Source organism: Tamandua tetradactyla, chromosome 6 (genome assembly GCF_023851605.1).
Source record: "Tamandua tetradactyla isolate mTamTet1 chromosome 6, mTamTet1.pri, whole genome shotgun sequence".
Classification (NCBI taxonomy): Eukaryota; Metazoa; Chordata; class Mammalia; order Pilosa; family Myrmecophagidae; genus Tamandua; species Tamandua tetradactyla.
Genome location: NC_135332.1, coordinates 94,097,169 through 94,241,347, shown reverse-complemented (window position 1 = coordinate 94,241,347; position 144,179 = coordinate 94,097,169). Strand labels below are relative to the sequence as shown.

General features: G+C 36.3%; 3 long non-coding RNA genes and 1 pseudogene across 4 annotated transcripts; 2 read left to right on the top strand and 2 right to left on the bottom strand.

The window, feature by feature from the left end:
* The first annotated feature begins 75,645 nt into the window (after positions 1-75,645).
* On the top strand, positions 75,646-96,130 carry LOC143686226 (uncharacterized). Of its 2 annotated transcripts, none has more exons than XR_013176976.1 (3): positions 75,646-75,966; positions 93,615-93,747; positions 95,899-96,130. It is a non-coding gene; the product is annotated as an uncharacterized LOC143686226 (long non-coding RNA). The 2 variants fall into 2 exon arrangements; XR_013176977.1 differs by lacking the exon at positions 95,899-96,130 and adding an exon at positions 94,751-94,819.
* Positions 87,393-122,583, bottom strand: LOC143686227 (uncharacterized). The gene is made up of 4 exons (XR_013176978.1): positions 122,481-122,583; positions 91,088-91,168; positions 87,746-87,775; positions 87,393-87,477 (listed from the first exon to the last, which is right to left on the bottom strand). It is a non-coding gene; the product is annotated as an uncharacterized LOC143686227 (long non-coding RNA).
* Positions 99,533-102,291, bottom strand: LOC143686225 (protein Smaug homolog 2 pseudogene; annotated as a pseudogene).
* On the top strand, positions 110,245-111,732 carry LOC143686224 (uncharacterized). The gene is made up of 3 exons (XR_013176974.1): positions 110,245-110,340; positions 110,851-110,953; positions 111,608-111,732. It is a non-coding gene; the product is annotated as an uncharacterized LOC143686224 (long non-coding RNA).
* Positions 122,584-144,179: the final 21,596 nt, after the last annotated feature.

Genomic DNA, 144,179 nt, shown 5'->3' with positions numbered 1-144,179 from the left:
TTCAACAACTTATATGGAGGTTTGACATGTTTGGTTATGTGCAGGTCTAAAAGTTACCTGCATTTTCCTGAACATCAATATATCTTGTCAGGATAGGTTGTTCTCTTTCCATCTTGTCCTAAATCTCACGTAAGAGGCAAGATAAGCTGTATATCTAGCCATATATGGGCCCAGACTCTGTGACTGACTCTCTTTGTCCTGAGCCCCATGACTCCAAATACTGTAAATCATTTTAAGGTCATTATGGAAACTCAGTCATTCTCTTACCATATTAGAGTCAAGAATTTAAGATTAAAACTTGCATTTTTACTTATTTAGTTCTATGACACAGATAGAAATGGCTAGCCTATACCACATTCCTCTATTACATATGATCATTTCAGTGATTTGTGGAAAGAGTTGCAGTCCAAACAAGCCTTCTCTTCAAATGATACTTCATTTGAAGTTTCCTTACTGGCATCCTGACCTTTTGAATGACCTTCTCATTTCATTCTCTCACTAGATTTCAATCACTTAGGCCCAACATAAAATATCAGTTTCTAATACCAGTTACTGTACTGATCAAGTGACTAGTTGTAGACTAAACATTTGTTATCTAACTAGGAAGGAATGTATTATGATATTAATAAATCAGAATGCTAGTCCCCATGTATATATCAAACATAAATAATATGATCAAGTTCATATTCATTTTTAACAGTTGAAGAGATTCTTGTAATCATAAATATATTTTACAGGTGGGCCACCGTGGTTCAGAGGCAGAGTTCTTGCCTGCCATGCCAGAGACCTGACTTTGATTCCAGCTGCATGCCCATGCAAAAAAAAAAAAAAGATAAAACAATATTTTATACATTTAAATGAATCAAGTTAGAGCTATTTAAGGAAATTTACATATTAGTGTCTTTATTAGAATGTGTCTTTGATTTGTGATAGGTAGAAACTTGTAGAATATTTGCTTTTCATTATATTTATGTTTTAAATATTTCTGCTAAGAATTTTTTACCACAAAATTATATACAGGAGTCTTTCCATTGGCAGTTAAGTGACTAGCATCCATTTCAGAAACTGAAACAAAGGATGCTTGTTGATAGCATGGATACCACACTGAAATTACTTTCGAACACCAGCTACAGCTAGCACACTTGAGCTTTTATTAATAACTTTTTTTATTGTATAGTATAACATATGCACAAAGCAAAGAAATAAAGGTGCAATGGTTTTGAAAGTACTCTTCAACAAGTAGTTACAGGAGAGATCCCAGAGTTTGTCATGGGCTACCAAATGATCCTCTCAGATTTTTCCTTCTAGCTGCTCCAGAATATATACAAAAAGTATATATACAAAAAATCTATATACATATATACAAAAAATCTATAAATTTCAAAGCACAGCACCATAATTAGTTGTAAAACATATTTCAGATTTGGACATGGGTTACAATTTCACAATTCTAAGTTTTTACTTCTAGCTGTTCTAAAATCCTGGAGACTAAAAGAGATATCAATTTAATGATTCAGCATTCATATACATTTATTAAATGCTATCTTCTCTGTATAACTCCATTATCACCTTTGATCTTTTAATTCCTCTCTTTAGGGGTGTTGGACTATGGCAATTTGAAATTTTTTTCATATTGAAAGGGTCTGTCACTGATGTGGGGTAGGGAGATGGAACTATCTGATGTTCTGGAGAGGCTGGGCTAGGTTTCAGGACTTATCTGGACCAGGTACACATCTGGAGATTAGGTTTCTAGAAAGTTAATCTAGTGCATCAAACCCTTGTGGAATCTTATATATTGTCCTAGGTGTTCTTTAGGATTGGCTGGAATGGCCCTGGTTGGGATTTGGCAGAATATGATCATAAAAGCGGAATAATACCATTTCTATCCTCTTGTGTCTGGCTAATTTCACTTAGCATTATGTCCTCAAGGCTCCTTCATCTTGTCATGTGATTCAGGATGTCATTTTGTCTTAACTGCTGCATAATATTCCATAGTGTGTGTGTGTGTGTGTGTGTGTGTGTGTGTGTGTGTGTATACACACTACATTTTGTTGATCCACTCTTCTGTTGATGGGCATTTGGTTTGTTTCCACCTTTTGGCAATTGCGAATAATGCTGTTATGAACATTGGTCTGCAAATGTCTGTTTGTGTTGTTGCTTTTGGCTCTTATGGGTATATAAAAAGTAATACTATTGCTGGGTCATAGGGCAACCCAATATTTAGTTTCCTAAGGAAACGCCAAACAGTCTTCCACAGTGGCTGCACCATTGTATTTCCTGCTGGCAGTGCATAAATGTCTTTGTCCTGCCTGATTGCTCTAGCTAGAACTTCTAGCACAGTGTTGCATAATAGTAGTGACAGTGGGCATACTTGTCTTGTTCCCAATCTTAGGCAGATAGCTTTCAGTCTCTCTCCATTGAGTACAATACTGGCTATCAGGTTTCATATATACCCTTTACCATATTGAGGTAGTTACCTTTGATTCCTATCCTATGGAGTGTTTTTATCAGAAAAGAATATTGAATTTTGTTGAATGCTTTTTCAGCATCAAGCGAGATGATCATGTGATTTTTCCTTTTCAATTTTTTAATGTGCTGTATTACATTAATTGATTTTCTTGTATTGAACTATCCTTGCATTCCTGGCACAATTTCCCCTTCGCTGTGGTGTATAATTCTTTTAATGTGTTGCTGGATTCAGTTTGTTAATATTTTATTGAGAATTTTTGCAACTATGTTCATTAGAGAGACTGACCTGCAGTTTTCCTTTCTTATAGCATCTTTACCCAGTTTTGGTATTTAAGCTGTATTAGCTTCATAAAATGAGTTAAATCGAATTCCTTTCCATCAACTTTTTGGAAAAATTTGAGCAGGATTCTTGTTAGCTCTCTTTAGAATGTTTGATGAAATTCCCCTGTGAAGCCATCTGGCCTTGGGCTTTTCTTTGTAGAAATTTTTTTTTTCATGGACAGGCACTGGGAATTGAACCTGGGTCTCTTGCACAATAGGCAAGAACTCTGCCACTGACCCACCATTGCCTGCCTATAGGAATATTTTTGATGACTGATTGAATCTCTTCACTTGTGATTGGTTTATTGAGATCTTCTATTTCTTCCTGAGTTAGTGTAGCTTGTTTGTGTGTCTCCAAGAATTTGTCCATTTCATCTATGTTGTTTAATTTGTTGGCATATAGTTTTTTATAGTATCCTCTTATGATTTCTTTTATTACTTCAGGTTCTGTGGTAACACACCCCTTCTCATTTCTAATTTTCTTTACTTGCGTCTTCTCTCTTTTTTTGTCAGTCTTGCTAGTGGCCCATTGATTTTATTGATTTTCTCTAAGAACCAACTTTTGGCTTTATTGATTCTTTCTATTGTTCTTTTGTTCTCCCTTTCATTTATCTCTTTAATCTTTGTTATTTATTTTCTTCTATTTGCTTTTAGGCTTTGTTTGCTGTTCTTTCTCAAGTTCCTCCAGGGGTGCTGTGAAGCCCTTGATTTTTCGTCATTTTTTTATATAGACATTTAAGGCAATAAATTTCCCTCTCAGGGCAGCCTTTGCCACAATCCATAAGTTCTGATAAGTTGTATTCTCATTTTCATTCATCTCCAGATAGCTACTGATTTCTCTAGCCATTTCTTTATTGACCCAGTGATTGTTTAAGAGTGTGTTATTGAATTTCCATATATTTGTGAATCTCTCATTCTTTGGTGGTTATTGAGATCCAGCTTCATCCCATTGTGATCAGAGAAACTGTTTTGAATAATTTCAATGTTTTAAAATTTATAAAGACCCATTTTGTGCTCCAGCATATGATCTATCCTGGAGAATGTTCTATGAACACTAGAAAAGAATGTATATCCTTATGCTTTGGGGTGCAATGACCTTTATATGTCTGTTAGATCTAACTCATTTATCAAGTTATTTAACTTCTCTATTTACTTTTTGATCTTCTTTCTGGTTGTTCTACCTGTACAGGAGTGTGGTGTATTGAAGTCTCCTACTATTATTGTTGAGACATATTGCTCCCTTCAATTTTGCCAGTGTCCTTCTCATGTACTTTGGAGCTCTTTGATTGGGAGCATAAATGTTTATGATTGTTAAATCTTCTTGGTGAATTGTCCCTTTCATTAGTATATAGTGTTCTTCTTTGTCTCTTATGATGGCTTTACATTTAAAGTCTATTTTGTCTGATATTAGTATAGCTACTTCTGCTTTCTTTTGGTTACAAGTTGGGTGGAAAACCTTTTTCCATCCTTTCACTTTCAATCTATTTGTACCCTTGTTTCTAATATGAGTCTCTTGTAAGCAGCATACAGCTGTATTATGATTCTTAAACCATTCTGCCAATCTGTATCTGAATTGGTAGGATTAGTCCATTAACATTCAAAGTTATTACTGAAAAGGTATTTCTTGAATCCACCATCTTATTTTTTTTTTAATTTTTTTAAATTTTTTTATTAATTAAAAAAATTAACTAACACAACAATAGAAATCAATCCATTCTACATATGCAATCAGTAATTCTTAATATCATCACATAGGTGTATGGTCATCATTTCTCAGTACATATGCATCGATTTAGAGAAAGAAATAGCACTACAACAGAAAAAGAAATAAAGTGATAACACAGAGAGAAAACACAAATAAAAATAAAAAGTACAAAAATATATAAGAGAAGAAAAAAAAACAAAACAAACAAAAAAAAAACTATAGATCAGATGCAGCTTCATTCAGCGTTCCAAGATAATTACATTACAATTAGGCAGTATTGTGCTGACCATTTTTTTTTTTTAGACATCATACCATTCTACATATGCAATCAGTAATTCTTAACATCATCACATAGGTGCATGATCATCGTTTCTTAGTACATTTGCATCGGTTTAGAAGAACTAGCAGTATAACAGAAAAAGATATAGAATGTTAATATAGAGAAAAAAAATTAAAGTAATAATAATAAGAACAAAACAAACAAAACAAAATAAAACAAAAACCTATAGCTCGGATGCAGCTTCGTTCAGTATTTTAACATGATTACTTTACAATTAGGTATTATTGTACTGTCCATTTTTGAGTTTTTGTATCTAGTCCTATTGCACCGTCTGTATTCCATCAGCTCCGATTACCCATTATCTTACCCTGTTTCTAACTCCTGCTGAACTCTGTTACCAATGACATATTCCAAGTTTATTCTCGAGTGTCGATTCACATCATTGGGACCATACAGTATTTGTCTTTTAGCTTTTGGCTAGACTCATTCAGCATAATGTTTTCTAGGTCCATCCATGTTATTACATGCTTCATAAGTTTATCCTGTCTTAACGCTGCATAATGTTCCATCGTATGTATATACCACAGTTTGTTTAGCCACTCGTCTGTTGATGGACATTTTGGCTGTTTCCATCTCTTTGCAATTGTAAATAACGCTGCTATAAACATTGGTGTGCAAATGTCCGTTTGAGTTTTTGCCCTTAATTCCTTTGAGTAGATTCCCAGCAATGGTATTGCTGGATCGTATGGCAATTCTATATTCAGCTTTTTGAGGAACCGCCAAACTGCTTTCCACAGTGGTTGCGCCATTTGACATTCCCACCAACAGTGGATAAGTGTGCCTCTTTCTCCGCATCCTCTCCAGCACTTGTCATTTTCTGTTTTGTTGATAATGGCCATTCTGGTGGGTGTGAGATGATATCTCATTGTGGTTTTGATTTGCATTTCTCTAATGGCCAGGGACATTGAGCATCTCTTCATGTGTCTTTTGGCCATTTGTATTTCCTCCTCTGAGAGGTGTCTATTCAAGTCTTTTTCCCATTTTGTAATTGGGTTGGCTATCTTTTTGTTGTTGAGTTGAACAATCTCATTATAAATTCTGGATACTAGACCTTTATCTGATATGTCGTTTCCAAATATTGTTTCCCATTGTGTAGGCTGTCTTTCTACTTTCTTGATGAAGTTCTTTGATGCACAAAAGTGTTTAATTTTGAGGAGTTCCCATTTATTTATTTCCTTCTTCAGTGCTCTTGCTTTAGGTGTAAGGTCCATAAAACCGCCTCCAATTGTAAGATTCATAAGATATCTCCCTACATTTTCCTCTAACTGTTCTATGGTCTTAGACCTAATGTTTAGATCTTTGATCCATTTTGAGTTAACTTTTGTATAGGGTGTGAGGTATGGGTCTTCTTTCATTCTTTTGCATATGGATATCCAGTTCTCTAGGTACCATTTATTGAAGAGACTGTTCTGTCCCAGGTGAGTTGGCTTGACTGCCTTATCAAAGATCAAATGACCATAGATGAGAGGGTCTATATCTGAGCACTCTATTCGATTCCATTGGTCGATATATCTATCTTTATGCCAATACCATGCTGTTTTGACCACTGTGACTTCATAATATGCCTTAAAGTCTGGCAGCGCAAGACCTCCAGCTTCGTTTTTTTTCCTCAAGATGTTTTTAGCAATTTGGGGCACCCTGCCCTTCCAGATAAATTTGCTTATTGGTTTTTCTATTTCTGAAAAATAAGTTGTTGGGATTTTGATTGGTATTGCATTGAATCTGTAAATCAATTTAGGTAGAATTGACATCTTAACTATATTTAGTCTTCCAATCCATGAACACGGTATGCCCTTCCATCTGTTTAGGTCTTCTGTGATTTCTTTTAGCAGTTTTTTGTAGTTTTCTTTGTATAGGTCTTTTGTCTCTTTAGTTAAATTTATTCCTAGGTATTTTATTCTTTTAGTTGCAATTGTAAATGGGATTCGTTTCTTGATTTCCCCCTCCGCTTGTTCATTGCTAGTGTATAGAAATGCTACAGATTTTTGAATGTTGATCTTGTAACCTGCTACTTTGCTGTACTCATTTATTAGCTCTAGTAGTTTTGTTGTGGATTTTTCCGGGTTTTCGACGTATAGTATCATATCGTCTGCAAACAGTGATAGTTTTACTTCTTCCTTTCCAATTTTGATGCCTTGTATTTCTTTTTCTTGTCTAATTGCTCTGGCTAGAACCTCCAACACAATGTTGAATAATAGTGGTGATAGTGGACATCCTTGTCTTGTTCCTGATCTTAGGGAGAACGTTTTCAATTTTTCCCCATTAAGGATGATATTAGCTGTGGGTTTTTCATATATTCCCTCTATCATTTTAAGGAAGTTCCCTTGTATTCCTATCCTTTGAAGTGTTTTCAACAGGAAAGGATGTTGAATCTTGTCGAATGCCTTCTCTGCATCAATTGAGATGATCATGTGATTTTTCTGCTTTGATTTGTTGATATGGTGTATTACATTAATTGATTTTCTTATGTTGAACCATCCTTGCATACCTGGGATGAATCCTACTTGGTCATGATGAATAATTCTTTTAATTTGTTGTTGGATACGATTTGCTAGAATTTTATTGAGGATTTTTGCATCAATATTCATTAGAGAGATCGGCCTGTAGTTTTCTTTTCTTGTAATATCTTTGCCTGGTTTTGGTATGAGGGTAATGTTGGCTTCATAGAATGAGTTAGGTAGTTTTCCCTCCACTTCGATTTTTTTGAAGAGTTTGAGGAGAGTTGGTACTAATTCTTTCTGGAATGTTTGATAGAATTCACATGTGAAGCCGTCTGGTCCTGGACTTTTCTTTTTAGGAAGCTTTTGAATGACTGCTTCGATTTCTTTACTTGTGATTGGTTTGTTGAGATCATCTATCTCTTCTTGAGTCAAAGTTGGTTGTTCATGTCTTTCCAGGAACCTGTCCATTTCCTCTAAATTGTTGTATTTATTAGCGTAAAGTTGTTCATAGTATCCTGTTATTACCTCCTTTATTTCTGTGAGGTCAGTAGTTATGTCTCCTCTTCCATTTCTGATCTTATTTATTTGCATCCTCTCTCTTCTTCTTTTTGTCAATCTTGCTAAGGACCCATCAATCTTATTGATTTTCTCATAGAACCAACTTCTGGCCTTATTGATTTTCTCTATTGTTTTCATGTTTTCAATTTCATTTATTTGTGCTCTAATCTTTGTTATTTCTTTCCTTTTGCTTGCTTTGGGGTTAGCTTGCTGTTCTTTCTCCAGTTCTTCCAAATGGATAGTTAATTCCTGAATTTTTGCCTTTTCTTCTTTTCTGATATAGGCATTTAGAGCAATAAATTTCCCTCTTAGCACTGCCTTTGCTGCGTCCCATAAGTTTTGATATGTTGTGTTTTCATTTTCATTCGCCTCGAGGTATTTGCTAATTTCTCTAGCAATTTCTTCTTTGACCCACTCGTTGTTTAGGAGTGTGTTGTTGAGCCTCCACATATTTGTGAATTTTCTGGCACTCTGCCTATTATTGATTTCCAACATCATTCCTTTATGGTCCGAGAAAGTGTTGTGTAAGATTTCAATCTTTTTAAATTTGTTAAGACTTGCTTTGTGACCCAGCATATGGTCTATTTTTGAGAATGATCCATGAGCACTTGAGAAAAAGGTGTATCCTGCTGTTGTGGGATGTAATGTCCTATAAATGTCTATTAAGTCTAGTTCATTTATAGTAATATTCAGATTCTCTATTTCTTTGTTGATCTTCTGTCTAGATGTTCTGTCCCTTGACGAGAGTGGTGAGTTGAAGTCTCCAACTATTATAGTATATGAGTCTATTTCCCTTTTCAGTGTTTGCAGTGTATTCCTCACGTATTTTGGGGCATTCTGGTTCGGTGCATAAATATTTATGATTGTTATGTCTTCTTGTTTAATTGTTCCTTTTATTAGTATATAGTGTCCTTATTTGTCTCTTTTAACTGTTTTACATTTGAAGTCTAATTTGTTGGATATTAGTATAGCCACTCCTGCTCTTTTCTGGTTGTTATTTGCATGAAATATCTTTTCCCAACCTTTCACTTTCAACCTATGTTTATCTTTGGGTCTAAGATGTGTTTCCTGTAGACAGCATATCGAAGGATCCTGTTTTTTAATCCATTCTGCCAATCTATGTCTTTTGATTGGGGAATTCAGTCCACTGACATTTAGTGTTATTACTGTTTGGATAATATTTTCCTCTAACATTTTGCCTTTTGTATTATATATATCATATCTGATTTTCCTTCTTTCTACACTCTTTTCCATATCTCTCTCTTCTGTCTTTTTGTATCTGACTCTAGTGCTCCCTTTAGTATTTCTTGCAGAGCTGGTCTCTTGGTCACAAATTCTCTCAGTGACTTTTTGTCTGAGAATGTTTTAATTTCTCCCTCATTTTTGAAGGATAATTTTGCTGGATATAAGAGTCTTGGTTGGCAGTTTTTCTCTTTTAGTATTTTAAATATATCATCCCACTGTCTTCTAGCTTCCATGGTTTCTGCTGAGAAATCTACACAAAGTCTTATTGGGTTTCCCTTGTATGTAATGGATTGTTTTTCTCTTGCTGCTTTCAAGATCTTCTCTTTCTCTTTGACCTCTGACATTCTAACTAGTAAGTGTCTTGGAGAACGCCTATTTGGGTCTAATCTCTTTGGGGTGCGCTGCACTTCTTGGATCTGTAATTTTAGGTCTTTCATAAGAGTTGGGAAATTTTCAGTGAAAATTTCTTCCATTAGTTTTTCTCCTCCTTTTCCCTTCTCTTCTCCTTCTGGGACACCCACAACACGTATATTTGTGCGGTTCATATTGTCCTTGAGTTCCCTGATACCCTGTTCAAATTTCTCCATTCTTTTCCCTATAGTTTTTGTTTCTTTTTGGAATTCAGATGTTCCATCCCCCAAATCACTAATTCTATCTTCTGTCTCTTTAAATCTATCATTGTAACTATCCATTATTTTTTCTATGTTTGCTACTTTATCCTTCACTTCTATAAGTTCTGCGATTTGTTTTTTCAGTTTTTCTATTTCTTCTTTATGTTCAGCCCATGTCCTCTTCATGTCCTCCCTCAATTTATCGATTTCATTTTTGAAGAGGTTTTCCATTTCTGTTCGTATATTCAGGATTAGTTGTCTCAGCTCTTGTGTCTCATTTGAGCTATTGGTTTGTTCCTTTGACTGGGCCATATTCTCAATCTTTTGAGCGTGGACAGTTATCTTCTGCTGCTGGCGTCTGGGCATTTATTCAGATTTCTCTGGGTGTTGGACCCAGCAAGGTTGTAAGATTTTTCTGTGAAATCTCTGGGATCTGTTTTTCTTATCTTGCCCAGTACGTGGCGCACGTTTGTCTCAAGTGTTTGGAATGGGTCTCCCCCAGTCACCGATCTCCGTGGCCTGGGGATTTCGGATCCAAATCTCTCCGTTGGTTCAGGGGCCGCGTGTGGTGGGGGCGTCAGCTGCCGCGGCTTGAGGGGACCCTGTGGCTGGTTGCGGGCCGCAGCGGGCCTGGGGGATTCCCCACCGGACCAGGAAGCCTCCCGTGGGTGGGGGGGGCTTCCGCGGCTTGAATAGCCCTCCTATCTGAGACTCGTATCCGCGGATTCGAAGCAGAGACTCGAAGCCGCCCGCAAAAGAGGGGTGCCACCTGCCTCGGCTTGGGAAACTTGCTTCTCCAATACTCTCAGCCGGCCCGGAAAGGGGGGAGGGAGTAGCTCGGACCACCGCAGCTGTCGCTGATCGGGAAATCGCACGCCGCTCGGGGGTCTCACTGCAGCCGAGTCTCGCAGTCAGTCTAGCCAGCCCAGACTTTGGATAGCCCTCTGATCCGGGACTCGTAGCCGCGGACTTAAAGCCGAGACTCGAAGCCGCCCGCAAAAGAAGGGCGCCGCCTGCCTCGGCTTGGGGAACTTACTTCTCTGATACTCTCAGCCGGCCCGGGAAGGAGGGAGGGATTAGCTCGGACCGCCGCAACTGCGGCCGCTCGGGGGTCTCGCCGCAGCCAAGTCTCGCAATCAGACTTGCCAGCCCAGACTTTGGATAGCCCTCTGATCCGAGACTTGTAGTCACGGACTCGAAGCCGAGACTCGCAGCCGCCCGCAAAAGTGTGGCACCGGCCGCCTTGGCTGGGAAGCTTGTCTCTCCGAGTCTCTCAGCCAGCCCGGGAAGGAGGGAGGGCTTAGCTCGGACCGCCGCAGCTGCGGCTGCTTGGGGGTCTCGCCGCAGCCAAGACTCGCAATCAGACTTGCCAGCCCAGACTTTGGATAGCCCTCTGATCCGAGACTTGTAGTCGCGGACTCGAAGCCGCCCGCAAAAGTGTGGCGCCGGCCGCCTTGACTGGGAAGCTTGTCTCTCCGAGTCTCTCAGCCAGCCCGGAAGGAGGGAGGGATTAGCTCGGACCGCCGCAGCTGCGGCCGCTCGGGGGTCTCGCCGCAGCCAAGTCTCGCAATCAGACTTGCCAGCCCAGACTTTGGATAGCCCTCTGATCCGAGACTTGTAGTCGCGGACTCAAAGCCGCCCGCAAAAGTGTGGCGCCGGCCGCCTTGGCTGGGAAGCTTGTCTCTCCGAGTCTCTCAGCCAGCCCCGGAAGGAGGGAGGGATTAGCTCGGACCGCCGCAGCTGCGGCTGCTCGGGAAATCGCCCACCGCTCGGGGATCTCACTCACCGCAGCCGAGTTTCGCAGTCAGACTAGCCAGTCCAGACTTGGTTACGCTGTGTGTCCATTCCCTGCTGTAGCCCCGGGAGCTGTTTTGTACTGTTTCTGTTCACCTATTAGTTGATTTGGAGTCGGAGGAACTAAGACGCATGTACCTTACTAAGACGCCATCTTGCCACCATCTTATTTTTTAAATTTTATTTCTAAGATCCATATATTCTTTTCCCTCTTTCTCTTTGTATCTTGAAATTACCCTTAGTGGTGCTCTTCAATTCTGAGCCCTTCTCCATACCTCTCTCTCCTGTCTTTTTATTTTTTTCAGCTGGCAGAACTCCTTTTAGTATTTCTGGTAGGGCTGGTCTCTTGTTGACTAATTCTTTCAGGACTTCTTTGTCTGTAAAAACTTTAATCTGTCCCTTAGTTTTGAAGGACAATTTGGCTGAGTACAGAATTCTTGGCTAAAAGTCATTCTCTTTCAGGATCTTTAATACATCATACCACTACCTTCTCACTTCCAGGGTGCTAGTTGAGTAGTATGAACTCAGTCTTATTTGGTTTAACTTGTATGCAGTAGTAGAATGTTTTTCTCTTGCTGCTTTCAAAATTTTCTGCTTCTCTTCAATATTTGACAGACTGATTAGTGTGTGTCTTGGGGAAGGCCTATTTGGATTTATTCTGTTTGAACTTCATTGGGCTTTTTTGACTTGTAAATTTATGTCCTTTATGAGGACTGTGGAGTTTCTCCCCATTATATCCACAACTGCTCTTCTAGCCCTTTACTCCTCTCTTCCCTTTCTGGGACACCAATGATTCTTGTATTTACATATTTTATTTTGTCTATCATCTCCCTGAAATCCAATTAAATTTTTCCATCTTTTTTGTTATTTGCTGTTTTGAATCTTCAAAGTCAGTTAGCATGTCCTCTATATCACTTAATCTTTCTTCTGTCTCTTCAAGAAGGTAGTGGTGTTGTATGCCTCTAGAATGTTTTTTATTTGATCAACACAGTCTTTAATCTCTGTGATATCCACTATTTTTCTATTTATTCTTTCAAATTCCTCTTCATGCTCTTCTATTGTCTTCTTGAACTCCTTTATGTAATTTGCTATCCCATTTATTTTATTAAGTAGAGTTGTATGAACATCTTTGATTAGCCAACATCTGTTCTCCTCTGGTGTTTTAATTTTGTCATTAGGCAGGGCTATGTCTGTCTGCATTGTGATATGCTTAGTGGTCTTTTGCTGTCTTTATGGCAAATAAATATCTTGATTGATTTACTTTGGGAGTTGATTTCATTCAGTGGCCTAAGTCCTTGTGTTTGCAGGATGGTTGTACAGCAGGGAGCAGGATGTGGGATAGATCTCTTAGTGTGTTGATTTGTTTCAGGGCAGATATAGGTGCAGGTTGGGGATGTTATGCTGATGCTTGTGAACAAGGAAGATGTAGCAGTGCAGGTGCACCTGTCTGGGAGGGGGCTTAACCCTGGTGTGCATTGGTGTATGGCACAGGGTCTTTTTGTGCATGTATAGAGCTGTGGCAGCAGGCCAGCATTATGTTTTCATGGATTGAGGGCAAATGTCACCTGCCTGCACAGGTCAGCACTTTCTCAGATCTGGGAAGTAAGACTGAGGGCTGTGCATATGTGCAGATCTAGGACTGCTCTTAAGTGTGGTTCCCAGAGCTGAATGATGTGATTAGGGGCCTGTGCACATGTGTGGGCCTAGGAGTGCTGTAAACTGATGCACAGAGCTGAAGGGGTGGGGGGGTAGGGTGAGGCTTTTCCACACTATGGGCAGGGGGCAGTGGTAGCCTGGGTATGAAGGTTAGTGCCCGTAGCCTTTATATACTGGCAACAGCCTGCAGGGAACAGGGAGGGAGAGATAGTGCTCAGGAGGAGCATAGGAAAGGTGGGTTTGGCTGCAGTTGGTGTGGGGGTGTGGACCAGGTACATGCACTGGGGGCTGGTGAGGTGGGGGAGCCTGGAGAATGGGGAATGGGAACAAATGACGGGATTTGGGTGCATGGGGTGTGGGGTGAGTTACTGGTCACAGGGATGCATTGGTGAGGGTAGCATGCTCAAGGAAAGTGGGCTGGCTTACTTCCTATTCCCTGTGCACTGTGCACTCCCATGGGCTGTGTGCCTCTGTGCCAAGCTCCAGCTTTCTGCCTCTCAGCTCCTTGGTGTGTTTGGAGGGAAAGGCAGTGGCAGTGGCCACTCTTCCCTCTCCTCACACAGACAATATGGCAGGGGCAGAGGAGGGGACACATGGCTCAGCTGCCAACAGTAGGGATCAGAGCGACCATACTTAAGCTTTTAAAGCTGAGTATTTATATCTCTTATTCCGTCTTGGTTGAAATAGCTGAAGCCAATGCTCTTTGACATTGTCAAACAAACCTGCCAACTTCCAACATTGGTAAGTTTTCATTTTATTCTATTTCCTACTAACTCAGTGATTATGCCTAGCATCAAATATCTTCTCAGTCTTTCTTTTTGACAGGGACAAAAAGGATCAGATAATCTCATGGACACATGGATACTACTAAAAAAGAAGGAGGGATATTTGTCGATGTTGGTAAGAGAGTATCTTTAGCTCTTCTCATATAAAAACACTAAAACTGCCAAGATGATTAAAGTTTAAATATGCCTTCTGTCCTGGTTTGAAGCTGTTGTGTACCTCAGAAAAGCCATGTTCTTTAATCCTCATTCACTATTGCTGAGTGGAATCTTTTTAATTATTTCCATGGAGATGTGACCCACAGAATTGTGGGTGGTAATTTTTGATTAGGTATTTTCCATGGAGATGTATCTCTCCCCATTCAAGGTAGGGTTCCTTACTAGAGTCCTTTAAGAAGGAACAATTTAAAGCTTCTGAGCCCACAGAGCCTATAGAAACTACACAACCAGATGCCTTTGAAGATGCAGAAGAAAAATGCCCCTGGGGAAGCCTTATGAAATGAGTAAAGAAAAGTTGCAGAGGTTATCATATGGTTTTCCAGCTGAGAAAGGTATCTAGAACCCCAAGACCCTGGCAGACACGAGCCACATACTTTCCCAGATGACAGAGTTGTTCACAATGGTATCAGCTTTTCTTGAGTGAAAGTAACCATTTGTTGGTACCTTAATTTGGACATTTTCTTGGCCTTAGGACTGGAAACATGCAACTTAATAAATTCAGTTTTTAGAAGCCATTGCATTTCTGGTGCATTGTATTCTGGCAGGCTTAGAAAACTAAAAAAGATTTTGGTACTGGAGAAGAGCAGTGCTGCTGTGGTTTATAAAACCAAACATGTTGTAACAGCTTTTTACATGAATAAGGGAAAAATTCTGGAAGAATTGTGATATACTTGGTTGAGAAGGCCTAGAACATTTTGAAGAGTTTGTTGAGAGAATTGTAGACTCTTAAAGATACCTCTGACAAGGCATTAGATAGAAATGGAGACTATGTCATTGCAAACTGGAAGGAAGATGACCCTTGTTTTAAAGTGTCAAAGACTCTGGCAGAATTGGCTACTGCTTTTGGATGGAAGGCAGATTTTAAAAGCCACAAGCTGAAATACTTGCCTGAAGAGATTTCCAAATTAAATGTGAAAAGTGTGGCCTGGTTTCTTCTTGCAGTTTATATTGAAATGTTACAGGAGAGAGACAAGCCGAGAACTGCACTCTTGGGTACAAAGAAGCCAGAAATTGAAGAAATTTTCCAGAATTGGAAAAATCTAGCACTCCAGAAAGGGGACCCCAGAGAATAGTGCCCCACAGGAGTATTTAACCAAACATGAACAAATCAGTCATTTCAAAAAAGCCAGGATTGGAAATGGAGTTATCTAGAAAAGATTTGTGGAAAGTCCTATTGTCAAATAGTATGATCCAAGTATACTGCATAGAAAACCAACAAAATTGTTGTGGGATATGTATAAACAGATTCACTGCCAGTGTGGATTAAGAGGGACAGAAAAGGGACAAATTGAAGATAAAAACACCTTCAAAGACAGAACCATGGAAGCTAGGGTCTGAAGCCAAGAAACCTTGGGCTGGGAGAATGGACCTACTCATGTATTTGTAAAGGGTGAGTTTTCCCCTAAGGCGGAGGATGGAAGTTTCAGTGATCCAGGTCTTGGAGGGGTGAAGCACATTCCTTGGGAACTGGAGAGAGTCTTACTGCCACCGCAGCATTCTGAGAGTGTTGACTGTGTGCCCCAGATATGGCAGAAGGCTTGGGTGTTGCCCCAGAGCTTGGAGAGGGTGGTGCTCTCCCCAGTGTCCTTCAAGGTGGCAATTATCACCACATATTTGGAGAGAGCTGGACCACTGAGTAGGCCCTTGGAAAAAGTAGGACTGCCACTTTCTAAAACCCCAAGGATAAATGACTCTCAGAATTTGAAATCTAATGGAATTTGCCCTGAAGATTTTCAGAACTGTTTAGGTTTAGTGACCCTTGTGTTCCTTCCAATTTCTCCTTATGGAAATGGGAATATGTCTCCTATAACTGTCTCTTGTTCTGAGTTTTACAGGTAACTTGTTCTGAGTTTTACAGGTCCAGAGAAAGAGAATAATTTTGTCTTATGGCAGACCATGCCTGTAGCTGACTTTGCTGAGATTTTGTACTGTTTCTGACTTTGTATTGTTGCTGAAATGGTTTAAGGTTTTCAGGTATTATCATGAAGTGAATGTATTTTGCATATGGAAAGGACATGTCTTTTGGGGGGTCCAGAGTGTCCAACGTGCCAGTTTGAAACTGTTGTGCACCCCAGAAAAGCCATGTTCTTTAATCCTCATTAAGTATTATGGGGTAAGCTCTTTTACTTTGTTTCCATGGAGATGTGACCCACCAAATTGGGGGAACCAACTTTTGGTAAGGTGTTTTCCATGGAGATGTGTCTCCACCCTCTCAAGGTGAGGTTGCTTACCATATAGTCCTTTAAGAGGGAACCACTTTGGAAAAAGCTTCAGTGCCAACAGAGCCCACACAGCCAGAAACCTTGATGCAGAAGGAGAACACGCCCAGGGAAGCCTTATGAAATGAGGACAGAAAGCTAGCAGCTGTCACCATGTGCCTTCACAGCTGAAAGAAGTATCCAGAAGCCAAAGGTCCCAGCACACACCAGCCACATGCCTTCACAGCTTAACAGAGGTGTTCTGGACAGTATTAACCTTTTTTGAGTGACAGTAACCTATTATTGGTGCCTAAATTTGGATATTTTCTAGCCTTAGTGTTGTAAACTTGCAGCTTAATAAATTATTTTTTGTCGCCATTACATTTCTGGCATATTACATTCCAGTAGCCTTAATAAACTAATACACCCTCTCTGTGGTAAGAGAATAATTAACTCAAAATGTTCTATATCGTTTTAAGGCTAAACTACTGTAAAGAGCAATAAATCATTCAAAATAATTTGAAAGAGAAAGATAAATGGGATAGACAAAGTTCTGGGTAGACAAACTACAAATTTCATCACTAAATAACACAGAAAGGTGTGAAATTTGATGTGTGAAACATATGGCCCTGTCAAAAAAGAAATGACAACACTCCTAGTGCTTCTAACCAAATAATTCAAGAAAAATTGATAAGTTGAACAGGTTGAAAAAATGCTGAACATTTGTACAAGCTCAAAATTTAGCTCTGGGTTGTCACCTAAAAAAGTTCAAATGTTAATGTTGATATGTAGAGTGATGCTTTATGTGAGGAGAAATACTTCAAGCTATGCTTTTTTGATAAAGTTTCTCAGAAACACAATGCAAAATAAAGAAAGATAACAATTTTTGGTTCATGGAAAACTAGAGTTGATCCAAGCCTGCTACAATTTGAGCCCATAATAAAAGTTCAACCATAGCAAATTGGGTCCTATGAATTCAAATTGAACAAATGAGACTTCACTGTGTTAGAATTAATTTTGTATAGGAAAGTTCTGAAATTTAAATCAATATAAGACTACCTTTAATTTTCATATACTATGGCAGCATATGTATAACCAATATAACTGCTACATTATCATGATTTTTAGTTACTAAAATTGTTCTCTTCCAGTTTTCAAGAAAATCTTGCTTTCCATTGTTCATAATAAAAAAATGCAAGAATAAAAAATGCATTCTATCTGAATATGTTTTAAGTATACTTAAAATAAGGAAATAATTTTACTGCTGGAAAATATAATTTATTTCTTGCACAATATGCTATAGAACTACCATCCAAAAGATAAGTGGCATAACTTAAAGGTGGGAACAAACATGTTATAAAATAGAAAACATAAATTAAACAATAATATCCTCAGTGTGAGCTCTATTCAACACATTAATTTTCCTTTTTTTTTTTTTTTTACATGGGCAGGCACTGGGAATCGAACCTGGCATAGCAGGCAAGCATTCTTGCCTGCTGAGCCACCGTGGCCTGCCCAATTTTCCCAATTTTAAACTGAATTCACTTTACACAAATTGAATAACTTTAAAATATACAACTAAGAAGTAGTTTTAGGCAAGAATTCAGCAAATGGTGCTGCAATAACTGGATGCTCACATGGAAAAAGAATGAAATGTGACCTCTGTGATACAGCATACAAAAAAAGGAAGGAGTTGTATAGTCACAATATTGTGCATCCACTACTACTATTTCATTTCAAAACATTTTCATTTCCCCAAAAGAAAAGCTTGCATCATTAAGTAGTCATTTTTCATTCTCTTCTTCCCCAAGCATTTTAAGTTTGGGTTCTTTCTTTTAGCATCATATTTTCAAGGTTCACCTTTACTGTAGCATGTATCAGTACCTCATTGTTATTTATGATTAAATAACATCCTATTACATGTATATATCCCAATCTGTACATCCATCATCCTTTGACTGGCATTTGGGTAGTCCCCAGTTTTTGGTTATTGGGAACAGTGCTGCTATAAGTACTTGTATACAAATGTCTGTTTGAGTATCTACCTTAAAATTTTTTTGGATACATAGTGAGAAGAAGAATTGTTGATTCATTTGGTAATTCTATGTTTAAGTTTTTGAGGAACAATCAAATTTTTTCCAGAGTGGCTGAGTGATTTTATATTCTAGTGAGCAATACATGGTGTCTCCAACCCTTTACCAGAATGTGTTATTTCATTTTATTATTATTACTGTCATAGCTATCCTATTGGCTGTAAAATTTTGTTTCATTGGGGTTTTGATGTACATTTCCCTAATGGCTAAATATATTGATCATCTTTGCATGTGCTTACTTGCTTTTTAATTCTAATTCACCCTTTTTCATTGGATTATTTGTTTTTTTGTTATTAGTTTATAATTGTTTTAATATAATCTGAATACTAGAACCTTATCAGCTATATAACTTGCAAACATATTCTCACATTTCATACTTTGTCTTTTCACTTTCTTGATAATATTATTTGTTGCAGATAAGTTTTTAAGTTTTTATCAAGTCAAACTTATCCATTTGTCTTGATAACAAATTTGTCATTGCCAAATCCAAGATCATTAAGAGTTTTCTTTGAGTTTTATAACTTTAACTCCTGCATTTAGAATGTTGATTCATTTTATTGTCAAAGCTTTGCATCTTTCACCATTGAGTGAAATTTTAGCTGCAGGTCTTTCATCATTTTATTGTGCTTTATCATTTTAAGTAGGTTGTATTCTAGTCTTAATTATCTAAGTATTTTTTTTCCATTTCTGTTCATCTCAAAGTATGATCTAATTCGATTTATTCTTTCTTCTGACAAATTAATGTTCACATTTTTCTGAATTTTTGAGTTTCCCTTCTGTTTTTGATTTCTAGCTCCATTCCATTGGGGTCTGAAAATATACTTTGTATGATTTCAGTATTTTCAAATTCATTGAGATTATTTTTTGGAATGATGTATGGTTTACTCTTGGGAACGATCCTTGTTCACTTGAGAAGAATGTGTATTATGCTATTTTTGACTAGCATATTCTATATTTAGTAGGTCTAGCCTCTGTCTTTTAACTGCTGTTTTAATGCATTCATATTTAAAGTAATATTTGAAAAGGTAAGATATACTGTCAGGTGTGAATGAGACAGGGGTCACATGCTCGCTGCAGAGATATAGCAAAGCTGACTCTCGGAATAGGCACCTGATGTCCTGAAAAGACTAAAGTGTGGCAAAGCTGCTTGAGTCTGGGGTGGAAGGAGGCCTTGGGAAACAGATAAATTTTGATTCATTCGGCCACAAGGAAGAAGATGGTTCAGCTCATGCTTCCTCCTTCCCCTCTCTTTAGTTACATTTTTGACTTTCTTTATCTCACAGCCCTATAAAATAAACAGTGCTGAACCTCTAGGGGTCTTTGAGTCTCCATCCAAGCTCAGAGTCCCATCTGGTCCCAGCTTTCACTGTATCTTTCTCTCCTGTGTTTCTTTCTCAATTCCCGTCACCTCCCTTCAATCCCGACACTGAGCCACGCTGGCCACAGCAATATATTTTTGACATTTTCTATTTGATCCTATGTGTGTTATATCTATTTTGTTCCTCAGTTTCTCCATAATGTCTTCTTTGTGTTGAATGATGGTTTCTAATGTATTTTTAAATTCCTTCCTCATTTCCATTTCTGTGTATCTTCAGTTACTTTATCATAGGGTACCCTTTGGATTGCAATGATTATCATAAATTTATAACAATCTAGTTAGAATTGATGTCATCTTAACTTCAATACCATGCAAAAAATCTGATCCCCTTATGTTGATATTGTGCCAAATTATATCTTTATTAAGTATGTGTCCATTGACAAAGACCTGCAATTATTGTTTGTCTTTTAAGATATATGGGAGCCAAAAATAGGAGTGACAAACTTTAAACAAAATATTGATTTTTTGTATTCACCTATAGAGCATGCTTTAGTTTTTCATATAGCTTCACTTTCTAGTGTCCTTTCATTTCAGCCTGAAGGACTCCCTTTAGCTTTTCTTGTAGAGCATGACTACTATTGATGGACTCCCTCAGCTTTTGTGTTTCTAAGAAAGTTTTAATATCTTTCAATTTTGAAAGTTAATTTTGCCTGATAAAGAATTAGTGGCTGATATTTGTTTGCTTTTCTTCTTTTCCTTTCAGTACTTTAAAAAATGTCATCTTATTCTCTTCTGGCCTTCATGCTTTTTATTAGAACTCAGCTATTAATCTAATTGAGGCTCCTTTTTATATAATAATTTAGTTTTCTCTTGCTGCTTTCAAGATCCTTTCTCTTTGGTTTCCAGCAGTTGGATTATCCTGCATGTTGGTGTGGATTTATTTCCTATTTTTAATATGAACTTCTTGGATATGTAGCTTTATGACTTTCTTTAAATTTGGTATTTTTTGGCCATTATTGTTTAGCCAATATCATATCTACCTTTCTCTTCTCTTCTTCTAAGACTCCCATAATACTTGTGTTGGTGTATCGTTACTCCAATAACATTTGTGTTGGTACACTGCAGTGAATTCTTCATTTCATCTATTTTACTTTTCACCTCCAGGATTTCTTTCTTCCTTTCTATTATTTCATTTTCTTTATTCATATTCTTTATTTGGTGAGACATCATTATCAATGGATTCTCTTAGTTCTTTTGTCTTTGGTTTCTTTGTCTCTGCTTCATTTCTCCTTGGTCAATTTGTGACTTGACTGAGAAATTATAAATGCTTGAAGACAAAAAAAAAAAAAAAGAAAGAAAGAAAGAAAAAGAAGAGAAATACCTCCTTTGGAGTTAGCACATTGGTTCTGAGTTGAGACAATCTTTTAATGCTTAGCCTGACTGCTTACAATTCTGCCTTAGTTTCTATCCCTCTCCCTACTTCCACTTTCATGAAGCCCAAAGATTAATCAGCAGTGCCAACCTAGGTCCTATCAGTTTTATTGAGCATACATCTGGCTCTGGGCATAACTGTTGCAGTCTTGGATTCCCTGGTAAATGCAATGGCTCTTCTAAGCCCTTATTCCCTCCTTTTCTTTCTGGACTTTTTAATTTTTCTCTTGTTCCATTCATCATCTCTTTACCTTATGTGGCTAATTGTATCATACTTATAAATGTTTTTGACAAATGCTGGCCCAAGAAGCTACTATAGCCCCAGAGTGGAGAACTATGTCAGCCACTCAGGGTACTCCTATACAGGTCAAAATGGACAGGCATAATCTTTTGAGAATAAGCTCCATGCTAACTCCTTGCATAGCAAGTTATACAAGGAGTATTGTCCATCAGTTCCATAGGGCTGCTATGGTCACTGAGTAAGCAACAATTCCACGACCAATTTTCTCACTGAAATCTATTAATCTCTTTTTTCATTAACCACTTGCTTATTTATCATATGTTAGTATCCAGAGTTCCAAAACAGTTGATTCTGTCAGTTTTTGCAAGATCATTGGTTGTTTCACTGTAGGAACTAATTCTTCATGCTGCCATTTTCTATGACATTGCTTTTCCACCTCTACCTATTTATTATGCAATGTATCTTGATCATAATCATATTACTAAAAAAAAATAATGATAATACTGATTCTATAGGGTTATAAGAACCCAATATAGTAATAAATTTGAAAACACTTTTCAATATTTAATCTCTGAGTAAATATATCTTCTCAGCATTAAATATCTACTTGCTTTCAGTGGATGGGAATAATTCATTCCTGTTATTCCTGGATCTTATTATTGAATTTTTAAGTTGTCAATATGAGACCCACATCTATCAATAATAAGCTACGTTGTTTAAATATTACATCTGAAGAATAAGGTATATTGTCACATATTGATTACCCTTTTTCATTGATGTGTTTAAATGTAGTCAACTCACAACAGAGCAATTATAATGCATATTAGTGAATTTTTCTTTGCTTAATGTTAACATATTCATGACCTAACATAGAGAAAATTCCTCATATTCATATCAATTTTATTTTCCTTGAAGAAATTAAAGTTAAATTTCAATTGTTTGGAAGAATGCCTGAAATATTTACTGAATCATGAAAAATAATTTTGAATCAGTTTTAAACATATACAAATTCAAGAAATGCTAAAGATTATGATTTTTCAAGTTATCTATTTCATCTCGCTTTAAAAAGCTTGCATCTTTTCTATTATTTAAGCTATCTTTAGAATTAGAAATACTAATCACTCTATCACCAAATACATTTGTCAACATTACCAAATTGCATTATATGTTAGTGCAGTGATGACATTTTTACCTGGAAAGATAAAAATTTTTGAAGCCAAGAATCCCTTTGTTAATTGGTAGCATAATGTCAGGATGTTTGGAAAAATTAAAAAAAAAATTGATCTGAATAAAATATTGGAGAATTTTAAAACTATAATAAACTAGTTAAACTTCATATATGCAAATGTTTTAAAATTAGAATGCATTAGGTTTGTTTAAGGGTAAAACAAACAAACCAAAAACTCCTGCATTGACCAAGGCCATACTTTATCACAAGTACTTCTTCTCATACCTATTCAAGTTTTTATCGTTAAGTACATTAATCAAAAGGAATTTTAAGTTGCTTGAGAATTCACTTTTATGAGAAATGGAAAATCCCCAGAACAACTTATATGTTCAATATAAAAACATTGTAATGCTCTTAAGAATTTATAGGCAAAAGCACGAAGAGATATGGTTTTTAAAAGAAAATTGCAAAGTTGCTTACCTTGAATTAATGGAAGAGTGAAAACTCATAAGAACACAAAATAAATCATACTAGGTTTCAAGAAAAGGAAGTGCTCTAAAGGAGTACTGGGTGTGATAACGTAAAAAACTAAGCCACTGGTCTTATTAGATGTGTAAAACTATTTTCCCAAGTCTCAGCCTGTTTTATTTATAGACTCATAATATAAGCAAAACATAAAAATATAAATTTTTTTAGTTATTTGCATCTATATCCCTGATCAAAGTGACACTCAAGTATTTTTAAGGATAATTTTAATGGGGTGTTGTACAGGAGTTCATGAAAAACTGCTTTAGCATTTCCCATTGATAATCTGCTGAAAACAGATATTCCCTACTGGATATCATGGTACTAGCCATCTCTACCTATTTGTGCCACTTTTTTCACTTCTACTCCTAAGGTACAGGAAACATAAAGAAAACTAAGTTTTAAGAGTTTAAAGGTTATCCAAAAACTTCCTTTTTTTATGCTGCATATTGACAGAGAGTCATTTTAGTCGTGCTTCCTGAATCTTAGTCCCTAGTTTTGTGTGTGTATACATTTATATATAAAGTTAGTTTTTCTATTTTTGTTTACAGTCCTTTCAATCAGACAGGATTGTGGAGCCCCCTCAATGGGAAATACATAAGATGATGGGCACCGTGTATACCCAAATCTTCTCTTACTTTCCTATGCTAGTGCTCTTTCATTGAGCCAAGCTTACTGCTCCTTATCCCTTCCTCCCTTTGGGTAAATTCTCTTCCAAGAGGCTTCTGGCTCTTTTGAAAATAGATTTAAAAGGAAAGCTTGACCAAGAAGCTTGCCAGACATATTTGAATCAAGCTGGGTTGCCTACTTCAAAAGCTTTGGCAAAAAAGTGCTTCAGTAAAATATCTGGATTTATATAATCTTATAAAAACATAAAAATTTTGCTTTAATCTTTCGGAAAGGAAATAGAACACTTTTCAAAAAATTCCCGTTTTCTTTATCAGCCAGATAATCACAGTGTCCAGTCAATCTGTGTGCTCTCCTGTCAAGTTTTCTAAATCAACTACAACATACATATTTGATGTCAGTGTCATTTTCAACCTGGTTTCCTATTGGTGCTTTATACTTTGTCAATCCTGTTATCACTTCTAGAGGCATTTTAAGGAAAGATCAAGAAAAAATTATAATTTTATAGAAAATAATCAAGCTTATTTGGTGTATTTAGACAAGAGTCACTTCACTTGTATTTTATGCATCTGAAGCAATATAATGTTCTTATGTCATGAAAATTAAAGACTAATAATATTAATCTTTTTTAACAAAGAATAATTCCTATGTCTGCTATTAGAGTCATGTTTATTTTACAGCTGTTTATTTGCTTTATTTGTTGTGATATACACAGTATGGTTTCTTCATTTTTTAAATTGTGTAAATGGTTCTAGAATCATTTGCTGCTAGCACTGGCTCCAGAACACAAAATCAGGCCTCTTGAGGTTTAACTAATCTTTTACCTTGGACCTCCAGTCAATTTTTCCTTGAATCTCCATTGCTAGTATAATTTGGTGCATGTTCTACTTATTCATAGGGCTAATGGGTATTGTTATATTTTCATGTACTGAACAGTTAGTCTCGTTTCAGTGGTTATGGATTTCCATTTGTGAGATAATCAAAATAATATCATTGCTTTCCACAAGCTCCAGTTGAATAATAGTTAAACACTGATGTATAGTCCTTTAATGAGGATGTTGTTTCAATATCTGATTTTTAAAATGTACACTTAATGACCATTTTTGGTATATATTCACTTATGATTTTAAAATGAAAACAAGGGTCCAAGAACATGTTGGCACTTTTATTGTTTTTATTTTCTAGAAAGTCTTAATTTTGTGAAATTAATTTTTAAAATGAGGAAGACCTTGAAGTTTGACAGAATTCCCTTATGGTACATGTGCTTTACCCTGCAATGAAGTCCCACATCTTCCATGCAGGTGAGAAAACAACAGAGTTAGAGGTAGTTATAAATCCCTACTAGCAGTCTAAGTATCTCAGGTTAACTGAATCAAACACAAGATAAGTAGGAGGTCTGAACCTCTGTTGATCACCTCACACACAAATGGACTCAGATTAACTCCCGCTAACTGAACCAGATGGATTCAATAGGGACATTAATTAGTGGTTATTCAGATTGACATTACATAAAGCTTTGAAGTCAATAGGAAGATGCTCTGAAACCCCTCATACTGCCTTATAATCATTTCACTACAATAATGTCTAGAACATAAATTATCTTTTGCAAGTTTTTTATTATAGCTGTAAGATAGCATGTTTATAGAGCACAGAAGAAAGATATGAAATAAATTCTCCCCAATACTTTGTAGACCTACAGGTCTTTGTAGTCCACATTTTCTTTGATGTTCCTTGACTTCTGAAGTTACGTACACAAAATCAATGTTTCATTATTTTCTGAAATGCTGAACAGAATTTTTGAATGATTAGGTAATTCAATGAGTATTTATAAATTGAGATTATTTAGTAAGCTAATTTATACTGATTTTTTTCATTTTTGTACTATCCAATAAAAGCTAAAATAGATCATACAGCAGCCCTAGATGCCCTAGTTTGCCAGGACTTCTATAACAAATACCTCAAAGTAATTGACTTGAACAACAGGAATTTATTGTCTCACAGTTTTGGAAGCTAGAAGACCAAAATCAAGGTACAGGGGATCATGTGTTTTCTTTACCACCCACAGTGTTCTGGTGGTGATTTGTAGGGATAGGTCAGTCTTTACCTTGATCACATGGTCATATGTCTCTTTGTGTCTCCTCCTCACTCTTTCTACTGTGTCAAAATTTCCTCTGCATCTAAGGACTCCAGTCATATTAGATTAAAGCCCACATTCATCCAATTTGGCTTCATCTTAATAACACCTTCAAAGGTAGGATTTACAAATGGGTCCACATCCAAAGGACCAGGGGTTTAGTACTTGAAAATGTCTTCATGGGGCACACAATTCAATTCATAACAAAAGACAGTAATCAAAATACTACTGATTAGTAGCCAGTTAAACCAGCCTGTTTTCATTTCCTAGGCTGCTGAAAGTAGATACAGTAAAATGTGCTGGCTTCTAACAATGGTAAATTATTAATTTCCAGCTTTAAGGCATTTAAAATGTCCAAATCAAGGCATCATCAAGACAAGCTTTCTCCCTGAAGACTGGCAGCTGGTGATCCCTGGTTCTTCTGCTACATGGCGAGGCATATCATGGCTTCTGCTGGTCTCTCCTTCTCTTTCAGGTTTCATTGCTTTGAGCTTCTTGTGTCCCTGGATCTCTCTCTCTTTCTTTCTCTGTATTCATTCTCTTTATAAAGAACTTCAGTAAGAGGATCAGAACCATCCAGAATGAGATGGATCACACCTTAACTGAAGTAACCTCATCAAAAGACCCTACTTACAATGGGTCCACACCCACAGGAATGGGTTAATTTTAAGAACAACTCTAAGAATATGTTTTTGGGGTGGCACGTACAATTCCAAGTCATACCACAACCCTTAGAAAACCATACTATTTTTAATGAGCTTTAAATTCCCCCACAGTATAAGAGGTCCAACCTCTTATGGGATATTTTGAAAAGAAGTAGTTGATTCTTGAGAATTAGTTATGTCTTAAAATTATGAATTATATCATACTTTCTCTCTTTTTCTATACAATAAGTGGAGAACAAATCACATCTAGTTTCTTCTCAGGTTCAAGTAAATAACAATAGTGTATTGACTCTTAATTGAGGAGAAAACAGGATTACCCAGTGGGTAGAATAAAACACTCGAGTAGAGAGTCAGAAAAGCACAGTTAATAAAGCATTGATGCATTTCTTTTAAACAGCATCTTTAGCCATAATGAGGAAAAGTGGTTTTTCTGAAATTTCATTTTTTTACACTTAATGTTTTACTTGGCTAAAGCTGTCAGAATGCAATATGCCAGAAATGGAACAGCTTATTATTATTATTATTATTATTATTATTATTATTATTATTATTATTATTATTTGCGTGGGCGGGCTCTGGGAATCAAACCCAGGTCTCTGGCCATGAAAATGTCCAAATTAAGGCACCATGAAGAAGTTAACTTCACTCAGGAAAGACTGATGCTGTCTGCAACATCTCTATCAGCTGGGAAGGTACGTGGCTGGTGTCTGCTGGAGTCTTTGGCTCCTGGACACTTCTGTTAGCTGGGAAGGCACATGGCACATCTACTAACCTTCTCTCCTCCTTTCATAAGGCTTGTCTGGGGGTGTTTTCCTCCTCTCTCTCCAAAGGTCTCTGACTATGTGGGAATTTTTTCCAAAATGTTTCCCTCTTTAAGGGCTCTAGTAAGTGACAGATCTTAAATGGGTGGGTCACATCTCCATGGAAACAATTTAGTCGAAAAGATCCCACTGAGCAATATTGAATCAGGATTAAAGAACATGGCTTTTCTGAACAGAACAGTTTCAAACAAGCATGCTTAAGTTATTATCATCATTTCTATCTAAAATTATATGTACTATCAACAAAAACCTTGTCAGCCTCTAAAGATCTTAATCAGTGTCTGCTAGAAAAACAGCTCTATGACCAGATGGCTGATTCTTTGTTGTAAGCCCTATGGCCTCCCCCTAAGAAGCTTGGACCTATCTCCAGGATTCTTGTTCCTCTTTTTGGTGGAAAGACCCTAGGGAGACCCCCATGCTTCTGTTCCCTGGTGTTCGTGCCCTCTATTGACTGAATCATGTTCCCCACAAAGGACATGTTCAACTCTTTATTTCTGTTCCTGTGGGTGTGAATCATTCATAAATAGTATGTTTGAATGATTTAAAATGGGTCCGGGTATTGGCTTTTTGTGAACAGGATCTTCAAAGATACTATTTAGGTGTGACAAACTGAATCATAGAAAGCCTTTGTCCATATGACTGCATGCCTGATAGATAGAGGAAATTCTGACATAGTCAGAGGCAAGAAACATGTAGAAGCCAGTGGGAGAGAAGGGAGGGAAAACTCATCAACTGCCAGAGGATCACCATCACAGGAGCACTACCAATTCTGGAAGAAAGCACAGCCTTGTTTAAATCTTTATTTTAGACTGCTAGCCTTAAAAACCATGCTACAATAAATGCATGCTTTTAAGCCAACCCATTGAATGGCATTTTCCACAACAGCCCTTGCAAATTAAGACAAGTTCTTTCCTCCTGAATATGGGGAGGATCTGTGATTTTTTTCTCTAGCTAATAACATATGGGGAAGGTGGGGGAATTTTGCAGATGTAAATAAGGTCACAAATCAGTTGATCCTAAATTAATTCAAAGGAAAACTATCCTGAGTAGGTGTGACTGAATCAAGTAAACACCCTTAAAAGAGTGGTTGGGTGGGTCTTCAGTGATGGTGGAGTAGGGAGCTCCAACACTCAGCCTTTCACCAGAACAACTATTAAACAAGCAGGAAGTGTCTTGACACAACTATTTCAAAACTCCAGAGGTCAGAAAAGCACTGCACAACATCCAGGGATGAGTAAGAGTAAGAGGCAGATAAGTTATAGTAAAGAATTTTAAATTGCTCTCTGCACAGCCTCTTCCAGTGCCTATATCCCATTCTCATGGCAGGCTGCTGTGGGGATCGGCCCCTGGCTAGCTACAGCTGACAGAAAAGGGCAAATAAACCCATTGCCCAAGAACAGTGATGGGTAGGGATGATCACAGATGATGGCTTTTGATTGGTGCATTTGGATTACTGGGTCCAGGCTCTGAGGGCAGCTATGCTTTCAACCTACCCTGGACAAAGGTGACAACAACTGTTGTTTCAATCCCATCTTGTAAAATAGTAGTGACAGCCATTGTCTCAAGAGTGGCAGTGGTGGATATTAAAATATGCAGGAGATCCTATGGGCTGTCATGGACAGTTGGCTGAAGGTCTGCATTTGCTGGGCAGGTCAGGAAAGCTCAGCTTTGGGGAGTCAGCAGAAATGGTTTTGGAGGCCTTCCTGATCCCCTCCCCTGGGAACTTTGGAGCTGGGCTGTGCCCCATTCGTGGATCTCTAGTCATGATTTTGGCTGGGAAAAACTGACTTGATAAGTCCTCTCTGAGGTGACCATCCTCCCAGAATTTGTCCCTTATGCAAAAGCAGCTAGAGGCAATGAAAGGAGTAAAAACACTATTATCGAGACAATCTGGGACAAAGGCTTGTCAGTGTTAAATACTCGGAAGAAGAAAGACTATCTCCAATGAATCAGAGGAGACAAGCAAACTCCTGTGAATAAGGAAACTCCAAAACAAATTAAAAGCAAAATATAGGCTGATACAGAGGCTCAGAAAGACAGGTAAAACCATGCATACTGCATTTGCCATGGGCAGTTTTTCTGAGAGGAGGGCTCGGTAAAATCTGCATTTCACCAGGTTGCTACAAAACCGAAATCAGAAATCCCAGGGAGCAAATCCCAGAGTTAACATTTTTAAATATTAAAATATACAGTTTGCCACAGAATAGTGCAAAACAAACAAAAGAAACAAGAAATGGCCTATCTTAAGGAAGAGGATGAAAATACAGAAAACACCAACAAAGAGGTGAAAATGTGGACATACTGAATAAAGCCTTTCAAAAGTGATCTTAAAAATGATCAAGAGTGGGTACAAGGGCAGTTCAGTGGTAGAATTCTCGCCTGCCATGTGGGAGACCTGGGTTTATTTCCTGGCCCATGCACTACCCACAAAACAAATGAACAAGCAAAACAAACAAGCAAGCAAACAAAGATTCAACAAATGGTGCTGCAATAATGGGATACTCACATGGAAAAATAATGACATGTGACCCTGCCAAACAACACACAAAATAAAGACATCAAGGATAAGTAATAAAATAAAGACATGCAAATAGTAATAATAACAATGATAATAATGTCAAGAAAATGGGGAAAATACCTCTACATAATCTATAGACAAGAGTTATAGTACTACTTTAATAACCTTTCATCAATTGTAATAAATGCAACTATTAAAAATAGTAAAATGACAAAAAAAGTATAATCAAGTGTAACGTATTTTCCACACCAATGCAACTGTTGGTGCTGGAGTGGTGCATGAGAATCCTGTATTTATGCATGATTTTTCTGTAAACCTATAACTTCTCTATAGAATGTTTTAAAATGATCAAGGAGATAAAGGAAAATACAGAGAATTAAAGGGAAACAATTAACAGGAAAACAATTAATGAGCAATATGAGAGTTGAAGTAAAGAGATGGAGATTTTAAGAAGAGATCAAATAGAACTACTGGAATTGAAGACCATGATAACTGAATTGAAAAATGTAAAGGAGGGTTTCAAGAGTAGATTGGAGCAGGAAGAAGAAATAATCAGTGAATTTGAAGACAAGACACTCAAAATGAGTCAAGCTGAGGATCAGGAAGCTAAAAGAACTATTAAAAGGAAAAATAGCATAAGACAGCTATGGGACACAATCAATCACACAAATAAATGAATTATTATAATCCCAGAAATAACAGAAAGAGAGAGAGTGGCAAAAGAAATAGTTAAATAAATAATGACAGAGAACTTCTCAAACATAGCAGAAAATGTGACTATGCACATCCAAAAAGCTCAGAGCACACCAAGCAGGATAAAAATGAAGAAAATATAACTGTAATTCACTGATTACATTGTCAGAGATTTAAGAGAGAGTGTTGAAATGTCACGAGAAAAGAGTGCGTTATGAAAGGGAGTCTCGATTAGATTAAGTGCCAGTTTCTCATCAGAAACCACGGAGGGAAGAAGGCAGTGGTTGAAATATTTAAACTGCTGAAGGAAAACAACTACCAGCCAAGAATACTATAGCCAAGAAGTCTATTGAAATTGAGGGGAAGATTAAGACATTTCCAGCTAAACAAAAGCTGAGGGAATTCATCACCATTAGATCAGACCTACAAGCGTACTAAAGAGAGTTCTTCAGATTGAAGGGAAAGGACGCACGATGGTGGTTCAGAGTAGCATGGATAAACGGAGACCGGTGGTAAAAATAACCATTCGGGTAGGTATAAATGCCAGTATTATTGCATTTTCCTGTTTGTTATATGACTACACTTCTCCCTACCTACAGGTGCTAAAATGAAAATGCAGAGAAAGTAATGATAAATCTAGGTTTTTGGGAAATGTACAAATATATAAATGATAACTAGTACCAAAAAACTGGTGTGGGGAAAGAAGGGTATAGGAAAAATATATGTGCGTGCTACTGAAGTTAAGTTGGCACAAAATCATATGTGATTGTTATGGATTAAGAATATAAAACTTTAATACCATGGTAATCACAAGAAAAATAGATGAAAAATATATTCAGATAGAAATGAGAAAGCATTCAATATGGTTCAACACAAGGAAAGCAAATTAATGTGATGTTGGGCTTTAATGGAAGTAAGGGAAAAAAGGCATAAAACTTACAAAGACTAGGGTGGGCCACAGTGGCTTATCAGGTGAGAGTGCTTGCCTGCCATGCCTGAGGACCTGGATTCGATTCCCGGTGTCTGCCCATGTAAAAAAAAAAAAAAAAAAAAACCTTACAAAGACTAAATTAAAAAAATGGCAGAAGGAAGTCCTATATTATCAGCAGTGCCTTTAAATGTAAATTTATTAAACTCTCCTGTCAAAATGCAGATGGGAAAATAGACAAAAATCATGAGCCAACTATATGCTGTCTGTAAGAGATTACCTTAAATTCAAAGATACAAGAAGATTCAGGGTTAACTGATGGAAAAATTATACCAAGCAAGTTGTAACCAAAAGAGAGCTGGAGTGGCTATACTAAAGTCAGATAAAATAGACTTTGAATAAAAAAGAATTACAAGGAACAACAAAGGTCATAATATACTAATAAGGGGACAATTCAACAGGAAGAAGTAACAATTATATATATAATTATATATTATATCATATTATGTAATTTTTGTATATGTATATATATATGTATATATATATATATGTATATATATATATATATATGAACCTAACAGCAGAGCCACAAAATATATGAAGCAAATATTGACTGATTTAAAGTTAGAAATTGATGGTTCTACATTAATAGTAGGATACTTTAGCATACCACTTTCAATAAAGGATAGGCCATCTAGTCAAAATTAAGGAAGGAAGTATAATGCTGGAATGATACAGCAATATATATATCATACTTCATGCAATGAAAGTAACATGCACATTCTACTAGGGTGCACGTGGGTCATTCTCCAGGCTAAATCATATTATGGGTAAGAATGTGAGACTCAATAAATTGAAAAATATGGAAATCATAAAATGTATATTCTCAGACCACAATGGAATGAAGTTGAAAATTAGTGATGAAGGGAGAAATGGAAAATTAACAAATACGCAGAAGTTAAATCACATACTCTAAATAACCTGTGGGTTAAAGAGAAAATCAGAAGTGAGATTAGGAAATATCTTGAGGCAAATGAAAACAAATAAACAATATACAAAAACTTATGGGGTGGGGGTACAAAGGTTGTTCAGTGGTAGAGTTCTTGCCTGCCATGCAGGAGACCTAGGTTCAATTCCCAGCCCATGCACTTCCCTCAAACAAACAAGCAAGCAAGCAAGCAAACAAACAAAAAACCCAAACAAACAAAATTCAACAAATGGTGCTGCAATAATCACATGGCAAAATAATGAAATGTGGCCCTGAATATACAGCATACAAAATATAAACTTATGGGATGTTGCAAAGGCAGTGCTGAGAGGGAAATTTATAGCTCGAAGGGCTTACATTAAAATCTGAGACCTCACCTCAAAACTGAAAGAACTAATAAAAGCAGAGCAAAGGAAATCCAAACGAGCAGAAAGAAAAAATAACAAAGAGTATAGCTGAGATAAATGAAATAGAAAACAAAACAAAACAGTAGAGAGAGAATCAACAACATCAAAAATTGGTTCTTTGCAAAGATCAATCAAATTGACAAACCTTTTATCTAGACTGTGAAAGAATAAAAGAAACAGGATACAAATAATGAAAATCATAAATGAAAAGGGTCATATTACTATTGACCTTCCTTAAATAAAAAGGGACTATAAGGATATGATGAAAAACAGCATGCCAATAGCTTAGAAACCTAGATGAAATGGAGACATTCTTAAAAATATGCAATCTAATTATATTTACTCAAGAAGAAATGGAAGATCTCAACAAACTGATTACTTCTAAAGAAATCGAATCAGTAATAAAAGACACCCCAAAATAAAGAAAAGTCCAAGACCAGATGGCCTCACAGTTGAATTCTACAAATATTCTAAGAAGCCCACTTTAATTGTGCTCAAACTCTTCCAAAAAATGTGAAGAGGAGCTAATACTCCCTGATTCATTCTATGAGACCAAATCTCTCCATTACAAAATCCAGGTAAAGATATTACAAGAAAAGCAAATTGCAGACCAGTATCTTTTGTGAATGTAAATGTTGATATCCTCAACAAAATACTAGCAAACTGAATCCAACAGGATAACAATAGAATTATACAGTATGACCAAGTGAGATTTATCTCTTGTATGCAACGTTGGTTCAACATAAGAAAATGTATTAAGGTAATATATCACCATAACCAAATAAAGGAAAAGATATCTGATCAATTGATGCAAAAAAAGACAAAATACAACAACCTTTCTAGATAAAAATACTTAAAACACTAGGAATAGAAATAAACCTCCTCAATATGATAAAGGGCATATATGAAAAGCCCACAGCTAATAACCTATTTAATGGTGAAGGCATGAAAACTTTCCCTATAAGATCACGAACAAGACAAGGTTGTCCCCTCTTACTGCTGTTATTCAACATTGTTCTGGAAGTTCTTGAAAGAAAAATTAAGCAAGGAAAAGAATTAAAAAGCATCTAGATTGGCAAGTAAGAAGTAAAACTTTCTCTACTTACAGATGATAATATCCTATGCACAGAAAACCCTGAAAAATCCACCAAAAATCTCCTAGAGCTAATATACAAATTCAGCAAAATGACCAGGTATAAGTTCAATACCCCAACATCTGTAGTGTTTCTATATATAAGCAGTGAATAACTGGAAAAAAATCAAGAAAAAATCCATTTACAGCAATAAATATAAGAACCAAATACATAGGAATAAATCTAACAAAGGAGGTAAAACACTTGTACATAGAAAACTATAAAACATTGCTAAAGGAAATTAAATAAGGTCTAAACAAATGGAAGGATATTATGTTTTCATGGATGAAAAAACTAAATATCATTAAGATGCCAATTCTACCCAAAGTATTTTATAGATTTAATTCAACCCCAATCAAAACTTTAATAACCTTATTTGCAGAAATGGAAAATCCAAGGATGAAATGTATATGGAAGTGTAAGTGGCCCTAAATGCCATCATGAAAAAGAAGAATGAAGTTGGACAACTCACACTTCCCAATCTTAAAACTTAGGACAAAGACACGGTAATCAAAACAGCATGGTACCGGTACAAGGACAGACATCTAGACCAATAGAATAGAATTGAGATCTCAGAAATCAATGCTCACAACTGCTTTTGGCAAGGTGGCAAAGATCACTCAATTGAAAAAGGATAGTCTCTTCAACAAACGGTTCTCAGAAAACTTGATATCCGTTTGCAAAATAAAGAAGACGGACCCCTACATCATACCAGATACAACTCAAAATGGATCAAAGACCTTCATTGGAGAGGTAGAACTATCAACTCTTAGAAGAAAATCTAGGGTAACACCTTCAGGACTTGCGTTAGACAATTGTTTCTTAGATTTTACACCAAACAGAATTAACAGAAGAAAAAAAATAGACAAATTGGCTCTCAACAAAATTTAAAATTTTTGTTTCTCAAAGGATTTTATCCTGAAAGTAAAATGCAACCTACACAATGACATGAAAATATTTAGAAACCACATATCACATAAAGAATTAATATCCAGAATATATAAAGAAATCCTTCAGTTTATTGAAAGAGAGAGAAACAGCCCAACTAAAATATGGGCAAAAGACTTGAAATGACATCTCTCCAAAGAAGATATACAAATCGTCAGAGGCATATGAGAAGACGTTCAACATCATTAGCTGTCAGGGAAATTCAAATAAAAACCACAATGAGATACCATTTTATACCCATTATAAAGCTATCTATTACAAAAAGTAACAAGTGTTGAAGAGGATGTGGAGAATTAGGAACACTCATTCATTGCCTGTAGCAAAGCAAAATGGTGTAGACATTGTGGAAAAGTTTGGTATTTTCTCAGAAAGCTAAATAGACAACTACAATATGACATAGTAATCTCACTACTAGGTATATACTCTATATATAGTTCGCAGGGATGCAAATAAATATTTTCACACTGATGTTCATAGCAGTATTATTTACGATTGCCAAAAGATAGAAGCAGCTCAAGTGTCCAGCTGATGAACGGATAAAGAAAATGCCATATATGCATATAGTGAAATATTAGTCTGCTATAGAAAGGAATGAAGTCCTGTTTCATGTGACAACTTGGATGAACCTTGAAGACATCATGTTGAGCAAAATAAGCCAAACACAAAAGGAAAAATAATGTATGATCTCACTGATTTAAAATCATTAGAATAAGCAAACTCATAGAGTCAGAATCTTGAGTGTAGATTACCATGGGATGGGTAAGGGAAGGACATGGAAAGTTAAGGCTTAAAATGCACAGGGTTCTTATTTGGAATGATGAAAATGTTTTGTTAATGGATGGTGCTTATGGGAGCACACATTATGAATACAGTTGACAATGCTTGAAATATATATCTGAATATGATTTAAAGGGGAAATGTTACATTGTATATATGGTAAAAGGATAAAAATTTAAAAATATCCAAGGAACTACATCACATAAAAAATGAGTCATAATTCAATTTTGCCATGAATTTTAATCAATAGTATAATTATAAAAATGTGCTATCATCAATTGTAGCATGTGTTCCACACCACTTGCAGGCTGTTAGTGGTTGGGTGATGTGGTAGTTTGGAGCTGTTTTGTACCACAGAAAAGGCCATGTTCTTTTAATCCATTCTTGGAAGTACAAACCTATTATTGATGAGACCTTTTAATGAGATTGTTTCAACTGAGATGTAATATAACCAATTCAAGGTGGGTCTTAATCCTTTACTGGAGCCCCCTGTGAGAGGATAAAAAGCAGAAACAGAGACAGAAAGAGACATAGAGACAGAAAGACAGAGAGAGCTTAGAGAGAAATGCCCCAGAAGAAGTAAAAAGTAGCCAAAGAACCATTTCTATCAGAAGCCAGGAGAGAAGGACCAGCAGACATTAATCATGTGCTTTCCTATGTGACAGAGGAAACCAGATGCCAGCAGCCTAGAGAATGCATCTTCATACCATAACTTGTACACTTTCATGGTTTTAGAACTACGAATTTGTAAACTAATAAATCTCCATTGAAAAAACAAACCCATTTTTGTATATTGCATTCTGGTTGCATTAGCAAACTGAAACAGGTGTTGTATGGAAATCTTTCATTTTTTCCATGATTTTCCTGTAAACTCACAATGTCTGTAATAAAAAGAGTCCTGAGTTCTCTGGGGTGAAAGATTCCATGCTGGCATGTCGAAGTGATTAGGGATTTGGGGGAGTCCATATGGTAAGGTGTAGCAGGCAGATTTTAGAGATTCTGGGTAGCCTCTGAACTGGAGGGCAGCTTCCAACCAACAGCCAGAAAAATATGGGGAAATGAATCTTGCCTGGAGTCCAAATGAGCTTAGAAGCAGATTCTTCCCATTTCAAATCTCTAGATGAGAATATAACCCAGCTGGCACCTTGATTGTAGTTTCATGAAATTTTGATCAGAAGAACCAGCAAATGTCTCTGGAATGCTGACTAATGAAATTGTGGGAAAATAAATGTATGTGGTTTTAAGCTATAAACATTGCAGTAAATAATAATGCCAATATATTATTCCTTTGTTGCTGGCCCTAGAGACTATCTACTTTTCCTTTCCAGTTTAATTTGAATTTGGACTTATAGTTTCTTGTCTGATGTGAAAAAATTTGAAAAGTCATCTCTCTCATCCTCACAACAAAGACAAAACTTAAATTTAGCAAATTTTCTTATGTCCTTCACAAAATTAAGGTCAGAGGGTAAGGTTCCACCTGGAGAGTTGGAAAGACAGGTAAATGCAGAGAATCACAGCTCACTGGGAACTGAAGCTGCCACTAAGGACAGCAACTGTGAGGAATGATTAAATGGTAATTGACTATTCCTGAAGACTGAACTTAGGCAGCCCCTACATGATGGTAAGTTTTACTTCCAAGAGTCCTACTAGATTCTGAGGGTGAAGATAAAGGAAAATCTCCTCTTCAAGTAGGGGTAAGAGAAAGGTAACCATTTAAAAATATACCAAGAGCATTCTGTTATCCTTTAAAATACCCTGCCATCAGGAGAAAATATTTTACCAGAACATAATGGACTTGGTTTTTAATAAAAACCTAACTGATCTGGGGGAAGAGAGATAGATAACTAACTCTAGCCCCTATAGCCTTCCTGTCTCACCTAAGGGGAGACAAAAACAAAACAAAACAAAACTGAAATGCTTGTGAAGGTCACAGCCCAGTGCACCAGTTCACTAAAAGACTGAAATATAATCTTTGGTATAAAACACTTTCCTTCCCTAACATTACCCTCACATCAATAGGGTTCCTTTATAACAGGGGGTTACAGCTGGAAGAACTCCAAAACTCAAATTATGTTTAAGAAGGAGTCTCTAGGGAAATTGACAGACAAAAGGAGAGACAAAGCAAAGATGCTAGAGAAACTTTTGGCCTCTGACACCTACACCTACAACTCTCTAACTACTAGCCAGCTAGCCAAAACACTTGACACTAAAGATCCATTTACCTTGATTTTTTTTACCCAGGACATCATGTCTGTCTTTGAAGAAAAAAATATAAATGGAGTAAAAGCAAAGTACACAGTCTGAAGAGACAAGGTAAGCGTCAGAACTAGACTCATATATGGCAGAGATTTTTTAATTATATGGCTAATAATCTAACAATCATTTTATCTGGCTTACTTCAGTCAACATGAGATCTTCACGGCTCATCCACTTTCTTGTATTTTTTAGAATTTCATTCCTTTCAGGCTGAATAATATTTCATTATATACGTATACCACACTTTGTTTATCCATTCATCTGATAGACACTTTGACTGCTTCCATCTTTTGGCAATCATGTATAATGCCACTAAGAAGACAGTTGTGCAAATATCTGTTCAAGTCCATGCTTTCAGTTTTTTGGTGTAAATACTTAAAAGTGAAATTGCTGAGTCATAGGTAAATTCTAAACTTTATAAGAATTGCAAAACTGTTTTCTACAGCGTTGAACCATTCTATATGCCTCCTACCTCTTCTCCAACCCTTGTTCTTTCAAGTTTTTTTCCTAGTAGCCATTCCAATGGATGTGAAAAGATATTTCATTGTGGTCATTTTCTTAATGACTAATGATATTAAACATGTTTTCATATGCTTTTTCGCCACTTGAATATCTTTTGGGAAAATGCCTATTCAAGTTTTATGTCCTTTTTATAATTGGGTTGCTTTCCTTTTCTGTTGTTGAGTTGTAGAATTTCTTTATAAATTCGGGATATTAAACCCTTATTAAATATGTGCTTTCCAAATATTTTCTCCTATTCTCTTTACTTTCATGATAAGGCCTTTTGATGTACAGTTTTTTAATTTTGATGAAGTTTCATTTATGCGTTATTTTTATTCTGTTACTTCACACCTAACACGTGATCCAGAAGATGCTCCCCTATTTTTTCTTTAGGAATTTTATCACAAGATTCTTATATTTATGTTTTGGATCCATAAATTATTTTATGTATATGTTGTGAGATAAAGGTCACTCTTCATTCTTTTGCATATGTACATTCAGTTTTTCCAGCACTATTTGTTCAAGAGACTGTTCTTTCCAAATTGAATGGACTTGGCACCTTGGTCAAAAATAAATTGGCCATAGATACAAAGTTCTGTTTTAGAACTCTAATTATACTTCATTTGTCCATGTGTCTTGTGCCAGTACCATGCTGTTTGATTATTGTGACTCAGTAATAAGTTTTAAGATTGGAAAGTGTGAGTCCTCCAACTTTATTCTTCTTTTTCAGGATGGTTTTAGCTATTCCAGGCCTCTTATTCTTCCATATAAATTATGGTTGACTTCCCTGTTTCTGCAAATATTGCAAATATTTTCCGAATATTTCTGTAAATATTCTGAAAATATTACGTGATCTCACGTATATGGAATAATTAGTTTGAACAAATTCATAGAGTTAGAAGCTAGAATTCAGGTTACCAGGGGCTAGAATAGGAGTAGGCAATGGGGAGTTAATTCTTAATATGTGCAGAATTTTTATTTGGGGTAATGGAAACTGTGGGTAAAGGATGGTGGTGAGGATAGTACAACATTGCAAATACAAGTAGCACCACTGTATTATATATCTTTGTTTTAGTTTGCTAGCTGCCAGAATGCAATATACCAGAAATGGAATGGCTTTTTAAAAGGGGAATTTAATGAGTTGCTAGTCTACAGTTCTAAGGCCGAGAAAATGTCCCAATCAAAACAAGTCTATAGAAATGTCCAATTTAAGGCATCTGGGGAAAGATACCTTGGTTCAAGGAGGCCGATGATGCTCAGGGTTTCTCTCTCATCTGAAAAGGCACATGGTGAACACAATCACAGCTTTTCCCTCAGCTGGAAGGGCACATGGCAAACAAGGCATCATCAGCTACTTTCTCTCCTGGCTTCATTTTTCATGAAGCTCCCTGGGAGGCATTTTCCTTCTTCATCTCCAAAGGTCGCTGGCTCATGGACTCTCTGCTTCATGGTGCTGCAGCATTCTCTGCTATCTCTGAATCTCTCATTCTCCAAAATATTTCCTCTTTTATAGGACTCCAATAAACCAATCAAGACCCACCCAAATGGGTGGAGACATGTCATCCCTTAATTCACTTTAACAACCACTCTTGACTAAATCACATCATCCAGGGAGATGATCCGATCACACTTTCAAACATACAGTATTGAACAGAGACCATTCTACCCTTATGAAATGGGATTTTGACCAACACATGGCTTTTCTAGGGTGCATACTTCCTTTCAAACCAGTACAATCTTCAAGTGGTTAAATTTTAGGTTGCATATTTTTAACCAGCATATCTTTTTTTAAAAGAACAACCATTGGACTGTACAACACACTGAACCCTACCTAATGTAAACTATGGATTAAATTCAAAAGCACAATTATAATACTATTCTGTCATTAATTATAACAAAACTACCACCCTAATCCAAAATGTTCATAATGGGGGCATGTCTGTGAATTCTGCATTTTCTGCATTTTTTTTCTTTAAACGTGCAACCTGTCTTACAAAAATATGTAAGGAAATAATTATGATTACTATGCTAAAAGTAGACAACCTAGATTGATGATATAATCAAAGAGATGGAAAATGTTAGAAAGAATAAAATGGAAATGCTAGAAATTAAAAATGTAGTAGCAGAAATGAAGAGTGATTTTGACCACTAAAAAAAAAAAAATCAGTGAGCTTTAGAACACACAATAGAAACTTCCAAAACTGAAAAGCAATGAAACAGAAAGAATGAAAAAAATAGATAATGGCATCTAAGGACTGCACCAAAATTGGAAAAGTTGTCACATACACACAATACAGATCAGAAGGAGAAGAAAGAGAGAAAAGAACAGAAGAAATATTTGAACTAATAATGGCTGAAAAATTTTCATAGTTAATGGCAGACACCAAACCACTAATCTGGGGAGCTCAGAGTGCACCAAAAAGAATAAATACACAAAACTGTACACTTACATATATCACATTTTAACTCCAGAAATCAAAGACAAAGAAAACCTTGGTAGAAGCTAGCAGGTGGGCGGTGTGGCAATTCTTATGAAACAGGAAAAGAGATAGGAATTGCATTGCACTTCTCTTCAGAAACCACGCAAGCAAAAAAGAGAGTGGAGTAAATTGCTTAATGTGTTAAAAGAAATCAAAAAAGAAAAAGAAAAACACTAACCAAGAACTCTGTATCCAGCAAATTTCTCCTCCATAAGTGAAGGAGAAATAAAGACTTTCAAACAAAACTTGAGGGAATTTGTTGCTATTAAACCTGTCATGCTAGAAACATTAAAAGAAGTGCTTCAGAGAGAATGGAAAATGATACAGGTCAGAAACTCAGATCTATATAAAGAAAGTAAGACAGAGAAGAAATTAAAGAAGGTAAAATTTTATTTTTCTTATTCTTAACTGATCTAAATTCTAACAGTTTTTTCAAAATAATAACAGCAATGTGTTGGGTGATTTTGACTTATGGAAAAGTGAAATGCATGACAGAAATTTTATAAAGAGCATGAAAGAGCAATTGGGGGTATTCTGTTACATGTTAACTGAACTACCCATAAAGTGGTATTCTGCATTTTTAAAAACTTTTTTATTGTATAGTATAACATATATACAAAGCAAAGATTGAAAAAAAAACAATGGTTTTCAAAGCACTCTTCAACCAGTTAGATACAGGACAGATCCCAGAGTTTGTCATGGGGTGTACTGTATTTGAAAGCGGATTTAGATTAGTTGTAAATGTATGCTGCAGACTCTACAGCAATCACTAAACCATTTGTATTGGCCAAAAATATTTGCATTCCAGTATGTATGTCGTTTACTTCTAGCAATTTCTAAAGAAAAGAATCTTATATCTGTTGAACTACTCCAAATCTTCTTCTCTGTAAATATGCTTATTTTTAAATTTCATTATTTCCTCCATTTTGTCACCAACATGATAAAGAAAATCATCAGTCTCCCTTATTGCACTTGTTAAGTCCACCGGTGACCACTTTTATTTTGCTTAACGCAGCTCATAAATTGCATTTCCCTTAACTATGCATTAAGTTTCAATTTAGCTACAAAACAAAAACCCTGAACAGTATGCCACTTGCTTAATTCTTGAGGACAAAACCATTCATAGTTTGGTATTACACAAATTATAATGTTAGTAGGTTTTTCTTCCTCTTTTTTTTTTTTTCCAAAGTACGTCTATATTTGTAAGCATTTTTGATGAATACTGATTTTAGTTTTTATTTATTTATATATTTTGTTGCTTCTCAAGATAATTGAAGCCCGTTCTCCGAGTAGCCTTGAAATCATGCACACACAGGATGCATGAAGTCCTTAGAAGTTGTCACCATGAAACGGTGAGACAAAATGGATGAAAACATCCTCATCCTGGATCATCCCGGTAAGGGAGGACTGTTGTCAAGTAGTCTCAGAGCGGGAGTGAGAGAACCAGATTAACCCCGAAGCTCCTGCTTCCTCTACCACCACAGAAACTGACTAATTTCAGCTCCACTGAACTCCAGTCACCATCTGCTGGATCCAGTCCAATAATTATTTTTGTCCTTTTTTACTGAACCTATTTGCAAAACAAAATCATTTCATGCTGTCATGTTTCTGTTTGTCTCCTGATGTCAACTGGAATTTTGTCATTTATTGAAAATTTAAAAAAAGCCGTATGGTTTTTAGCATTAGAAAGTTCTATTTGTATTGATGTTCTCAATTTACTATAAATTACACATGGTATGTTGTTAGTCATGTCTCTAATTTTGCCATATAACTAAATCATCTCGTATAAGGAAATAAATGTCCAGGCTCATTTTCTTTGACAGAATATGTAATGCATAACAAGGCAGATTCTTTTGCCCAAGCTCTCCTATGATATAAAGTTATTCCTCTTTAACCTTATCAGATGAATATGAAATGTTTCTGGCTATTTCTTGTTTATGTGCAATAAATACTAGAAAGAAAAGAGGAAAACAGGAAATGAAAACGAATATATATTGAAGCAAAATACATGCCAGGTTTTTTTAGCAGTTATCACATCAAAATAAATAAAGTGGGTATAATTAATTCATTTTGAGCTTGGGGAACCTGACACTCAGATAAACAAAATAATAGCATTAAACAAATGTATATTGTGCACCTTCTAAATGTTGGAAGCTCTTGGAGGTTCTGAATATTTCAAAGTCATATGACATGACAAAAATTAGAAATTTAATTCTAAATCTATCTAATTCTAAAAATCACTGTCTTTTTCACTACCACAAGTCCATAAAGCAAAATCAAACTAAAACATGGTTTTGGTAGCAGGTGAGGCTAGTTTTTGTTGTCTGCTCTGTCATTTACAAAATGTAGAGCTATCTACATTTTTTCTCCCGTTGCCTGAAGTTGATGGCATTTTCCACTTACTGCACTGTTTGGGGGTTCGAGGGGACGTTGCTGGAATGCCTGGCCCATTTCTGGGCCCCCCGCATTATTATCCATGTTATTATCATTGCTGCCAGCTGAGGAGTCTAAACATGTTCACAATGCAGCTCTGCAAAATGCATCCCAACTTAATAAAATCTAAGTTACTAATAGTAAATGTGGTGATTAATATAATGCCCACTTTACTGCCTGGAGAAATTGTTCTATGTTCTTGACTTTCCCACGTACTTTCCTGTACAGTTGCCAGGCAGCATTCAACGTGCTATTGCCCGACTTAAATAACATTTGAACTTTCAGGGTGGGGGGGGGTCTCTACTTCTCCATTAGATATTTCTTCTACCAAGAAATTAATTCCCAAAGTTCCTTTGCAAAATTGATGAACGATGAACCGGAATGTAAGTTTGGGAGGTTTGTATAAGTAACCATCAGGATTTTTTCCAGGTTTTAAGATAAAGGTTATATGTTAGATTTACAGTTTATAAGGAAAAAGATACCCTCTGTTTTGTCCCATTAGTAAGTTCAGTTTCTGAGGTTTGATACTTTCCCCTACAAAGCACTTGAAGTCCCTCATGTTGTTGTTCAAAGGGAAAAAGCAATTGCCTTATAGAAAGCATGGTCCGGTCCTGATTTGGGGAAGTACTGAAGAGCAGGACAATATTTAGTTGGAAGAACAGCCTGCAGGGGTTATTATCCTGGCTGGCTACAAGTGGTATACATTCAGGATACATAAACATTTCCATAATGAGAAGCATTGAGAGGTTCTGGGCAGAGCCTCACCTTTTCTTTAAAGTCTGCTTTTTTTTCCCAAGATGAGATCAGCTAACTTTACTAAGACCATGCTCTTCATCTCAGAAGAAGCATACATCTCCAAGGTTCAAGTAATTGCTTGAGATTTCTGTTCTCATTTTAAACAAAATTTAAATCTAATTTTGTGCTTTTTTTCCCCTATACCTGGATCCCCCAAGGCATGTAAAGTCAGGTACTATAAAACCCAGATCTTCCCTGGGAGAGGACCAGTATTAGTCAGACTATAAATGTCCCCAGGGAAGTAATCTGACCTAAAGGTGAATCTGAATTTGTTCTTCTGCTTTAAATGTTTTAGGTGCCCCTCCCTGCCTACAGCGTGAGATCTAAGCTCCTAGGCAGGCCCCCCTACGCACCACCCCCCTTCCTTTCTCTGGCCACCACTAGTGCGGCACCAGTAGGGTAGACCTGCCCAAGTCTCTGAGTTTGGTTCTCACAATGTGCTGCCTTTTACTGTGACCACCTGCCCAGTAATGCTAAGGACGAATTGGAGGGTCCATCCCAGTGCCCTTTGGAAGTCTTTCCTGACTGCCCCAGGATGAAGTGTGTATCCCCGCTATTTGAGCCCCAGCTCTATTGCTTTGTGCTTTTCTCACCGACCCTGAGCCACGGAGCTGCAGTGACTCTACCCCTGTCGGTCTACCCCATAGGCATCTGTCCAGGCGTCAGGACCGCTTATGGCAAGGGAGAGAGGTGGTTCCTGTTTTTTAAACACATGAAAGGTGTTGGTCTGGATACTATGTTGACAACCCAGGGTTTCACAACAAATATGCTTCACAAATTTTAGTGATCTTCTCTTCTCTCTACTTGTCTTCTTTGAGGAAAGAATCTGGCAGCTTGCCCTATTTAGTTTGCACTTATCTCTGGTTTTTACCCATTGGTAAATACCAGCTATAGCTAAGAACTTTCTGCTCTTTCTCAAATGGCAACCCCAAACTAAGCCTTCTGATTTTTTTTTAACTTTCTGTTATTGTATAATATAACATATATACAAAGCAAAGAAAGAAAAATGCAATATTTTTCAAAGCACTCTTCAACTAGTAGTTACAGGACAGACCCCAGAGTTTGCCATGGGCTACCATACCATCTGTGTTAGTTAGATTCAGTTGTCAACTTGGCCAGGTGAGCATACCTAGTCTTGTTGCTACGGACATGAGCCAATCGTCCGTGAACCTCATCTGTTGCTAATTACATCTGCAGTCGGCTAGGAGGCGTGTCTGCTGCAATGAGTGACGTTTGACTTAATTGGCTGGTGCTCAAATGAGAGATTGCAACATAGCACAGCTAAGCAACTTGGCACTCCTCATCTCAGCACTTGCAGCTCAGCCCAGGCCTTTGGAGATGCGGAAAGAAGTTACCCTGGGGAAAGTTGTTGGAACCCAAGGGTCTGGAGAGAAGACCAGCAGAGACCATCCTGTGCCTTCCACGTAAGAAAGTACCTCAGTGGAAAGTTAGCTGCCTTTCCTCTGAAGAACCAACAAAATAAATCCCCTTTTATTAAAAGCCAATCCATCTCTGGTGTGTTGCATTCCGGTGGCTAGCAAACTAGAACACCATCCTCCTAGATTTCTCCTTCTAGCTGCTTCAGAAAATATAGGAGGCTAAAAGGAATAAATATTTTTTTTATCATCACAATCGACTTTTTTTTCTTTTTTGTGAAAAATAACATATATGCAAAAAAACGATAAATTTCAAAGCACAGCACAACAATAAGCTGTAGAACAGATTTCAGAGTTTGGTTTGGGCTGCAATTCCACAATTTTAGGTTTTTTTCTTCTAGTTGCTTTAAGAAACTGGAGATTAAAGAAACATCAATTTAATGATTCAGCAATCATATTCATTTGTTAAACCCTACCTTCTCTGTATAACTCCACCATCACCTTTTCTGTTTCTATCCCACTCTTTAGGAGTTATTTATAAGACTTCTGATTTTATTTTATTTCATCTTCATCATTTGTGGGCATGTGTGTGTGTTCTAGTATGTGCCTTCAAAAAAAAAATGTTGCATGGTATAAATTTAGTTATTAAAAGCTCATTTAAATTATTTTTTAAAGGAAAAGTTTGGCTAAAGAAAATCATCACTCTCTAAGGTCAATGATACATATTTTTAAATTTTAAATTTTAAATACATATTTTAAAAGTGTCCATTTCTCTTCATTAAGTTGGATAATCAAGAGTTTCATATTTCATATATCAACTAATAGGGCATTTCAGTGGAGGGTTACTAATTTACATTGAACTCTGATATTTTTGTGACTAATGATGCCATTTCCTTATGAGTTTCATTATAAAACCTTCCTTATACAAGTGAGACTGAACTGTCTTTTTCCAAAGAAATACCCCTATTAAACACATATGGACTATATTGTAGATATATTTATTGTCAATGCAGCCCCATTTTCAATAAAGTAATAAAAGTGTATCCATATTTTTAAACTATTCTTTAGAAAAAATGGTGTGAAAGCAATAGTAGAGAACATAAAACCTAAAATTCATATTTATACATCTTATTATCCTCTAATATAATTGAATGTGTTAATTTTGGAGAAAGAGGGGCACAGCATTCAAATGAGAGAAATTAATGTGCAATCAGTTAATATCTGCTTGGTGTAAAACTGTTGACCTGCCTCCCACAGTTCTTTAGGGAGGGGTCCATGGCATCAAATCCAAGGTCGACGCATGATGATATTTAATTTTTTATGTTAATAGTCTCACTGACTTTGCCCCACAAGGCAAATAAAAATCTATCAATCCCAATTTGCTTTCTCCTTTGTCTCTTTAATCATCAGTTATTATTAGTCATTTTTTAGTGATTATCATTTCTATCTCAAAATGCTTATGCAGAATTTGCATTTCTGTATTTTTCTGTTTCATAAGTAAGCATTGCATTGATTAGCAAAATATCTTCACAGTTTTTGGTTTCCTGTGGGTAAACAGCTTTTTGCGATTTGAATTCTTCTCATTCCAATTGGATTTATATTATATCCCAATTATATCCCAATCTGAATACACCTTAACCATCTGTTTTCAAAGATGTATGAGTGTGAAAGTTTGAATTGTTATGCATCTGAATAGTCCTCCCTCCATTAACATGTGTTTCAATGTTAATAAACATCATTCACATCATAACAATCTCAGCTATGTAATGTGCATGAAACTAATTAGCTTGCACAGCTTTGCCAGTGGTAGGAGCTCAGCATGAGCCATAGGAAAGCTACCTCCCTCCAAGGCTGGCCATGTTAATTATCATCGTTAAGGTCTTTGAAAATGATAAATGCAAGCACCAGATTCCATAAAAACTGTTAGCAATACATTTATTTCAACGATTCTCAAGTTTTGTTTTGCTTTTTTTTTTTTTTTTTTGCTTTTAATCTTTAAAATCTTTGACTATGTTTTCTGTAGCAGTCTTTGAAATATTTTGCTTTTCAAATTGCAGTAAGTATTGCATTAGGCTTCTCTAAGGAAACAGAACCAATGGAAGATATATGTAAATAATATAAGAAGATTTTATAAAGTTGTCTCACACAACTGTGGACATACACAAGTCCAAATTCTGTAGGGCAGGCCACAGGCTAGCAGCTCTGATGGTCTTAATAAAACCCAAAGGAGAGGCTGGCTGGCTGATGCAGAGAGAGATGAAAGTTCTCTATGGCTAAAGTAGAGATGAAAGTTCTCTTTTCTGACTGCTGAAATTGTCACCTCTCCCTTAAAAATCTTTGACTGACTGGATTATATCCAGTGTGTTGAGTTTAGCTGATTGAATTAGATCTGGCCGATTGGATTCTCTCATTGCTGAAGTTGAACTGAGATGTAATCAGCCATAGATGCAATCAACTGACTGATGATTAAAGTCCACTAAATATCTGCATAGTATGATTAGGCCAGTGCCTTTCTGACCAGGCAGCTGGGTACCATCACCTGGCTAAGTTGACACATGAATCTAATCATCACAAGTATTTATCTGTGACATTTTATTAAGGTTTACATTAGGCTTTGTGAAAAATTCCAAAAATTTGTAAGCCCATTATCATTGCTCATCAGAAAAGAGACACCAAAGTAAATCATTACCTTATGCAATGTTTAGAACTCTTGGAAACAGACATTTTCATGACAAGCTGACCAACTGTCCTTTTGCAGAATTTGTGCCTACAGTGCAAAAGCTAACAGAAGACAGAAAAAAGAGTCTCACCTGAAGCACAAATAGAAAGTTCCAGTACAGGCTGAGAAGTATGTGATCCCATCTTAGAACCTATCCAGAATGGTGTATATGCATGTGCAGACACACAGATTAGTAACAAAGTCAGTTAACAGAAATCTTGTAAAATTCTTATACCACTAAGAGTATATTCACAAGTGCCATTTTGAGAAATCCTGCTGAATATAAATGAAAAACAATTTAAAAGTCACGAAATTTAGGACCCTTACGTTTACTTTGTTTAATAGGTTTATATTAGAAAATGACTCTTTGCTGATTATTGCTGTGACAATGGCAAGCTTGGAAGATCTGATCAGGCCAGGCTCTGCCTTCCACCTGTTTGGCTGCTACATCTGCATCTTTCTATTGGAAATGTTAAACTTATTAAGCTTTGCTCATGTTCATTCAATTCTTTCCAAAGCCATTATGTCTAATGAAGGCAGATTCAATAAATGTTTTGCCTATAACTTTTCCTTTAACAGTTTACTTTGCCACTCTGCTTATCTTTATTATTTATTTGCTGTGAAAAATCATTTGTATGGATGAGTTGCACATATTAAGGATAACAGTACCAGGTTATATTTTGTTTCAGAAAGACAAATGCAGAGACATAGAGATGTTAATTCCTTTCCCCGCTCCACCCTGACCCCTGCCATGGGCAGGCACTGGAAATTGAACCCAGGTCCATGGCATGGCAGGCGAGAATTCTGCCACTGTCACCGTCACACTGCTCTAAGACACTGATTTTACATTTAGTTAAATTTGGTTAAATATTAGTTACCATCTCTGCTTTTGTCCAATCACTTGGATGAGCAAGAATATTACATAGTGTTTGTAGTATTAAAATAGTACATTTTTGCTAGGGTGATGAACAGAAGCATCCCATTATTTTGCCCTACCCCCACCCAGAGTTGCCAGATAAAATACAATTCAATCAAATGATATCTGAATTTCAGATAGAAAAAGAAAAAAAAAACAATTTTCTTGATCCAAGTGTACTCCAAATATTACATGGTATGCTTTCACTAAAAATGCATCATTTATCTTAAATTTATATTGAACTGGGTGTCTGGTATTTTTATTTGCTAAATCTAGCAATTTTACCCCTTCTTCCTCGAGAGGCCCAATGGGAAAGGATACCAGGCCATTTCATCTCCAGAATACCTTTATTCCCCCAGTAGTTGTGAGTATCGTGTCTGAAAGCGCTTAGCTGATTCCTTTCCAATGACATGCCCTCAGCTGAGTAGAGGCTTATTTCTCAAGGACTTGTCCCTACTGCAGAGCCAGCTGGTTTGCAATGACTGTCAATATAAAAATACATAGGCCTGGACTCCTTACCTTTATATGCATCTGAAAATCTGTCCCATCCTTAGAGCTCCCTGACAGCTCAGCGGAGGGCTTCCTTGCAATTGCAGTCTTAGTTCAACTTCTCTCTCTTCCCTATCCTGCTTCCTTCACTCCCTCAGAAATGTTGACCCCAGGTTTTCTACTGTAAACACATGTATGCAAAGCTCCATTTTAGAGTCTGCATTCTTGAGAACAATATTTATTTATTGGATTATCCAAAGGCAGATAATGCTGACTGGGACACAAGGAATAAAAAGGCCTCGAAAAATATCCAGGCTACAATGGAACCAGTCCTGTCACCTGGGCCAAATGACGCATCAACACATTGGTACAAAATGCTAATGTTCTAACCACTCCTTGTTGGGAAAAGACCATGGGGAGTTCAGAATAGAAAATCCCCAATATGAAAATTTTGATATGAACCCCTAGGATATGGCAGCAACTCCATACCATCTGCAGAACAGAACTGTGCATATAACAAAACGGGACAGTTTGGAGCATGCTTTGGACTTTGCAGATGTGTCTGACCATGGGAAATTGAATGACCTATGTCTAGAACTGCCTACTATGAGTTGGACTATATCAGAGCCATTGTGCAATAAGATCATTTGGGCCCCATGGCAACCCCTATAAAAATGGAAGAAGCATCTCATGGATCAGGAATGGACAGGGCCAGAGATCAAGTAAAATGCATTGGTATGAGTCCAAGACTCAGGAAAAGAACAAATGGAAGCATGAGGTCAGGGATATGGGAAAAGTATCAGCGAATTACCCAGAATGGCACTGATCTTGATGATATACATGCTCCCTATGGATATTCTGCAGAAGGCATCTACAGTAATCAGATGGAGAGGAATTCCTGCTTTTAGTCTGGGCATCTCTTCCTTACCTTTCCCCAGTCCTTTGGCAATGGATTTAAATACACATTAGTGCAGGCAGAGGTATAGCTCAAGCAACGGTTTGGCAATATAGACTTTTCATCACTAGAATACTCTTGCAAAGAGCCCAACTTTCTACCAGTAGAGACTGGAAGTATGAAAAGGTCTAAGAAAGGCTCTGTTATGGTACCACCTGGGATTTGGACATGGTATTTGGGACCCACTAGGAAAGATGTTGACGCAGGCTTCAATGTACAGTATGGTTCTTAGTGAGTGCTCATGGGATTGATACCCAGAAAAGCATAGTTGGATAGATAGAGATTGAAGCCTGATAGTCTCAGCAACCCCACAGGGTATTCTGGAACTGAAATGGCCTGGAATCCTTCTACATTGGGCCAGAATATCAGAGCTTTAATGTCAGTTTTGATCACTCATTGCATATGGGCTGCTGTGTAGGGAAAGGAGACGGCCATGGGTGAAACACTTCACAAAGAGAGGCAGACCCTGAAGGGGCTGACCAGTGACAACTGTCTGCTGATAATAACAATCTCACCACAGGGATAGCCAGTTTTCCTTGAAGGGGGATCATGGTAGCTCATTTCTTTGTCTAGCCAATCTACCCTTCAAGTTGGAATATGGACTATTGGGAATTGAGTCATGTCCTCCATAAAAAAAAAAACATGTTCTTCATCCACATTTTCCTGTGGATGTGAACACATTTGTAAATAGGACTGTTGAAGATGTTATTATTACTTAAGGTGTGAATAAGATTGTGGTAGTTAGATTCATTTGTCAACTTGACCAGGTGAAGGCACCTAGTTCTCTTGCTGTGGACATGAGCCAATGATATGTGAACCTCATTTGTTGCTAATTACATCTGCAGTTGGCTAGAAGGTGTGCCTGCTGCAATGAATGACATTTAACTTAATTGGCTGGTGCTTAAATGAGAGAGATCAATGTAGCACAGCCCAAGCAGATCAGCATACCTCATCTCAGCACTTGCAGCTTAGCCCAGGCCTTTGGAGATGCAGAAAGAAGTCACCCCGGGGAAAGTTGTTGGAGAGAAGTTGTTGGCCCGGAGAGAAGGCCAGCAGAGATTACCCTGAACCTTCCCACATAAGAATCAACCTCAGATGAAAGTTAGCTGCCTTTCCTCTGAAGAACTGACGAAATAAATCCCCTTTTATTTAAAGCCAATCCGTCTCTGGTGTGTTGCATTCTGGACGCTGGCAAACTAGAACAAAGATCTTCAAAGATCCTGTTTGTGAATAACATCTTTAATTCTGAGTAGGCTCCTCAAAGGTCCTATTCTAATGAGAACAAATTAAATCAGGTTGGGCCTCCACCTATATGACTGTAGTTCTTATAAACAAAAGAAATTCAGATGCTATCTGTTAGTAGAAGCTAGAAGTCAGCAAAAATTAGAGGCTCAGACATAAGAAGAAAGAGATAGCCATGTGATAGAGGGAGAAATGCAAGCCAAGAAACCCCAAGGATGATGGCAAGCCAGCACCAGAATGCTACAGACTCAATGAAAAAGCATAGCCTACAGGGACCTTGATTTTGGACTTCTAGTCTCCAAAACCAGGAGACAATAAGTTCCCATGTTTTATGCCAATATATTGTATGGAATTTGTCATAGCAGCCCTGACAAAATAAGGAACAACTGCATTTGCTATGGATACAGTTTTTGCTTTCAATGTTCAGCCATTATATAGGACTGCTCCCGACCCCACTCCCTGCCCCAGCTGGAATATGGTAGATCAGAAGCAGAGATGATGGAGGAGGGTTTAATACTAAGCACTTCACATTTCTTCTTTCAGTTACTAAAGAGGTTTCTTTTCCTTGTTGCAGCCTTGGATCTGATGGAGGTCCTTGCTCCCAAGAGAAATTTCTTCCACCCTGAAAAGCAGCCTGGACTTGGAAGCTGAGGCATATTATAAGCTATTTTGGGGACTCTAGGCCACAGAAATGGCAGGCAGAGAAAGGTGCCTCTATTCACTAAGATGATGAATCCCACCTGCCAAAAAATGAAATGAGGTGGCTGGAACACAATTGGGTTAAGAGGCTATGCCTGGATCCAGGTGTCCTGGGCATGCTATGGCACTCCCGTGTTCAAAGGAAATGCCCATACCTCAGTAGAAAGGGCTTAGGTCCTTCAGAATTAAATGTGTGCGTCACATCAGCTGGAGTGGAACCCACATAGTCAAAGTACTGACAGAGAGTAATGGGGAATGTAAAATAGATGATGGAGGGAAGAAGTTATGACTACAACACTTAGGCCTAGTAATTTATGGAGGCTGTAATTATTGCAGCTCTGAGTAATTTATCCAAATTGTTTCTAACCACACCCCCTTCAATACTCTAGCGCTGTACAAGTGGTGGTGTCTAACATCATAATGTAGGTTCCAAAAAGAAGGATAATGTCAGTTGTGTCCCACCATGATGAACATTGGCTAATGATATCTGGCTCCCTTATGTTGAGGATAAGATTCCCTTCATGTGAATGATGGCAAGGAAGAATTCTGAGTTTAGAAATGGGTAAGATGTGCTAGTTATTCTTCCCCAAAATATGTTCTCTCCCTTCTTCTTCCCTGCTGTATGGTCCCTGAGGCTCTGCCATCAACGCAGATCCTTTACCACCTTACTTCCTATTGGGTAAGTACCCAGATAATGGGAAGTACCCAGATATTATTGGGATGTGGTAGAAGAGAGAGGTCAGGTTTTTTCTTAGTGGTCCCTCCATATTGTGTTGTAAAACAGCTGCTTTCTTTGCATATCACAGCATCCATTGTTTTCCTCAAATCTGACCTTTCTTCATTAGTAGTCCCTTAAATACAGTCTTAACATTCAAACTATTTTGCTGGATTCTGTTTCCTATTGGCACTCCGAATGTTACAGGTTATTTGAATGAATAGTACTACTATAGTCTAATGATACATGTTACCTTTATATCAATTAATCTTCTTATGCCCAAGTGTCCGTTGGCCTCATTTAGGCTTGCTAACACTGATGGTGACTCTGAACAGAGTAATTACTATTTCTGCATTTACCTGCAGGTATTTCCATACAAGTTCATCAAAGCAAATCATGTGCTCCTGTTTAATTTGGTTTGGTTGACCATACAAGAATTCAACCAATAGTCAGCAAATGGAAACTCCCTCTTGAGGAGTCATTTTCAACTGAAGAGAAGCATTGGAAAGGTGGTCTCTTAATTGAATAGGAAGGGGAAGGAAAGGAAATCCAAACAGCTAATTATAATCATCTGCTCTTATGAATGGAAATGTTAAAGAGTTGGAGTTTTGCTCCCAGGACCATAAAGCCTGGCTACATACCTGGGTAAATTGCATTGTCCTGCCATTTGTGTACCTCAACTGACCTTAGGGCTCCTTCACCACCATCAATTTCTGATTAATAATTCAAGGGGAGGGACCTGGGTGGTGTTCAATGATTGAATTGATTTCCTTTCTTAACTTTCACCTCAGTTCAATTCTGAGCTTTTGGAACCACTGGTATTTAGTATTGATACTTTAAGTGCTTCAAGTCAGTACTGAGTACATACGTACCCTTAAAAATTCTTTCTCCAAATTAAAGTGGGCATTTTGACAGATACTAGGGATTTGGGAGGGGGGAACCAAATCACTGTGTGCTAACCAAGCTATACAAAGCATATGGGATTCAAAATCTCTCATGCCATCAATCATTTTTATGAAATGTATCAGCTGGATCCTCAGGCATCTAGCTACTTCTTGCAAAGTTATTATTTCTTTACTTGAGGTGACAGGAGATTGATCAAAGCATTTGTAGAAGTCTAAATAACATCACTAACATCAGTGAATCGCTCATGTTATTTTGAAACTGTCTAGAGCATTTTTTCAGAACTAATGTCTGTAAATCCAATTTTAAGAAATAACCCAAAGATTGATATTTTCAACCAATAGTTATATCATGTTAGTTACAGATTGTGGGCTAGAAGCTGATAACTCTAAAATAGTATAGTTTTTTCTTGTAAATCACTTTAATTATGTAATTATATATTAATATGTATTTCATATACATTTATGTCATAAGAAAAGCATTTGTTCTGTTACATTGGGACATCATTTAAAAAAATGTGCAACTATTTTTCCAGGACAAATATGTACCTGGGTGTCAAGCTCAAGTTTATGGGTATGAGGAGGTCTTGCTTTTGAATCTAAAGATTAGTCTTAAATTTTAAGACATGCTGAAACCTCCCAAAAGATTTTTACAGTGTTCCAAACCCCCTAGGGAATGACCTGGGTTCTAAGTCTCTAAAAGTTTTCCTTTGTAAGTTTAATTTTTCAGAAATTTATTGTTCCCATGTCAGATAAACCCTGTAAACCAGAGCTACCAATATCTCCAAAAACATCAACCAGTTTCATTTCTCCATCCCTTAAGGCCAACACCCTTTCCCAGCACACAGAAGTTAAAAAGGTGACTTCTCAGACATACCTGAACATTGAACAAAGATCAAATGATAAGGATGAACTGTAATTAAGCAATTAGGATTAAAAAATGACTGTGACTAATGACTCATCTATAGATATTTCTTTTTAGTGTCTAATGTTTTAGAATGTCCAGAAAGAAATACCTGAAGTTGTTGAATGATATCTGATAATGACTGCATAACTACATATATATATATATAAAGTCAGATGCCAAGTTTGTATGGATCTATTTCTGGATGTTTTGTTCTGTTTCATTGATCTATAGATCTGTCTCTGACAATACTACACTGTTTTAATTAATCTATCTCTACTGTAGGTCTTAAAATTGGATAGACTGCAACACTAGGGGTCAGTAAGAGGGATAGGTAAGGAATCTTCTTTTTTCTTTTTATTTCTTTTTCTGGAGCAATGCAAATGTTCTTAAAATGATCATGGTAATGATTAACAAATATATGATGATACTGTGAACCAATTGATTGTATACTTTGCATAAATTGTATGGTATACAATGATATCTCAAAAATCACATTTAAAAACATTTTGTACTTTCTAATATTCTAAGTTTAGATGTCTTTAATACACTGAAATAGCTATTCAAAAGGAGTTATTTAATAATTATTTTTTAATATTTTGTTACATATTTCTTTAGTATCTACTTTGTGTAAGGTATATATAAAGAAGATAATTTTCGAGCTCTTAATTAGAAACCAGGTCCAGCACAAAATATTGCATTTGAACATGAAAGTGACATTTCAATATATCCAGAATATATGTATTTGCTTTATAATCTGAATCTGTATTTTTTATATGCTTGCAATTCAAACCTGTTACTCACTTAGATTTTTTTCCCTTCCTATAAAACAAATACATGAAAAATATTAGATAGTATTTAACATGCTCCATGTTGCAGACACTGTGGATTATGGATAGTGTATATAAGTGATGTTGACAAATGATGTCAATAGCTATTTTTGCAAGTCTTTCATTCTGCCAGCAAATGGCATTTACACATGGGCTTAATTTAATTCCAATAACCCAAGTTCTGTAGTTGTCTTCTTTTTACGAATAAGGAAACTAAACCAAAGAGATAATGGATAATTTTTCCAAGGTCACAGAGCTTCTCACTGGTAATGTACAGATTTAAACCCATTCAACTGGACTTCAAAGCCAGTATGGCACAGAGAAACTTGGGGTTCCATCCACTTACCTTCCCTTGTGCACACCCAGCAGAGGCTGAAGACCTGGTTTGGCTGGGGATGGTGCTTTTGGGTAGGTCTACAATCTCGGAAAGGAAAGGAAAAATCAGAATTTGCAACTCAGAATCATCTCAAAGTGTGTGATGCTCATATATTAAATTACATCTGCAGCGTTCAGTTATCTAGCCCCAAATACTGTTTATCATCCCTTTACTGTTGGTTTGTTTGTAGTCCAAAAGAAGTAATGTTCTGCCTGACCCCCATCCCCCAAATCTGTATAACCTTCTTAAGAAAATAACATTCCTATCCCATGAGGGATTTTTCAGCAAACTTTAGGCATCTGTAAAAAAGTACATTTATTAATACTACTTTTATTACCAAAAATAAATTATTGTATTTATATTGAAGGATAGAAGGCTAGAATTTAAGATTTAAAACGTTGTTCCCTCCTACCTCTCTGAATTAATAGCATAATATCGCAGTCACTAAGTGGCTTGTAATCATTTGGTAATGAGTTGTAATCATAAGGAATTTCCCAAAGAAAAAGTTAAGTACTCATTAGAAAAAACTAATCACGATTAATTGCATTAATCATTTCAATTAAAAGGCAGAAAGTGCATTTTTATGTAAATCTGTGGGTTATTTTAGTTTTCATGTTAGTAAAGTCTCATTCTTTTTAAAAATAAGGAAGCAAATGAGCAAATGGGATCCAATTGGATGCTTACTGTGCTGATTCCTCTTTCTGCAGCTTTTGCTTAGTCTGCACACATATGTCAAAAAGCCCAGAAAACTGAATCAAGGTAAAATATTTTTCTGTGCCACACATGGATTTGCATAATGCATTTAAATCTTGTGTGATGGGTGGCAATCAAATATTCTCACCCCTGTATTATGCCACAGGCCTACTACCCTCATTATTGTCTGAATGCAGTGGGCTGAATAGTGTCACCTCCCCTGCTAAAAAGAAAGACAAAACCAGATATCCATGTCTGAGTCCTGGAACCAGTGAGTGCTATCTTATATGGCAAGAGAGAGTCTTTCGAGAGCTGATCAAGCTAAGACTTGATATGGGAAGACAATCCCACATCTGGGAGCCCTGAATGCAATCACAAAGGAGGCTTAAGAGAGAGATAAAGCAGACCACAAACACACAGACGAGGAGAAGTTCTTCATGAAGGCTGAGGCAGAGGCTGCAGTGATGTGGCCACAAGCCAAGGAAGCCCACGGCTGCCAGTAGATAGAAGAGACAAGAATGGATTCTCCACTAGAACATCCAGAGGGAGCATGGTCCTGCCGGCACTTGGATTTCAGCTCAGTGATTCTGATTTTGACGTCTGGTTGCCAGAAAGGAAAGGAAATACATTTTGTTATTTTCAGATTTATTTTCCATTTTTTTTCCAGACTTATTTTCCATTATTCCCTTTTCTTCATTATATGTCCCATTAAAACCAGGTAACAAATAGTGCAGGTGCTTTCCACCTGTATGTCTTAGCTTGTACTATTCCTGTGATGTGAACGTTCTTTTCTGTCTTTAGAAATTTAATTTCTGCCTCCAAGTTTTAAGCTTAACTCAACTTAAACAGCAATGTTGTTACCCCGTCCTTCAAGTAAGCAGCCTCTTAGTCTTGTCCATCTCAGTAAGTGGTAATTCTACTCTTCCAGCTTTATTTGTTCATCATGAGCCTGAGCCCACTGGAATGGAATCTACGAGATAGACTTCTGCTTGATTCACTAGTATCTGCATTAGATTTAAGAGATATCATAGGTGCTCAATAAACTTTGTTAAATACATGCCAAATTAAATTGACTTTCCATAAAGTTTTAACCTGGATTCCTAGTATGAAAAAAATCTTTTCCTACTTAGTTGTAGCTTGTCTTTTATCATGATTCTAAGTACAATATGCCTCATTCAGCAGATGGTTAAGGAACTCCGTTCTTGCCTGTAAATGTTTGAGAATGAGGAGCATGTTTTCTTTACCAACTGCAGTACCTTACCAAGAAGAGATGCTCAGCTACTGTAAGTGATTTTTTTTGAATCCTCAGGTGGATTCTCAAAGACCAAAAGGGAGGGTGGTCATTGATAGGTAAGCCATGACCCCTTGTCATATAAATTAAATTTGATTTGTTCTCTGGAGAGTCTAAGTGTGCTTTCATTTATTATTTCCAGTCAAGATATGATCCTTTAAGAGCAGAATCTTAGCTGTTAGAGGCTCATAATGATTTCTTCTCTCCATTCATATTTTATAGTGTCTAAAACAGTGGCTTAAGATTTCTGGAATTTTGTCTAAGCCTCCTGGTATACTCCTTGGCTCCATCTATTCTTGAGAGTGGACAAGGGTCTGGGTTAAATGGAGCAGACGTTCATTTCAGGGACTCTAATGTAAGCGATCCTTTTTTTTTTCCTGATTTGGCAGCTTTGTCTTAAAGAAATACCACAAAGTACTTTTGAAGGGCTGAGAATACAAACAACTCTTATTTTGATCTTTCATGCTTTCCTTTGGTAATTTTTTTTTAAACTCAGTAGTTTTTCAGTGGTAGATTGGTGGTAAAGGAAAAATAACAATGACTTAAATATAGTTAATTGACAAAGAGAAATAGATATTTAGGAACACATTGTTCTATCTCACACAGTAGCATGAATGCCTCAAAAATGGGAAATGCCAATATTTATTGTAAGGAAATTGTCAATAAACTTTGGTTTGATAAATAGAATGAGATACTTTGTAGCTATAAGTGGTCCTTTTAAAAATTATTGGAATTCGATTCCTGGAGCCTGCCCATGACAAAAAAAAATTGGGAAATTGACATTTTTGTGGTGCCAGTGGTGGCTACACAGGGAGTCTGGACTTACACTATGACTCAAGAGTAATAAAACACTCTTCCACCCTTCAACCTCTGTGGTGTCAGAGGAGGCTTAATAAAGAACATGGCTGTCGCCACTGTGGGATAGAAATAAGTCCACCTGCCCCTCTGTGTGGGGCAAGTGAAAGCCATATGAGAAACAGTCATGGGGCATAAGCAGAACAGGAAAAAAATAAATGGCAGATTTTAGCCTAATATGTCAATAATTGCATTAACGGTAAGTTATCAACGTACACCAATTGTGAGAGAGAGATTTTTAAGGTGTTATAAAAACCATTAGTCAATGCTATGCTGCATAGAAATTCACTGCAAATACAACAAAATACACAAATAGAAAGTAAAAGAATGAAAAAAAAAGATTAATCAAAGCAATACAAGAGGAATTGTATTAATACCAGATAAAGCAGCCTCTCTATGAACACCGGAGGCAGAAAGGAACATTATATGATGATAAAAATATCAATCCATCAATGAGACTTGGAAGTCCAAGACATGCATGTGCCAATAAGCAGAGTTGGAAAATATCTGAAACAAAAACTGATAGACCAGGAAAGAGGAATAGATAAATCCATAGTTATAGCAGAGGCTTCAGCACACTCTTCTCAATAACTGAAAGAACAATTAGATAGAAAATCAGCAAGGACCCAGAACAACTCAAAAACACCATCCACCTTGAGGATATAATCAACATTTGCAGAGCATTCCATTTAAGAAGAGCAGAATACAACTCTTTCAATGCGGCCATAGATTACAATATGCCGGCCCATAAAACCAATCTCAGCAAATTGAAAATAATTTAAATCATACAGAGTGTATTTTCTGATCACAACTAAATCAAGCTATAAATCAAGAACAGAAAAATAACAGGAACATATCCAAACACTTGGAAACTAAACAATAAACTTCTAGACAGCCCCATGAACCAAAGAAACATACCTATATGAGATAATGAATTGAAAGAGAATGAAGATACAACAAATCACAATTTGTGGGATATGAGTAAAGCAGAGCTATGAAAAAAATAGCCAAAAAGCTTAACTGAGAAAGAATAAAAAGCTTCAAACCAATAACCTAAGATCCCACTGGCATAAACCAGAAAAAGAAGCAGAAAATAAAACCAAAGCAAGCAAAAAGGAAAAAATAATAAAGAAAAGGGCAGAAATCAGTGAAACTAAAATCAGGGGAAAAGTAGAGGAAATCAAAAAAGCAAAAAAGATGATTCTTTGAAAATCAATAAAAATAACAAATCTCTAGCAAGACTGACACAGAAGAAAAAATAAAGATAACACAATCAACTATTATCAAGAAGAGAATACCATTACTGCAAAGAAGTATAATGTGGAATGCTACAAACAACTTTACATACACAAATTTGAAAATTTAGCTTAAGTGGTCCATTTCTTAGACAAACACAAAATATACCATTACTCTCAGAAAGAAAGTGGTAACCTGAATAATTTTATAACCATTAAGGAAATTGCATTTACAATTTAAAACTCCAAAAACTTCTTATGTGGTTTCACATAAGAACCCATTTAAAGACTAATTCACACAAATTCTACACAATTTCTTCCAGAAAATGGACTAAGAGGCTTTACTTCCTAAATAATTTACTGAACTATGACCCTGATATCAAAAGCATAGAAAAGTAGTATAAATAGAGAAAACTCCAAACCAATACCTCCTATGAAAACATATTAAAAAATTCTAAAATATTGTGACCAAATAGAATTCAGCAATATATAACAGGTAATATATTCCATGACCAAATGGGGTCTATTCCAGAGATAAAAGGATAGGGCAATATTTAGAATTCAAACAGCGCAATCTACTATGTTAATAGACTTAAGCAGAAAAGTTGTATGATAATATCAATTAACAAAGGAAAAATGTTTATGAAATCCACCACCTATTCCTGTCAAAATTCCTCAGAAAAATAGAAATTCAGGGGATTTTTTCAACTCAGTAAAGATCATCTACAAAACACCTACCGCTGACATTGTACCAAATTGTAAAAAACAACATGTTTTCCTTCTAAGACTGGGACTAGGGTAAGGATACCCATTCTCAGTACTCTGATTCAACACAGAGATGTTCTAGTCAGTGCACTATGGCGACGGAAGGAAGTAAAGGCATAAAGATCAGAAAGGAGGAAAATAAAACTTTTTTTGAAGACCATATGATTCATTACATAGAAAATCTCAAGTATCTTCCAAAACATCTCTGGGAACTAATATTCCAATTTAGGAAGGTTGCAACATATAAAGAAAACTTACAAAAATCAATAGTTTATTTTCTTAGATAAAAAAAAATTAACAACAAAAAATCAACAATCAATATTGTACTTCAATACAATAGCAATAGACCCATAAAATGTCATTTATAACTGCTCCTCCCAAAATGAAATACTTGTACACAACTTATATGCTGATAATTACAAAACACAGATGAAAGAAATCAAAGATCTAAATAAGTGGAGAACTCATGGCTTGGAACAGAATAAAGTAAAAATGTCAGTGTTGGCCAAAATAACATGCAGGTTTAAAAATTCCCATAAAAAATTAGAATGATTTTTCATAATATTTTTATTGCCAAATCTTCACAAACATACAGTATATACATAGTGTACAATCAATGGCCCACAATATCATCACATAGTTGTGTATTCATCACCATGATCATTTTAAGAACATTTATATCACTTCATAAAAAGTAATAAAAAGGAGAAAAAACTCATACATCCCATACCCTTTACCCCTGCCTCTCATTGACCACTAGCATTTCAACCTACCCAATTTGTTTTACCCCTTATTCCCCCTATTATTTATTGATTTTTATCCATATTTTTTACTCATCTGCCCATACCCTGGATAAAAGGAGCATCAGACACAAGGTTTTCACAATCACAGTCCAATTGTGCAATTGCATATCACTACACAGTCATCTTCAAGAATCAAAACTACAGGAACACAGCTGAAAGATTTCAGGTACTTCCCTCTAGCCACTTCAGTATACCTTAAACTGAAAAAAAGAATATCTATATAATACATAAGAGTAACTGCCAAGATAACCTCTCTGCTCTGTTTGAAATCTCTCAGCCACTGAAACTTTATTTTGTCTCATTTCTCTTTTCCCCCTTTTGGTCAAGAAAACTTTCTCAATACCATGATGCTGGGTTAAGCTCATCCTATGAGTTCTGTCCCACAATGGCAGGGAGATTTACACTCCTGGGAGCCATTGCACCACGGAGGAAGGAAGGCAGTGAGTTTAACTGCCGAGTTGGCTTAGAGAGAGAGGCCACATCTGAGCAAAAAAAGAGATTCTCTGGGGGTGACTCATAGGCATAATTATAAGTAGGCTTAGACTATCCTTTTCAGGAATAAATTTCATAGGGGCAAAACCCAAGCTTGAGGGGTCAATCTAATGATTTGTTTATCCCCACTGCTTGTGAGAATATCAGGACTTCTGCAAGTGGGAAAGTTAAAAATTTTGTCCTTTCTCCTCAGTTAGTTCTTCCAGGGGGCTTTGCAAATGCTTCTTTATTCACTGTCCAAATAACTCTTGGATTTATCAGGGCATCACATTACCCTGGAAAAACCCATAAGATTTCACTCCGTATTCAAGATTCCATGTACTTATGGTATTCAACTAAACTGACCATACAAGTTAAATTAGGTAATGTGCTACCCAAAATATAAAATTTGTACCAAATGAACATCTCTCCCTTTGGTCTCACACAGAAGTTGGAGTTTCAAAATATGGATGATATCCTTTGCCCTGTTTTATGATCTACTTTAGTCCTACCCAGGTCAACTTCATTCATATCTCTAGTATGCATTTCCTGTATGAGGTAGTGCTGACTGTCAGAGTTTTAGAGTGCTAACTCAGCAGTATTAGGTATCACATACATACCTGAAGCTTCTGGGAATGACCAGGTTATATACAAACAGCTCAGTACCTCAGAATTTAGGAATAACAGTTAGAACTCCTGAATATATGTGACTGCTGAAAGAGCTTACAATCAAGCACCCTTTATAATAGACCCCAACCTGATAACCCATACTCTCAACTTCAATTCACTATGTTTATATAATTATTCAGTATGAGTGAGGCATGATAATATTTGTCTTTTTGCTTCTGAAATTTCATTCAACATACAGTTCTTAAAGTTCATTCACATAGTTGCATGCCTCATAACTTCATTCCTTCTTGCACCACTCTTAATTGTATGTATACACTACACTTCCCCCTTCTCTTCCTCAGTGGTTTTACCCTTATGCTGCTTCCATCCATCATGAATAGTGAACACTGCCACCATAAACACCAGTGTGCAATGTCCATTTGTGTCCCCACACTCAGTTCCTCCAGGTATATACTGAGCAATGGGGTCACAGGATCATACGACAATCTGACCCGTAACGTCCAGTGGAACCACCACAATGCCCCCCAAGGGGCCTAAACATAATTAAAAATATTATAAGCAATATTATTGTTGAATTCATATGAAAAAGCAAGGAAACTACAAAAGCTAAAACTATTTTTTTAAAGAAGAAAAAAGTGGGAGGGATCAATCTCCAAATTCCAAGGTGTACTGTTTGGTTACAGGAATTAAGATTTCATGGTTTTGTAGGAGGGAAAGACAAATGGACTAATGGAACAGAATAGAGAACCCAAAAATAGATCCACACAAATAAGTCCAGCTAAACTTTGACAGAGGTGCAAATGCAGTTCAATGGAGAAAATACAAGCCCTTCAATAATTTGAACCAATTGGATATTCATAGACAAAAAAGTGAACCTCAAGCTATCTCTAACTTCTTATACAAAAACTAATTACAAATGGATGCTGGACTTAAATGTGAAATGTATGACTACAATGCCATTGGGGGAAAAAAGATCACAAGAGAAACCCTTGGAGTTTTAGAGTTAGGTAAAGAGTTCCTAGACTTGACACCCTGATTCACAATAGGATAATTTGAATTTGATGAATTGAATGCAATCAAAATTGTAATCTTTTGTTCTGCAAAAGGCACCATTGAGAGGATTAAAAGACAAGCTACGGGGAGGTGGGGCAAGATGGAGTACAGGGAAGTGTGGAATCTTGTTAGTCTTCTGGGGAAGCTGCAAACAGCCAGGAACTGACCAGAACAACTGTTTGTGAGACATCAATGATGGGACACATATCGGGCACGAGTCTGAAATGGTTGGAAGGACCAAGATCAGAGTGCAAAACTGGCAACTTTCCCTCCTGGCATGGCAGGCTGTTTGTGGAGCTACTCCTCATATGAAAAAGAAGCAGTCTCTACCAGGAACAGGAGAAGATAGCTCAACCAGACTTCAATTGTGGAATTAATTAACAACTTGGACTTTTGAATACAACCTCTAAGCATAGATAAACCCAGAGTAAGCATGAAAGGAACATGGAGGTTTCTTCTGGGCAGAGATTAAGCAGGGCTGATGAGAAAAAAAAAAAAAAACAGAGACGTTTTGGAGTTGGCTGAGCCCAGAATACTGGAAAAAGGCTATGACCCAAGAAAAGGGGCACATAGCTGGGTACCAACTCTGATTCTTGACTGGCAAATCTGGGAGGTTGGGGTATGTCTTTGAAAAGGATAATCCTCTCCATTTCTTCTTTTCTTTTTTTTACTTTTTAATACAAAGTTATAGGCATTTTCAAATTTCAGCAATGCTACAAGCAAGATCAGAATTAAGGTGTGTCTGAGAGACAAAACAACAAATCAGGTGAAAGAAACCATTCTCTAAAGGGTGTGTCTTACCCAAGAAAAGGGAGGACAGGGCCCAGGACAAATGGCACGTCTCAGTCATAGAATTCAATCCCTTCTACCTCAATCTCTGTCTCAACAGTGCTCCAGGCAGGTACACAGTCTGCTGAGAATTAAAGTCATTACACAACTTTACATCAATGATGACCAGTGGTTTGAGAGGCAACATCTGCTAAGGAGGATGGTAAAAGCACAGAATGAAGAGACTTCATAGGAAAGTCTGGCAGCCTGCTGGGTCTCATTTTCAGGGAACCCTGATACTGATTGCAAACACTTCCTGATTTCAGGGCCAGTTTTGTCTGGGAAAATCTGATTGGGTTTAATTCTATATAACATGGCAAAACCCAGAAAAACAGGAGCAGAAAAATTCTAATCGGTTAAATAAAACCTATGCTAGAGGTCTAGAATAAGTTAAAATGAATGTCAAAGAACAGATAGAAAACAAATCCAAGCAATATGAAAAATCTAGGCAAAAGAGAGAAATCAAACTCCAAAATAAACTAATCAAAGAAATCAGATGTTTAGATATCAGCAAAAAATGAGAAGTCATGCTAGGAAGAACAGAGATATAGCCCAGTCAAGAGGAAAAACTAATACTTCAAATTAGATACAGGAGTTGAAACAGCTAATTAAAGATGTTCAAACAAATCTTCTAAATCAAATCAATAATCAAATCAAAGAGGTGATGATAAACAAGGCAATAGAGATAAAGGGTATAAAGAAAACACTGTGTGACCATGCAGAAAAACTCTAAAGCTTGGACAAGTACATGGCAGAACTCATGGGAATGAAACATGCAATAGAAGAGATAAGAAACACAATGGAGACATACAACAGCAGATTTGAAAGGACAGAGAAAGGATTGGTGAACTAGAGGACATCTGAAATCCTATACAGAAAAAAACAGATAGGGCAAAGAATGGAAAAATATGAGCAGATTCTCAGGGAATGGAATGACAATATGAAGCACACAAACAAACACAGAGAGGGTTGTGAACAAGTGTTCTGCTCTACAAGAAATACTAAAGGGATAAAACAGGGACATAAGAAAAGACAACTAGGAGAGGGATGAAATGAAGATTAGCTGGAAGAGAAAAGGAGAAAAATAATAAGACAAAACTGTAGAAGGTAGTGCCTTTAGAGTAATGATATAAAGTATTAAGTGATTAAACTCCCTAATCAAAAGACATAGACTGGAAGAATGGACTAAAAAAAGCAGACCCATTTATATGCTGTCTACAGGAAACTCACTTTTAGAGCAATGGATAAAAATAGGTTGTAAGTGGAAAGTTGGAAAAAACATTTTATGCAAACAGCAATCAGAAAAGAGCATGGTTAGCTAAACCAATATCGACAAATTAGACTTCTAAAGTAAAATAATTAAAGGAGACAAATAAGGACACTATATGTTAATAAAAAGATAGTTCTTAAGAAGACATAGCAATCATAGATATTTATGTACCATGCTAGAGTGCCCCAAAATACACGAGGCAAACATTGACAGCACTGAAAGGGGAAGTAGACAAGCTACAATAATAGTTGAAGACTTCCACTTTCGTCCATAGATAGAATATCTAGAGAGTGGATCAATAAGGAAACAGACTTTGCATAGTATATAAATGAACTAGACATAACAGATATTTACAGAATGTTTACATCACACAACAGCAGAAAACATATTTTTCTCAAATGCTCATAGATCATTACCTAGGATAGACCACATGTTGGGTCACAAAACAAGTCTCAGTAATTTAAAAAATCAAAATTACTCAAAACACTTCCTCAGATCATAATGGAAACCAATAATAAGCAGAATGCTAGAAAGTTCACAGACATATGTAGGCTAAATAGCACACTCTTAAACAATGAGCGTGTCAAGAAACTACAAGAGAAATCAGTAAATATCTTGAGGCAAATGAGAACAGAACATATCAAAACCTATAAGATACAGCAAAGAGAGTGAACAGAGAAATATTTATTGCCCTAAATGCCTACATTAAAAAGGAAGAAGGAGCAAAAATCAAGAAATTGACTGCTCACCTGGAGTTAATAGAAAAAGAACAGCAAACCAACCCCAAAGCAAATAGAAGGAATCAAATAACAAAAATTAAAGCAGAAATAAATGAAACTGAGAACATGAAAAAAATAGAGTCCACAAAACCAGAAATTTTGCGAAAATCAATAAAATCAATGGATCCCCCCTCCCCCCAAAAAAGAGTGGTACAATTGTGGCCCAGTGGCAAGAATTCTCATCTACTGAATTGGAGACCTGGGTTTGATTCCTGAAGCTTGCTCATGCAAAAAAAGAAAAGAAAAAAAATCAATGGACCCTTAGCTAGGTTGACAACAAATGAAATCAAAGATCTAAACATTACAGCTAAGACTATACAACTTTTAGAAGAGAATGTAGGGAAATATCTTAATGATCTTATGAGACGAGATAATTTCCTAGACCTTACACCTAATCAGTGAGCAATGAAAGAAGTAAAAGATAAATAAAGTTTTCTCAAAAATGAATACTTTTGCACATCAAAGAACTTTGTTCAGGAAAGTGAAAAAGCAGAACATGCAAAGGGAGACAATATTTGGAAACCACTATCAGATAAGGTTTTGTATCCAGAATGTATAAAGAAATCTTAACACTCTACAACAAAAAGAAAATAGGCAAAAAACATGCACAGACACTTTTCTGAAGAGGAAACATAAATGGCTCGAAAACATATGAAAAGATAGGGAAATGCAATAAAAACTACAATGCGATATCTCACACCTACCACATTGGCCATTATAAAAACAAATAGAAGAGTGTAAGTGCTAGACATGATGTGGAGAAAGGCACACATTCACTGTTGGCGGGGTGTAGAATGGCACCACTGTGAAGACAGTCTGATGGTTCCTCAGGAAGTTAAGTGTAAAATTGCTTTATGTACCCTGATGTTTGCAGAGGTATTATTCACAATTGCCGAGAGAGGGAAACAGCCCAAATATTCATCAATGGACAAATGAATAAATAAACTTTGATATACATATATATATATGTGTGTGTGTGTGATGGGATAGTACACAGCTCCAAGATAGGATAAAGACACGAAGTATGTAATAAGGTGGATGAACATCGAGGACATCGTGTTGAACAAAATTAGCCAGAAACAAAAGGACAAATACTGTATTGTCTCACTAGCTTGAACTAACTATAATGACAATGCAATGAGAATTAACATTAAGAACAAAAGTTGTCAGGAGATAGAAAGAGGGTAGTGATTGGACATTTGAACCTGAGGCATACAGAGTGTTCAACAGGGTTGATTGTAAAGATCCTAACATGGATAGCACAATACTATCTGATGGTGGCACCACATTGTAAGTATAGTGAGTGATCCTGATCGTGAATATAGGTGAAAAAGGAAAACTAGGGGCATGTATGATACGAGAAGGAAAGATATAGGTTAAAAACTGGGACTATATAACTTAGCAAAATGTAGAGTGGATAATGATGGTGATTAAATATGCAAATACAGGAAAGTTTTTACATGAGGGAGAATAAATGAAAGTCACCATTGCAAAGTGTTGAAAATGGAATGTACTTGGAAGAAAGTACAATCAATGCAAATTAGGGTCTATCATTAACAGTGACATTGTAATATTCTTAATATTAATTGTAACAAAGGCAATATACTAAAGCTAAATGTCAATAGGAGTGAAATATAAAGAAAGGGATGAGATTCTTGTTATTTCTCCTTTATATTTTTTATTCTTTATTTCTTTTTTATTATTTTTAAATTTTAATTTTTTAATATTTTCCTCTTCTTTCTTTGTGGAAGTAATGGAAGCATGTTCATATAGATTGGGGTGGTGAATGCCTAACTATTTGTTGCACTAGAAACCATTGATTTTTCACTGTGGATGGATTATATGGTGTGTCAACAAAACACTTTTAAAGTAGAAAGATAAAAGTTCTGGAAAAGATGTGGAAAGAGAGCTATACCCATTCTTTTAAATTTTTTTTTACATGGGCAGGCTCCAGAAATCGAACCTTGGTCTTCCATGTGGCAGGTAAGAATTCTGCCACTGAGCCACCTATTCATTTTTAGTAGGGATAGGAATGGTACAGTCCCTCCGGAGGTCAGTGTGGTAACTCCCAGGAGGCTAAGTATAGGGTTGCTATATAATCCTGCAACCGCACTATCTGTATATACTTGGAAGAACTGGAAGCAGGGACATGCATGCATAGACATTTGCACTTTGGTGTTTATGGTGGCATTATTAGTGATTTGCAATGTGTGGAGGTGGTCTAAGGGTACATTGAATGATGAATGGAATAACGGTACTTAATGTATACATATTATGGAATATTGAATGGTTGCAGGAAAGAATAAAATTGCGACACATGCAACTAGGTGAATGGACCATGGGATGTTATGTTGAGTGAGGTAAGCCAGAAATAAAAGGACAAATATTGCAAGATCTCATTAATATAAATTAATTATATTGAGTAAATGCTGAGAATTGAATTCGATAGCATAAGTTATCTGGGGATAGAACATGGGCAGTGATTGGTAATTGACAAAGCATAAAGAATGTTCAGTAAGGCTTATTGTAAGGGTTTCTAGATTATAAGATCTTAGAGAACTCACATCTATTCCTGAATTTTAACTATTATTTCTAAATTCTAAGGTGCTGAGCTCTTTGTGTATAAACTGGTAGTTCCTGGGAACTTTAGTATCTGTGTGATACCTGATTTTCAGAGCTAGAGTTCTGCAGGTTTGAAAATCAACAATACCCCATACAGCAACTGTTAAAGAAGCTGAAAAGAGATCAGACTTGAATTAGAGATATGAATGAAATGGACTTGCTAAGACCAGAAGTAAATCAGAATATAGGGCAATGGATGACATTGACTGTAGCTTAAAACTTCAACTTCTGCATGAGAACAAATGAAGGGATATTTATTTGGTACAAAAATTATGTTTCCTGTAGCACACTACTTAATTTAACTTATATGGTCAGTTTATTTAAGCAACATAATTACATGGACCTAGAGTAAGGAATACAGGGTAATGGATGATATTGACTGTAGTGTAAAACTTCAACTTCTGTGCAAGAACAAATGAAGACAAGTTTATTTGGTGCCAGCAGTAAATTTTCTGTAGCACACTATCTAATTTAATCTGTATGGTGAAATTATTTAAGCAGTGTAATTACATGGAACCTAGAATAAAGAATAAGAATTTGTCATTATGTACAGATTAATTTAATATCATCACACATCCATAAGTACTTTGGGCAGAAAATAAAGTACTATTTGCCAAGGCCCCCTGAAGAGCTGGGGTAAAATGTGGAAATATTAAACTTCCTCACTTGGGAAACTCCAGATATTTGCATAAGCATTAGGGACTCCTAATAAATCAAGCCCTTGATCTTGGGGCCTTGTGCTGGTTTGAAAGAATGTATGTCCCCTAGAAAAGCCATGTTTTAATCCTAATCCCATTTTGTGAAGGCAGCCATTTCTTCTAATCCCTATTCAGTATTGTATATTTGAAGCCGTAATTAGATCATCTCCCTGGAGATGTGATTTGATCAAGAGTGGTTGTTAAAATGGATTAAGTGGAAGCATGTCTCCACCCATTTGGGTGAGTCTTGATTAGTTTACTGGAGTCCTATAAAAAAGGAAACATTTTGGAGAAAGTGAGAGATTCTGAGAGAGCAGAATGCCACAGCCACGAGAAGCAGAGTCCATCAGACAGCGACCTTTGGAGATGAAGACCTTTGGAGATGCCTCCTGGGGAGCTTCATGAAACAGAAAGCCAGGAGAGAAAGGTAGCAGATGACACTGTGTTCGCTATGTGCCCTTCCAGATGAGAGAGTAACCCTAACCATGTGCCGTCTCACTTGAGACAGAAACCCTGAATTTCATCGGCCTTCTTGAACCAAGGTATCTCTCCCTGGGTGCCTTAGAGTGGATATTTCTATAGACTTGTTTTAATTTAATTCTCAGCCTTAGAACTATAAACTAGCAACTTATGAAATCCCCCTTTTTAAATGCCATTCATTTCTGGTATATTGCATTGCAGCAGCTAGCAAACTAGAACAGACCTTGACCCAATAACCTTATTCCTGCAGAGGAAGATCTGAGCCTACTTATCATTATGCCTAAGTCTCCCCCAGAGAACCTCTTTTGTTGATTAGAAAGCTACAGAATGGAAAATATTTGCAAACTGCATATCTGACAGAAGTGACATCTCTCTCAATTGCTTCTTCAAATAAACTTACTAACCTCCCCCTACTTGGGACATGTGAGACATGCCTCCTGGGGATGAGCCTGGCCGTGACATTGTGTAATTAAGAAAGCCTTCTTAACCAAAAGGGGGAAAAGAAATAAAATAAAACAAAGCTTTGGTGGCTAAGAGTTTTCAGGTAGAGTCAAGTGGTCATTCTGGAGGTTTTCTTATGCATTATATAGATATTCCTTTTCAGTTTCTAGTGTTTTGGAATAATTAGAAGGAAATACCTGACACTGTTGAATCCAGTAGACTGGATTCTTGATGATGATTGTATAACGATATAACTTTTATTGTGTGATCATGTGATTGTGAAAACTGTAGGACGGATGTGCCCTTTATCCAGTGTGTGGGCAGGTGAATATTAAAATCAATCAACCAATCAATCAAGAAATAATGATGTGGGTGACTAGGAGTATGAGATGTTTTGGGTGCTCAATTTTATTTTTATTTTGTCTTATCTTATTTTATTGGAGTACTGAAAATGTTCTAAAATTGATAGTGGTGATGAATGCGTAACTACATGTTGAATCTGTGAAAAAAAAGACAAGCTGCAGAATGGGAAACAATATGTGCAAACTGCATATCGGACCGAAGACTACAATGTAGAATAAAAAGAATTCTCAAGACAACACTAAGAAGACAGTAATCCAATTAGAAAATGGACAAAAACATAGACATTTCACTAAAGAAGAAATATAGGTGTATAATCCTATGAAAATATATTTAACAGAATTGGCCATTAGAAATTATAAATTAAACTTATGGTCAGATACCACCATACAGCTATCATAATGGTTAAAAAACAAATTCAAAAAAATTGACAACACCAAATGCTGATGAAGATGCCAAGAAACTAGGTCACTCAGACATTGCCACTGAGAACGTAGAATAATATAGATATCCTGAAAAACAATTTTCAGTTTCTGAAAAAAAAATCATACAACTCCATATGACCCAGCAACTAATCATTTTGGTATTCACCCCAGAAAATGAAATTATGGTCTTGCAAAAACCTGAATACAAATGTTTGTAACTGATTTAGTTGCAATGCCAAGAAACTGGAAAGAACCCCACATGTCCTTTCATGGGTTAATGGTTAAGGAAACTCGTATATACATACCATTGAATACTACTCAGCAACAAAAATGAATGCGCCATTTGCTGCATATTACAACTTGAGTAGATCTCAAGGGAATTAAGGTGAACGAAACAAAGCTAATCCCCCAAAGTTACATATTATATTATTCTACTTATATAACATTCTTGAAATGGCAGAATTATAGACATGGGGAAGGAATAGATCAGTGGTGATAGGGTTAAAGCATTGGGAGTATGGTGGCAGGGGAGAGGTAGGCACGGTTATAAAAGGATAAAAGGAGAATATTTTGTGGATGTAATGTTCTATATCTTGTTTCTATCAGTGTCAATATCCTGGCTGCGATATTGTATTATAGTTTTGAAAGATGTTCCTATTCATAAAATATGCATGTAGGATATCTCTGTATTATTCCTTATTACTGTATGCTAATCTACAATTATTTCAAAATGAAAAGTTTAATTAAAAAATATTTGAGATCTGATATCAGTGAGCATATGTTTGAACCCTGGTAAATCTGGCAGGTGTGGGATAATAAGAACTTTATTTAGGTTCTTTGAGTACTGTATTTTCATATGTAAATACAAATGTGTTTACACATGTGTAAATTGAAGATGTTATAACATTCTTTGGAGGATTGCTGAAATGATGCATGACATTATTATCTTTGTAAAAATATATTTTAAAATTCATTAACATAAATTCTGAGTATATATATATTTGAAGTAGTTTCTTTAAGAAAATCCAACACTTTTTTCAGTATATAAATTATAAAAATATTTTAATATCCTTAACTATACAAGATATAATAATTTGTAATGAATTATTAACACTTAACAGCAAGAAATGATTTTGCAGAACTCCAGTATGGCTGGATAATTGTGCAGTATTCTAACAAGGCTGAATGAAGGCTCAAATTCTCCTCCTCCAACTTTGGCAGACTTGAGGTTCTAAAGGTTCTTCATATATTTGTAGTATATGGAGTTACAGTTTTAAATAAATATGAGGAATGCTATTTAAAATCAGTTAAGCCCATGTAAAATATTGGGTTGATGCAAGGGTATGATAATACATAATTTGAGCTTTTATATGGATTTCAAAAGTCACTTTGCATGGATTATCTCATTTAAACCTCAAAGTAACTGAATAAAATATTTGTTATCCACAAGTCCATTGTATAGATTTACAAAATCAACATAGAAAGGTTATATAAATTTTCCCAGTGACATACCAGTGAATGAGAAATTATGACTCAAATTGACAGTTTTAGACCTTAGTTTTCTGGATGTAGTTTCAAGGGCTAAAGCTATAAGATGATCTAATGACCTTTAAAGCCCTATTTCTTATTTCAGTAATTAAAATATCTGTATTAATTGAAAAGGGTCCCTCTTTGTTTTTGTTGGTTTACTCTGGCTAACGACATCTGTGCAGGGTGTTGAAAAAAGAACTGGCAATTCAACCTATTTGCATAGTTCTGTGAAACTTCTATGGCTACAGATGACAACATTCCTATACCTAAGGTAACTTATTGAAAGGCAGTGAAAGACACTAGAATTTTTATGTAGTTACAGAGCAGCAGAGAGGTCAGTGTGGGGCTTCAGCGTGTCCTCCTCTACGCTACCTGGAAAACTGTGACTCCACCTTCAAAACTCAACTCTGTTATCAGTACCAGCTTGGTGAAGTCTTCACTGACTTTGTCATGTTGAATGGACCACTTTCTATAGGAAGTCCCCTCTGTAATTCAATTCCCACTTCCATTAAACCAAGGTGGAAAAATTATGGGTTACCAGGGGCTCTTATTGAATATCTCATAGAGCTTTCATTTGTTTACGTCTCTCCCCATTCCTTGGAAGCATTGGGAAGCAGAAATAGCTAGTATCCTATTCACCTCTGTGCTTCCAATCCCAAGCACCCACTTCCAGATGCATAGTCATTTCTCTTTGAGTAGTTACCATTTTTAATTGAGACGTTAGTGTGTTTTAATATTTTAAACTTTTATGTTGTCTGATGAGTCATTTTTCTTTCAAATTTCTCATATTTTACTAGACACATAGTATTTAACTTTGGAAGGCTTATCTCATTATTCTCCTGTCCAGTTCATCTATATTCCAGACATCAGATCTAGCTCAGAACAGTCTTACACTATGTAATGAACTGATGAAGAACTGTTAATTTAAAAGTCATTACCAATTCATCTATTCAAAGAGAAGCATGATCTCCTGAAAAAGTCTGTTGGCAGACAGTTTTAACAAATGATTTGATGACCTCAAATCATTTTCCACAATGCAGGTACAATGTCATGGGTACTTGTGCACATCACCCAATCAACCTATTGTGGTGGTTTTGCTCTCTAGGAAATGTTATCACTATTGATTGGTCATCTTATCTCAGCAGGGAATTAGATCTCACTCAATTACATAATCTCTATGCACTAACAGTCACAATAAAGTAATTGCTGCGTATTGTCATTATTGTCCTCTAATTTTAAGGCAAAGCGATATCCCCAGGTGAATCGATGATAAATATTTCATACGTGAATAGGAAAATAAAGTAAGACATTTCAAGGACAATACTTAATTCATTAACAGTCAAGAATAAATGTTCATGACATTTCCTGACTTGTATTTGAGCATTCATCATTCATGAATTGTTAAACTTAAATTTAAAAAGACTGTTCCCAAAATAAGACAAATAGATATTTGACCTAACCAACCCCCTAACTTTAAAAAAGCAATTTAATACAATACAAAGAAGACAGTCTCATGATGAGACTGTGTCGTTGACTACTGAGAAAAATAATATAAATTATCATAAAGTATTTCACATATTCAATTGAAAATATAAAACCAGCTGACAGGTCTTCTACATGAAAAATCTTCATATTACAGAGTAAAGTTATATGATATTACTGATTAATACCTAGATCTTCTGATTAAATGAACTTAATAAACTTTCAAAGATCTAATGCAATAAGCAAATCAGTAATAGTATTTTATTAAAAGATACTTTTATTCCCATGGGCAGGCACCAGGAGTTGAACCTGGGTTTCCAGCTTGGCAGGCGAGAACTCTCCTGCTGAGCCACTGTGGCCTACACTAAAGGATGCATTTTGCCTTCAAAATAGGACTGGGTCCTCTGAACAAAATAGCTCACTGATTGATGGAAAAATCAGCTTAGAAAGGACTTATCTAAACATGCCCTTGCAAACATTTTAAAATAGGAAGTTAAAGAAAAAGTCTGTTGGTATCCAGGCAGCAGAAATAGGTCACAATGCAGAAAACAAATGGACATGAAATCTTTGGTACTATTAAATTCCAGACTATTGTGTGCTGTTTAGAGAGTGCTGAGTAAAAAGACACTTGCAATCAGCAGTTTCTGTTTAGTGACTAAAATCAACAGAAAAATATTCTTGGGAATGGAGGGCCTCAGAAACTAAATGAGGTCCTATATTGGAAGTATTTGAAAGGATACTCCTGATGGGCATATGATGAACCTGAATGAAGGCATTACGAATTTTGAGTGGCCTTGAAACTCTGGCAACATTCACAATGAAAGTGTTCATAGGCACTCAGCTCCTATGAAGGCTCCTGAGTGAGGAGTCCTTGCTCCTCCATCTCAAGATTTATCTTCAAGCCTCCACTGAGGTGAGTTCCCCTTGTAAACTCTGCAGTGTGGTCTCCCAGCTTACTTAGGGTAAACCCACTAACTACCCACAGAAGCTGGTTTCACCTCGGCATCTCTTTCCCACTGTCCTTATGACTAGGTAATCCATACATTTCTAAAGCAGTGCATTTCTGGAAATCTGTTTGACTCAGAATAGAGAAGAGAGTGTGGGTGAGGGAAACAACACAGGAAAAACCTACAGGTATTTTTTGCCACATTTAAAGCTTTACCACTTAATGAAGGAAGATTTTCTTCAAGTTCATGACAACAAGGGCTCTTCTTAAATAAAATGCAAACACACACATCCCTCATGTTTTGGTTTGCCAAAGCTGCCAGAATGCAATATACCAGGAATGGTTTGACTTTTATAAATGAGATTTATTAAGTTACAAGTTTACAGTCCTAAAGCCATAAAAATGGCCCAACTAAGATTTCCAGGGAAAGATCCTTGACTATGAAGAAAAGGTGATGGCATTCAGCATTTTTGTGTCACATGGAAAGGCACATGGCAACCTCTGCTGGTTTTCTCTCCTTGCTTCTGGTTTCAAACAGCTTACTCAGGGCGTTTTCTTTCTGCATCTCCAAACGTCTCTGTCTGTGTCGGCTCTGAGCTTTTCCCAAAATGACTGCCTCTTAATGGACACCGGTAAGCAGATTAAGACCCAACTTGAATGGGTGGGGTTACATCTCCTTGGAAACTACCTAATCAAAAGGTCCAACCCACAATTGGGTGGGTCACATTTCCATGGAAACAGTTTAATCAAAAAGATCCCACCCAAACACTATGCCTGCCTCCACTAGTTGGATTAGGATAAAGAACATGGTTTTTCTGTGGTGCATAACAGTTTCAAACTAGCATACCTCATAAGGACAAAATAGAATCTTCAATGAGTGTGTATCTAAACCCACAATTAAAGGCAAAAAAAAAAAAAACTTCACATTTTCCCAAAGGCAGAGTAATGTGCAAACATTTTCTGTGACAGCAACACCGGAAGCTTTATCCCGACCAAATCCTTAGATAGAAAGGTCTCTCCTATGAGTCTCCATGGATGGCACAGGAATATACCACCAACCTCCTTGGAATCATCCAAGAGTCATCTTTTATTTATTCCCTTACAGTTATGTATGCCAACAGAGACACAACACAAACTAAAGTGATCAGTGTTATGATAGAAGTGGAGATAATGGCAGGGTTTGGTAGAAATCACTTTCTACTGTAACAAAATGGCTGTCCTACCTTAATTATCAGTCTAAGTCCTGCTAAAACTTGAAAAGCCACCAGTTCTTTTATAACACCAGTTATTTGGCATTCCTACATCAGCAAAACTATAGGGACAGAAAACAGGGCACTGGCTACCAGGGGCAAATGGTAGGGAAGGGCTTAATGAGAAAGGGGTAGAGGGAAATTTACTGAGGTAATGAAAGTGTTCTCTATCTTGCGGTGGTGACTATTTAGGGTTATTAAAACTCACAGAACTATATGCTAAAATGAGTTAATTTTGCTGTGTATAAATTGTAACAATCAGGGCAGTGCAACAGTGGCTCAGTGGCAGAATTCTCGCCAAACATATTGGAGACCCGGGTTCCATTCCTGGAGCCTGTCACTCCCCCAAAAAACGAATTGGAATAATCAAAAATGAAAAAAAAAAAACTATGAAAAGATCAGCTATGGTAATGGTCACATAAAGAACTATATATATATATATATATATATATATAAAACAGCAACCTACAAGGAAATGTAAGGCGATAGTTATAAGTCTGTAATAAATTTCTGCATTGAAATTCCATAAGATAAACAGATTGTTAATGGATCACAGAATGTAAAAATAAATTATAGCTTATCATATATATATATAATTTATGCTTATATATAGTGATAAAAATGCTTCACATGAAACTTTTTCTGTACACTAAGAACATAAATAGAGCCCAAACCAACTCATATTCTGCATTTGCAAGATTTGATAATTGTGACCCCAGCAGATCATTTTTTAAACATCCTTTTAAAAATGAATTTCCATCCAATAGTAAGCATGTAACCATCAGTAATAGCTAATGCCCAAAGAGTGCATAGTAAGCATCAGCCATGTTCACGCAAATACACACACACACACAGGCTAACACACACATATATGCACTCATTTAATTCCCTCAATAACCCTATGAGTAGGAGGTAACACTATTTTTCTCCCATTTTTTCCATAAGAAAACTGAAGCATTGAAGAATAAAAACTGAGCCACAGAAGTTTAAAATCATGCAGCTATTAAGTTGTACAGCCATTAATCAAACCCTGGCAGCCCACATCCAAGATTATGTCTTTTAAGAGCAAATCTACACTGCCTCACATTGCCCACTCATCAATATTTGAATGATCAAATTTTCATCGTTACGTGGAGCTATTTATGGACTTTTTCCTGCTAACTTTGATTTATCTATTGTAAGGCTGCTATACAGTATATTTTAAAACCATTCTTTTATAATTTTTTTCATTTTATTTATTTAGAGGAACATTAGAATTATTGAGTTTCCCCTTCTTAAGGTTATGAATTATTGAACTCTGGCTTAAATATTTTTCTGACTATGAATGGATTAATTCAAAATATAAGCAATTTTGTGGTGAATTATTTTTTATTCGTAAGTCCTATTCAGAAACAAGTTATATGTCTCCATTTATCTACTGCTGGAGTATAGAAACATTATTGAAAATATTCAGTTTTTTACTATCCGCTTTAAATTATTGTTTCTTCATCCTAATGTTCAAAAACACATCTTTATTTGATATAATTTCATTAATGGGCCCCATTAGCCCTTTTTCAATGTTATCTCGTCTCTGTCAATTAAAAGGATCTATTTTGAAAAAATCATTTATCTGGAATAGGGATGAGTTATTGTTGTTGCTTTTAATCCCCCTTCTACTTTCATCTTCAAAATGGCCTGGGTATTTAGTAGACTCAGGACGTTGGGGTCAAGGACTGGCCCCTGCTGGTCCTTGGGATGGTCCCATGTGTTCCATGTCTGCAGTTCACCTCTCCACTCTGCCTGTTACTGCCTGGGGGTATCCCTGGATATCTGGGGCTCAGTCTGCAGAACCACGACTAGGGCTCTGCCCAAAGAGAGCAGTCAATTTTTCTTGGTGACCTGTTCTACAGTGTTTCATGAGCACTGTGGAGAACCTTGCATTTGGCTTAATTTCCATTGAGTTTGGGAGATCTTACCTCTAACCCTTGATTACAGGATTGATTTGTTCGCACTATGGTACCTTTTCCCCATCATGACCCTTAATCATTTTCTCGTATTCCCTTCTTGTGCAGGTGTATAATTGGGTTCTGCTGACCAAAATGTCTTAAAAGGTAAGCTGTCTTCAGGGTAGGAAATAGAGGAAATAGAGGTTGATAAGGCACACAGGAGCTCAAATTTTAAATAAGTAAGACAAAATAGAATGAATGATATTTGAGTATTTAAACAATTTACGTTACAACTGCAAAACAATGCAAAGTATAGTAGGAAAGTTTAATGATTAGAGGGCTTCAAAATATGAACAAAAATTTTTTTGGCAGTCTTGTTTTGCCAAGGGACATAAGTTGGAATAGTTTTAAAAACTAGAGACATTAAGTTGGTTAAGTACAAACTCATACTTACAGCCATTGGAATCGGAAAAGATCATCAAATAATTTTCTTTTCTTCTCATTTGTCCATTCCTTTTGTCGCTATGTAAAATTCAACTGGTCTCAGGTAAGTTTTATTTTTAACTCCAAAGAAAAAAATAAAATGAAAAAAGGGGAAATAAAACTGGAAAACCTAAACCCTGTGATTTAAAATACAAATAATCATTAAAATTGAAGAATATGTGTTTATATCTACTAACATCTATCTATCTATCTATCTATCTATCTATCTATCTATCTATCTATCTATCTATCTATCTATCTGTTTATCCACCTATTAATTTTTTGTCTTCTAGTTATATTGTAAATGTGTCCCCACATATCTTACCCTAATATTACAGCCAGCAACTTGGAGAACTTCATATCCTGGTGCTATTTCAGCAGTGAACAATTCCCTCCCTCTTAGGAATTAAATTTTATTGTTGAAAAATTGACAGAAAGCAAATAATATGCTATTGAGTAATTCTATATAGATGGAAGAAAAAAAATTCAGGGTGAGGGAACAGGGAATGAAATAAAGGGATGCAGAGTGCTCTTTGAGCTAAGTCTGCCCAGCAGGCATCTCCCAGTAGGGTGGCTGGGCAGGCATCTGCATGACTAGGTGGAGGCAGCTATGTGCAAATCAGGAGAATGCTCCTAGGGTTCAGTGACCTGATTGGCATGGGCCATTTGTTTCCCTACCTCTTTGCCTTTGATGGGTTCCACCTCCAGGCATGCAGTTAGTGCTCAGCACATATTAGTTACTACAGTGAGTCACTGGGCCCTCTCTCAAGTTCTTCCTTGTTTAGTGATGACTAATAATTGATGTCCATGTGATTTCTGCCTGTGCATCTACTGTGGATAGTCCACAGCTCTTGTGGGCAGAGACCAGCTCTTGGGTGGAGAGTGGCAGCTGCTCACTTCCCCATCCTCACTCTTAAAAATGGCTATGTTACCTGATCCAGCCCTGAAGTGGTGTTCATGGTAGTCTTCTGGAAAGCTCAGCATCTACACCTGCCCAGTCAATAGAAAGAATGGGATAGGAGAGGAGGGAGCCACTTTGGGCATCCTCATATCAGAACAGTTTCCCTGCTTCTGTGGCCATTGAAAGCAAGACTGGAAGGTGGGTAAAAGTCACATGAGGCAGACCTAAATTTCTGACCCCGGGTCTCTGAGTAGCCCTTAAGTTCTCTAACCTGAACTTCTTGTTATAAGGAAGAAATAGAGAAGTGTTGGCCTTCTTTCTTCAGTTATTCAGCCAAAAGCAATTAATATACCACATAACTGTGTTTGGAGAACTGCTCATATTCCATTCGTGTGATTTGTTGTTCATTTTCCCTATGTAATTTCAGCCTTTGCTAGAAGAGCTTATGGTTATTTATCTTAAAATTCTCTGACTATGTTAAGGGAATGAATCTACAAATTTTCCCTGTGGGGGATTTTTTCATCCTAATTCTTTCTGTCAAATCAAGTTTCTCTCCTATAAAACTTGTTTTAAAACATTAAACTTGCCTGCAGCGTAGACTGACTAATGTGCCCTGTGCTATCACCAAGTTCATTCACATATTCCCACAATACCTTCTTTGTAGCGCTTTCTTATGGATTTCAAAAATTCATCTCTTTTACTAAAGCTTGGGGTCATGCAAGTTTCCTCCTGACACAAAAGAGGAAGAAGAAGAAGATTATTCGGAGACAGAACATTTTTTTTCATTCATTCAACAAATATTGAATAAGGAATATACTGAACAAACCTAATATTTTCTGCTTTTAAGGGTCCACTTTTAAGCCCATTCTGAAAACCAGTCACCAAGGGACCCCCACATGGTGTAGTCTACAGAACAAGATTAGAGATGGGTAGAGGGTGGATCTGAGTGGAGTAAATGTGCAAACACCCCTATCATCTAAGGACTTTGGCTCAAGCTCAGTTTTGCTCTGGTCTTCTCTTAAATAACATTATGGGAAATTTAAATGTCCATTTTCATCTATGCAAATCACCTAGTTAACAGCCTAACATCATACATCCTTGCCTTCCTCATTTCAAAAGACATTCCCTTATTTTCTTCTTTTTTAATAACCACCACTTGTTTTTTCTTTCAATATTTGTTTTCTGTCTTTTTGCACTGATGGCAGTCTGTATAAGGACAGACATTTCTATTTATTTTGTTCACTGTTCTGCTGCCAGGGATTAAAGTGAGGAGAGCCTGTTCTCCATGGTCAGTAAGTATAATTGAAGAAAACACTTTATTGAGAATGAAATGCATAGAAAACGTTTATGTGGCATAGGAAGAAAGTAAATTTTTTGAATGCATGCTGAAGGAAGTAGTAAACATAAAATGTAACTCACTATGACTTACAAACATAATTGTGCAGAGACATGGGAAAGAAGCTGGTGTTTGAAAATAAATGTAGTAATAATACTAATCTGCCTTATTTTAGAAATTTTTTTCAAAGAAACAAGAAACCTGAGTACAATAGGGGAGACAAAGCATTTCAAATTTATTTTTAAGAAAAGAATTTTCCCCTCTGGAATGTTGTGGAAAAGGGGTATGTTCTAGTTTGCTAGCTGCCAGAATGCAACACAACAGAGATGGATTGGCTTTTAATAAAAGGGGATTTATTTTGTTGGTGCTTCAGAGGAAAGGCAGCTAACTTTCCACTGAGGTTCTTTCTTATGTGGAAGGCACAGGATGGTCTCTGCTGGTCTTCTTTCCAGGCCTCTGGGTTCCAACAACTTTCCCCAGGGTGACTTCTTTCTGTATCTCCAAAGGCCTGGGCTGAGCTGCAAGTGCTGAAATGAGGAATGCCGAGCTGCTTAGGCTGTGCTGCGTTGCGCTCTCTCATTTAAGCACCAGCCAATTAAGTCAAACGTCACTCATGGCAGCAGACACGCCTCTTAGCCGACTGCAGATGTAATTGGCAACAGAAGAGGTTCACATACCATTGGCTTTTGTCCGCAGCAACAAGATTGGGTATACTCACCTGGCCAAGCTGACAATTGAATCTAACTAACACAGGGTGAAACTAGAAGATATTAAGAGATTTGATGGCTGTTTCGGTAATTATTCTTAGAGTCCAGTCTGGTTGGAGAAAAAAATGATGTTAAAAAGGTACTAAAAAGTGTCAAGGTAGTGAAATAAAAATGTTGAGGAGTTCAGATTAGAGAACACACAAAAAATCACAACCAAATGCAATGACCCTGAATTAGTGTGGACTAGAAAAATACATTAGTGGAGCAAATGGCAAAATAAGAATAAATTCTATAGATTAGATAATAGAGATTTTTCAATATTAATTTCCTTATTTTGATTATAGTATTTTCACGGTTCTGTAAGTTGCTAACATTTTGGGAAATACAATAAAGTACCCACGGGAAATCTTAGTATTATTTTTGCAACAGTTTTATATCTGAAATGATTTCAAAATGAAAATTTTAAAAAAGAGAGAAATGGAGGGTCTCAGAGACTCATGGAAGACAAAAGGATTAAGGAATTGGTTGTTTGTAAGAGAGATTACAGCAAGTAAATTAAGAGTAAGTCAGTGACATTTCTAGTAATAAAAGAAGTTTTCATAAAAGGTATTTTAGTTCCCTTGGCTGCTTAAGCAATGGGAATATAATGTCTTATGGTTTTGAGGCTAAAATACAAGTCCAAACCAAAGCATCATCGAGGCAACATTTTCTACCTGAACACTGTGGTATACTGCAGCTGACTGCCAGCAAATGCTCATTAATTTTTGAAGACTTCTGGGAATTTTATATGAAAAATTGAAGAGGTTGCAGTTGCAGTTGATGTTCTCTTCCTTCCCAGTGGGTTTATCTTATGCTCTGGCAGTCTAACAGGGAGCAGAGAGAGGAGAGCCCCTCAAACCTCTTAGTGGCTGAATTGATTCATGTGTTGTTCATGGTCTTTGTCTGCTTCCATTCTCCTCCAGTTAACTCACTTCTAGGATGTAGCCCTCCAGGCAAAATTTGAAAAAAGCAAAACATAAAAAAAAAAAAAGAACCAAGGATCCTTCTTCTTTTTACATCCTGGATTCCTTTTACTTCCAGTACTATAATGCATTTCCAAACTTTACTCTGCCTTCCAGCTCCTTTCCCTTTCCTTCTAATCTTTCTGCACTCTGCAGATAATTGTGTCAATGGGGCAACCCTGCTGAATGTTGGTTTCATGCTCACCTCCTGATTGTTTTGTGTGGGGTAGCTGATGGCTGGTTAGCTGATGGCTGGGGGTAAGTGGCCGTACTGAGTCAGTCACACAGACACAGAGCACACAGCACACAGCACACAGCACGCGACTCAGGAGACAACCCTCAGGGGTGAGTGGAAGGCGTCTGCTTTATTCAGGAAGTGCACAGGCTTATATAGGCTGGGAAGCATGCAGGGACACATGTTGGGCTGGGATTGGTGGCTGTTGTTGCTAGGCTGGAGGGCAGATTACCGGGATTGGTCACCGTTGTTGTTAGGGCGGAGGGCAGATTTCAGGTTAGCCATTTTGTGTTGCTTTGCATCAGCCACGGCAGCCATGTCAGCAATGTTTTATGGTTTCTCCAACAATAGCGATATTTTATGGCTTCTCCAACAGTTTTGAACTACTAGCTTTGAATTTTTCTCTCTACCCCATGATATTGCCAAAGATTTGCTGACCTCTCTGTTTCTTTGGCATATGGCATCAGTCTAGCTTTTCAGCCTCTTTCCCAGCACCAAGAATGGGAAAATGCCTCAGGAGAAAATTGGCTTGTATAGACTCAAGCTCACCTCCATAAACTCCCCGTTTTCTCTAGGATTTGGCTTCAAATGTACTGGGTACTTTAATAGTTCTCTGCTATACCAACCGATCTTTTCATATTTGATTTACCTTTTGAAATTGTTCTCTATAGGAAGATTTATCTGTTTTAAGCTACTCTATTATAGCCAAGAGTTTAATTAGCCAAAATTTGATCTTGATTTTGTTTTTTGCTATGTCTTCCAAGTGTATCCTCTAGTAAGTGTTTTCTCTTTTTCTCCTCACCTCTATTCTTAACTTCTTTCTCTTGGCTAGAACTTTTTCCTTTAGCTATAAACATTCTTACATTTTTATCAACCAAATGGAAAACAAAAAACAAAAAACAACAGAACAAGACACAAAGCTTTGGATCTTGCCTCACTCTTTAAAATAGCTCTTTTTCTTTGCTGAAGCAAGTTTCCCAAAAATTGTTTCCTACCTGTTACCTCCATTTTCTTATATCCAATTCTCTCCTCAAAATTCTACCCTTTGTAATATGTTTTCCAATCCCACCACTTTGTGAAAATTGCCCTAAATTATATAATATTTCCATTCAATAAAAGTCTTTTTATCTTACTGAAACTCTCAATTATATGTGACAGCACCTCACTCTCCTTTCTGAAACCCAACATGTTTTCAGTTCCGAGGATCCCACAGTTGGTATTTATTCTACTTTTCGCATCTCATCTCTCTCTCTCTCTCTGCCTACACATTTCATGCTTTTGTTTTCCAAGTTCAACCCATTGCATGTCTTAATCTCTCCTATTTCCTTGGAAAATTTCATCCTTTCTTAGGGTTTCAGGTTTTACGAAGATACTAATGATATGAGTTTTTATTCTGAGACTCGACTATTGTTTTCAGACTATAGAGGCCAGGAATAAATGCTCAAGTTACCATATAATTTTTGACCTTGATCAATACTAGTTGAGTAAGTTTGGGCAAAGTGATTGATCTCAATGCAATAGGGATAATGATAAGATATATTCCATGGTCACTAGTCCATGCTCTGAGACCACTGGGGACAGAGATTAGTCCAACAAATTCAAGTCTATCGCCTCACTACAATGACATCTCAACAGAGATCCCATAGGATATTACATCAAACAAAGGAAAAGCCTGAGGGGTACTAAGTGGAGGAAAGATAGAGTATAGAGAAAAGTTAGATGAAGTAATAGTGCGTACATGCATGCGTGTGTTTTGTGCAAGTGTTTACTAGAGATAGATACAGTGTACAGAATAATGGTTAAAAGCTGAGTCTGAAATCATTATTCTTCCTGGATTCAGTACCAGCTCTATCACTTAAAATCTCTGTGGCCATAGGAAGTTATTCAACCATTCTGTACCCAATTTCCTTAATTATTAAATTGGTATTGCAATATTTTAGGGGGTTAGCTTGAGGATTAATTAAGAAAAATTAATGTAAAACGATTGAACCATGTGAGCTTCTGCTACTTAACATTGTGACGATAATTAGTATTATTTAGTAGGTACATAGAAGATGCACAAAATATTGAAGAAATACCTATGTTAATTAAAATATGCATCAATTCCAGAAAACCTAATCATTGATAATATAGAAATTGCCATTTTAAATAAATAGTGGCTGAATATTTTCTAATATGAGTGTGGTTATAATTATATTCCTAGCTGGAGTAGAAGAAACTTAATTTGGTTTAGGCATTTAAAAATGTTTTGAGAAGATTTTTATTAGCTGTTCTAGTAATTTGGGTGTAAAAAGGTAGTTCAAAGTGTGGGAAATCTGAGCCTTTAATAAAAGCTTTTATTTATGTAGCATCTTATGAAAGTTTTTAAAACACTCAAATATACATATCCATATATGGAGGAGGAAAGAGAGATGATACGCACAGAGATAGATTCAAACATAAAGACTTAAATCATCAGAGAAAAAGAACCTTAGACCAATACTTTAGAAGTAAAGATGAATTTTTTATAAAACATCTGTTCAAGAAGTTTTGAAACTTATTTAAATAGAAAACACAAAATATATACTCACAATCTCATCCAGCAAAGAATTATTGTAACATGTGAATACATTTAGTTTCTGTATTTTCATGGGAATTGATTTGCCATTTGAGAGTGCTTCTCTAGATGTACCTTTATTTTGTTGGATTTCTAAATCTATTAAAAACATCACTTGAGAGAAAGACTCTAGAAAAATATCCTAGCTTAAGGTTCCAATTTATTCCCATAATGAGGGGTGGGGGGATTTATTCGAAATTGTTTCCTCTGGTCTTTTATGTCCTCCTTTGAAAGGAGATGTGAGTTCTTTCATTCATTACGGTGGGCAGTTCATCCAAATTTGATTGAGGTTCTAAATTTTGTGTCAGGATCTTTGCAGGAGAAGTCACATAGTATGTAACAAATTAAGCTTTCTGTTGGTAGGTTCTCCCATCTGCCAAATTTTATCTCAGCCAGAGATGGACATTCCCCTGCCAGTATTTGAATGCTATTATTAAAATAAAAACTTATCTTGCTTTTTCTATCTCTTGGGATAAAGTAATAACTTTCCTTTCTATGTCTGTGTTCCCGTACCTAGGTAAAAGCAGAAGGAAAACATCAACAATTTCCCTTTATATGTTGTGGTCATTGTTGTATTTCAAAATTGAAAAAGATGTCAGGTACTTCTGAAAATTAAATTTTATTCTTGTATTTATTTTTTGTTTCTTTTCCAAAAAGTCAATAATTCCTTCTTTACATTTCTGTTTTTCCTCCCATTTCTTCTAATGAGTATAGTCCAAGACTTATTCTATCACCTATCTACTTATCTATCCATCCAAACATCCATCCATAAACCTGCCATCTGTATAAATGACTCAGTTAGAATTTACATATACTATATAAATTTGCAGTCATTTTACAGAGAGTAACAGAATAATACCAGAAGATTCAAAATTTTGTTCCAAAGGAAAGTCAATCTCTTTAGAAAATATTCCTTAAAGAAAGAATTTCTTTAACTTACCATGAATTACATTTTCAATACTTTGAAAAATATGCATTTTCCAAATGCTTTTTCTGCATGAATGGAATGTCACAATATCTAGAAGAAATCCCTGGACCTTATCCCTGTAGAAAAATACATTTACATGTATTTTTTAATATAATGTTTTTCAAAGCACTAAAGGTATCATAAAATTATAGGCAAATACTCATTAAATTCTTTTGAGTAAACTATTAAACCTGTATCAATGAGTGTTTTTATTTGTTTAGCATCAATGCTTGTGCTGGTGATGTTGGGAGTTTTGCCAACTTCCGGGGAATTTGTTAAATAGGGATCAAAATTTAAAAGACCGAGTATATGGCAGGAAGTTAATTCATTGCTCTCAATACTTACACTTTCAACATCTTTATAATTCTTGACAACCTGAAAAATGATCATAGCATTAGACAAAGACAATTCACCTCTATAAGGAAAACTGCTTTCAAATATGAGGATTCATTAATTTTGTACAATTAATTGAAATTAGACACATAAAAAGCAAACAAACAAAAATTAATAGAACATTTTACCAGTACAATACTCCTAACATTGCCAAAGTATTTGTTGGAATTCAACTTCTCTGAAAAACACGATGCTGGTGGTACAAACATAAGAGATCATGTATTTGGAGCAAGAATAAGGAACTGAGAAATGATGATTTAGTTTCTAAGTAAATACATATGTTTGTTTATATCACTATTTCTGAATCAAGTAATATTACTTTAATCATAGGTCTATAATGATATAATTCATATACCATAAAATTCATCTACTATTAAGTGTACTATTTAATGAATTTTAGAATATTCACAGAGTTGTGCAACCATGCCCCCCAATCTAAAGTTTAGAAAATTCTCATGACTTAAAAAGAAATCTCATTAGGAGTCAATTCCCATCCCATTCCAACCAAAATCACAGGTAATCTAATCTTATCTTTGTCTTCATTTTTTCTCATTTAATTTTACCTTTATCTTTGTCTTTCTGCAATCCATGTTATATATAGGTATAGACTATTGATAGAGTTTTTTGGTATTTATCTGGTTGGGTTTTTTTTCTGAATTTCAACTTTAGGAGTATAGTTTGGCATACGATAAAGCCATGTGATTTTGGATACATAGAGGTTTTTCTTAGGTATTTTGAAGATATTAATAACTTCTTATAACATTTTGTCAATTTTGAAACATCTGCTGTTATTCTGATTTTCACTCTTTATAGTTTTTAAGATTTTCTTTAGTTTTTCCAATTACACAGATTCCTTATTTTATTTCATGGATATGTTGGCCTGACTCAGAGAAACTTGTATCAAATTATTTTCATTTTGCAGGCTTGAGTTCAGGGCTTGATTTATATCTTTTAGATGTGGAAGGTAGAAGATAACACAAGAGGTCTATGTGGATAGTTGCAAATCCTGCTCAGAAACGAACCCTGTAGTTATATTGCATATTTGATATCTTCAAGGTTAATGAGGCCACAAGAATTATCTCTAACACCCGCCAAGATGAGGCTACCCTCAGAAATGCTCAAGCCGTGGTCTGCATGTGGGTGTGCATGTGTGTGTTAATATGACTATTCCTTGAGAGAGATAATTGAACTTTCTGATTGTCTAAAGTGACCACGTCTTACTCGAGTCATTTTCAGTCAAACCTCCATTCATATCTTGTAGACATTATAGGGTCTGAAAGCTTGTACTGTAGTCTCTCTGGGATAATGCTGTTGTCCTTTCTGACATAAATTCTCCACTATGCTGGCTTCCTTTTCTTACCTGCAGATAAATGAATCTACTTCGATTTACCAAATACTGTTGATGTTCAGTCTTGTGTCATCACAAACCAATCTTGATATTTTGTCAGTTGAGTTAGCTTGCACATGTGTTGTTTTCATTTATGAGTATCCCAATCATTAGTTGCATTCATCTTTTAATCTGAGGATTCACATATTTCTTAATTTCTTGAAACACTTCTGGCAATTTACATTAAATACTGCCTCTTCACTGTGCTCTTTAATTTTTGTTTCCTAGCAATCTTACTTGATGCATGCTAGAAATTCTCATTCTATGTACCATGTTGCTTAATTTCTTTTCCATAACTTCTAACACTTATTTTCTATAGTGTGCAAAATTGTACCTTCCAATCCACTACTTTTTTCTTAGCTGATATCCTGTTCACTAACTTTTCTTAGGCAATGCTACTTCTATATAATATTATATTTGAATGCATTTGTATTCAAGGCATACAAATGAAAAGGCTTGCTTTTTCATTTCTTAATTTCTTTTTATGAACACAGATTAAATCGATTGAGGTCTAATTTTTACATTAAAATAACAGAGTTTTCCCCACAAGCATTTGATAATTTTAACTTATATGTTTTAAAGTAGCCCATTAAATCAGAGATTTAGGCTCCAAATATATCATTTCCCAAACCCACTAATAGCAAATATACTTATTGGAGATCCTAGCTGCTACTGAGGTTTGTTCTCGTAAAATGAATTAGCAAGATATTCAATAAACTAATTCACACTCAAGTGTTGCTAATTTTCACTTTTTGGATGACGGTTTTGGAGCAAAACTCTAAGCCAACAGTAATTGTTAACTTCTGGCTCCATGTTGATTTAGCAGGGAAGATATTTGCAAGCATTTGGATATTCACAGTACCATTAATTATAACACTAGAAGGAACACTTTAAGAGAGGCCAGAACAAAACTCTTCAATATCTCATCCTCCTAAGGAAACATTTATTATGTACCATCTGTAAGTCCCCGAAGACTATAGGTTGACTGTGAGCTGAAAGCTGAGCTGTTAACAAAACAAAATTAACAATTTACTAGATAGTAAATGCATCTAGTAAATTGATAGTAGTTGGGCAGTGTGGTTCTCTTAGTTTCCTAGGGTTACCACGAACTGGATGGTTTAAAACAACAGAATTAATTGCCTTAGTTCTAGAGGATAGAAGAGTCCAAATCTGTAGGGAAGAATCCTCCCTGCTTCTTCCTGACTTCTGGTGGGTTTCCAGCAATCCCTGGACTTCAGTCTCAGTCTCAATATTCAGATAGCCTATATTGTCCTTCTCCCCTTCTTCAGACGACACCATTCACATTGGCGCACATAGGACAGGATTCATCCTAATCCAGTTTGGCTTCATTTTAGGTAATACCATCTCCAAAGACTCCATTTTCAAATAAGGTCACAGTCACAATATAAGAGAGCTAGAACTTGAGCATGTCTTTTCTGGGAGACACAATTCAACACATCAGAGATATTATTTAATTTGAGATCATAAAGCTATCTGCTGGCCTTTTAGGGTGTTAGCACCTATTTTGAAAGCAGATTTTTATTGTTTTTAATTTCTTTTGTTCTGCTCTCCTTGCTATTCTGTACAACCAACATTTAAGTAGACCTCTATATACCGGGGGCATTTGTGTATTTTTCATCACTGCTACACCCAATTGCCACTGCATCCTGTCATATAAATGCCCATTGCTACAACATACATATATTGTAAAAATGACTTCCTCATTTTCTCTCTCCTTTATGTTTTTCTTATTTGGCTCCTGTGCCAGTTTGAAATGATTTATGTACCCTAGAAAATCCATGTTTTAATCCTAATCAATCTTGTGGGAGCAACCATTTCATCTAATCTCTATTCAGCACTATAGGTTGGAAATTTGATTAGATTATCTCCATGGAGAGATGACTCACCCAATTGTGGGTATTAAACTTGATTAGATGGAGACATGACTCTCCCCATTCCAGGTGGGTCTTGATTACATTACTGGAATTCTGTAAAAGAGGGAGGAGGAAGCGTGAGAACAACAAGAGAGCCATGAAGCAAAGTCAACCAGCCAGTGACCTTTGGAGATGAAGGACAGTATCCCCAGGGGGCGTCATGAAGCAGAGGCCTGGAGAGAAAGCTAGCAGATGTTGCCATGTTCGCCATGTGCCTTACCAGTTGAGAGAGAAACCTGAACTTCATCAGCCTACTTGAGTGAAGGTTGGTGCCTTAATATGGACATTTTTATAGACTTGCTTTAATTGAGACATTTTCACAGCCTTAGAACTGTAAACTTGCAACTTATTAAATTCTCCTTTTAAAAAGACATTCCATTCCTGGTCATTGAATTCTGGCAGCTAGCAAACTAGAACAGCTCCACAAATGACATATTAGAAATAACTATTATAAGACTAATAATCAAGAAGGATGTTTAAATCAAAACCCAAGTTATAATCAAAACTCATGGCTTCCTACAAAAGAGGGACAGATAGCTATGAATGAAAAGTTCTCTTTAACATTAATGAGCAATTTTTCATGTATTTACCTTCAACTCTAATTTACATATAGCCTTTGTATTTTTCTGATTCACCTAAGTTAAAATATATCACCTGGGGGGTCTATTGGAGAATGTCATAAAATACAGAGCATTCCTGCTGATTAATACATGTTTAGTATGGTCCCCTGCTGAATTTCTCTAAATTCTGCAAACATTTTAGAGGGAATTGACAAAAATTATTTGCTCAGCTGTGCTCACTGCTTGAGGAGGAACAGGTGGGGGAAAGTTCATGTTTTCATTATTCTTCTTTTCTATCAATCAAAAAATATGTATTCTATGCTTGCTCCCCTATTGACATAGAAGGATTCTCACTAGCTAGTTGATCAAAGCTTACATATCCCGACTATTATTAGCTCATGCTTTTATCCTAAGCCATTTTATAGTGAGAAAGTCCTTTAATATATAATATTCACTTTCCAAAATTTGTGTTTTCATTGTGTGAAAACATGAGTACAATTACCTCAGGGCAAAATATAATGAGAGTGCAAGTACCTGAGTTTACAAGTACCACTTAGAGCAAAATACAATGAAAGTCTATTATTTCATTACATTGACTATGACAACAAAGAGCCATGTAAAAATCTTACATCGTGCATTTAATATCTTAGACTTCAGCTTTCACCACATCAGCCGAGGGTGATTTTAAATAAAGGTAGTTTTGCTGGTTATCTTTCAGGTGTCTTTGCTTGTTAGTGGTTTGAGACTATGGTCAGGTGTTTTCATTTGTTTGCCAAGCAGAATGCTTTGTTGTAGTCATGGATAGTTGAAACATAAAACCATCTCCTATTGCACCAGTAAAATAGTCTTTGTTAAAGTTACGCTATGTCCATAGCCCCGGATTTTATCTAGGAAAAGGTTCCAATACCGATGTCATATCCAAGAATTAAGACGTGAAGGTCACATGCGTTGACCCCTCCACGGACTTTTGGTCCTCACGTTCAGGCATTCTTCCTAAGCCCTTAATCCTGGACAGTGATTTCTTCAGGGATGACCAAATGACTTGAAACCCTCAACGGGACTCTTTCCTGGTTGTCTATGGACATGATGCTTGGACCTGCAGCAACCTGTATGTGAAACCCGAAGCAGCGTCAGGAGCAGAGGTCCACCGAGCCTGGGTCTTGAGCTCCGCTCACCGCATTTCCCGTTGTCTTGTTTGAGTGACGGTGGTGTCCTACTATTTAAGCCAAATGAGTTTCCTTTCCCTTACATTCAAGGGCATCCCACCTAATAAATTAATTAAATATTTTATTGCAACTGACATTATGAGCTTTTTTAATTATTTGAAAAAAAATAAATGATTTTGTTATGGGATTATTTTCAAGGATAGCTGTTTTCGTTCACCATATTAAAAATATAGGAGCGGAAGAAATCAAAGTGAAAGACTTAGACGCTTAGTTCATCTGGATATTATAATCATAATTTTACAGCCTTTTGTTGATTTCCTCAAATTTTTAGAAATTATTTTATGGACTAAACAGCACCCTTTACTTTTCTATACACATTTTATATTTCTAATCATTCAAATTTTCTGATTATTGAAACATCACTTCCCATTAATTCATATAGAGTGGGTATTAACATTTATTCTCCAGATATGAAATCCAATTTCAGAAACCAGGCCAACCTTAATATCACGACTAACACCAAGGTTAGGGAAAAATACACATCCAAATATCACTGCCTATTTGGAGAGAAAAATGAAAGGTAAATAACTAACTTGCTTAATCATTTCTATTTCCCTGTGGGTGAAGTGATCTTGAAATTATAAGCTATTCCTATGTAAATTTAATTACAGAGTTTCTTAGTTCTTTTCATATTCAGGGATTAGGCCTTGAGTTTCAAAGTCTGCATAAATACACTTTCTAATTCCTCTTTATGTTTTTCCATTTGAAATATAGTTCATGCCCTGGCAGCCATATCTCTGACTCACGTCTTACCTTCTCCATCATCAATCTAGGATCAACACTCAAGCTCACAAAACTGTAGCAACTATGCTTAGAGGAAATAGAAGCTAATGATGCCTTCATACAGGTAAAATGTTGTACCACGGAGTTAAATAAGTCACTTTCAGTGCAGTAAAATTGAATGTTTGCAACCTACATCAAGTCCAGTTTATACATTCAGATAGTGTAAAGAATGGTGCTATAAAAGGGATATAAAATGTTACTACATATATAAATATAAATTTATATAGATATATAAAATAAAAATATAAATAAATAAAGTTGCATTAACACCATCGCCCCCAAAACACTTTATTCGTACAACAATTGTTCAAATGGGAAAATACAAAAACAAATTGATTGTTTTCTCCCTAAGGTGTACTAACATGAAATATCTAACCACAGTTTAGCTCCTGTTTTCTTGTAGGTACAGACTGGCCAGCTGAAATCCCTTCCGAGAGAAAAAGTCCCATACATAGGCTTTTATTATATGCTTTTTACTTCTTTTCTTCACAACAAGTGTTGAAAACAAACTAAAGAGCATCTTGTACTTTAGGGCTTAGAAAGATAAGTTGAGAATCAAGAAGACAAGCACATAAAGAACATACTCCCTGCTCCCATTATTAACATTTTTTTTCCACTAAGCACAAGCATCCCTGTATGAATTTCCAACAAAATAAACCCCAAAAGGCTATGATCCACAGGAGTGAATGTGTGAAGTAATACCTATTGCGCCTCCACTGTAGGAGCTGTGTTTTAAATTACCTAAAAATGGGGACTTTTTCTACTAATGCATACTAATACTTATTTAAGCAATTTTCATATAATTTAGGAGACTTAAATTGTTAGAATTCAGCAGTAATTTTAAGCCAATCAATTAGCTTAAGAAACACTTTTTTTTACTTTAAAAATTTTTTTTATTTTATACACTCTAGGCACATGTTAAGAAACATTTTTAAGTATGCAGAATGGGGCACATGATTTTCTGGGACTAATTTGTCAGTTTTCATAGTTTATGCATGAATATCCAGAATTCCTACCAGATCCTGAGATTCGTGACTGAAATGCCAAAATTTCATCTTTTCCTCTAGGATATGTTCTCTTTTTGATTGATAGTGAGTATATGAGGAAACATAATGACTTTGGCTTCATACCATTTTTCATGTAGGTAAATTTTCAGCAATTATCTGTTCTCAAGCATAGACACTAAGTAGGAGATTGCCTACATTAAAATTAGTTGATACAAAAATAGCTTTATTCATACATTCCTAAGAAGTCATGGGTCCTAAAATAAGTATATCCATAACTGCATTTTTGTAATATTATTATTTTTAGAGAAGAAATGAAAACCATGATCGATTTATAGAGGACTAGAACAGGTTTCCCCTAGAATTTTTGGAAAAGATCTGGAAATGACATCTACATATCTCATATCAACAAGCAGCAAGAGATAGGTTGCCACTTGTAAAAAGAAGCTATACTTAGAAATTGAGGAATGCAAGGGTAGATCAGTGATACAAATCTCTCCTGCCCTGAAAGAGACCAGAGTTTGATCCCCAGTCCATGAACTTCCCCAAACAAACATACAAGCAAAACAAAAATTCAACAAATGGTTCTGCAATAATGGGATACTCACATGGAAAAATAATGAAATGTGGCTCCACTGTACAACATATAATAAAAGAAAAAGGAATCTATTCATAGAAATAGACACAAATAAAACATTTTCATATTAAAATAATAGCAATTATGTATAAGATGTTTATACATTTTCCTGGTCTGAATCAATGGCCCTTTGTATAATAGATATTAAAGAGCATGGGAAAATTGGAATCTTTTAGTGTTTGTTCAGCCCAGTTGGAATGGAAGACAATATTTGATGTTCCAGGCTCTTAGACATATGGTTATAATGATCACATATCAAATATATAATTAAAAATGTTATTCTTAATTTGTGATTTAAAACTATCAAAGGACTAATGGATTGAGTACATGAAAATGAGTGATATTCCTTTAAGTCGAGACACATGTTGACTATAATTACAAAGCGCAAGACCAGGAGCACATGTAAGAATCATGCAACCAGGGCAAGCCACGGTGGCTCAGCAGGCAAGAATGCTTGCTTGCCATGCCAGAGGACCCGGGTTCAATTCCCCGTGCCTGCCCATGTAAAATTAAAAAAAAAAAAATCATGCAATCAGAAGGGAAATGCTAATTCACATGTTTTTCTATTGCTCAGGAATCATCTCTTACGATGTAAACCTTAATATGCCTGCTTGTGGTATATTCTTCAACTGAAGGTATAAATATTCTTTTTCGTTTTACATATGAAAAATTTTAAAGCTCAGAGATGTTTAATGCTTCTGGGAACACATCTTGGAAGGAGAGCAATTAGCTGGGATGGTAAATTAACACTGTTACACCAGGAAGGGGAGGTATGCTATTTTCATTATGCCAGTTTTATCATAACCAGGGTATAACTGGAAAACATAAATTGGTATAAGTTTTTTTTAATTTTTTGCTTTCCTCCAGTAGGCATTTCCAGTTCCCTTTAGCAGAGTGAATTACACCTTCTTGTATAATTTCACAGTGGTTTGTTGACCCTGCTATGACAGCCATTGTCCAATTGTCATTATTTATTATTCTGGAGGCAGACTGCTTGGGTTCATGTTCCAGTTCTAAGGTACTGGTTTTGGAACTTGAACGAGCTTTTTGATCTGTCTCATAGTCTTCATCAAAAATGGTGATAATACTGATGTAGTATTTAATCTACAAGCAACAATGCAAGTTGATGTAGGTAAAGCACTTAAATCTTTGTCTGACATACAAAGAAGCACTGGCTAATTTTATGAATTATATTGTCTCTATATAGGAAAATGTATTCATATTAATAATTACATAATAATTATTAACACAATTTAAGCATAGTAATAATACTTGTATTCTGATCAAGGGTATAAACCCATTGTGAGCAGCAGCTATGTTATCTTCATCTTTGACTCTTCTGTACCTGATGTGTGTGTATCTAATACATTGCATACTTTTTGTGAATGTTGAAAGAATCCAGAAGTGTGAAACAGTTCCTCAGAATCTGATAACATATGATTGAACAGGTCTGTTTTCAGTAATGAACTGAGTTTTAGTCAAAGGTAACACCCTTAGAACATCAGCAGTTTTTAGGGTTGCAATGAGGTTTTTGTTTTTTGCTTTTTTTTTCTTTGTATGCTGCATGGTGGGGTCACATTTCATTCTTTTTCTGTGTAAGTATCCCCTTATTGCAGCACCATTTGTTGAATTTTTGTCTTTGTCTTTGGTTTTTCGTTCGTTTGTTTGCTTGTTCGTTGGTTTTGGGGAAGTGCATGAGTCAGGAATTGAACCCAGGTTTCCCGCGTGGCAGGCAGGAATTCTACCACTGAACTACCCTCGCACCCCCTGCAATGAGTTTTATTCATTGCACCTGGCAAAATGTCTGACCTTTAGTGGTACCCATGGCTTATGCTTAATTAAACTGAAATACATACTTTTCAGGTTTGGAGAACCACCTTTTTTCTTTTAATTCTTTTGAATTCAATAACAGCAACTGACGTAAACAATCATAAAAATGAAATTAATAATTCTTAACGCCATTTGAGAAAACTACTTCATAAAAAGAAGGGAAAATGCCATATCAGCTCATTTCAACACATGCCATAAAAGACATGGCACAAAAAAAGTCTTAAAATGCTGTACCATAAGAAAGCAAAGCAGTAATGGCAGAGATCTTTTCTCTGTGTTCTGTTAAACAGCAGTGACAATTATTAAAAGGAGAATTAGTAAAAAAAATTTAAATATTTTTACCTACAGGGAAAATAATAGCTTTCTAGAAGCATATGTGCAACTTATAATTATCAATACTTTTATGCATTTTATTCCATTATTTTCAGAATTATGTATTTTTATTGGATGCTGCTGCTCCTGAATTATTTTCATTGGGTATACTGAAAAAATACTTAGCATTATCTTCTTACCCCTAAGGAATAATGGAAACAATGTTTTTTCCTTAAGTATCTGCTTCTTTAAAGCCTCTTATGACCAAATGGATGAAAATATTACTGCAATACCATTGAATTTAAGATCCCATACATTGTAAAATTCACCATTATTTAAGGTACTACTGAGAAAAAATATACGAATTAAACTCTCATAATTCTCTATCACTTCTACTTTTTCCCTTACTTATTATATCTTAATTTTATACTTACATAAACATATATTTTTTTCATGCCACCATTGGACATGAATAAAAGAGAAGATAGGAGATAAATCAAGTTATTTCTAAAAACTTCATTTGAGAGTCCACCTCATTTAATCACTTTGTAATCCAAAGTCTTTGATGTCCCATGTTTTCCTTGGTCTCCCATAAATTATTTTCCTCTGTATTATGAAGAGTTGAGAGTATGGAGGTTTCCTTAAAAGAAAGTGCCTTTCTATATTTTCTCCAACATTGCTGACATTCATTCTGCAGTTTCAATCCTGGTGATTTCTTGGTTATTTATACCTAAAAGCATTATTGGAATGTTTTCAGACAACAACTTGCAGTTACTTTTCTTCCTCAAATGATGAAAGAGGTCTACTGAGGTTGAGGAGTCATAGTTGACCATATTTTTCAGCAAGAACAACAACCAATTCACCAGGCTACTTTTCATTTCTCTCTTTTTTTAACCTTTTCAGCTGCACATCCATGAGGTCTATTAACAACCAAGACACTTCCTTACTTAGCATAAGACTCTTGATTATCCATTCCACATGACTTTTAGGTGGTTTTCTATCAAGCTACTAATGTCCTGTGAAGAAGTCTTAGACTTGCTCAGCAGCCTTTACCTACCCCCATTCCCCTCTCTTTGTTTGCGGATGCTTTCTGTGTTTCCATTTCACAGCCCAGGGAGAGAGTAGGTCTAGTGAAGTGGCCTGACCATATATTGAACCCAAGACCAGCAGATGGCAGCCCCAACTCTTCACAAAAGTTGCCTGACACAGGCAAACTGTAGCAAGCCAGTTACTACTGCACTGTGTGTGGGAATGCAGGTTCAGGGCACAACAGAAACCTTCAGCACAAAGTACAGAATAAAGAGATAAAAAATGGCATATCTCCTTGTCACTTACATAGTCCATAGTAACTTCTGGTCAGAGTAGACAAGTAATTTCTAGCACATTAATGAAGTGATCAGTCATCAGTTATTCAGTCTTTGCTTTGAGCTGCTTAAATCCGTTCTGAAGAATTTGCAATTCTTTTCTTATCATCATTACATTGCCATACTATTGACAATCCTTTACAATGTCTTCATGTGAGAACAAAATTAGCTCCAGTTATTTGAAAGTATTTTCTTAGGTCCTGTAAAGCACTTGGTTTTTGATTCACAAGTCAAATAACAATTGAGGTAACTTCTTCAAATGATGAGCACTTATCACATGTATATTTTATTTAGATACACTTTTGCTTCCAAATGCCCTGTAGTTCAGTGTTGAGTTTTACTATAGTTTTAAAGATATGTTAAATGGCAATTAGACTGAATACCTATAGGACCAATAATTCACATTATCAAAATAATGATAATATGTGAACAGTATCCACATTTGCACATGTGTATGTGTGCTGGTTTGAAAGTATTATGTACCCTAGAAAAGCTATGTTTTAATCCTGATCCAATCTTGTGGGAACATTTTCTTTTAATCTTGATTCAAAATTGTAGGTAGAAGCTTTTTTTTTTTAATATCTCAAAAATATTTTATGACTAATTATATTCATCAAACATATTACTAGAAATGGTCACCAAAGTAATGCTCTTATCACTTCTGAAAGGTACAACGTCAGGTGCTTTTTTTTTTTTTTTTTTTTTTGTTTAGGCCACTCTTCATTCCCCAAGCCTCTTTGACCCCCCAGTCTGCCTCATGCCCCACCGGGTCAGCTTACAGGGTGCCTCCAGGGCCTGGAGGTGGAGCTGGTATCTTGCCCGTGACCTTGTTGGCACAGTCCAGTAAGGAGGTGTGAATGTCCTTGGCACAGGCAATCTGGGCTTTAATGACTGCCAGGTACTGTGGGTAAGGCAGGCTAACAGGCTGTACCGCATCGGGCTTGGTGGCTGTGGGCACCAGCGTCGGAGAGTGCTTGGCGCTGTGGCAACTTTGCGACAGGCACTCGTGTGCCAGGCGCAGGCAGAGCTCCAGCTGGTCACAGAGCGCATAGAACTCCTCCAGGCACTTGTCAAAGCGCTGAATGGGTCCATCGCTGCTCTTTCACCCAAGGCGTGTTCTGTCATGCTCAGACACAGAGACTCCAGAGTGGGATTGATCTCCAGGTCAAGCCCAGAGACCGGGCAGTCTGGAGGAAACATGAGAATGGCCTGGGGCGATGAGTGAACCGGGAGCGAGTGGGTGCGCTGCACAGAGCTGCTGCTCTGGCTGGGCATGCTGTTGCTGCCCCCAGGGTTGGCAAACCGCAGGTTCTGTTGGCCCTGGCCCCCAAGGCTGGGGCTGGTGAGGGCATGTCGGGGGGAGACGCCACCAATGCTCGATGGGCTCAAGAGACCCATCCTGCCAGGTGGAAGGACCCGGGGAGGCATTGGGAACTGCCGCTGGGTCCTCCGGGCCACCCCCATCCCCACAGAGCCAGCTATGGGGAGCGAGTTGGAGCCGAACGCCCAGCTTTTCTGTTGCCGGTAGTTCTGCATCTCTAGTGTGGCTTTGCGAGGGAATGTGCAGAGGAGCTTCAGCACTTGCTGTTTCCAGGACAGCAGTCGTTTCTTCTACGTCTCCGTGAAAGCCTCATGAGTCAGGCACTTTTCAATGAGCTGGAGGTAACTTGTGATGTTTTCCTCATCAGGTCGGGATACCAGCAGCTGGGTGCACACTTTGCCCATCACCCGTGTAAACTGGCTAGGGATGTCTCCATCGGCAATGGGAGCTGGGGCTGGCTCACTGCCATCATTGGAAGCTGGAGCTGGTGGAGGGGGGTAGCTCTCTGCAGATGGAGCGTCCTTGGCCTCAGGGCCCTTGTTTGTGCCAAGGTGGGTCAGGGGAGGCTCAGCTCCTGGCAGCAATGCCTCCCCCCGACCCCCATCCTTAGCAGTAGCTGTGGCGGCAGCAGCAGCCACAGTAGCCTGGAGTACACTGTAGGCCTTGATGGGGGTTATGATGATCTGTTGCAGCTCCTCAAGAGCATTTCGCAGATTCCCACCTTCCAGTACATCCTTCTCCAGAGATTTCAGGACACTCTGTCTCTCACGCAGCTTCTGGATGCTCAGGGCTATCTTGTGGCGGGCACCTTTGGTGACATTCTGAGACTCCAAGTGCTGCTCAGTCAGTGTCATCATCTCCTCGTAGCTCATCTGTGAGAAGAGGGCTGCATATTTGTGCAAGCGAAGACTCTTGAGCCATGTGGGCACATCTTTCATGCCACTGCCATCCTCCTGGAAAGTGTTCCGGCTGGAGCCCTGCTCCTCTGTCTGCTCACTGCCAGAAGAGACCACACTGCTCTGAGGTGAGAGGGGCGCGTGGTCGGATGTGGTGAAAGCAGCCCAGGCCCCGAGCTCCTCCAGACTGGGCCACTCACCAAGGGGCCTGTGGGCTCGTAGGGATGAGTGACATGGAGCGCTTCAGCGGGCTGGGGTGGATTTGGCAGGGGAGACCTGCATTTGTGTTGCTCCCAATACTGTTGATGGCTGGCTGCACTGAGCTGGGGTGGAAGGGCACATGTCCATTTTCCTGGGGTGGCTTCTCCTGCCAGCCTGGCCCTGCCTCCCCAGGGCCCAGCTCTGCAGTGCCTCCCCACTCATCTGAACCCTGGCGCGAGTGGTAGGGAGGCTCAGGCCGGGTGCGGAAGCCACTAGCCAGCCGCTCTTCCAGGTGACTCAGCCAGAGAGCTAGTGAGTTGCGGTCCTCCAGTGTGGTGGCTGGGTGAATGAGGGCATAGGAGAGGAGCTGGCGACTCTCTTCAACGAAGGCATTGCTCTCGATCGAGTAGGCTAGAACTTTCTGCAGTAGCCTCATATACTCTGACTTGACCTCTGTGTTGCATGGCTGAAGCAGAGGAAGGTGGGACAGCAGAAGGGACACCACCTTCTCTTTGGACTCCTGCTGCCACTGGCTGACGATGGCAGCACTGTTGGCCTCCGACTCCAGCATGTGGATGTCATTGCAGTCTGCCAGTGAGTGCTCCAGGCAGAGCTGCAGGAAGCGAGCTTGGGTGCGGGTGACCCTCTTCAGAAGCGACAGCAGGGCCACCATCTGCTCACATTCATTCCAGCCCTTGAACCAGCCAGCAAGGATGCCCACCTGGTCTCGGAACATCATGGTGCCAGGCCTGGGGCCAGGGTGGGGAAGACGGCGGTGGCAATGGCCAGCGCCATCACATGGTCTCAGCTCTGGGCTCCTGTCACCTCTTCCCTGATGGCCAGGTCTTAAGGACGTTCCCTGGCATGGTGGCAACGGGAGGTGGGGAGAGGAGGAAGCCTGCTCACATCAGGGGAGGTCTTGGTCCAGCCACACTTCTCCAGGCTCCGCCTTGGCCGCCGCCGCTGCCGCCCGAGCCTCCTCAGGCCACCGCCACCGCCGTCGCCCCCTCTCTGGCCCTTGAGTTCCCCTCCTTCCTCCCGCACCGACCTCAGGTGCTTTTTAACCTATGTATTTTTTTTTTATTAATTAAAAAAAAATTAACTAACACAACATTTAGAAATCATTCCATTCTACATATGCAATCAGTAATTCTTAATATCATCACATAGATGTATGATCATCATTTCTTAGTACATTTGCATCGATTTAGGAAAAGAACTAGCAAAACAACAGAAAAAGATATAGAATGATAATACAGAGAAAAAAACAAAAATAATAATAAAATAAAAAATAAAAAATATATAAAAAAGAAAAAAGGAAAAAGAAAAAACAAAAAACACAAACAAACAAACAAACAAAAACTATAGCTCAGATGCAGCTTCATTCAGTGTTTTAACATAATTACATTACAATTAGGTAGTATTGTGCTGTCCATTTTTCAGTTTTTGTATCTAGTTCTGTTGCACAGTCTGTATCCCTTCAGCTCCAATTACCCATTATCTTACCCTGTTTCTAACTCCTGATGGTCTCTGTTACCAATGACATAGTCCAAGTTTATTCTTGAATGTCGGTTCACATCAGTTGGACCATACAGTATTTGTCTTTTAGTTTTTGGCTAGACTCACTCAGCATAATGTTCTCTAGGTCCATCCATGTTATTACATGCTTCATAAGTTTATCCTGTCCTAAAGCTGCATAATATTCCATCGTATGTATATACCACAGTTTGTTTAGCCACTCGTCTGTTGATGGACATTTTGGCTGTTTCCATCTCTTTGCAATTGTAAATAACGCTGCTATAAACATTGGTGTGCAAATGTCCGTTTGTGTCTTTGCCCTTAAGTCCTTTGAGTAGATACCCAGCAGTGGTATTGCTGGGTCGTATGGCAATTCTATATTCAGCTTTTTGAGGAACTGCCAAACTGCCTTCCACAGTGGTTGCATCATTTGACATTCCCACCAACAGTGGATAAGTGTGCCTCTTTCTCCGCATCCTCTCCAGCACTTGTCATTTTCTGTTTTGTTGATAATGGCCATTCTGGTGGGTGTGAGATGATATCTCATTGTGGTTTTAATTTGCATTTCTCTAATGGCCAGGGACATTGAGCATCTCTTCATGTGCCTTTTGGCCATTTGTATTTCCTCTTCTGAGAGGTGTCTGTTCAAGTCTTTTTCCCATTTTGTAATTGGATTGGCTGCCTTTTTGTTGTTGAGTTGAACAATCTCTTTATAAATTCTGGATACTAGACCTTTATCTGATATGTCGTTTCCAAATATTGTCTCCCATTGTGTAGAACTGGATGTCCATATGCAAAAGAATGAAAGAGGACCCGTATCTCACACCCTATACAAAAGTTAACTCAAAATGGATCAAAGATCTAAACATTAGGTCTAAGACCATAAAACAGTTAGAGGAAAATATAGGGAGATATCTTATGAAACTTACAATTGGAGGCGGTTTTATGGACCTTAAACCTAAAGCAAGAGCACTGAAGAAAGAAATAGGTAGAAGCTTTTGATTAGATTATCTCCACGGGGATGTAGCTCACCCAGTTGTGGGTTTGATCTTTCATTAGGAGGAAAGGTGACTCTACCTATTCCAGGTGGGTCGGGTCTTGATTAGTTTACTGTTATCCTTTAAAAGAGGAGGCATTTTGGAGGAAGCAAGAAACTGCAGAACCCTCAGAGTCAACAGAGACTACACAGTAGTGCTCACACGGATGTGGACATGTGGAAAAAAGAGACAGATATTTGGAGATGCTCGGAGCCCAGTAGGCATTGCCATGAGATGTTAAACAAGCCAGAACCTGGAGAAAGCCAAGGGAAGCCAAGAATGAAAGCTAGCCCTGGAGAAGTAAAGACAGGAACCCCACAGGAACAGAGGCTGAAAGCAATGGAGCCCAGGAGCAAGGGACCAGCATATGCCAGCCACGAGACTACCCAGCTATCAGAGGTGTTCCTGACCCATTGGCCTTTCTTAAGTGAAAGTAACCTTTTGTTGAATATTTTTAGACACTTTCACTTCCTTAGAACTATACACTTGTAATTTATTAGATTCCCCTTTTTAAAAGCCATTCCAGTTCTAGTATATCACATTCTGGCAGCTTGCAAACTAACACGGTATGTAATGCCAAGTAGTTCATGATTGTTTCTTGGTCAGAAGTGATCATCAGGCACACTGGAAGATATCTGAAACACAGAGATGCTAGTCTGTGAAATCGGCATCATAAAATAGATTAAATGTATACTTTTATAAGACTATATGTTTGAGATTGACATGGTCTTTGATCTATTGCCAGAACCCATAACATTGATATGTATTCAGCACAAGAATGGATTGTGGATGCTGTATAAATATCTGTAGAGAAAATTACAATAGATTTTGTGCCACTGAAATCCAAGCCTTTTAAAGTCAGAAACTTTTAGTATAATACTGGAACAGAGAGCATGACTTTGTTGACTGAAAATATTTCTACAACCCCCCCAAAATATTAATTATGCAGTTCAAAGAGGTAAGTTATTATCACTGAAAAATACACACTGAGGCAATGTGAAACCCCCATGTATAGTAAATTTATGTGCACAGAAAACAAGTCTTGTGTTTTTCTTTGCATTGTGTCAAGAAAAATTATTTTTAAAGAGATGCCATCCACTGACTATTGGATTACTTAACTGAAAATTCTTTGAAAAATCAAGGACAGATGTCAAAAAAGAATAACTGCCAAAGCTATACATCTTTTTAAAAATCTCAGATGTAATTTTTAAAATTAGTAAGTTTCAATGTCAATATTGGTTCCCCAACCAAATTGAAACTAAAAGGTATATCAAATTCAGTACATATGTCAACACCTATAAAGATGAATTTTTGATAAGGCAAGCTCACTGGTGAAAACTACATCTCCTTGTTACATTTTTAAGAAGTATATTAGGAAAAGCTATGAAAACTAAACTATATTTTACTCTTTATGCAATTATGTTTTTATAATGATTAAAGTTTAGATAAATTATCCTATCAAAGAATAATTTTATAGAAATTTGATTGCAGCAATGAGATGGGTATTTTTGACAAGATTAACAAATCAGATTTCAGGTTACCTAAATATTTTGTTGTGTGTGTATGTGTTTAAAGAGCATTTGAAATTATAAAGTTGTTTCCCTAAGGAAAATAAGAATACCGATTTTTGTTGGTATAGATTGGAAAATATCGTTTAGTAGAATAATAATCGATAGAAATTGAGACACAATGAAAATAAAATACAAAACCAGTACATGCTTTTTTATCACCATTTCCTAACTCATTCAAGAAGTGAAACAGATTCAGCGATTATTTATCAAACTGGAATCACAATTTCTAGGTCATTTGCCATGACTCTATCGTATACACAACATTATTCAGTGACTTCAATTTATTAAATTCTGAGGTACAGAATTTAATTCTTGGTAGTTGAATAAGTTCAGCAAACAAAAACTGTTTTGCATACATTGCAGTTTTGAGAAACTTAGTAAATATGCCAAAATTGTTGGAAATAAGTGTTGTTACTATGAAGGAAAGGAACATAGAAGAGCAGGAAGCCTCCATTGGTGGTACAGAAATACGTTGCCTAGTGTTACGCCAAATCTGGCAGTAGTAAATTAATATTATATCATGACCAAATGGAATCTGTGTCAGGAATACAAGATCAGTTTAACATTTGAAAAGCTTTCAATGAAATTCACCTACCAGCAGAAAAGATAAAAGCAACAACAACAACGAAACGCAATCATTTTTATCCAGGGTTGGTCAACTACAGGTGACAGACCAACTTCAGCCCACCACCTGCTTTCTTTAAATAAAGTTTCACATGCAGCCACATTCAGATGTTTGTCTTTTATCATTGTGACTATTGCTCGGAGCTTTTCATGCTTTATCAGCAGCATTGAGCAGATGCAATAGAGACCGTGTGACCCAGAGAGCATGTAAAGTCAACTCACTAAATATTTTCAGTGACCTAAAGGAAAAATGTAGATGTAGAACTAAAGGAAATTAGGAAAGAATGATGAATTAGCAAAAGGAGGGATTAGAAATTTTAAAATGGGTTCAAATGAAATTTTGAGGATGAAAAACCCCAATATTGGAGATTAAATGTATGTGAGAGTCATCCAACACAAGACCTGAACAGGCAGAAGAAAGAATCAGCAAACTAGAAGAGTGAAAATTGACATCATTAGGTCTAAAGAGCAGATAGGAAAAAAAAAAAAAAGAACAAAAAATGGGCAGAGCCCAAGGAGACTGTGGAACAACATGGAATGCAACACGTGTGCATTATAAACATCCTTGAAAGAGAAGAGAAAGAGAAAGGAAACTTTTGAAAGAATATTTGAAGAAAAAAATGACTGAGAAATTCTCCGAACCGACAAAAGACATGGCTATATGTGACTATCTAAGAAGCCTAAGTAAACTGCAAACATGATAAACCCAAATAGATCTATTTTAAGACATATAATCAAAATATTAAATCCCAAAAAGTTAAAGAGAGCGTTCTTAAAGCTGCAAGAGAAAAGTGATTTGTTATATACAATAGACCCTTAGTAAGAATAAATGCTAATTTCTTACCAGGAATCATGGAAGCAAGAAAGTAGTGGTACAACATATTTAAAATATTGAAATAAAAAAAAAATGCCAGCTGTGGTGGATTGCACTGTGTACCCAATTTGGAAATATTCTTGGTCTCGGGGGTGTCATTCTAATGAATGTGGACACATTGCAAATAAGATCTATGAACAAATGTTACCTCAGCTAATTTAAATTAATGTGACATTAATATAGACGACTGAAGTCCTTTAAAGGCAGAGGAAAAGTTCCCTATCTTAAAACCGAGGGTCAATAAATTCCCATCGTTTAAGCAAACTCATTGTATCATATTTGTTTTAGCATCTGGGAAACTAAAAGCATATCAGCCAAGAATCTGTATCTGGGAAAAGTCTCCTTCAAGAATGAGGAAGAATTGAAGACATTCATAAATAAACAAGAGCTGAGGGAATTCACCACCATATCATCTTTCCTACAAAAAAATGCTAAAGGGAGTTCTTTAGGTTGTAAAATGAAATACAATAAACAGAATCTTGGAGACATATGAAGAAATAAAGATCTCTAGTCCAGGTAACTGTGTGGGTAACTTCATCAACATGAAAAATGGCATATATGAAAAATCCATAGCTAACAATACTCAATGGTAAAATACTGAAATTCTTACTCTTAAATTCAGAACAAGGAAAAGGTGTCTGATTTCCCCAGTGTATTCAACATTTTACCGGAAGAATTTGCCAGAGCAATTAGACAAGATGAAGAAATAAAATGCCACCAATTTGGATAGGAAAGAGTAACAATATCCTTATTTGCAAATGATGTGGTCCTTTATGTGGAAAATACAAAATATTCCACAAGAAAACTTCTAGAAATAATAAAGAAATTCTCCAAAGTTTAGAGTTGCAATGTTAACTTTCAAAAATCAGTTATGTATCTGTATACCAGAAAAGAAAATTCCAAAATAGAAACTTAAAAAAAATCCATTCACAATAGCTTCTAAAGACATCAAATATATAGGAATATATTTAATGAAGAAGGTGAAGAAGTTGTACAATGAAAACTACAAAACACTGTAGAGAGAAAAATAGTATAGCTAAGTAAGTGTTAAGACATCTGTGATTGTGAATAGGAAGACATATTATTACTTAGACTTCAGTGCTACCTAATGTGATCTACAGATTCACTGCGATAACTATCAAAATCCTAGCACCATGGGGGGCAGGCAACGGTGGCTCAGTGGCAGAATTCTGGCCTGCCATGCTGGAGACCCTGGTTCAATTCCCAGAACCTGCTCATGCAAACAAACAAAAAAAATTCGTATAGGATTGAAAGATACCCAAAATGGCCAAATCACAATGCCAAAGAACAAAGTTAGAGGTAACATACTTCTTGAATTTAAAACTTTCTACAAAGCCACAGTAATCCGTGTGGTACTGGCATAAAGCTAGAGATATAGACTAATGGAATAGAAAAAAAAGTGCAAAATAAACCCATATATCTATGGTCAACTGATTTTTACAAGGCTATACAACACACCATTTGGGGGAAAGAATAGTCTCTTCAACAAATATTGCTGATAAAACTGGTTGAAGGTGGACCCCAAACTCATACCATATAAAAAAGTTAACTCAGAATGGATTGAGCACTTGTATAAATATAAGTATTAAAAGTATAAAACTCCTTGAGGAATACATGGTGGTGGACCTTCAAAATCTTAGAATTGGTAGTGATTTCTTAGATATGATGCCATACTATGAGCCATGCAACAAAAATTAAATTAAAAGACTTTTCATCATTGAAAACTTTTGTATGTCAAAAGTAACTGTCAATAAAGTGAGCAGACAACCTATAAAACAGGAGACAATAATTGCTAATCATATACTTGATAAAGGTTTAATATCCAAAATTTACAAGGAACTGTTATAACTCAACACCAAAAAGAAAGCACAATTGAAAAATGGGCAAAGGACTTGAATAAACTTTTCTACAAGAGGAATAACAAATGGTCAGTAGGCATGTGAAATGATGTGCAACATCATGGTCATCAGGAAAATAGGTCTAGAAGAAATGAGGGATGGTGGGGGTGGGTCATGAAAAGAATTAGAAATATCTTCCAAGCCATTTGCTTCAGGGCTTTCATTTGCAGTTTCATCTGGTGAAACAGGATTAATAACTCTAGGGCTAATCCCTTCAGGAGGAGGTTGGGTGGCCAATTCCTCAAGGCAGGCTGGAGGTGGGGCGGCTGTGTCCTCAGGGCAGACTATTACAGGGTTATCTAAAGAAGGCTCAGCATGGTCTAGGGTTTCAACCTCACCCCCAACATCATTATCAATCCATATGTCACCATCCCATTTTTCAGGGTCCCACTCCTTTCCAATCAATGCCCTCACTTTAACGGCAGACACCATGCAAGACTGAGATTTCAGTTTACGTTGTAAAGTTGCTACTCTAACAATAAGATTCTGAGTCTGATTTTCAGAGATCTCAAGTCTACGGCTACAGGAAATACAATTTTCCTTCAGGATACTCATAGAAACCTCTACATCTTTCAGACGGCACTTAAGCTTCTTGTTTGAAGCCTTAAGCCCATCCCTTTCACCCTTTAATGTAGACAGTGTATCTAACAACAACCAACCAACATCTCTATAACTCTTATTCCTACAAAACTCTGTAAAGGTGTCAAAAACATTATCCCCCAGAGTCTGGCTTCATACAAGCGAAGCATTAGGAGAATCGAATGATGATATTTTGACTATCTCCTTTGCCAACTCAGTCCATGGATTGGGAGTGTCATTCTGATTACGGGAATCAGAGTCCTTAGTGTCTCTGAGCCCAGTCAGAGTAGAAAACCATTCATAAAAACCCATTTTTAAGATTCTGTTCCTTAAGAACCACTCCCGGTACCAAGATGCATTAGTTAGGGTTCTCTAGAGAAACAGAACCAACAGGGAACACTTGCAAATATAAAATTTATGAAAGTGTCTCATGTGACCATAGGAACGCAGAGTCCAAAATCCACAGGGCAGGCTGCGAAGCCGATGACTCCAATGGATGGCCTGGACGAACTCCACAGGAGAGGCTCACCAGCCAAAGCAGGAATGCAGCCTGTCTCCTCTGAGTCCTCCTTAAAAGGCTTCCCATGATTGGATTTAGCATCACTAATTGCAGAAGACACTCCCCTTTGGCTGATTACAAATGGAATCAGCTGTGGATGTAGCTGCCGTGATCATGACCTAATCCTATGAAATGTCCTCATTGCAACAGACAGGCCAGCGCTTGCCCAATCAGATGAACAGGTACCACAACTTGGCCAAGTTGACACCTGTCCCTAACCATGACAGATGATTAGTTCAAGAATGTCTTGTTGAAAAACAATACCTTCTCCATTGTATTGTATTTCTTTCTTTTCAATAGATTGGCTGACCATGTATGTGTGGGTTTAACTCTTGGACTCTATTCTGTTTCATTCATCTGTGCTTCTGTTATTACCAAGTGGCATGTTCTCTTGAGTGCTACAGCTTTATAGTAAGTCTTGAGATTGGGTAATTTGAGTCTTCCAAATTTGTAATTTTTCTTAAATATTGTGTAAGTTATTGTGGGTTCTTTGACTTTCCATATAAACTTGTAGTAGTTTGTCAATATCTACAAAATAACTTTCTGGGATTTTGATCAGTAGTACATTTGGTCTATAGGTTAAGTTGAAAAAATTGACATGTTATCAATTTTGAGTCTTCCAATTCCTGAAAACAGATTATCTCTCCATTTATTAAGATCATGTTTGACTTCTTTCTTCAGTTTTACAATTTCTTTGCATATATGCTATGCATATATTTTCTGAGGTTTATACATAAGTATTTATTTTGGGGATGTGTTATTGTAAATGTATTCTTTATGTTTCAAATATCAATTTTTCATTGGTAGTATACAGAAAAGGAATTAACTTCTATGTATTAACCTATTTCCTGAAAGCTTTCTTTACTTTCTTAGTTTTGTCTTTTTGTTTTTTTTATCAATACTTTGGAATTTTCTTTGTAGACAATTACATCTTCCCTGATACTCTCAGCATTAAAGATGTCAATTTAATAGATCAAGCCCTTGATCTTGGGCCCTTATGCAACGTATTCCTTCAAAGGGGAAGGTAAGCCTACTTATAATTATGCCTAAGATTCACCCTCAGAAAACCTGTTTTGTTAGATGTGGCCTCTATCTCTCATCCAACTCTGCAAATAAACTTACTACCCTCCCTACTGTGTGGTACATAACTCCCAGGGATAAGCCTGACATCGTAGGATTAAGAATGCCTTCTTGACCAAAAGGGGAAAAAGAAATGGAATAAAGTTCTAGTGTCTAACAGAGTCAAATAGAGTCAAGAGGTCATTATGGGGATTACCCTTATGCAAACTTTAGCCAGATATTTCAAGCTACCACAGTCTGCCAAGCCCCAACCAACAGTATTGCTGAAAACCCTGGGGAGTGTCCTATACTCTAAGCCTCTATAAAACATTTTCTTAGTAAGTTTATTTTCTGAGAAACTTAAGGCCTTCAGAGTGAGCTGAGGACAAATAAGTCCTGAAACCAGAGGCGCCAGTCTCTTCAAATACAACCAGGTCTTTCCTCTACCCCAGAAGGTCAACACCCCTTTCCAAAACAAAGAAGTTAAATGGTCATTGCCCATATATTCCTGGAGAGTGAGAGAAACATCCAACAAGAGGAAGGAGAAATTATAATTATGAGAAATTATGATTTAACGAATGGCTGTGACTACTATCTATATTTTGATCTTCCTTTTCAGGGTCGGTGTTTTAAAATAGCCAGAAGGAAATATGTGAAGTTATTGAATTGTAATCCAAAAACCCCAATCTTTGATAATGATTGTATAATTATATTACAAAAAAAAATAGGTAGGTTGCCCGTGTATGTATGAATCCACATGGATATTTTGTTCTGTTCTATTAATTATAGATATATACATATATTTGTCAATACCACAATGTCTTAATTAAACTACCTCCATCGTAAGTCTTAAAATTGGGTAGATTATAATATTAGTGCTCATTAAAGGAGAGCAGTAAGGGGTATGGGATACATGGGTATTTTAAATTTATTTCTTTTGCTGGAGTAACACAAATGTTCTAAGAATGATCACAGTGATGAATACATAACTCGGTGAAAATAATGTGAATACTTTGGATGGATTGTATAGTATGTGATGATACCTCAATAAAAATACATTAAAATCTCAACAGTAGGAAAAAAACACTTAGATTTAGAAATTGGCAAAATTCAATATCCACTGGAAAAGATCTATAGATGGAAAATGAGCACATAAGAGATGTTCAATATCATTAGCCATCAGGGAAAAGCAAATTAAAACCACAATGAGAAACCACTACACTATCAGAATGACTGCAATTAAAAAAAGAGTAGTTACGACTCCAAATGGCTGGCAGTGTTATGGAGAAACTGGGCCACTCATACATTGCTGTTGGCAATGTCAATTTGCAAAGCGCCACTGGAAAACAATTTTTTTCATTAAAAAATTAGATGTGCAATTACCATATGACTCAATAATTGCATTCTTGGGCATGTATCCATGCACGTGACTTTTATAGCAGTTCTATTGTCATGAAAAAAGTGAAAACAACCTAGGCGTCCTCAACAGGTGAGGTTTTAAACAGTGGTACATTCATTCCATGAGTTACTGCTCAGCGATAAAATGGAACACAGAATAACTTGGATGAATCTTCAGGGATATATGCTGAACAGTTGCATACTGTGATGCATACTGAGTAGTTCCACTTATATAACACTTTTAAAAAGGCAATGCTTTAGAAGTTGAAATCTGATTAGTGGTTACCAGGGGAAGTTTATGTTGTGGGAGGTTGATATGGTTATTAAAGGATAATTGTGATAGAACTGTTCTTTATCTTGACTATTTTCTAGGATAAATAAATACTCAGATGTAATAGCATTTTATAGAAATACATACACAAGAGCATACAAATGAGTACAAGTTAAACTGGGGAAACCAGATTAAGCTGTATGTGTTGTATGTGTCATCAATATCCAGTTCTGATATTGTACTATACTTTTATAAGATGTTACTTTTGGGAGAAACTGAATAAAGAGTGGGCTACATCTCTCTGTAATATTTCTTACTACCGCATGTTACTCTACAGTTATTAAATGGATTTTGATTAAATAAATATTGCCAAAACTTCAAATATCTGGTACTATTGACACCATTATATTTACACATTTGAGAAGCCAGACAATCATCTGGAAGTTGGTTTATACTGTTACAATTGCATTTATTCAAATGTCGAGAACACTTAAGATAAAAATAATTAGACTTTGAAAATCTCAGCACTACAAATCCACTTCTCTGGTCAGAGACATAGCTAGGGAATCAAATCAAGTGAAAGATTATTTTCCAAAGACAATTAAGTGGAAAATAAAGAATTACGTGGCACTCAAGGGAGGGAGCAGGGAATATCTAAGGAACATGGTTTAGCTGACAACTCACTGGAAATTTAAGAGTCTGCAGCATCAGCCACTGTCTGAGGAAATGCTGCTGAGGACCAATGGCCAAAGTCTACTGTGAGTCATGGCACAAATCTTTGAAAGACAATCATTCAGGTCTCCATTGACCATGCTTCAACTCTAGCACACTCCAAAGAGATCTTCTACCTTTGGAAAGAAATGTGTAACCTTTACAGAACTTTAGTAAGAGGGGACATCTAAAGTTCAGCCAATTCTGAGAATAGTTGTTGAAATATGATTTTTCAAAGAGACAGGAATTGTTTTCCTGGTTTAGCAATGGTGGTTGGAGAATTGGGTTTATCAAGAGGGATGATGAAGAATAGCTGTGACATGTAAAGTTCATAAAATTTCATTCCTTCAGGCTATCTCACCTCATGGCATAGTATTGCCACTACTTCTATTTTCAAATGGAAAAACTGAGCCAAAACACAAGCATGGAATTTTCAGAATAATTCTAGAATGGTAGATTATTTTTAGAGTTTTCATTTCACTATTTATCAGACTATTATAAAAAATTTCCCAGAAGCATTGATTGGTTCTTTTTCAATTGTACATTGTTGGTAACTCAGACCTCCATTCTCCTCTGACATTCTTGAGCAATTGTGTAACCAATTTTTACACAGTTGAACTTTCTCACAGTTGAATAATGTAGTGGTATCTGTAGAAAGTTAATTTAGAAAGTGAAATTGGCAGGGGAGGGTTCAGTGTAGATTTTTAAAAGCAATAGTAAATGCTTTCTGTGATGAAAGCACAAAACTTAATGCTTTGTAATTCCAACCAAACAGTATAAAAATTGTTTTGAAACAACCTAAATCCTAGAGTTCTGCAAATTGTGGATGATACTTTCTGCACCATTAAACTGTACCAATTGAGTTTAGTACAGTACACTGTTTAGTACAGTAAACTGTTTAGTACAGTAAACTGTTTAGTACATTAAACTAATTGAGTTTAGTACAGTACACAGTTTAGTACAGTAAACTGCACTATTGAATTACTGACTGTACGGTACTATAATAAAGTCACTGATGGAACCATGAAAACAGAAACTTCAGAATAAAACTACTGAGATATATGCCTAGTAAAATGAACTTAACCTGCAATTATATCCTACAAAGAGATTCAAAGAGTTCAACAAGTTCTAGGGTATAATGATTAGGAGAGAAGATAACCATGACATAAATTAGTGATTTCTACATTTCAAAGATAAAGATAACATTCTACAGGTACTCTTAGAAAGAGCATGCTATGAAAGAAAACAATTAGACTGGTACCAGTGTTCTCTTCTGCAGGGTTTGGAGCTAAAAGACTGAAATGACACCGACAGACTGTTGAGAATAAAGGATTGCAACCAATACATCACATGTGCTGGCAGAATAGCCTCCCTGCTGGGATGGAAGGTAGTAGAGATTCAGAATATACAGCACCCATATAACAAATTTAAGTCCTTTCTTTGTGGAATTCTTCCACATAACCATATTTTTGTTAGCACTTCACACATATTTTATTTGATCTTTACAACTCTGTATATAGATTTATTTTATATTCATATGAAGATCTATGACACAAAAAGGTTAGCAAATTTGGACACACTACTGGCAAGCTATGTGGTTCTAATACTATACTATTTTAAAAATTTGCATGTTTTTAAAGTAGTTGTGTTTTTTTCTAATTAGAAGGAGAAACATCCTAATAAGATGCAAACTTCCATAAGATCGTATTTTGCAAAAATTGCTTCTAACTTTTAAACACAAAATGAGTGCATCCATATGCGTGTATGTATGTGTTTAAGGTGTATTATGTATGTTATGTATATACGTATAATAAAAAAATGTAAGTTTTCTGTTTATGTTCAAATATTTGACATATATACAGTAAAAATAAAAATTAATAAAAATTAAAAATAAATAAATTATGTTCAAATATTCATCCATGTCAAATCTCTGGGATCCCTTTACTGAAAAAGGGAAACATAGCAGTTGTTTTACAGATCATGAAATGCTAAGGTAGACTGTTCGGCAAACCAGAAGTTATTGAGATACCATGCCTTGTATTTAGTCTGCAATGATTCTATAGATGTAGTTATGTCATTTTTAATGGCATGCCATCCTTCAAAGAGAAAGTATTAAGAATGTAGTGTCACATAGTAAAATATACAGCACTGTAAAATGAATGTATTAATTATTAAATAGCCCCCAAGAAGCCTGAAAGAGTTAATCCATTACTGAGACTTACTGACTTACAGCCAAGAGTGCACCAGGCACTGGAGGACCCAATGCAGAGTATTGCACTCATAGCGAAAGAACTGGGCCATGACCTTTAAACTTCCTATAATAAAACTCCAGTTCACATTCTGTAAAATCATGCCACCACTGACTGTTCACTGTAGCCTTGTTCAATGTACAAGTTCTGCATGATGATGGCTTAGTTTAAATGACAATCTTCAGAGTGGCTGGGAATCAGAAATTTGTGCTATTTTTCTTCCGAGTACAGCAAATGATAATGATAATAATAATAAAATAACATCTTAAGAAACCTAAGAAACTGTCAGAGGAGCATTTCATAGAAAATTGCCTAACTTATTTTGACAGAAATAAAGTATTGCCTAAAGAATAGCATTTTAGTTTCTAAGCTGCAGGATTGCAATATACCAGAAATGGGACAACTTTTAAAAAGGGAATTTAATGGTGCAAGTTTACAGTTCTAAGAAAGTGTAAGTGTCCAAATTAAGGCACCAACAAGAGGTTACTTTTACTCAAGAAAGGCTAGTGGGTCTAGAACATCTCTGGCAGATGGGAAGTCATGTGCTTGCTCCTGGACTCCATTGCTTTCAGCCTTTGTTTCTGTGGGGGTTCCTCACTTTGCTTCTCTGGGGCGGGCTTTCATTGTTGGCTTCCCTTGGCTCTCTCCAGGTTCTGTCTGCTTAACAACTCATGAGAAGGCACACAGCAACGTCTGCTGGTCTCCAAGCATCTCCAAACTTCGGTGGCACTGTTGTCTGAAGCAACTATTCTCCAAGAGTCTACATCTGCTCACTCTGTCAACTCTAATCTCTCCAAAATGTTTTCTCTTTGAAGGGACTCCAGTGAACTAATAAAGACCCACCCAGCATGGGTGGGAGTCACATCTCCATCTAGTCAAAAGATCACATCCACAATTGGGTGTGCCATATCTCCGTGGAAATAATCTAATAAAAAGTTTCTGCCCTACAGTATTAAATTAGGGTTAAAAGAAACACCTGCCCCCACAAGACTGCATCGAAATTAAAACAGCTTTTCTGGAGTGCATAATGCTTTCGAACTGGTGCAAATAGCATTATAATATCAGTGGACACAAAAGAGATAAAAAATGTATAACGATAAAAATTAGAATCACCATTGTTGCTTTAAAGTAATAATGAATATATTCAGATTTAATGTCTGGTTTTTATGAGGAAATGAAAATCATTTAATAAGAGCCCTGAAAGACCCATGTTAGGTGCTGAGCATTTTAATTAATGTGATTAAAAACCTACATAGTATTGCTAGCCTCTTGTTTGGGTGCTTAATTTTTTTTTAATTAGCTTTGATTATGGACTTCTGTAAATATGACACTAAAGGAATGTTCCAGCGATTTATAAGTCAGGCAGTCTCATTACATCTCGGTTAAAGATACCAGCAATGCCTATTGTTTGAAAGAGATAGAACTTTTAGTTTACTTTAATGCTTGGGCCTTATGACCTGCCTAATAAACCAAATAGATCAATAGTTTTATTAGATGCTTAATATAATAATAAAATCTATGACCTTTCAGTGGTATAACAGACCAAATGCTTAGTAAATCTTTATCATCCCAGATACATTACCTTGTTCTTACAGTGGATTATATCACTGCCTCTTTAAGAGTTGATTCAATGCAAAATGGAATTTAATGCAACTTCCATTACTGAAGTAAATTGTATTTACTGTGTTTCTTTGGAAGCATTTGAGAGCCCTAAGATCTAACTATGCTGATTCAGTGGTTACCACCTTCATTTAAGGCTAAATAGTAAGGCATTAAATATATATCAGATTGAATAATCATAGAGCAGTTTGCTTAGAAATAGTATCCATGTTGCTTAAGCACTTGCACACATGTGAATGCAAACACAGGCACACACGCATACCCACAAACACATTTGGACATGTGTATGCACATATAGGTGAATACAGAGATAAGTATGACACGTGTGCCTAGGCCCATACAAACACACACAGACACATGCATATATTCATGCTTACGTGCTCGTTTACACACACACACATAACACCAACATGCCTATAAGGAACAGTCCTATTAGCAACCTGAATATTTCTTTCTTTCATCATGGACACAGACCATGGGCACCAATGCCCCACCATGCATTAGACTGGGAAGAGTCCCGTGTTCAATTCCCTGGCCCATGCACTTCCCCCTTAAAAAAACAAACAAAAAGCCAAACAAGCAAAAACTGAACGAATGGTGCAATAAAGGAATTCTCACATGGGAAAAGAATGAAGTGTGACTCCACCATATAGCATACAAAAAAAAAAAAATCAGTTGACTATAGATCTGTGATTCTATTTCTGAATTCCCCATTCAATTCCATTGATCAATATATCTATCTTTGTGCCAAATACTATGATGCTTTGACCACTGTGGATTTATATAAGCCTTAAAGTCAGAAAGTATAAATCCTCCCACTTCATTCTTCTTTTGTGGATTTTTTTTTTTTTTTTTTTTTTTTTTTTTTTTTGCTATTTAAGTCCACTTTCCCTTCCAAATAAATTTGACAGCTAGCTTTTCCAAGATCTAAAAGTAGGTTGTTGGAATTTTTATTGGTATTGCATTGAATCTGTAGATCCATTTGGGTAGAATTGTCATCTTAACGACATTTATCTTTCCTATTCATGCATAAGGGATGTCTTTCTATCTATTTAGGTCCTCTTTGATTTCTTTTAGCAATGTTTTGTAGTTTTCTGTGTATAGGTTATTTACATTCTTAAGTCTATTCCTAGATATTCATTCTTTTAGTTGCAAATGGAATTATTTCTTAATTACCTCTTTGATTAGGACATTATTAGTGTGTGGGAACATTACTGATTTTTGTACATTAATCTTCTACCCTGCAACTTTGCTGAATTTGTTATTAGCTCAAGTAGTTTTGTCACAGATTTATTAAGATTTTCCAAATATAGGATTATATTATCTGCAAATAATGAGAGTTTTACTTCTTTCTTCCTGATTTGGATGCATTTTATTTCTTTCTCTTGCCTAATTGCTCTAGCTAGAACTTCTACACAATTTGTATAATAGTAGTGACAATGGGCATCCTTGTTTCATTCTCAGTCTGAAAGGGAAGACTTACAACCTCTCACCATTGAGTGTGATGCTGGTTGTGGGTTTTTCACATATGTCCTTTATCACACTGAGGAAGTTCCTTTTGACTCCTACCTTTTGAAGTGCTTTTATTGGAAAAAGATGCTGGAAAAAAGATGCTGGATTTTGTCAAATGCTTTTTCAGCATCAATCAAGGCTATCATGTGATTTTTCCCTTTTGATTTGTTAATGTGTTGTATTACATTGATTGATTTTATTATATTAAATCACCCTTGCACGCCTGGAGTAAACCACACTTGGTCATAGTGTATAATTCTTTTAATGTGCCATTAGATTAGATTTACAAGTAGTTTGTTTAGAATTTTTGCATCTAGCTTCATGAGGGAGATTGACCTGTGTTTTCCTTCTTTGTAGTATCTTTAACAGATTTTGGTATTAAAGTAGCATTAGCTTCATAAAATCAGTTAGGTGGTGTTCCTTTATCTTTCATTTTTTGAAGAGTTTGAGCAGGAATGGTGTTACTTTTTTTTGGAGCATCTGGTAATATCCTTCCTGTAAAGGCATCTGGCCCTGGGATTTTCTTTGTAGGAAGGTTTTTGATGACTGTTTGCATCTCCTTGTGTGATTGGTTTGTCGAAGTCTTCCATTTCTTCTCGTGTCAGAATAGATTGTTTGTATGTTTCTGGGAAATTGTCTGTGTCATCTAATTTTTCTAGTTTGTTGACATATAGTTCTTCATAGTATCCTCGTATTTTTTTAAATTTCTTCAATGTCCATGTTAATAAATCCCCTCTAATTTCTGATTTTACTTATTTACATCATCTCTCTCTTTTCTTTGTGTGCCTGACTAAGGATCCATAGATTTTATTGATTTTTTTTAAGAAAATTTTTTTGTTTTATTGATTTTCTCTCTTTCTCTCTCTCTCTTTTTTTCTTTCTATTGGGGTCCAGAAGGTAGAGCGTGTTGGTTTGAAGCTGTATATAACCCAGAAAAACATGTTCTTAAATTTAATCCATTCCTGTGGGTATGAACTGAGGATATTTTGATGGGGTTACTTCAATTCAAGTGTCTCCCACCTCTATTACAATGGGTTTTAATCCTATCACTGAAGTCCTTTAGTGGTGGAATGAAATTCAAGGATGAAAGAGAGAAAGCCACAGGAAGTAGGAAGCTGAAATGGAACCCAGGAGAGAAAGAAGAAACCAGCAGATGCTTCCATATGCCTTGCCCTGTGACACAGGAAGAAAAAGGCATTAACTGCTAGTCTTCTGCTAGAAAGCATTACCTTGATGATGCCTTGATTTGGTCTTTTTTCTTGGCCTCACCATGTGTGACTAAATTCCCATTGTTCAAACTGATCCATTTCATGATATTTGCTTAGGCAGCTTAGGAAATGAAAACGCTGGGGTACTGGCTGCTGGCAATTCTCATCTAAATTCCTATTAAAAATTGCCTTCCAATAGTACTTCATCACGCAGCCATACACACACCCCAAGGTGATCCTTATTTAAAGTGGGTCAATCTATCTGGAGTATAAAAATCAATATGGAAGGAATATAAACAGTCTTTCATTTCAGAATAAGATGGGATTCCCCTAAATCTCTATCCCATTTTCTTTACTGGCTAAAAACTTTGTTGTGACTCTGTCACAATTTACTTATTTCAAGTATACAGTATTTCTTCCTTCAACCCCCCCCCCCCCAAAATTTGATCTGCATGGAAGTAGGCAATAAACTCCCTGTAAGAAACCTCTTTTCAGAGTCTATTTCCCTAGGAATCTAGCCTACAAAACCTAAAAGATTTATTAATCTGTCTGTCTGTCAATTTGTCTATCTAGCTCTATCATTATTTATCTACCAATTTTCTCATAAAAGTTATTATCTTCATGTGTCTCTTTCCTAAAACAAATTAATCTATGCATAGACTATTGGATATGAAATCTAAAATAAGCAATGGATTTTACTTGCCTGAAATTTTATCAGTGATGACGATTTTCTCCTATAACTAATTAAAATTAATTTGATAAGTATTGAAAGTTGCAGACATGTTAAATTTCAAACATAATTTTCTGTTATGTCTTTAAATGCTTCATGGCATAGCTTATCTTTGAAATGTTTGGTAATTAAGGACTTCAGTGAATATAGTGCACTGACTGTATTTGATGGAAGCATGGAGTAAACCTTATAAGGTATACAATTGAAAAAGAAAATTACATATATATTTTTTCATAAAGCATGATCCTTAAATCAGAACACTTAAGCTTCAAAAATAATAATTCAAAGATGGCATCAGATATATATATAATTTTTTCTAGTCAAAATGAACTTAATTATTTTCCTTTTTGAATGGGGTCACTGCATTTAATGAGCTTCATAACTCTTAAATTCAAGTATCTTTAATTTTTATGAGACAGCTATGAGGCAAGCAAAGCAAACTCTTTCAGGTCAAAGGAATAATAAAGGTCAGAGTATTTAAATTCAACTAAAGCTTTGAGACAAACATGGGGCTGCTTAAAGAGATTAATGCCATAGTTATTTCCATTTTTAAATAATTAAAATAATTTTTAAATAATTAAAATAATTAAATAATTTAGTTCTGTGTTGAATTTTAATCATTCAACTTTTCTAAATATGTTAATTAAACATTTATTTATTTATTATACCTTGCATTCTATGCTATGCAACCCAGACATTGTTCCCTGCCTTTAAAGAAAGAACTGTGGACCCATAGTTCTTCTGTGTGTGGCAGAAGAAAATATATAAATACATTAAAAATAAATGTTTACATCAATAAAATGTTGGCTTGCCTAATTTCATATTTATTTATTGAATCAGTACAAGGCATGCTATCATACCATGAGAGAGAAATAATCAAAGAGCTAAGTAAATGGATAGATAGGAGTGAGGATTTTTCATGTGAGGTAAAGGAAGAATTTATGGTGAAATGCTGTTTTAGCCACTTGTGGTTAGTCAGTCAGCTTTGGGGGCAGATATGGAGGAAAACAATGATTATGTTTATTGTGAACAACATAGAAATGGGTCTACTGTTAATGTACCTGGAGTGTAGCATTACTGAAGCCCAAATATTAGATCAAACTAGACAAATAAGGTCAGCATTATTGTTGTTGTTCACAGCTATGGAAATAAAGGTAATTTTATAAGGAATGCAAAGTCATCCAGAAAAATTTGAGGGATGATATTATATGAATAGACCCATGAATTTATATAGTCTTGCAAGATCAAAAAGTAGTGATTCTCAACCTACTGTTATTTATGGTTCACCAGAGGTACTTTTTAGAATCCTGATTGTTTTCAGCCATGGTGTATAAAGATTTTAGAAGCTGTCACTTCCATGTGCACACGAAAAAAAGCTGAACAAAGTGAAAAATCAATGCATTTTTGGACTCATCTGAGAATTGAGGTTGCATGGAAAACTTTCACATATAAATCCAGAGACAAGAAATTGTAGAGTTACAAGTCAAAATTTGTTTTCCTTTAGCCAAAGCCACTATAATTCTGAATCGATAGAAACTTTTAATTGGTAATTTTGATGAATTAATGGAGACCAAGTGTATACTACTTTGAGAATGAGGAATCCCTGGGGTCCACAGTTCTCATGTTGATCCCTGTACCTTCATGGGTGTTACTGCTCAGAGGCCCACAAGGTTCTCACAGAAAGATTCAGTAAAGATCTTGTGACTTTGGCAGGGGGAAAAAGAGTAATATTTGTGAAATGTGTCGTGGTGTTCACCACAGTCAAAGACTACTCCCCAGGGGAGAAGACTTACCAGTACTTTACCCAGATAGAGGAAGGCCATCTAGTTACTCCAGCCAACTCTTGTCATTGTTTCTTATACGAAGAAAGAAGCTATATCACTAGAGGAACACATGCGAAGGTCAAAATTTGTGAGACAAAAGTCCCCTAAAAATCTGAGATTTCAATTTTTAGAATGCTCTCTCTCCATGACACCACATACCACCACATCAATAAGGTTCCAGTATGGTAACAATGGAATAGAGCTAAAAGATGTGTGAGACACAGATCCTCCCTGAGGAGCTAGATTTGTAGAATTTCAAACTCTAGAGGAAAGATAAAAAACAAGGACACTGAAGCAATTGAAATCAGTGGCTCCCATAGCTGCAGCAAACATTCAGTACAACTTAATTTCTAGTCGGATTAACATAAATTTTCTCACTAATGTCCTATTTATCAATTCCTGTTACCCAGCACAACATATCTTGATTTCAACCAAAATTACAGGGTATTCTAAAAAAGCAAAGGAAACACACAACCTGAAGGTATAGTGTGCATCAAAACTGAACTGAGTGGGTTAGAGATTTAGAAACCACATGGCAGGAAATAGCCTTGATTAACATGTGAATGGTGCTTATCGCAACTGTAAACAACATGGAAGAACAGAAAGCTGTAGGCAGAGAGATGGAAATTCTAAGAAAGAGTCAAAAGGAAATGCTAGAAATAAAAAATAAGTATTCACTGTGGCAGAAAGGAAAAATGATGTAATTGGGCTCACCAGGGGACAGTAAATAGCCAAGGAAAGAATCAGTGAGATTGAATATATGTTAATGGAAATTTCCAAAGCTGTGATGCAATGAGAATAAAAGGGATGTAAAAAGTGAAAAAGTATCTGAAATTGATGAGATAATTCCAAAAGATGTACCATATGCACATTTAAAATGCCAGAAGGAAAATAATTAAAGGAGAAGAAGAAATATTTGAAGCAGTAATAGCTGAGAACAATCAGAATTGTTCTCTCATCAGATATCATGCAAGCAAGAAGAGACTGGAGTCAAATGTATAAAGTCCTGAAAGAAAACAAACAACACACCAACTTACCATTCTCTATTCATCAATATTATCCCTCAAAACTGAAGCAGTATCAGAGATATTCTCAGGCAAACAAAAACTTATAGAATTCATTACCAACAGACCTTCTATAAGAAATGTTAAAAGAAGTCTTCTGAGAGAAGTAAAATGATGCAGGTCAGAAACTGGGATCTACATAAAGTAAAAGAAGAGTATTGGAAAATAAATAAACGAAGGATCAATAAACTATTTTTTTCTTATTTTTAGATAGCTGTTTGTTCAAAGTAACAAGAGCAACAATATACTGAGAGATTGTAGCACACGGTAAATGAAATAATGATAACAATATAATAAGGGACAAATGGGAGTAATTGGGAATACTCTTAGAAAAGTCCGAGCATTACTGGTGAAGTGGTTTAGTGTTATGAAAAGTAGACTTAAACTAGTTGTCAATATGTAACACAAGCTCTGAAATTGGTATGCTAAGAGAAGAAATAAAGTTGAATATATGAAATACTCAATTCAAACAAGAGAAGACCGAATAGAGGGGAAGAAAATATGTGGTAGTACAATAATAGAAAGTATCTACAAACGTGGAATATGTTAACCCAACTATATAATAATCACTTCAAATGCAAATGGTTGAGGTACTCAAATTCAAAGAAAGGCAAAAACTAATAGAACTGCAAAAAATTAATAGACAAGTCCATTTCTATAGCTGAAGACTCCAAGAGCCCCGTTTCTGCAGTTGCTGGATCAAGCAGGCAGCAGTTCAGAAAGGATATAATTGACCGGAAGAGCACTGCAAATCAATTTGTTCTAACTGGTCTTTGTAAAGAAGCCAACCAACACCAACAGAATACACAGTCATCTCAAACTCATGTGAAACATTCACCAACGTAGACCATTTTGGGGCCCCCAAGAAACCCAGAATCAAAACTCATATCCTGAAAAATGTAATAGAATAGAAGTCATAGAAAATATGCTTTCAAACCATGATGGAAGAACACCATAAATGAACAGAAAAACAGCCAGAGAACACCCAAATATATGGAAATTAAAACACATGTAAATAATATATTGGTCACAAATAAAGTCTCAAGAGAAATAAAAAATATTGTGAACTAAATGGAAATGACAAAAAGTATTTTATCAAAAGCTACGGGATGTAATAAAAACAGTGTTTGAAGGATATTTATTGAAATTAGTTCATATGTTAGAAAATAAGATAGATTAAAATTCAAAAACCTAAGATTCTATCTAAGAAACTAGGGAAAGAAGAGCAACTTAAGTTTAAATAAAGAAATAATCCATATTAGAGTAAAAATGAATCAAATTGGAGACAGGAACTAGAAAAAATCAAGACTAAAAAAATAAAGCCAAAGTACAGTTTTAGTAAAAGATCAATAAAATTGATAATCCTTTGACCAGGTGAACAGTGAAAAAAAAAAACAATGCGTGAAAAATATCAGATAAAATTGATATTAATCATTACTGATCATTATGATCATGGAACAATGAAACTATAACAAATTAATACTATAAACAATACCATGCTCACTAATTTTATAACTTAAATGAAACTCTTTGGAAGACTCAAACTGAAAACTAGATAAAAAATTTTCACACAAAGAAAAACAGATAATCTGAATAGGTCTATATATAACAAAAATTTGAAAATTAATCATCATCCAAAAAATAAAATGCTGCATCCTAATGTTTTCACTGGAAAAATCAACAGATATTTAAGGAAGAGATGATAGCAATTCTCTACAATTTTTTTCAGAAACTATAAGCAGAGGGAATGCTTCCTTACGTATTTTATTACCATAATATCAAACAACATAAAACCATACAAGTAAAGCAACCTACAAACTAGTGTCTTTAGCAAGAATAGATGTTAAGTACAAAGTATTAACAAATTAAATACAAAATAGAATACAGAAAATATATTGAATAAATATATTAAAATATATATGTAAAATATAATACATATGCTATATACTATAACAAAATAAGGTTTTCTGACCATTCTAAAATAGGACAGTGAAATCCACTACATCAACATATTAAGACAAAACAATATGATAATATGAATTGAGAAATAAACTTTTGATAAAATCCAATGCCTACTAGTGATATTGTTTTCAACAAGCTAGGAATAGAGGGAAATGTCCTCAGTTTGATTATGAACATCTAAAAACCACTATAAATAACATATTTAGTGAGAGAAACTGAGTAGTTTCCTTCTAAGATTGGAACACGGCAAGGATGTCCCCTTGCAACTGAGAAGTTAGGAATTAACAAATGATTATAATTATTGAATAATTATATATACATTTCTTTTTACTTTCTACTATATTGAATAGCCAGAAGGGAATACTTGAAATTGATGAATTGTAGTTTAGTTGCTTTGATCTTTGCTAATGATTGTATAACTATATAGCCTTTATCTTATGATTACAAACCCTTGTGATTGACCTTCGCTTATACCCCTTTTATCTGGTTTTTCAACTTTAGAGTCTTTTGTTCACTAGAGATAGCCCCTAATGTTTATTAATGAAGGGCTTTGAGTCTGGTGACAATTAACTCATCCCATTCCAAAGCTATCTTGATTAACAAAGCTGGATCTAACCAAGATGGGCCCACCTGACATGCACAGTAGCTTCAACTTTAACCTATTAGTCATTTATGCCTCATTATAATACTAAAAATCACACCCATCATCCCATTGTGGCCACCATTTTCTTACAAACATTCTACAACTAAGCATGTAAAAGTCTGCATATGCTCAATAATTAGACCATCTCTAACCTTGTCATCTTGAACGATTATGTTCATTATCCTACAACCTGTCTATTTTTTGATACTGTAAAACTATCAGAATTACTGCAGTTTTGGGAAACACATTTTTCAGGGTGATACGCTATCTGATCCCCTGCTTCATGCATTGCAGTAACTTCTCTCTCTTCGAAATCCAGTGTCTCAGGAATTGGTCATTTGTGTGCATAGGGCAGAGAACCCACTGCTTTTGATTGGTATCACTGTCTCACCACCTCTTTTCAACATCAGACTGGAATTCTTGGTTACAGCAATAAGAAAAGCAAAGTAAATAATATGTACACAAATGATAAAAGAGGAAATAAACATTTTTAATTGGAAGATAACCTAGTTGTGTATTTGGAAAATTGCGAAGAATTTAAAAAGCGAGAAAGCAAGAAACAAAGAAAAGAAAGTAAGAAAGGAAAAAAGGTGTTCCTCCTGGAACTAATGAGAAAATATAGAATAATAACAAAGTGTAAATGTAAATTGCTTCCCATATACCAAAAATGAACAATTGAATTAGTATTTTTTTGAACATCATTTACAATAGCATGCCCCAATGGAAAAATATATATACTGAAGTAGAATCCAATAAAGTATGTAATGATCTATATATGGAGAACTACAAAACACTAATGAAAGAAAGAACATCTAAGTAAATGGAGAAATGTTTTGAACTGTATAACACTGTATAATATGTATTCATGTTTTAGTTTACTTCTGTATTATTAAGATGTCAGTTTTTCCCAACTCAACCTATAGATTCAATGCAATCCCAATGAAATCCCAGCAAACTATTGTGCAGATACTAACAAACAGATTTTTAAGCTTTATTATTATTTTTAATTTTTTTTGTAGAGAAATTATAGAACAAGCATGCATAAAATACAAGTTTCCCATACACCGACACACTGCCAACACCTTCCATTGATGTGGAAGTTTTTTAACAATTGATGATAGAACTTTGTTTTATAATTGTATTAAAAAAAACATGGTTACCTTTGTTATAATTGATGAAAGAGTGTTAAAATAGTACTGGTAAATATTATTCATAGTTTACATTAGGTGTATTTTTCACATATAGCACTTTATTATTTTTTGCATATATTCACACATCACTTCTATATTTGTACTATTTACTATAGTCCATCATCTATAATACACTGTGTTATACAGTGCAAAGGAAAAAATACTTAGAATATTCAATACAAGACTGAAGAAGAACAATGAAAGTCAGAGGACTTACACTACACAATTACAATGTTTGCTTTAATTGTACAGTAAGGAAGACAGCATAACAATTGTAACAAAATAAACATAAATCATGGAACAAAATACAAAGCTGTGAAGTAGACCAACTGATCTTTGACAAAGCGCAAAGGTAATTAATGGAGAATCGTCTTTACAACATGGAGATAGCCTTTACAACAAATGGTGCTGGAATTACTAGAATCCCTTTGCAAAAACTGAACCTACACACAGACCTTAAACCTTTCACAAAACTAACTTAAAATTGACTGTAGACCTAAATATAAAATGAAAACTATAAAACTTCTAGAGTACACCATAGTGAAAAATGTAAGTGACCTAGGGTTTATTGATTAGTTATTAGACAAACAGAAGAAGCATAAATATGACAATCCATGAAAAGGGATAGAATTCTTAAAATTCTGCTTTACAAAAGAGAATGGAAAAATGCGATCATGGCTCAGCTGTAGAATTCTCGCCTGCCATGCCAGAGATCACAGTTGGATACCCGTTGCCTGCCCATGTTAAAAAAAAGAGAGAGAGAATGGAGAGACAAGCCGCATAATGAGAGAAAATATTTACAAAACACCTATCTGATAAATACTTTGTATCCAAAAGATACAATGAACTTTTAAACTCAACAATAAGAAATCAAACACAAGTGAAAAGCGGGCAAGTGATTTGAACAAACACTTCAAGAAGAAGATATAGAGTTGGCAAATAAGCATATTAAAAACTGCACAACATCGATTGTCTTTAGGTAATTGCAAAATAAAACTATCATGACACACTAAATGTTTTAGAATCACTATAATGACAAAACTGATCGTACTGATAGCTGGAGAGGATGTGGAGTAACAGGAACTCCCATGCATTTCTCATGGGAATGCATAAGGGTAAAAACACTGTGGAAGACCTTGTGGTTGTTTCTTACAAAGCCATACGTAATGTTACCATCCAATACAGCAGATACGCTCCTAGGTAAATGTCCAACTACTTTAAAAACTTATTCCATGCAAAAATTTGCAACTGAATTTTTATAATGCCTTTGTTCATAATTGTCCAAACCTGGGAACAACCAAGATGTCCTTTGATAGGTCAAAGGACAAACGAACTGTGTATGGATTGTAATTCAGTAATATAAAGAAATGAGTAATCCTGTCATAAAAGACATGGGAAAATCTTAAATGCATACAGCTAAGTAAAGAATCAGTTTGGAAAGGCTGTACTCTTTGTGAATCCAATCAAACTGACATTTTTGGAAAGACATCTACAGAGAAGTAAAATGATCAGGGGCCTCCAAGGATTAGGCGAGGGTGATAGTTGAATAGGTGAGTCACAAGGGGCCTTTGTAGGGTGATGAAACTATTGTGTGTGACAATGTAATGATGAATACATGACACTATGCATTTATCAAAACCCATTCAGTTTACAGTACAAAGAGTGAATCTTTAAGTTTAACAGTCACAAATAATTACTTAGACAGTAAAGGGACTCATGTGGGGAATACATAATGCAACAAAATAATCCACCTGTATTACAAATGTATGGATAAGACCCATTTAAGGGAGTGAACATTTGTTTGCAGTTGCTAAAAAAAAGAAACTATACAATGGGTTGGCTTAACTACAGAAATTTATTAGTTCACAATTTAAGAGAATAGAAGATTGCTTCCTCTTGGAGTCTTCTTCTATGACTGTTGAAAATCTTGTGGTGTCTGCTTTTTTGTCACATCACAGCTTCTCCTTTCTCTTCTGGGTTCTACTGACTTACAGATTCTGGCTGCTTCCCATGGCTTCTTTTCTACATGTCCAATTTCCTTTGCTTATCCATTTTGTATTAAGGCCTACCCTTACTCAGTTTGAGCACAACCTACCCAAGAATATCTTCATATATCATATTTACACATGGATTCACATCCACCTAGAACATGTCAGTGAGGGGGACATAATTCAATCCCTAACAATAAGTAACTCTGGAAATGAGTAGAGTCCATAAGACAAAAGGCAAAAGAAGTGCCAAATAAACCCTGTAATTTATTTGGTAAAATATTTTCTTCTCAAAGTAGCACATCTTAACAAATTTGTTAATACTGTTTATATATACTGAAATTAAAAAATTATTTCAGTGGATGGCAGATGGTGGAGGCAGCTGCTAAAATGGGAATTTATAGATAGGTAAGGAGATGAGGCTGGAAAGAGTCACATAGTAATGGATTAGAGTTGGAAACATCAGAATGACCTCATTTTAGCTTAATATATAGAGAGATGGTTATACATAGAAACACTTATGGATATGGGTATATAGAGGACTTAGCATACAAGCATATATATTCTTTCCCTGACAGCTGAGACACTTTCCCAGCCTAGAGGAATCTAAGGAAAACTAATGACTATGTGCAATGAGGTATCACAGGTGGGATCCTGGAACAGAAAATACAACAACAACAAACTGAGATTAGGAAAATTCAAAGGAAATGCAAAGAAAGTATAGACTTTAGTTAGTAATAATATATCAATAATGGTTCTTTAGTGTTGACATATACTGCACCAATACGAGATCTTTATGGTAAGGGAATCTGAATGTGGGTATATAGGAACGTTCTGTACTATCTGATCAGTGTTTCTGTAATTATAAAACTGTTCTAAATAAAAATATTTTTAAAAGATACCATAAAATTATAGTGCCTACAAAGATAGACATATTGATCATGGAATCAAATTAAGAATTCAGAAATAGAACCCTGGAACTGTGACCTATTGATTTTGGACAAGGCCCCCATATCCACTAATGGAACAGAACAGTCTCTTCAATAAATGGGGCTGGAGAACTGGATATTGTTATCCAAACAAATGAAAGAGAACCCTTGCCTCACTCCCTATACAAAAATTAACCCAAAATGGGTCAAAGACTTAAAATAGAAGCGGTACCATAAAATTCCTAGAAGAAAATATAGGCAAACATCTTCAAGACCTAGTAATAGGAGGTAGCTTCATAGACCTTACACCTAAAGCACAAGCAATGAAAGAAAAAAATCGATAAATGGGAACTCCTTAAAATCAGATGCTTCTGTGCCTCAGAGGACTTTATCAAAAAGGTGAAGAGGTAGCCAAACAATGGGACAAAATATTTTATCAATATATATCAAACATAGCTGATAAAGGTTTGATGTCCAGAGTATATAGACACCCCAGTTATAAAATGGACAAAATATATGAATTACATTTTTTGAAGAGGAATTGAAAATAGCTAAAAACCTAAGAAAAGATGTTTATCTTCATTAGCTCTTAGGGAAAGGCAAATCAAATGATAATGAGATAACTTCTTACACTTATCAAAATGGCTGCCATGAAACAATGAGGAAATGACAAATGTTGGAGAGGATGTGGAGAAACTGGAACACTTATTCACTGCTTGTGGGGGCGTATAAAGGTACAGCCACTGTGGAAGACAGTTTGAAAGTTCTTCAGAAAATGAAATATCGAGTTACCATATGACTCAGTCATTCCACTACTCCATATATACCAGAAGAGTTGAAAACAGTGACCCCAAAAGACATTTGCACATTGATATGCATAGTAGCATTTTTCACAATGTCAAAAGATGGAAACAATCCCAGTATTGATCAACGATGAGTGGATAAATAAATTGAGGTATATACATAAGATGGAGCATTATGCAGCAGTAAGAAGAAATGAGGTCCTGAAGTATATGGCAAGATGGATGAACCTTGAAGACATAATGCTGAGTGAAATAATCCAGGCATAAAATAGATACTGTGTGACTTCACTAATATGAACCATCTAGAAAAGGTAAACTCAGACTCTCAAAAGGCAGAATGTAGAGGACATAGAGATCGAAAGACGCTAAAGAAGGGGAAGTGGTTGTCTGATATGTACAGACTTACTAACAAGCTAGATCTTAAATGTACTGGAAAGGATAGAAGTGTTGGTGGTACATTAGTGGAATTATAATTAATAGCGCCATACTGAAGTTCAATAAGATTGAAAGGGGTTTTATAAAGTTATGTATCTCACTGTTTAGTATTATAAATATAAATACGTTCTTGAATGAATTACTTCAAACATATAATATGTACAAAAAGTTAATAATAGAGTGGTAAATTGTAAAAACTACCTTTTGCATGATATGAACTCCATTGAACAGTAATACATCACCAGTATCACAATAATGCTATAGGTAAATAATTGGGAGGAGATAGAGCTATGGGATGTTTGGGTTTCTATTTAGTGTGGGATGTCTATCTGTTATTTTTCTCTTTGAAGCAATGAAAATTGTCTAAAATTGAAAGTGATAATGATTGTACAACTAAATGAGTATGTTGTGAGACATTAGTTGTTTATTTAGGATAGAATATATGCTATATGAATGTGCATAAAAAATCTGCAGATTCAAAATAAATAAACAAATAGAAATATTCAAGTGCTAGAGAAAATTTGGAGAGAGGTATACCCATTAAGTGTTGGTAGGGTATCAGAATGGTGCGGCCCCTTCAGAGGGTAATGCAGGAGGCTAAATATAGGATCGCCATGTGATTAGGCAATCACTTTGCTAGGAATATACTCAGAAGAACTGAAAGCAGGGACGTGAATAGACATTGACACACTGATGTTTGCAGCGACATTATTCATGCTACCCATTGGATGGAGGTGCCGAAGAGTACGTCAGCTGAGAAGTAGAAGGGCAAATTGTGGTATATACATATGATGGAATATTGTAAGGCTACAGGAAAGAAGGAAGATATGAAGCACACAATTAGGTAAATGAACCTTGAAGACATTATGGTGAGCAAAATAAGGCAGAAACAAAAGGACAAATATTGTATGGTCTCTTTTAGAAAATACCTCTAAGAAAATTAAGGCCTAGATTGTAAGTTCATATAGTGGTCATATCTATTTCTGAACTTTAAGTATTATTTCCAAATTCTGAGATGTTGTGCTTTATGTATATAATCTGTTATTTCACTAGAACTTTGGGTACACCTAAGACCCAGAGTTGGAGTTCTGCAGCTCTGACAGTCAGCATTGCTCCATACAGCAACTGTTAAAGAAAGTGAGAAAGAGATCAGACTTCAGTTAGAGAGATGAAGCTGATCTGATTGGGACTAAGGTAAATCAGAATACACAATAAAGGATGATACTGTCTGTATTTTAGAACTTCACCTACTGTATGAAATCAAAGGAAGAGATGTTTATTTTGTTCAAAACTTAGATTTTCTGAAGCACACAGTCTAACTTAATCTGTCTTAGACCAGTCATTTAAACAACCTAAACACATGGAGCCTACAACAGGTAACGAGATTTGTAATTCTGTATAGCTTAATGTAACACCATGATACATTGCAGAATATATTGGGAAGATAATTAAATAGTATTGGAAAAGTCCCTTGAGGGGCTGGAGAAAAAATATGAAACTATTAAACTTTCCCACATCAGGAATTCTTGATATTCTTTCAACATAGGGATTCCCAAGTCAATAAGCCAAGCTCTTTGAAGCTTGCTCCTATGAATTTTTATCTGTAATGGGGAAGCTAAGACTACCTGTAATTATGCCTCAGTTACTTTGAGAGAATCTCTTTTGTTACTCAGCTGTAGCCTCTCTTTCTCTAAATTCAACTCTTAAATAAACTCATTGCCCTCCCCACTATGTGAGTCATGATTTCCAGGGGTTTAAGTATCCTGGCAATGCAGAATGTGACTCCTAAAAATGAGCCTGACCCTGGCATCAAGGGATTAACAAGGGAAAAGAAATGGAACAAAACAAGGAATCAATGACTAAGAGATTCCAAGTAGAGTCAAGAGGTTCTTCTGGAGGTTACTCTTATGTAGGTTTAAGTTCAGTGTTGCTAAATGCCATGGTGTACCAAGCCAAAACTGACAATAGTCCTGAAAACCCTAAAGAATACCTGGGGCTTTATCTGAGCCTCTATAAATGTTTCACTCACTAAGCTTATTTTTTCAGGGACTTGAAACTTCTAGATTGTTCCTATGTCAGATAAGCCCAGAGACCCAGAGGCACCAATCTCTCCCCGGACATCAACTATTTGCATTCCCCTACCCCATAATGTCAACACTGTTTTTCAACATGATGAAGACGGAACAGTCATTGCCCAAATATCTCTGAAGATTGGGGATCAAATGAGAGAGAGGAGTTTTAACAGAGAAAATAGGCCTTAACAAATAATTGTGACTACCAAATCACAGTATTGATATTTCATGTTAGTCTCTAGTGTATTAAAACAGCTAGAAGGAAATGCCTGAAATTGTGAAACTGTAACCCATACTATATGTTCTAGTTTGCTAGCTGCTGGAATGCAATATATCAGAAACAGAATGGCTTCTTTAAAAGGGTAATTTAATAAGTTGCTAGTTTGCAGTTCTAAGGCCAAGAAAATGTCCCAATTAAAACAAGTTTATAGAAATGTCCAATCAAAGGCACCCAGAGAAAGATATCTTGGTTCGAGGCCAATGCAGCTTAGGGTTTCTCTCTCAAGTGAAAAGGCACAAGGAAAACACAGTCACAGTTTTTTTCTTATCTGGAAAGACACACGGTGAACACGGTCAGGGTTCCTCTCTCATCTGGAGGGGCACATAGTGAACACGGTGTCATCTTCTAGCTTCTTCGCCTGGCTTCCAGTTTCATGAAGCTCCCCGAGAGGAGAGCTTCCAAATGTCCCTGGCTCGTGGAATCTCTGCTTCATGGTACTGCAGCATTCTCTGCTCTCTATGAATCTCCCATTCTCCAAAATATTTCCTCTTTTATAAGACTTCAGAAACTCATCAAGACTCACCCAAATAGGTGGAGACATGCCTCTACCTAATCCAGCTTAACAGCACTCTTGATTAAATCACATCTCCAGGGAGATTATCTAAGATTCAGACATACAGTATTGAATAGGGATTATTTTGCCTTTACAAAATGGGATTTAGATTAGAACATGTCTTTTCTAGGGACATACATCCTTTGAAACCAGCATACTATACTTTGAAGTTTTCTCTATACCCACTTGCTAAACTGTACTTCGAAATTTATCACTTTTCTGAATACGTTTTATTTCTCATGAATGAAATGCTTTAAAACATTGTAGGGACTTGTACAGATGAATCTCAAAATCACTTCCACATTTTCTCTTGACAAATCCCAAATCAAAATCTTGTCTCTTAAAGAATTCACAAGGTCCATTTTTTTTAAGAAAAGATGGATGTCTCTTCCCCAGACCAATTAAATCAAATCCTTAGGAGTGAGATATAAGCATTCCTTTCAAAACTCTTAAACATCACTGGAATTCATTATTATATCATACTTTCTGTACAATCATGTTGAGGTCCTCCATTTATTAGAACTATTTTAGAGAATCATAAAGCATTATTGTATCAATGTTTACTGGAAATATCTTAACTATTTAACATTCTTATCTATTGAACTTTATCGCAAGATTTACAAAGTTTATTTGATCAAGAAATTCTATTTTAAAGAGCACTTATTTACTATTCCCACAATTAATATTTCCCAGGAATATTTCAGAAAGTTTTACTTGGTGTTATAAATCGTGACTTAATGCTTTTGCATTAATATTTATTTCAATTATTAGATAACAGGGATACATGAATAAAAAGTCATGATTCTTGCCGTTAGAGTCCTTACATATATGGTAATAGGACAGATAGACATAAATATGTCATTTTATTCACTGTTCTAATAAAGAATACATACATGGTCCTCTGGACACAGAAATGAGGCAACCATGGTGAACTGGGAAGCCATCAAAGTGAACTTGCAACACGTGCTACCTACACCAATCCTTCAAACACGAGCAAGAATGTCTCAGTTAAACTGAGAGATCAAAGAAGGGTGCACGAACAGAGTGCAGAAGCAATGCATATTGGTTTGTGTGGATAAAACAAATAGCATTAAAGTGGAAAATAGAGACAGGATGACATGATATTGGATAGGTAAGCTGCGGTGACATGACAGAGCCTTCGTGTGACTTGAGGATGGAAGCCATCTTCTACAGGTTTGAAGAAAGGGGTCATGTGGACAAATTTCTAATTTATTTGACCATGGACATATTTGGAAAATTGATTTAAAGGGAAATGTAAATTAAGAGATGACTAGAGTTACCCAGGAAAGACAAGATGAAGGCATGGAATTATCAAACGTTTGAGGATGCAAAGTTAAGCTTAGTGTAATAAATAAAGACAGCATAGCTTGGCACTTTGTGCAGAGTGGAAAACATAGTGATGCCACATTTGCAATCCAACAATGAGACTAAGAATCCAGGATTCACATGAAGGAGAAAAATGCAATGAATTCAATATTGACCCTGCTGAGTTTGAGATATCCTGGGACATTCAAGTTAAGATATCTTGTAGGTGTTTTGATGGAAAAGTCACATCCATAGGTCTCTTTAATCAGGTTAATTCCACTTGATGGCTCACTTTTCTCCCCTTCACCACAAAAATGTGTAGAAAAAGAGGGGATAAAGGTTAGACCACCTAATTTGCCCTTTCTCTTAAAAATTATTGAATATAAGGAGAAAAGGGGGAAGTTACAGAAGAGAGTGGTGTTCATGAAGCTGGTAGAGTACAAAGTTTTAATCAATAAGGATGGTTTAAAACTGTGGAAAAAATATAAGAATTAAGAGAAGAGCCCCAAATTGTATTACAATGGGGTCACTCTACTCAGCCACAAATTATGTAGCCTCAGGTATGTTTCTAGGTTTTTTGAGCACCATTCTTTCATAAGTAAAATATGTTTAAAGCATGTATCTAACATAGTTTTGAAAATCAAATTGTATAATGAACATAAAACATTGAGCATATTGTATCATATAACCGTGATGATAAAAATAATTTCATTGGTTTTCTCATGGATTTGATATTCAGAGTATCATTGATAACTTTATGAAGATTAGTTTCAGAAGAGTGGACAGAAATCAATTGATGGAAAAGGAGATGTGAATGAGTGGTGGGGATGTGGAGACAGGGAATACAAACTGTCTCTGTGAAGAAGAAATCAATTTGAACACCTGGGTCGTAATCATAGTTAATTCTGACTTAAGATGCAAGCTAATTTATTTTATTCATTTTGGGGTGGGAAAGACTTATTATAGGCTTTCAGGGAAATGCTATAACTGAGGAGAAATCGATGTTTTGGCAGAGAGGAGGCAAGGGGGTATGTACATGCTGAGGAAAACAGTCCCAGGCACACAGCAGCCCCTTAATGGCTATTTAGTCATGAATTGGTGGATTTAGCTGAAACAGGATACACGTACTGTGTTGGCTTTAGGCTGGGGGCAGATGTCGGAAATAATTTTTCTAAGTGGTGTCTTTTAGAGTGAGTTTTCTTTTGCTTCTTTAAAATACAAAAAACGATTGATATTGTGTTCAAATAATTTAAAAAGTGAATCATCATCTTATCCATCACCAAAATGTATAATTAGATAACCAAAATTAAAAACATGATAAATAAATATCAATCAAAAATGTGCTTGTTATGGCTCTTTATAATAGTCATTTAATGAAGAAAATGCTACATGAAAGATAGTCATAGTAAGCCTAAGTCAGTTTGCTTAGAAATCCCACAACTTACCTATTTCAAGAATAATGTTCCTGACAGCCAGGAAATATTTATAATGAATGTCAGAGGTTTCAGATAAAAGAAACATATCCTATAACTAATTATAAAACAATTTAGTGTGTGGCATTTCAACCTAAAATATTTATGTGTTAAATATAGTCTAAACATTTATGAATTTGTGTTAAAATATTTCTTCCTTTGGCATTAATCCAATCAGTGTTTATCAAGAAGTTATATATTTTTTAAATACTTGCCTAGATAGTGTACACATTTTTGGTTCCATCTGATTTCTTCTTTGAATTTGCTATTGTCTTATTTCAGGCTAAATGACTGTTATCTTTCCTAATTTGGTTTCTTTGAACCAAATTCCAAGCTCTTCCTTAAAAGTGGACAAGTAAGATAAATGATGCTATTTCTACAATAATCAAAACTAAAAGTGGCTATAGCAGAAGCTAGCCTTTCCTTGTCCCCTCTGTCCCTGATTACCAAGTCAGTACTCTCACAAATAACAGTCCCTATAACTATAAAACTATAGCAGTTTTCACCTTAGATTCATCACAGTAGAAACTGATTGTATTGCATCCTGCAAGGACTTTCTTTGGTCACCTCTGCACCTGATATGATGGCCGTGGACTTCACACATTTCTTTCCTGCAAGATTCCAAATGAGGAGCTGGTTTATTGTTTTCCAAGAGGCTTGTTAGATAACTTAACTCTGTTCGACATTTTCAGTGGGACTTGATCTGGTGTAAAGGGAGAAAGCAATTCCATTCATGGATTTTCTGTGTGGCAATACAGTCGACCTGTTTGATGCCGGCCACAGAAGACTACATATGAAACACACACACACACACACACACACACACACACCAGAGACACACGAACACACAGGACACATGGACATGTGGCACAAACGGTGCACACCACACACACCACAGACACACACATGCAGGTGCACACATCACTGATACACATGTGCACACAGTGCACACCAGGCACATGCACACAAAGTACATACCACACACATGACAGGCATAAGCACAAAGTGAACACACATGCACACACATATACACATAGTACATGTCGCACACATGCGTGCATAAGGCACACACAGTACACACCGTGCAAATGCACACAGTATACACCACACACATCACAAAAATACACACACATGCACAAACACAGTACACACCACACACATGCAAGCACACAGTATGCACCACACAAACACACACATACATACCACAGAAGTAGACAAGTGAGGTGAGAAGAAAATAATCTCATTGCCTTTTTTCTATAAACGTTCTATAAACTTTTTATTTTGAAATGATTTCAAACTTATAGGTTACCTACAACAATAACACAAACCCCAGTCAGAGAACTCCAATATTCTCCTTTCCATCCCAGATACCCAGATCCACCAATTTCAACACTTGTTCTTTCATTTACCTAACATTCCATCTATATATCCAGCTGTCTGTGTGTGTGCCTGTCTGTCTGTCTGTCTGTCTGTCTGTCTGTCTATCTATCTATCTATCTATCTATCTATCTGTCTGTCTGTCTATCTTATCTACATACCCATCTATCATTTCCTATATTATATTTTCCCATGTGTTTTCTTCCAACAAGTCATTTGGGTTTATCTTGGAAGATGTTATTTTGTTTGAATGAGTGTTTTTGGTTATTTGATGAGGAGCTGGTTTTGTTTGTTTCTTTGTTTTTGGGGTGTTTTAATCAGAAGTAATTGAGATGCTTGAACAATAGAGAGATGAGGGAATAAATGACTGGTACAGGAGAAATTCTCTAGAATTGAATTACTCTTGCAGAAAATTAGCTAGAATAGGATATGAAGTAATATTTGGACTACCTAATAGTATGTGGAAACAGCTTTTATAATTATCACCGTTGCTAAGGTAAAGTAATGAACTTGATTGCATGAGAATAGCAGTTCTTTGTAGTTTTATCTGTAGGAAGTAGCTGCAGGTGTTCTGAGGCCCTGAGAAAGTGTGCAGGTGACCATTACACTCTGTAGACAAGGAAAATCCTGCCAGAAGTAGGGAAAGAAATACATCTCACACATCTTGCTGTGCATCTTAGTTTCTTTGGGTTTCTCTAACAACTTAGCAGAAAGTAGCTGGCTTAGAACAAAAGGAATTTATTGTCTCATGCTCCTGGAGTCTAGAAGTCTGAAATCAAGTGGTCACAAAGTTTTTTTCCCTGTAAAACCTGCAGAGGACAATCTTTCTTCGTGTCTTCCTTGCTTCTGGTATTTTCTGAGAACCCATGCTTTCCTTGACTTGCAGAACCGCAATCTCTGCCTCAACCCCTGCATGGCCATCCTCTCTCTCTCTTTCTCTCTTTAAATGTGTCCAAATTGTCTCTCTTTTTTTACAAGAACGCCAGTCATATCAGATTAGGGAACACCTTAGTCCAAACTGAACTCCTCTTAACTAATCACAGTTTCAAGGACCTAATTTCCAAATAAGGTCACATTGGCATACCTGTCTCTTTTTGTCAACCCATAACGTCAATCCTCTGCCCCTCCCACAATGTTCATGTCCTCTGCATGTGAAAAATGTTTTCCTCCAATCCCAGCATCACCAAAATTGTTTGCCATTCCAACATCAACTCTAAGTGCAAAATTTCACCTAATCAGATGAAGTGTGATCCATCCTGGGATGAGATCCCTCCCCATCTGTGGACCTGTGAAGCTATAAAACTAATGATATGGGAGAAGCATAGGATAGACATTCTTATTCCAGAGGGTATGTGCTAGTTTGAAAGTGCTGTGTACTCCAGAAAAGCTATGTCCTTCAACCCTGACTCAATACATGCTGGGTGGAAATAATTTTGATTAGATTATCTTCACGAAGATGTGGCATGCCCAAATGTGGGTGTGACCTTTTGGTTAGATGGAGATGTGACTTTGCCCATTCAAGGTGGGTCTTGATTTATTCATTGGAGTCCTTTAAAAGGGGAAACATTGTGAAAAAAAAAAAACTTAGATGCAGGCGCTTGGAGAAATGTTGCTTCAGAGCAGACAGAGAAACAGATGTTTGGAGATACTTGGAGTACTAGAGAGAAAGCAGATGCCTAGACACAGGCAGAGTCCAGCAAATGTTGCCGTGTGCCATCCCATAAGATACTAAGCAAGCGAGAAGCCAGAGTTCTTTGTGTCCTGGAGGAACTAAGTGGAGATCCACAGACAATTAAAGAGGTTTACTGGTGTCAGAAGTGGAAGCATTGAACCAGGAACAAGGATCAGCAGACGCCAGCCACGTGACTTTCCATATTGGCCTTCCTGGTGCTAAGGTATCTTTCTGTGGATGCCTTCATTTGGAAATGTTTATAGCCTTAGAACTGTACGCTTGTAACTTACTAAATTCCCTTTTTAAAAGCCATTTACCTTCTCGTATGTTGCGTGCCAGCAGCTCCAGCAAACCAAAATAGGGAAATATCGAAAGGTAAGAAGGATCCCAGGTCCCATGAAGCCTGAATCCATAAGGGCAAATTTCATTATATTCTAAGGTCTGAGAACAATCCTCAGTGGCTCCACACTCTTCCTCGGAGCCTGTTGGGATGATGTCCCCGACCTCTTGGCCTAAGCAGGTGTCTGAAGAGGTCCCACTGTCCAGGCCCCTGCATCCAAAAGCCGCATGGCTCATCTCTCTGTCATATAATTTCCCAGCCACATCCGTGGCCCTGTACACAGAGCATGCTATCTAGATTGAGAATTTCCCAAATCATCAAGCAAGTTTCCTTTCTGATTAACAGTTTATTTCTTAATATAACTGTTTCCTCTCCCATTTTACCAGAAGCAGCATGGAGAAACCAGGCTTCATCTTCAAACTTTGTTTGGAAATGTAAATATCCAAGTTCATCCCTTACGAGTTCTGTTTTCCACCCAACACAACACAGTTCAGCCATTTTATAACAAGGATCACTTTTCCTACAATGTCCAAAACATGTTTACTCCCTTTCTTCTGTGGTTTTATCAGAAACAACTTTAATGCTCATATTTCTAGTGTCATTCTATTTATGACAAGCTGTACATTATCTAATACGATAGAAACTTTCTTTACAGCTCTCCAGTTTTTCCCCAATCCTCACCAGAATTGTCTTAACATCCATATGTCTACCAACAGTTTCTTCAAGGCAATCTAGGCTTACTATCAAGTGCCTCATATTTCTTTCAGCCTTGAGCAATTACTCAATTCCAAAGCCACTTCTACCTTTTTAAGTATTTGTTACAACAGCCTTCTTGATATCCAAAACTGTCTTAGTTTCCTAGGGCAGCCATAAAAAATTGCCACAAAGGGTTGGCTTGAAACAACAGAAACTTATTGTCTCACAGTTCTGGAGGCTACAAATGATAAATCAAGGTGCCATGCTTATCTAAAACTTGTAGTGGAGAATACTGCCTCACTTATTCTCAACTCTAGAGTTGGCTGGCAATCCTTGATATTCCGTGGTTTGTAGATGCATCTCTGCTTGCTTCTTCCTTCTCTCCTGTGTCTGTCTGTGCTTGTATCCAAATGTCCTCTTCTTATATGGACTCTAGCTGTAATGGAAGAGGACCCAGCCTAACCCAGTTTGGTCTCATCTTAATGAATCAATTTTTAAGGACTCTATTTGCAAATAAGTTCACATTCACAGGACCAGGGGGCCTGGTTTTTCTTGGGAACACATTTTAAGCCATTATACATGGCATCTTACCATCCCTGAAAAATGAATGTTAACAATGAGGCACTTCCATCAAAGAGGGTGTTTTCAAAGGTCAGGCACTGTGAAAATAACAAAATGACATAATCTCATAATAAAAGTCAGTACATTAAAATAAATGAATTGAATTGGACTGTATTATACAATTGCATTAATCCTATTTTACTTTATTATTTTTAACTTAAAATTCATTTTACTTTGGACAATAAATATCTTTTAAAGACCTGTAGTGGTCTGTGTGCCAGCATCAGTGTAACTACATACTATCTGATATCACTACTTTTAAAGTATTTTTTACTTCAAAGATGTATTTTTCTTTTTTTAACTTTTTTATTAATTAAAAAAATTAACAAACAAAACATTAGATATCATTCCATTCTACATATACAATCAGTAATTCTTAATATCATCACATAGTTGCATATTCATCATTTATTAGTACATTTGCATCGATTTAGAAAAAGAAATAAAAAGACAACAGAAAAAAAATAAAATGATAATAGAGAAAAAAAAACTATACGTACCATATCCCTACCCCTCGCTTTCATTTACCACTATTTCAAACTGAATTTATTTTAACATTTGTTCCCCCTATTATTTATTTTTATTCTATATGTTCTACTCTTCTGTTGATATAGTAGCTAAAAGGAGCAAGATGTATTTTTTTATAGTTGAAGAGTATATCGTTATTGCATTTATATATATCATGAATATTCTAAACTGAAATATTTAATTTAAAAATTATCTTATGTATTTCTTTTATAATTGAATAATTAACATTGTCTATGTAGTTTGTGAACTGTTTGAATTTAAGCTCAGAATTAAGGTTTTTCCAAGGTTAATTACTTCATATTTTGTTCAGATTTTAATTAAGGGCAGTCTTCCAGGAAAGCTTTTCTCTAAAGTGAATTTAAGGTAATATATTCATTCTGGCTACATGTAGTTCCTTTCAGGGCAGTAACATAGGATGCTTCTTAGCTATAGTTCGAAATGAATATAAATAATGTTCTTTACACACGGATCTTATAATACATGACTGGAATGACTAGCTAGCCAGAACACCATTATATTTAATTTTATTTACTATATATTAAAATAAAGATTGGATGGCTAAGTGAAATACCATAAATATGCAGATGGCTTCAGCACTTACGTATTTCTATAAATACAAAATTTCTATCCTACTCTATTTCCCATAATCTAATTATCTCATTGAAGCACAATTCTTCTCTTAAAACTGCATGTTATCAATAAAAGCTTAATAAGGGTTTGCCCACTTTTCACTTTTTTGTTATCCTTCCTCTTTGATCATTCTAGCTTCTCCTGCCTCACACAAAAGTAAGTTTGTTTGGCTTCATATAAATCTGAGCAAGCAAATTCTTGTGTCAACTTAGAATCTCCGTTGACATAAATGAGACTTACTTTGAAGTTTTTGAAATGGCCCCAGAAGTCTCAAAACAGAAGAGGATATTAGTCCCCTTGTTCTAGGGTTAATCAGCTACATTCTTGACTCTGATCTTTTCCCACCTGTGATCGTGTCATTGTAAATTAAATAACTTCATTTTATAACTAAATATGAAGAAGGGACAGCTGTTCACCTGGCACAGGCAGAAAGCTAGAATTTTAGTACTGAGAAGCAAATTGTAAAGAAAACCTCCTTTGTTACTCTTTGTCCTCTAGTGGTAAAATTCTGGGAGGAAATGAGTGATTCACAACCATATCTGCAAAAGCCAATGACCCAGAAGGTATTGGGTAAAGGACCAAAGTTTAATTGGGAGATAACCTCGTGTTCATGTCCCTGACACTAAGCTATATTTACTAGAAGGAAGAGTAGAAGCAGTCCTTGAATCTGAGGATACAAGACTTGAGGTAGTTAAGGATACCAGTAATCACTTCCAAAAAAGACTGTGAAAAAGCACAGGGAATTTAGAGGTGTGGCCCCTACAGCTCTCAAACCAGATGTATCAGTTAGTGCAAGACTCTCTAGAAGCACAAGCCTCTTCCATTGCCATTTGCTATTCTTGCTTCCAGGGAGTGTGTTATGGAGTTTGAGTCTTAGCATCGGTGTGGCTTGCTGCCCCTGCTGAGGAGGAGATTTTACTATGACCCATTCTTCCCAGGGGCTCACCCAAACACTCCTATGGGAGAATTATTTGGGAATAGAATGGATAATACAGTCACTTCAAAGTGAGCTCAGCTGGGCTGTCTCACAACTTACACGCATCTACCTGACTTTGGGAAAGGGTAATTTCATAGCTAATGGGAGGAGT